Source organism: Acomys russatus, chromosome 24 (assembly GCF_903995435.1).
Source record: "Acomys russatus chromosome 24, mAcoRus1.1, whole genome shotgun sequence".
NCBI classification, from domain to species: Eukaryota; Metazoa; Chordata; class Mammalia; order Rodentia; family Muridae; genus Acomys; species Acomys russatus.
Genome location: NC_067160.1, coordinates 12,766,335 through 12,902,574, shown reverse-complemented (window position 1 = coordinate 12,902,574; position 136,240 = coordinate 12,766,335). Strand labels below are relative to the sequence as shown.

Genomic DNA, 136,240 nt, shown 5'->3' with positions numbered 1-136,240 from the left:
AAAACAGATGATATGAGATTGAGGCAGGGATCCCATACCTGTCCCACTATGGGAAGTAGTTTAGAGGATTGATATCTGCCCTGCCCCAGGTTAACTAAGGCTATTTTAAAATATAACGAGTGTCTGTGTCTTAATTGATTGCTAGCCGGGCCTACTGATAATACTAATCATACTGGTAATACTGATAATTTAAAAAAAAACAATAGGCCTGCCCAGGCATGATTGACATGATTGATGTGATTCCTGAAGAGGAATACAGGTCAGCAGTAGACTGTTACACACACACACACACACACACACACACACACACACACACACACACACACGGCAGGGTGGGGGTGGGAAAGACACACGGGTCTGATACAGATCCTGCAGGACTGCAGCTCTAGCACACACCAGTTGGCTGCCTTGGCTCAAGTGGTGACGTGAAGCCTTCAGGTGAGCGCGGTGCCCCTCGTGTACCGCCTCAGAAGGTGTCCCTTGTGCACAGCCTCAAAAGTACAGAAATTCTTTACCCAGGCTTGGGGGCACTGGGCTCCCTAGCTCACATCCTGCCTCACAGAGGCTTGCCTTCTCCATCAACCACTCCCTCTTTCAGAGAACTCCCTTGGGCTTTACAAACCTTCAGCTGTGTTGCTAATTGCCACACTGCAGGCGAGCAGTGCTGAGAGAAAACTGCACCAGCAGATGGACCCAGAGGCCAAACTATCACATACTACACATGTACTCAAGGCCACATGGAGGCTTCTCCAAGTCAGCTTTGGAGTCTTTAGGGTTGTTTTCTATTTCTCCTCACCTTCTGAGTCAGGTGTGACGTTGTTGTTGTTGTTGTTTTGAGACAGGGTTTCTGTCTATGTAGCCTTGACTGTCCTGGACTTACTTTGTACAACAGACTGGCCTTGAACTCACAGGGATCCACCTGCCTCTGCCTCCCCAGGTGCTGGGATTACAAGTGTGTGTCATTGTGCCCAGGGAGTTAGGTGTGACTTTTAAGAGCCCCCTACAAGGTGTCTTCCAGCTCTGGCATAGCCAGCAAGGTAAACAAACATCGTAGGAGTTTCCCTTTGGAACCAAGTTTCCTTCATTTTCAGCCATTTCAGGCTGGGAAGCAGCCCCAGGGGTTTGGGAGCCTGCTCCCCTCAGTTTCACTTGTGACAGTTTGATTTCACCAGCGTGGATGCTTCATGGTTCCTTTGGCCATTCAGCATCCAAGCCTTATTTCTGTCTGCGGAGATCCGGTGAGGAAAGGCCTCCTTTCCTCTCTAGGCTCCCAAAGGCACAGCAAACACTTTTCTCTGTCCCTGGGGAGCCCTGGACCCACCACCACCACCCCCAGTGCCTTGGCGCTGATGGCGGCTATAATCAGTTTGATAACTGAGCAGTAATGCAAAGATGAGGTGCTCTTCAGAAATGACACGAGGGGGCAGCAGCGAGGCTCAGCTGTTGGGAGGATTGTGTCTGAACTCTGGCAGCTTCCCACCCACAGGCTCTTTGGATGATGGAACTTTCTAGAACACCTCACGCTGAGAATATTTCTCCCGAGTTCTCCGTCCCAAATCCTAGACTCATCCTTCAGCTGACTCTGAATCTGTGTCCGTCCTCCATCTTTGATCTCCAAGACAAAAGCCAGGCCTGTAGGTCACATGAGTAGCGCATCAAATGGCAGCAGGGCAGGAAGTTAGCTTTCTGCTCAGGAGTGCTCCCGGTGTTCACTGCTACATTGTTTAAAATAGTCTGCCCTCTAGTCTTAAATCACTGATTTGTCCAAGTAAAGAAACCAGAGGACTCTGAAATTTGAACAGAGTAAGAAGTTGTAGAAGAATCCTTTCTTCATTGCTCTGCGTTAAGAAGAGCTTCTGTTAGCCAAATATACAAAACATCTGAAAATATAGAAGCCAGCAAAACCTTTAGACTACTAAAAACTTGATTTATTTGGAAAACAGTTAACACTTTGGTTAGTCTCTTCATAGCAACCTCCTTAGTAAATTTTTATCATACATACGATGATGGCTGCTCAATTAATGGAACTGTTATCTCCTCCTAGGTGCTAGGAATTTTAGTCACCAGCAACAACCGCCCAGTGCAGACATGAAATTCCTAAGTGATCCAAATCTTGTATTGGCCACTCGGGATTGTTCTATCGTAACCTGCTGAACAATATAATCTAGTTAAGTCTTCCTGATGTCACCTTTTTGATCCATGTTGCAAGTAGATACGCTAAGATTAGTTCTTTAGTTCTCAAAACAGAAAGAAAGGCATCTTGATTCAGGGATGGAGCGATGGTGCAGTGATTAAGATGGCAGACTGCTCTTTCAGAGGCCCTGGCTTCAGTTCCCAGCATGCCTGTCAGTCAGCTCATCACCTCCTGAAGCTCCACTCTGACTCCCTCTGGTCGCCATAGGCAACTGCATGCACTTGGTGTTTATAAACCCCTAAGGACACACACATAAATCTTTTTAGAATAAATCTTTTAGAATGCTGACTCGTGTCAGGTACCCCACTTCTGTAAGTGTGAATGCTCTAGTTGATTTCACAGCTGTGACAGAACACACAGCAAAAACAACACGAGGGAGAAAACACTATTGCTTTCATTCTGCTCTGGTCGGGAAGGCACGTGGAACAACTCCGTTAATGCTGTGTGGTGGGGGCTGCTCACGTCACAGCGCCTCAGGCAGACAAAGGGCAAAGCCAGCGGGCTGCTGGTTTTCCACACCCCCAGCACATGGGATGGTGCCATTGACACTCCAGGTGGGTCTTGTCCCTCACTTAACCCTCTCTGAAAACACCCGTATAGACACAGAGGTATGCCTCGCCATCTCCTAGCTAATCCTGAAGCTAGTCAAGTTGACAGTGAAGATTAGAGGTCACGGTGAACCTATGACTTAAGAGGCGATGATATTAGCACTTCTCATTTTCTTTCTTTCTTTTTTTTTTTTTTTTGGTTTTTCGAGACAGGGTTTCTCTGTGTAGCCTTGGCCATCCTGGACTCACTTTGTAGACCAGGCTGGCCTCGAACTCACAGCGATCCACCTGCCTCTGCCTCCCGAGTGCTGGGATTAAAGGCGTGCACCACCACGCCCGGCTAGCACTTCTCATTTTCAACACAATTCTTTTGATTTGTGTTCACGCATTGAAACCTGTACAGGATTTACAGAGTGAACGCACTTCTATTCCCCTGCCCCTTCCCTCATTCCCCACTGGATATTTATTCAGTTGTATAATAAAGTACTTTTCCAGAATGGATCCTCTGTACTCGACCCCCACCTCAGGGAAGAGCAGGAGTCTCCTGACAGCCCATCCCCACACTGAGTCTTCGTTGACGTCCGCATGCCACAGATATAACCAGCATCTGCTGGAAACACATACAGCGCATTCCACGGAACCTGTCTCCACTAACAAGGCCAGGGGAGGGCCTGGGAAGTGGGCCTGCTCGTAAGAGAAGCCTTACAGAGGAAGCGTTGGCAGGATATTCTACCTGGTCAGACGATGTAAGAGAGGGCTGTGGATGCAGCTTGAGGGTGAAGCATTTGCCTAGCAAGTCTGAGACTCTGAGTTCAACACTGAGTGCTACATGAGGTGGGGGTAGGGTGAGGTGGAGTAGACACAGAGAGAAAGACAGATGGAAACAGATGGGCAGAGAGACAGAATTTAGGAAAGGTAGTCTAACCACAGTAACAATGCTTAAGACATTTTATGGTCCTTGAACTAATTAAACGTCTTCAAAGAAGCCTGGCGTGGTGGCAGAGGCAGGTGGATCACTTCAAGTTGGAGGCCAGCCTGGTCTACAAAGCGAGTTCAGGACAGCCAAAGCTACACAGAGAAACCTGTCTTGAAAAACAAAACAAAACAAACAAAAAACCACACACACACACACACACACACACACACACACACAAAGTATTCAAAGAGCTGGGCACAGTGTCACACGCCTGTAATCCCAGCACCCCAAAAAGCAGAGGCAGGGGGATCTGTGTGGGTTCAAGGCCAGCCTGGTCTACAGAGTGAGTCCAGGACAGCCAAGGCTACCCAGAGAAACTTGGTCTCAAAAACAAAACAACAACAAACCCAAAAGCAAAACCAAAAACAACAAAAAACTCCAAAGACTAAATTAAGGTGCCTCCTATGCAAGCTGACTTTAAGGTAGGTATGAACTTTAATGTGAGTTTATAGAAAATCTAACAGAAATGTGTAGTCTCCACTTAGCTCCTAGGGCGTTGGCCCAGTCCTTACTACTGCTCTTAAATCTCTAGCAACCCCTGTTCATGCTGAATGAAGTTCAGAAAAAAAGAAAAGACCCAGGAAAACTGGCTACCCTTCAAGCTCAGCACTGCGGGGCTGCGTACTTGGGGTTGGGAAGCTGTCTGGAGTGTTACATTGTACTCCTGTTTAGTGGCAATCCTTACTAAATGTCAGTAAGCAGCCAGGCGTGTTAGTCAAAACTGCTGGGGGGGGGGGGCAAGGGAGGGGGGAGGGGAGAGCATTCCTGGCTGGGAACAACTGTTTTCTCCTCAGTGACCTAAGCTATGATTGCGCCCGTTGTTTGGTTTGGTTTGGTTTTTTGAGACAGTGTTTCTCTACATTATCCTAGGTATTCTAGAACTCATTCTGTGGGCCAAGCTGGCCTTGAACTCACAGCCGGACCCTGCTCCCTGAGTGTTGGGATTAAAGGCGTGCTCCACCATGCCCGGCAAAGATGTGAAATGTAGGTGGTTTTGTTTTGTTTCCACTTTGGGGAAAGAATCAGTAATGGAGGTCAGAGGAAAATGAGGCTTCACTGTAAGAGAGCAGAGCGGCACGCATGTGAAAAGAGGATGTATCTTTGAACCGTAGCTTCTAGAAAGGAAGTCTTCTTCCGATTAGCTAGTTGGGCAGAGAGAACATGGCAGAGGATGCTAAACTCCTGAGGAGAAAGCTGTGTGCCTCCTGATTCTTGGGAGGTGACAGCAGAGGGCGACTATGAGCCTAACCATTCTGATTCTGAATCACAAGGGCCAGCCTCACAGCCACCAGCTACTCCTGACAGAAAAAGCCACCCAGGGAAGTTCTTACATACCTCCATCACTGGCCTCTCGTTTCAAAAATAGCATATGCACTCACATCCTGGTTAAATTCATTTCTGCATTCAACAAATATTCACCGAGCACATCTGCATATCAGAGCCCTAGAATATAGAGATTAGTCATACACAGAGAACCTGCCAGACACAATCCATGCCTTCACAGAGTTTACAGTCTAATGGAAAGAAGATGATTAAATAATGTGACCAGTGCATGGACTGCAGGGTGTATGGGAACACTATGGAGAGGCTTCCAGGGTAGCCTCAAAAGACCACCATGTATTGCAAATGGTTCTATTAGTTGATACATCAGTCTTTAGTGAGAATTTTGGTTTCTTTAAAAGCCCATTTATGTCACTTTTTAAATCCTAGGTGTAGAGTATATAGGGTTCCTTCAGATTGTCCATAACCATCAACTATGATTGTCTGGTGCACTAGCAGGGGTGTGATTTGTGCCAGCTGCAGATAGTTTAATTCTGGGAACTCTTGAGATGGCATAAATGCCAGAGCCGGGAGATGGGGTGAGGGTGCTCCAAAGGAGAGGTGGAGGAGAAGGAGGAGGAGGAGGAAGAGGAAACTACTGTTGCTCTTTCTCTTCCTGCTGGTGCCCCCCCACTCACCTACTCCTCCATGCATTTGCTGTTGCTGGTTTGTGGTTCCTTGATCTGCTTCTTCCCTCCAGTGTGTGCAGGTGCCGCTGTGAGCATGTGCAGGTGTCATTGTGAGCATGTGCAGGTGCTGCTGTGAGCATGTGCAGGTGCCACTATGAGCGTGTGCAGGTGCCGCTGCACACCAGGCTGGAAAGAATGAAGCAGAGCCTGGAACAGTTGGGGTCCACACGATCCCAGCACAAGGACGATAAGGCAGAGGCGAGAAGTCCTTCTCCAAGGTTCTCAGTGTTAACAGCTCTTGGATTAGGAGAGGAGCGAGGAGTCCCTCCCTGAAGTTTCCAGCGTTATAGCCCTTAAGGGCGAAGGTAGCCCAGGTCCACTTCCTCACATCAGAACGTCCAGCCACCAGAGGAAGAACCGAGTCTAGGAAACCCAAGGCTACACAGAGAAACCCAGCCTCAAAAAACCAAAATGATTAATAATAATAATAATAATAATAATAATAATAATAATAATAATAATAAAGAAAAGAAAACCGCAAGGCGTGATTTTGAGAGGGAAGAGAGAGGCCCCTGTCAGGAATGCTGCGTCTCGGAGCAAATGCTTTGAAGGCAGAGATGATCCTGCCTGACACGAAGAATTAGTCCGGCGAGCTGGCACTCACTCAGAATCCCAGCATTTGGGAAGGGAAAGCAGAAGAAACAGGAGTTCAAAGCCATCCTTGGCTACGTAGCTAATTTGAGTCCAGCCTGGGCTACATGAGGTATTACGATGGCTATGTTGAGTAGAGACATGCCTGTGGAGTGCGGGTGGGAGCGAGAACACATTTAGGAAGCGATTACACAGCTGAGCACTGGCTGCTGTGTAATCAGCTGAGCACTGGCTTCACTGGAGTGAAGGTGGGAACAGCAGCCACATGTTCCCTCTCATGACTGATAACCACTCCCTTCTACTATTCATGAAAGGGTTCAAGAGACAGTAGGGAGACAAGATAGAAACATGATTCATGTTTATCAGTTGTTAGATATGGAAGTCAAGGCTAGTTCCCAACAATATCACCAGCTAAAATGTAGTGAGAGTGGAATGGATGCTGTAACCACGCTTACTGTTTACTGTTTATTTATTTATTTACTTATTTATTTTTGGTTTTTCGAGACAGGGTCTCTCTGTGTAGCCTTGGCTGTCCTGGACTCACTTTGTAGACCAGGCTGGCCTCGAACTCACAGCGATCCGCCTGCCTCTGCCTCCCGAGTGCTGGGATTAAAGGTGTGCGCCACCACGCCCGGCTTGACTCTCCTGTTTTAAAATAAAAGTATCTTGAGTCAGTTTATGTCTAATTACAGATAAACAGAAAGCCCTGGACCCCTGCTGACTGTCTAGTTACCCTGCTGAAAATCACCCAAACTAAAAGTTTAGAGTAATTACTAACAGCGTGGTTTGCCTCATTAAAGCAGAATAAGGTAAAAAGACTAATTATTAGATACTGCTTTATCGATTTATCCAGTGATCCACTTAACGCGCAGTTTGTGCTGCCCTTTGCCTAACCCGGCTTCACTTGCCACCTGGAACAGAGTGACCTGGAGAAATAGCTGAAACCGTGGGCCCTTGTCCTCAACCCCCTGGCCACTAAAGCCGATTGTTGTGTGCAAACAAGGTCATGCCCCCGGTGGGCTTTAAAATAAACAGGATGTAAAACGAAGAGAGGAATCCATGCACAGCCATTGAAGAAGGAGAAGGCAAAGAGAAGGCGGAAGTGACACAAAGGGTTGACCTCTCCCTCAGCCAGTGAGGAAAGCGAGGTAGGGAAGGCCCTTGTGGGCCTCCATATGGGTGCTGAGAACTGAACATGTGTCCACAGGAAGATCAAGCCATGCTCTTAGCTGCTGAGCCATCTCTCCAGCCCCTGGGCCCTTTGTTATCAAAACTGTTTTCTGGGCTTTGATCGGAGCATCCCCTGTGACCAGTGGCACCTGGCTTTGTATAGTTGTAAAACAAACTGCTTCGCTCACGCTACTTGGAGTCTCTCCAGTTTCTTACTATTCGGCGGGAGTTTTTGTTTCCCACAGTCTTCCTCCACAGAGTGCTCTTTATGAGGGCGGTAACTAGCTAGAGAGATGTGGGAACAATAACTCTAAGTGGCTTGGGTGACACTCAGGCGGGGATACTCACCGGGCAGTTGCACATTTGGGTCTGAGAGTACAGAAGGAGAGACAGAGCAGAAATCCAGATGCAGCCGTCGTCCCTGGGTGGATGGAGTGGGAGCCCCTGGCAGTAGGAGCCCTTATTCTAGTGAGTCCCAGGACAGCTAGGGCTGCAGAGGGAAACCATGTCTCAAAGAAAAAATAAAATAAAAAAATAAAATGAAGAAGAGGGGGAGGGAAGGCCTGTAATTTTGAATCACAGAGACACCTCCCAGTCTTACCCAGGGATGCTTAGACATACAGGGAGGGTCTGGTGCCTACTGATTGACCCAAAGCCTAAGAGATATGGCTAGAAGCTCAGTTGTATCCTCCTCAATCCTGTCTTGAAGCTCCAAGCTCTAGAACTTCAGCAAGGCATTCTACTTGGAAACAATCGCACGAAGACAACCCAGCAACACCGGTCACTACCATGGGTCCTGAGGCCATTGACCTGTATTCTACAAGGAGGAATTCGGACACAGGAATATCACAGTGTGAACACAAAGATGACTGGGTACAGGCCCAGCCTTCAGCCGGCGCTATCTCAGCCCACACGGGGATTTCACTTTTCTTTAGGTTTACTTTTATTGTATGCCTGTGGGTGTTTTGCCTGTTTGTTTGTATGTCTGCGTACCACACATGCAGTGCCCTCAGAATCGAGAAGAGGGCGTTGGATCTTCTGGAACTAGATTAGCAGGCAGTGGGAAGTTGCCATGTGAGTGCTGGAAGTTGAACCCAGAGCCTCTGCAAAAGCAGCCAGTGTTCTTAACCCCAGAGCTATCTCAGTAGCCCCAGGTTTACACTTGTAGCCCCCAGAAATTTGAAACAATTTGTGTCTGTTGTTTCAGACACCAAGTTGCCCTACTTCTTGTATGACAGTTCCATAAAATAAATACAGATGTCATCCCAAAGCTCTCCCGGGACCGCCCATCAGCCATTGCTTCATGTATTTGGGGGCAGAATTTAACCTGTGGCTGTGTGTGTCTCCTGCAAAGGGCTTGGGGTGCTGACGACAGGTTTGCTGAAGCTCATGGCTGAGTTGGAGTCAGTGGACTTCGGAGAATAATGGGGTTCCTACTCTCTGCTGTTTGGTTACATTTAGAAATGCCAGTAAAGACAAAGTGTCAGAGTCGATGCTTCAGACTTTACTTACTTTTAATCTTTAATAAAACCAACTCGGTCCCAATGTATTTACTTTCATACTACTATTTTTCTTAGAAATAAACTATTTCTTTACTTAGAAATAAAAACTAAACCAGGTGCGGCAGAACACACTGTGTGCCTTTAATCTCAGCACTGAGGAGGCAAGGTGTGAGTGAGTTCAAGGCTGGTATGGGCTACATAGTAAATTCCCGGACAGCCAGACTATGTGGAGAGAACCTATCTCAAATGAATAAAATCAACCAACCAACCAACAAATAACTATGTGAACTATGTGATGGCTTGTTTTCACTGTTAGCTTGACTGGGCATGAGTGCTCCATCTTTCAAGGGGTTTACTTTGCCTCGGGAGGCAGAGATAGGTAGATCACTGTGAGTTCTGAGGTCAGCCTGGTCTACAGAGTGAGTTCCAAGATAGCCAAGGCTACACAGAGAAACCCTGTCTCAAAACAAAACAAAACAGGAGTGGAGAATGGAAGCTATGTAAGAAGTATGTGTTTGTTTCTCTCTGCTCTTAAGGGTGCATGTGATTTTACTTTTTTTTTTTAGTTTTCGAGACAGGGTTTCTCTGTGTAGCCTTGGCTGTCCTGGACTCGCTTTGTAGACCAGGCTGGCCTTGAACTCACAGTGATCCGCCTGCCTCTGCCTCCCGAGTGCTGGGATTAAAGGAGTGCGCCACCACGCCCGGCTGATTTTACATTTTAAATTCTTCTGCCTTGACAACTCCTCTGCTATCATGAACTGTACCCTGGAATTACAAGCTAAACCTTTTAAACACTTTCTCTCCTAAGCTGCTTTGTGTTGGGGTGTTTGGACACAGCAGCAGACATGAACCTAACACAGCTCCACTTGCTGTCCTGGAGCAGCTGTAGAGGAGTGCGCCCAGAGCACCTGTGCGTGGGATTCTATTTGTCTACTAGTTACAATCACAGCCATCTCCTAAACAGCAAACCAGCAGGCTGAGCCCTTTAGTCTCTTATACTAAACTATATCAACTTAATAAAATAACCTGATATTGAACTGACTCCTATGTTTGCACCAAGAGCCAATGCTTTCTTTATATTTAAAGAATTTTCAATTACCACCATGTGATATTTTACTCAATTAATTTGAGAGCAATTTTTCTTTTTACTCCAATTTCAGAAAGAGATACGCTGAAAGTAGTTGCTCTGCCCTCTGCATCCTGCATCTAATATTTATTTTCTGGCTAATATCAATTTTCCAGACCAGCTACAGGATAAATGAAAACTTTGCTGTGCTTAAGTGTTGCATTCTATTCAACTTGCCTCTAAACGAAATGGGATGAGAACGTGGTTCCTTTTCTTTTAAGAATGGGGGAATATAAGGGTGGAAGAGACCAGACACACGACAGACATGTGACTCTTTGTCTGCCCAAGAAACCATTTGGAACTTATGGTTCTTTTGAAACAAACGTTTTATGCTTAAAGTTTCTTAAAAGTATCATCAACGCTACTACCGTTGTCATCATCGTCGTCGTTGTCAGCTTTAGTGTTTGCACACTTGTGCCACAAGTGAGAATGTTCAGAGGCCACTGGACAGCTATGTGGCATCCTGTCCCCGCTCGAGTAGGCTCTGGGACGCCCCTGCTCCTGACTTCTCTCATGAGCTGACGATGCTTTCGTTATAACCTTTGAAGACTCTTTGTTTCCACTCTTTCCTATGTGTTCTTCAAGCTCATCACTAAGAACCCTTCATTAAAAGCCGAGCCAACTAATTAAGAATCACTTAAAGCGATTTCAGTTAATCAGGCAACTATTTAGGGAAAATGGATGGTTTGTTTCATTATGGGTGCAAAAAAAGAGAACCTTATGTGTTAACGCAAAGCTTCCTCTCTCCCTGGGTTCAGCCTGGGTTCAAGCCCTGACTCTGCTTATGTCTGGCTCCTTTTCTGTGGGATAGCAGAATACACAAGGCTCAGGTGAGGATCCTGGCTTGCTTCCTCTCCTGCTGGACAGGGCCAGGCCAGTAAGCCTCTGCAGGAGAAGCAAATCAAAGGGAGGCCTGGCTCATTTAAATGGATCTCTCCTCTGCCAATCCCCGGAATGCAGGCAATCAGCTGGTTTTTCCAGCCACCACAAGGACTATTTTTAGGCTGCTCATTACTCAGGGGCCTCTGTATTCCAATATCTTGGTGAAAATTTTCCTAAAAACAAATTTTAAAATTCGAAAGAGGCCAAAGCCTTTCCAGGTTGGTGAGCTGGCTCATAGAGTAAAGACATTGATTATCAAACCTAAAGGCTACGTTGTATCCCTGGAACCCACACGGTGGAAGGAGAGAACTGGTAGCCAAAAACTGTCCACACAATAAATAAATACACACATAAATGTAATTTTAATTTTTTTGTGTGTATATGGGTGTTTTGCCTGCATAAACGTTTGTGTATCACGTGCATGCAGGAGTCACAGAGGCCAGAAGAGGACACTAGATTTCCTGGGACTGGAGTTACAGACAGTTGTGAGCTGCCTTGTTGGTGCTGGGAATTCAACCTGTGTCCTCTGGAAGAGCAGGTGTTCTTGGCTGCTGAGTCATCACTCCAGCCCCTAAATAGAATTTTTAAAACCTCCTCAGTCCTTCCACCATTTTACTTTCCTGCTTTCTGCTGCTCCTGAGTCTGGATCTTCTTACCTAAGACCTTGGGCCAGTGCAAAAGGAAGCGCCATACATTCTGTTTTGTCCCAGGACTTCTAAGCACCCAGCATTTTGTGATGCTGAGGCACGGCTGGAGAGCTGGGTGGCACAGGCCTGGGTGCCTGTAGCATCACACCTAGACTACAGCCAACTGTACTGTCTTCTGGTTTACTCCCCTACCAAATGAGCTGCCCATCCTGCCCATCTCATGTTGTCCAATCCCCCAGCTCCTCAGTTTCGTCTCTGAGTGGCAGTTGGACCTGCATTTCCCCATCTTTTCTGGAATTCCACAAGATTAAACTATTTCATTTTGTGATGCTTGGGGAAACTCAACAGAAGCAACAATGTCAAAACAATAACAACAGCAACCCAAAACTCATCCACTGTACTCTCTGTGTCTGTGTGAGTCAGCACACCTGGCTGCATTTTTACTCAGTTTCCACTGTTATTTTCTATTATCCTTCTTTCTTCTTTACTTTTGACTTCTCTTGGTTGTTTTCACGGTTTCTTGAATTATATTATTACCATGAAAGGCTGATAAACAAGGAAGAGGCTTTTAAACTATTTCAGACTATAAGAAGTTATAGTCTAATCTATCTGTGGAATTTCTTTTTTGTAACAGGCTCCAGACCTTAGCATAGCTGGTGCCATGCGAGAGGCTAGCTGACCAAAGAGCCTAGCACGTGGACCCCAGCACCTGCCAACATGAGAACAAAGACCTAATCCGTCATAGACTGCAGTTCTGGGAACGTTCCTAAATGGACTTCCCTTCCTGTTTGGTTTCTGTTGCACCTCTTATTGCTAACTGGTTTTGCTAATTGAAAAGTGTTAACCAGGATATGTTTGTTTTCGTTTTTGTTTTTTTGTGCATAAAAAGCCAAGCTCGGTAAGACTTGAGGCTTCATGATTAGGGCAAGTTTCTTGTGTAGACCTCCAGGCGGTGAATAAAGACTCTCCATGGCTTGGAGTGCTTGCGTTCTCTGAAGGAGTTACCTTGCTACAATTTCTCATGTCCAATGTGCTTCTTGCTGTCTCCACACGGCATCATGAACAAAGCACACTTGTCTATTGAAACTTTTGCCTATTTTATCCCCTTTGTCTTAATCCTATCCTATAATTTCAGAGTGAGTGTGATGTATGCCTTTCTTTCTTTAATCTCATAAAACCTGCATTATGTTGGGGGCTGTAGCAGTTCATGTTGATAGACTGCTTGTTCAAGCATGCACAGGGCTGCATTCGGTCCCCAGCACCGCATAGAACCAGCTTGCTGGCACATATCCATCTATACCCAGTGCTTGCGAGGGAGGAACAGGAAGATCAGGCATTCCAGGTCATCCTCAGCTATACAGTGAGTTCAAGACCAGCCAAGGCATGGTGGTGCCTGCCTGTAATCCTGGTACTCAGGAGGCAGAGGCAGGCAGATTGCTGTGAGTTTGAGGCCAGCCTGGTCTACAAAGTGAGTTCAGGACAGCCAAGACTACACAGAGAAACCTTGTATGAAAACAAAACAAAACAAAACAAAACAAAACAAAAAAACAAAACCAAAAACAAAACAGCACAAAAAAGAGAACAACCTGGGTCATAAGAAATCATCTCAAAGCCCAACTTGTTTCTGTTATTAGGATGTAAATATTTTCTTGCAAGATATATAACTCCAATGGACCCTACTTGCAGGTTAAGAGTCTGGTCTTTATTTACACTGTAGTCATGACAGCATCCAACACTTCAGCGCAAAGCCAATATTTAATGGGTCCTTACCAGCCAAAGTCATCTTTTCCATGTCCGTAGTGCACTCATAAGTACGTTCACCTCTAAGATACACAAGTTTTTTTAATGTGTTAAGAGATCTAGTGTATGTGTATTTGTGTACATATGAGGATTTCAAGCAAGATGCTGAAAAGTGTTTAAATTATGATCTGAAATTTATATACAATGTACTTCTAGACAGCCACTGCAGATATACAAATCTATTTTATTCAAGTTGCTGAATTACTGATCAATACCATTTTCAAAAGCCACTCACTGCTTCTGAGGCTCACAGAAGGCCTCGACAGGTGAAGAAGACATTTGGCAATAAAAAACAACAATGTGAGCACATCTGATTTTCAAAATGTTATCTTGTCACAAATACATTTTAGTCCACAAAGAACTGCAGCCAGTTTTATTTGGACTGGATTTTCAGCGCCATGAAGTGATCTGAGGCTCTTAGGCTGGTCTATTCGACATAGCTGTTCGCGTCAGCAGGCTGCCTCATGATGCTAGGAGTCTGTAAGAGGAACTTTTGTTCACCTGTTTCAATTGTCCAGGAGGATTACTGCCTCTGTCTGCTAACCTAGCCTAGTCCCGGAAGCTTCTAGCCTCCATACAATCTAACCTAGACTTAGAACATTTTCAGCCTCTGAGACTTACTGCTTACTAAGCTCACCCTTTCTTGTTCTTACTGAGCTTTGTCTTGTTGTTGTATGGGTTGGTCTGCCTTCCTGATCAGATGGGAAGGTGTCCAGGAAACCCACAACTCTGAGGCCTAGAAAGGTATTCCAGCTCTGAGGTAGGGCAGTGTCCCAAGGGCAGGGTATCCGAGTCATAACACCAAATGCAGAGACAGTGCAGCTTCCAGGGGAGGGTTACCCCAATCCCTGAGGAGCTAAGGATCTTAGGAGTCTGAGCCCCACTCCTTCTCCAGCCATTGCAGCTCCAGGATAGGGTTATCCCAACCCTGTATGATCCGAGAAGCTTAGGAGTCTAAGATCCACTTCTTTCCTGGCATCTTCTCTTCTTTTCTTTTTCCAATGAGAGAGTCACACCAGGCAATAAATCTCTTAAAAGTGATTTATTGGAGGAACGAATCCAGGAGTGGCTGCCTCTGCTCCTGGGAGAAGTCAACAGAGAACTGGGCAGACATGGCCTCTATATAAGACTTCTTAGAGGGCAGAGCTTTCTAGGGCAGAGGTTTCCAGAGTGTGAATTGGTGAGATTATAAATCCTGAGTTTGGGGAGCTCAGGGATTGGTGGATTTTCCTGTTCAGGGATTGGTCAGTTCTCTTGCTCAGGGATTGGTGGGTTTTGTCCAGACTTTTCACCTCAAATTAGCATACTCTGGGATGATTCCTACTGAGGGACTGGAGATGACAATTACAGAGGTCTGGGGGAGGGGTTGGACTGCTGGAGCTTCCTCAGCAGGGGTCTGGCCACTTTTCTGCCTTGAGGGAGTTATACAATATATAAAAAGTCCAAAATTTAGAGTCCACTGTGAAGGCAGTAGGCTGAAGCAGGAAAGGTTGTTATTATTTTGAACAGCTCCCATGGTAGCTATAGACATTCTGAGGCAGGAAAGCGTGTGGGCTCCCATTGCAGTAAACTGAGGCAGGAATAGTCACATGGATAGATCCCTCTGAGGCGCTGACAGGAACTGTCCTTTTGTTTCAAAGTTTCCACAGCCCCAGGAGGGGAAGGGAGGGGCTGACAGCCCTGAGGTGGGAAGGAGGGAGCAGCCGGCCATTCTGGCTTGGAGGGCATTGGGGATGGCCTGCTACAGTTTGAGAGTGGCTGGGATGGTGGCTGCAGCTTTGGGCACTTTGATCTGTCGCAGCAGTGTGAGGTAGCAGGCCACTGAGGCTCTCTCTGTCTGCTGTAGGGTTGGCAGCTTGGATCTTGCTCTCTGCTGCCACCGTGGCTCTCTCTACTGCGGCAGGCCACTGAGGCTTTCTCTGCCGTGGTGCGATGTACTGCTGTGGCCAAATCGAGGAAAGCCCTACAGTTTGGGCAAGCTGGTTCAACTCAGCTGTTCTGGTTCTAACTCCTCTCCCAGACGACTCACTTAATCTATCTTATCTCTTGGCCCCTGAGGTTCTTTCTTTGGCCACAAACTAACTCCAGCAATCTGCTCTAATTTCCTGGCTGCTCATTCTCTGGCTTTGGGCTTCACATGAGTCTAACTAGTTCACTCTCTGCAATCTCTAGTACTGTCCTGGCCAGATTACTTCCTCTCCTCCCCACCCCGCTCTGCCCCTTGAGTAGTTTCCCTCCCCCACCCCCGTGTCGAGCTGGGCATATCCTATTCTGCCAACTCTTTTCTCGGATTCATCACTTTTTCTGCCACACAATCAGACATCACTTCCAAACAAGGGTGCATCCTTCTACAAGCTAGCTTTACCTTTATTGTTTGGGATTAAAGGCATGTATCACCACACCTGGACCTAAGCTTTTCTTTACATGAAACTTGCTCTACACCAGGCTGACCTTGAACCCAGGTCTGCTCGCCTCTGTCACCTGGCTTAAAGGCTTGTTTGTAGTCCAGTTGATTCACACAAACCTAGAAGGTCTTTGGATGTGATCCCTTGCCTGAGCAGCCATGTTCTGAATTAAAATTCCTCTACAAAAGTCAACGTTGAAAGCACTGGCTGAGTAAATTGATGTGCAACAGAATTTAGACATGGAGTAAGACAGTAAATATGTGTTGAGTAATCTCTTAAGTGTCCAAACAAAGCTGTGTCACATAACTAATTTTTCCACAGTGATACATTTTAATAAATGCAGCTCCCCAAAATGAACTACCTACCTGTATATTTAAATTACACAGATTGGGGGAAAATTGGTAAAGAAAGGAAACCAAAGCAAAGAACACAATATCAATGGATAATCAGAATTTATTTTTGAAAACAAAAACATATTTCCTTATAAAGATCACGGAGTACATTTGTTGTCCACTATGAAAACTCCTAACAGACAGGACTACTCTGCTAAGTAACTCATACCAAATATGGATGCACTGGCTAGTTTTACATCAATTTGAAGCAAGCTAAAGTCATTTAGGAAGAGGGAACCTCAACTGAGAAAATACTCTCACTGTATTGGCCTGTGAGCAAGACTGTGGTGCGTTTTCTTGATTGATAATGATGTGGGAGGGCCCAGATCACTGTGGGTGCTGCTACCCCTGGGGTGGTAGTCCTGGGAGCTATAAAAAAGAAGGCTGAACAAGTCACGGGGGCAAGCCAGTGAGGACCATTCCTTCACGGCTTCTGCACCAGTTCCTGCCCCAACATCCCTTTTTGATGGACTACAAGTTGTAAGATGGAATAAATACCTCCTTCCCCAAGTTGTTTTTGGTCAGTGTTTCATTACAGCAATAGAAGCCCTAAGGCAAAGGAATTGGTCACAAGTAACTCTAACAGGAGCTCCTTTGGGGAAACATTCTCATTTGTGTACTTTCACAGGAAGCAAAATCCATACAAACAAGTGCTAAGTGAATAAAATAAGGCAACTCTTCTTTGACATTATGACAGAGTCACACACACACATCCCCAAATGATGACGGTAATCACATTAAAGTCACAAAGACGAGTCTTTAAAGTTCTGTCTCAAGGATTGATACCTTGAATGTAAAATCTGATGCAAAACAGGGAAAGCATGGTTTGGAGGGTCTAGCAAGGACGCTGTGGTGGAGACGAGAACACACTCAGCCGCTTTGGTCAACAAAAGGCAAAACAACTTAAGCGTTTGGCCAATCACATGCAGAACCCTTGCAGCTTGTTTTCAGATATGCTTCATTAAAAAGCCTTTGAGGTGGTGCCCTGGATGGCTATAACAGAGCAATAAGGCAATGTGTCTTTTTTTTTTTTTTTTTTTTCTTTAGTTGTAGGTTCCAGTGTCACGTGGTGTTATACACAAGTAGCTAGTTTGGGAAACATTTCTGAAGCAGGCAAGCATAGGAGGTAGTTTAGCTTGGGACCCCAAATTGTTCTGGGGTTATACACACCATCTCCTCTGGTAATAATGCACCTTTCAGCCTAGCTCCTTTCCTTTTGTGTTCTATGCACACATAGAAAACAAAACACCCGACAGCCATTGCAGTACATTGAGCTCCATAGAGACAGCGCCGGGGCAAGCGCGAGCCGGGCGGGCACTGGGCGACTCTGAGCCTCGCAGACGAAAATCAACTAAACATGGGCAAAGGAGATCCTAAGAAGCCGAGAGGCAAAACGTCTTCATACGCATTCTTTGTGTAAACTTACTGGTAGGAGCACCAGAAGAAGCACCCGGATGCTTCTGTCAACTTCTCCGAGTTCTCCAAGAAGTGCTCAGAGAGGTGGAAGACCATGTCTGCTAAAGAAAAGGGGGAAATTTGAAGACATGGCAAAGGCTGACAAGCCTCGTTACAAAAGAGAGATGAAAACCTACATCCCCGCCCCCCGAAAGGGGAGACCAAAAAGAAGTTCAAGGATCCCAGTGCACCCAAGAAGCCTCCTTTGGCCTTCTTGTTCTGTTCTGAGTACCGCCCCCAAATCAAGGGAGAACACCCCAGCTTATCCATTGGTGATGTTGCAAAGAAACCAGGAGAAATGTGGAACAATAGCGCTGCGGATGACAAGCAGCCCTGTGAGAAGAAGGCGGCCAGGCTGAAGAAGTGTGAAAAGAATACTGAGGCGTACAGAGCTAAAGGAAAGCCTGATGCAGCAAAAAGGGGGTGGTCAAGGCTGAAAAGAGCAAGGGAAAAAAAAAAAAAAAAGGAAGAGGAAGAAGATGAGGAAGAGGGGGAAGGAGAGGAAGATGAGGAAGATGAATAAGTTGGTTCTAGTGCAGTTTTTTTTTCTTGTCTATAAAGCATTTAACCCTTCTGTATACAACTCACTCCTTTTAAGGAAAAAAAATTGAAATGTAAGGCTGTGTAAGATTTGTTTTTAAACTGTACAGCGTCTTTTTTTTTTTTTGTATAGTTAACACACTACTGAATGTGTCTTTAGCTAGCCCTGTCCTGGTAGTATTTTCAGTGGCCACTGACCTTGCCTGGTACAGTCTGGGAGCTGTAAATTGGCATGGAAATTTAAAGCAGGTTCTTAGTGCACAAAACACCCAGCAACTTTGGAATCCCACAGGATTAGAATTTTTCTATTGCTGTGATAAAACTCCACAAGCAAAGCATATTACAGAAGGAAGGGCTTACTGCGGGCTTGTGGCTCCAGAGGGTGAGTCCAATACCATCACAGCCAAGGAGGCACGGCAGCAGGACAGCTGCGAACCCACATCTCAAACCACAAAACAGCAAGCAGAGAAAGTGAACTTGAAATGGCACAAGTCTTCGAGCTTTTAAAGCCTGTCCCAAAGCTGGTGTGGTGGCACACACCTTTAATCCCAGCACTTGGGAGGCAGAGGCAAGTAGATCTCTGTGAGTTCAAGGCCAGCCTGGAGAGTACATAGTGAGTCCCAGGACTACCAGAGCTACAAGCGAGCTCCTGTTTCAAAAACAAACAGAACAAAAAACTTGCTCCCAGTGACATATTTCCTTCAGCAAGGCCACACCTCATAAGCCTCCCCAAACAGGGCTACTAATTTAAGAAAAAGCATTCAAATACAAGAGAATATGGGGTTATCTTATGCAAGCCACCAACCACATCTTCCTCTGCACACCTGCACATATTCCTATCTTGAATAACAATGTACATTTCTCTACTCTTGGTAAGAATCAAATTAACCATGTGTCTTGAGTATGAAAATTAGAAGGACCTTCCTGGCTTGAGCTGATTTTGGGTGCATGTACAGTAAGGCAAACCTATGTCCTCTGGTAACCTTTCAGCATCTTATGCCTATGCGTAACTGGTTGTACATATACATAACATCAGATACATTATGGGAACAGCCATGTTCAGTAAGAGAAATATCACATAACCTCACCCATTAATCAAAATAGAAAACCAAACCACAGCTCATAGAAACCAGCCCCTCCTTCCCTGAGATCTGTGCCTTAGCTTCTATGGCTTGCTATCCACCTTGACAGTGTACCTCTTTAATATGAACTGTTCCTTTATTACAGATAAAATTGTTTGTTTTGCAAATTGTTATGAGCCCTTATTTTTATTCTTTTGCTAAAAGGCCAAGGACCTGGAAGCACCAGGACAAGGCCTCAGGCACTGGTGACATTACCACTGGCTGCATTTTGTGGTAGCAGATGTAATTTGCACACTGCATTTACCCTAAGTGGAAACACTCCTTTAGAAAGGAGTCCGTTCTGCATTTCCTTTTCTACACAGAAGGGTGCCACCTCTGCACACCCGCGCCTCACTGGTGACGGGAAGGCCCTGTTGCACTTTGAGAGCACACAACCAAGGACACGAAGAAGTCACAGAAGGTTCATTTGTATTTGAAGAACTGACTTCACAACCAACAGCCACAAATGGTCTGACTCTGTGTCAGTTATCTAGAAATTTCAGATTTAAAAAACATTTCTTCCAGGTATCTTTAGAGTACAGTTGTAGGTAACTATGTTCTCTAGGTATTGTGTGTTTGCATGTACACTCATCAAAGTTGAAATCCTAGGAATAAGGGAAATTATTCTGCATTTTCACAAAGTAACGGGCATCAAACTAAGTTTTACAGGTGTAGGACTCAAAAAACTACTTTTAATACTAACTAGCTACTATCTTTCCTTGAGTAACTCAAGAAAACATGAATTTGAAATTTCAAAGCGTCCCTAATTTACTGAAATTTAGAGAAAATCTTTTCATTACAGAAAAACAAACACATCTTGGAGATCCAGTGGGTTCGTGTTCTGCTCCCTGCAGTACAGTATCAAGTTGTGGGCCTCTCCTTCATGCGGGAACGTTGTTTCTGCTAGACAATAGCCTGTTAACACACAAAAGCATTTTGTCTAATAAAACAACAGGCACACATCAAAGTGCCTTATTCTTTAACATTCTAAGAACCTTTAGGATACTATTGAAAAATAGTGTGGCTTAATGGCAGGGTCCAAACCCGGTAGTGGATGGCCAACACAAAACCAAGTCAATGGTGTTTTGTCTGAGCTTAAAAAACAAAAGCTTACAAGTCTTTTGCTTATGTATTATGGTTTCCATTTGTTTTTATGGAATTTGTGTGAATGTGTGTTGGTCTGAATCTGTTTCTTCTTTTTGAGACAGGGTTTCTCTGTGTAGCGTTGGCTGTCCTGGACTCACTTTGTAGAACAGACCTGCCTCTGCCTTCCCGAGGGCTAAGATTGAAAGCCATACCTGGCTTCTTGTGCTTTTTCTTTGGCTTCCCTTTTCTGTTCGTTTTCTCCTATTCTGGTTTGTTTTTACCATTAATATTTTTAGGTATGTTTTCTAATTGAAAGAAAGGGTGTAGATTTGTGGGGGAGGGAGGGTGGGTCTTAGGATGGGGCTAGGGGAGGAAATTAGAATATATTGTATAAAATATTTTCAATAAAAATTTAAAATTAAAAGAAAAATGTAGTACCTTTGAACTGCAATGAGGTCTGCATGTACATCAGCTTGTTGCCACAAGATGTGGTGTTGTGTACTCCCATACTGGCAGAGAGGGTATATTCAAACTAGCTCAACAATTTGTTGCATATCCTCAGTCTGGTTCAGATGGACAGCTATTTTTAAAATGACACCCCAAATGCTGTGAATTGCTCCAAGTTTTCACTCTGTACTTACCTCGTAACTGTTTTCCAACAATTTCCTGCATCCTCTTTAGAATGGAAGCTCCAGGAAGGCAGAGATATTGGACAATGTTAAGAATGCTTAGAACACTGACACCTAGGGGTACTAGGTTTTTACTTAATGAAAACTTTGTAGGAAAGAAAAGAGGTCAGTGAGGAACAGGGATGATGGGGGAGCAGTCTAGGGCTTGCAGGCAGTTTTTGAGGACTTAAGCTTTGAGTGAAAAGGGGTTCCAATCTAGGATATAGGGGGCTGTGACAAATCTTTAGAGTACCACTCTGGCTGCCCTACTAGGGATGAGCTACAGTAAACAGGGATAGAAGGCAAGGGGCATGCAGCAACAACAATCTGAGAACCACGAGAGCATGGTTAGGTCTCAAGCAGTGTAAATGTGGAGACGTAGCTGCAAATTGGGTTCTTTCGAAGGGAGAACAACATTTACTGTTGGGTAGGGTACAAGTGTGAGGATGAAGAATCAATGGCGATGAAATTGTTTCGGCTTAAGTAGCTGGAAGAACTATGCTGTTACCAACTGATGAAAGACTGAAGAGCAGATGGTGGCTAGTTACTTCAGTGTTGGACATGGACAAGATGCTGTCTAGGGTAAAGTTTGGGTAGTATCCCAGCTGGGGCATACAGAATAAAAAGGTCACTCATTACCCGTGAATGGAATCTAAAGTGGACCAAGAACAGAACAGAAGCCATGCCTGTCAGGTCACGGGCCTTCCAAGGGACTGGTGGTACAGAAATGGAAAGAACCCCAGGCTCTTCTCAGGAAGTTAGATGCCCTGACATGGGGAAAAAAATCAGCAGGTATTACTTTGTGAAAGACAGATAAAAACAAGCAAATTATAAACATAATTTAAAGATAGAATTTATTCTCTGATGGTTTAGTCATGCAAACTGTACATAAAAGAAAATAGTACAGTTTGTGTAACATTGCAAATATAAGGACTCAAAATGCTAGGTACAGAAGTAGTGTGACATCCTGGAATTCAAAATGTAACTTTTGTGTGTGTTTATACCACTAATAATGATTTTTATTTGCTGAGTACATACTGATTTACAACAAGTGCTTTGTCAATTTTGTAAGTTCGTTAACCGTTACATGACTGCTCACATCTATGTACTTCTACTTTACAGTTGGCAAGAATCTGTTACCAAAGAACCGAAGCTTGCACAAATCGGAAGATGAAAGAAAAATATTGAGAGGGTGCAAAGAGTGAGACATGGAGGCTTTGACCAACCTTATCCATCTACAAAAAAAAAGAGCTTGTCTGGAGAATTCATGTTTTGTGCCTTTGAGACCAACTCTGTAGCATAATTATGACAAAAGCATAAAGCATGATTAAAGCTGATTATTTTAAATATGAGATCAGATCAAAGTAATAGAAGTAGAATCTGCAACCAAACTGCTCTCATTTTTAATAAGCCAAGTAATAAAATGCCTATTATTGTCATACTTAAAAGTCCTGAAATGTCGTTTATATAGTTTGCATGTTTCCTAGTCTGGAACTCAGGCAGGTGGGATGGGGACTCCCCAGAACTCTCAGGGGAATTCCATACAGGCTTTGGAAATGTCAGTCTCATTGGAAGATGGCACCGAGACCCTAGTGATCGTGTAGTGTGGATGCAGAACAGACTACACAACTTAGTATAAACACATTACAGGTATTTACAGAGTGGAATCCTGCTTAAACGCCAGAAGTTGCTACTGGTTAGGACTCATAACTATTTTACAAGGTTTTCTTACACACATTTACTACTACTTTTTTTTAAAATTTTTATGTTTAACAATTTAGTCTATTTAAAATATTGTACTGTATTTTTTTTTTTAACATAACTGCAGAATAAAAATAGATAATGGCACATTAGAGAACTCAGTATTCCACAGATGACCGGATAGTGAGCAAAGATTAACTACAATCATCTCATCAGAACAAGCTACATCATGGAATGTTAGTTACCCAAGCCTGCACAGTAATGGCATCTGAAACTGCAGTCATCTATTGCCAGCAGCACACTGAAGGCATCATTAAACATTCAAGCAAATATCGCTGGCATAAACTAGTGGAAGATGCACACACACACGCACACACGCACATACACACTCATTCATTCACATTCCCACAATATCATTACAATGTTCTAAAGATAGATACTGATTTTTTTCCACGAGAAACATTATCAAAATTGGCTACTAAAAGATGACAGTGCTTTCACAAGAGTAAGTACAAGTTAGCTCGCAAGCACAAGTACGACAATGGGGAAACAGTCTTTAAAATTTCTAAGTCATAATTTTAGGCTTTTCTGGCAACCACATCACACCTCATTATGTATAAACTTCTTACTTTGTTACCTGAAATCTGTAAAACAAAACAAAAACCACACACAACAACAGAAACCAAACAAAAACAAATCCCAAATGACAAGAGCAAATTAAAAAATTACTAGTCTGATAACCCTGTACCATACATTATATAATTTCATAGTTTTCAGCCTCAAGAACACAGGTTTAAAATACTGAATTTAAGACTTAAAAAATCAAGTCATTTTTGAAATGCTCAAGATTCTAAAACTTTTGTTTACTTAATCTTAAAAACATTGCAGGGCGATGAATGACTTTTATTAGTCTAAGAATGTGCACAGAGCACTGTATGTCTTACCATACTTTCACTCACTTAAAAAAAGTGGTTCTAATATTCTTCCTTTTGCATAATGTGCAAAATAAAAGGCAAAAAGATAAAAGGAACTTTCTGTCATTCTCTTCCCTAGTGCCTTACAACTTTGTTCACATTACAAAGTCAATAGGGATTCTACAGAACTTTGGTATAAATGATAACAAGACCACCACAGCTCAGGGGGAGGGGTGGGCAAAGAAATGGAAGTGGAAGAGTGGTTTGTTAACACCCCCATTTATTAAAACATCACCGACTCAAAGTGAAATAAACCACAATCAATTATGATACAATTTACACATTGAGTACAGAAAAATCAATAAATCTAACTATATATATATATATATATAAAGCAAAATCAGTCTTCCAGAGACTAAGAACTTACTCAGTCTGATCATCAACTGCTGCTACACCAACTCTAGACCCAAATTTAACTTCAAGTACAAAAAAGAAAAAAAATTTACAACCACAGATTTCGCATAAATGCAAACTGGTCTTTCCTTGATTTCCCTTCAAAGTCACTAATCAGTATCTAAAGGGGCCGCACTGCAGGTCTTTAATCAACTTCCTGAGGGCTGTGACTGGGAGGAAGGAGCCATGACAATCTGTGAAAGTGTAGGCTCCGTGCTCTGGTCTGCCATCTGGGTGAGGACTGAAGTGGCCACAGCTTCCGCCTTTGATGTTGAACTGACTCCATTGGATGTGCTGACAGAGCTGTGCTGGATTGCTTCTGTATGTGGACTGCTTGGCACGGAAAGGTCTTCTGAACTGTCATCTTTATCAGCAGCTGAGTGGTAAAAAGAAAAATGTAAGTACTGACAAAAAAAGCGTTATTGAGAGGAGTCTAGAAGGTGCTTTACAGTATTTGTTAATGTACAGGACAAGCTGTACAACAGAAATAAACTGAATAGTGGCTGTAGTCAGGAAGTAGGCAACTGTGTCTGTCAAAGGCCAAATGAAGGCACGGCTACATATCGTGAGATCTTCCTGTACATACTTGCTAAATATGGTCAAAGAAAATGAAGCAGAGCCACGTGTGATGCACTTCAGGCCAGCACTCAGGAGGGAGAAGCAGGCAGATCCTCGGAGTTCAAGGCCAAATCTGGGCTATATAACGAGAACCTGTCAAAAAATAAATACACAAACCAACCAAAAAGGAGGCAGGATAAGGAGGTGGTGACACAGCTATCATCTCAGGACTCTTCAGTGGCAGAGGCAGAAGGACTGCAAGTCTGAGGACGACCTGGGCCACACAGAAGACGACAACGGTAGGCCTTGGGACTACACCTGCTCACAGGTAGAACCAAGCATGGGCCAGTCTACTGGCCTACCTGTCACCCTTATTAAAAGATAAAAAATAATTTATAACTACATACATAAACCAAATGAACCTTACACACAAATTGTATTTTCAACTAGTCCCTTTGCATTTACCAAAACTGTACTATTTCTGCCTGAATTTTCATCTACTGCAGTCATGGAGGATTACAACACCTAAGTCTAATGATACATACAAATGAGAAAAAGTAACATTCAAAGACTAAATGTCACCAACTGTTAGAGCTATACAAATTAATTGGGATTCAAATATATATCCATATAAGACCTAAGATATTGAAACTGAAGAGACATTCAGGAAAGCCAGTGTAAGTATTTATAGAAACAAATTTACAATATTTAGATTTGAGCAACAAATCTCTTTTTTTATTTTATCTCTTTATTTTAGACTAGAGTTTTACTCAACAGAGACAAATCTCTGCTAACCCTGCAAGATCCAGGTCTAACGAACAGAAGCCCACGTGGCCCAGCCCTCTGGTCCACTGAGAACACTGTTACTGACACTGCTCTTCCCTCTTCCTATTTCTTTTTTTTTTTTTTTTTTTTTTTTTTTTTTTTTTTGGTTTTTTGAGACAGGGTTTCTCTGTGTAGCCTTGGCCATCCTGGACTCACTTTGTAGACCAGGCTGGCCTCGAACTCAGCGATCCGCCTGCCTCTGCCTCCCGAGTGCTGGGATTAAAGGCGTGCGCCACCATGCCCGGCTCCTCTTCCTATTTCTTTAATCTGCTCCTTATGTTTCCACATTTATCACAGTGGCAAATAATCCCTAAATGATAGAGCTTAATTCTGTTTGCTGCTATACAATGTAAAATACCACCAGAGCAGATACATTCTCGTCATTTTTCTTTCCTTCTTTTAGGTTTTGAGACAGGCTCTGCGTGTGCAGTTGACGGGTGGCCATAAACTCACTGCAGGCGTCCTGCTTCAGCGGCTGAGGTGCTGGGATCACAGGTGTGTGGTGACATGCCTGATTTGGGGGCTGGGGAAATGGCTCAAGTGGTTAAGAACACTGGCTGCTTTTCCCAAGGACTGGGGTTCAATCCCCAGCACCCACATGGTAGCTCACAACAGTCTGTAACTCCAATTCCAGGGGATTTGACACCCTCACACCAAGGCACATAAAATAAAATAAATTTTTAAAAAGTTTTAGTTAAGTGTTTAGAAGGCTTTCTAGTAGATGTGAGAATGCAGAGCAGCCTACTGGTCGGATGGCCAGTGCTACTGACAGTGAATCTTACAGAACAACTACCTCATCATTTGTTACGTAGAGGGTGGACAGTGAGCACCTTGTGGAGGGAGACATACCTGGCAAGTATAAATAAAATTCCCCATTTTGAGTATTTTCTGAAATAGTCATTTTTACAGGATTTATACACTAGCCTCAAATCCATGTATTTTAAAAAATACAAAAACATACAAACACACAAAACCAGAAAAGTAGATTTTAAAATATATTAGTGGGATGAAATTCTATGTTTTCCATAATGTACATAAAGTACATAAGTCCATAAGTACAAAAAAAATGTTTCCCTGAATAAAATCTGACCTCAAACTATAATTAAAAAATAAAAACAAGGGGCTGGGCATGACGGTGCACGCCTTTAATCCCAGCACTTGGGAGCCAGAGGTAGGTGGATTGCTGTGAGTTCGAGGCCAGCCTGGTCTACAAAGCGAGTCCAGGACAGCCAAGGATACACAGAGAAACTCTGTCTCAAAGCAAAACAAAAACAAAAAACCAAACCAAACCAAACCAAACAAAAAACTCAATTAGAATTGTCTTTATTTATTTTTTGGTTTTTCAAGACAGGGTTTCTCTTTGTAACCCTGGCTATCCTGGAATTCTGTAGACCAAGCTGGCCTTGAACTTACAGTGATCTGCCTCTCCGAGTGCTGGGATTACAGGTGTCTGCCACCACACCTGGCTACAACTAGAAATCTTAAAAGAATAAATGAATCAGAAAGAATACTTTAAATAACAACGAATATTTTGTAATATATTTGTAACAGTCATGTTTAAAGAAAACACTGGCAATGACAGATCAAATGAGAATACTAAAAAGCTGTTATTTATTTCACTACTGTTCTTCAACAAAACAAGCTATTCTGTCTGAATGTTAGGTTCTAGACAGACATCAGCTCTCAAACACCGGGAGGCTGATTTACCAGTAAGAAAATATAGAGTTGGGCGTAGTGGCACACGCCTTTAATCCTAGCACTTGGGAGGGAGAGGCAGGAGGATTGCTGTGAGTTCGAGGCCAGCCTGGTTTACAAAGTGAATCCAAAACAGCCAAGGCTACACAGAGAAACCCTGTCTTGAAAAAACAAAAACAAAACAAAACAAAACACCACAGGAGAGAGTGACTCAACATGGAGTGATAAAGGAGTATTAATCTGCAGAGCCACAGAAGTGGCCAAAGTCTATCTTTAGGCAGTACAAAGAGATATCAGTATAAATTAGGTAATTATAATTTGTGTATATAAAATATCTTTGCAATGAATTATACCTGCACTTATGTCTAGCTCTAGCAGCTCAGGGGAGAAAATGACCAAAATAATCAAACAGTAGGAAGACACACGTGCTGCCCTCAAAGAACTTCCAGCTTCTAAAGGACATCAGACATCTGAAGAGTCAACCCCTCTCCCTCTCCATGTGCCTGAGTACAAGTGTGTGTGGAAGGCAGGGAACATTTTTTAGGAGTTGGCACTCTCCTTCCAACTTGTGAAAACAGAGTGTCCTTTCTTGTTTGTTATATGTACTAGCTGGCTTGTGAGCTTCCAGATGGTTCTCCTGCCTCTTTCTATAGAGGCTTAACAACTGCATCCTACTTTTTAAATGTAGATCCAGGGACAGCACTCAGGCTGCCAGGTTTGAACAGCACAGGTGCTGCTGCTCAGCTGTCTTGTAAGCCCAGCAACCCAATTCTTCACAAAGTTCCCTGCCTATGTTCATACATATATTCAATAAGCGTTCCCTCCATTTACGATTACACAGATAATACCATTTTAATTGTATATGCTCATATTTAGAGGATATGAATTCATGCTAATAAGATCATGAATATATGTATTACAAGTGCATTGTGATTTTTTTTTCAATCAGGTTTCATATTATTTAGCAACCAGGGTGGTCAATACTCAGTCTGCCCACACTGAGGGTTTCCTAGGGTGTGGTACAGAACTTTCAGTACTGCCACTCTAACCTAAAAGATTTGTAGTGAATAAGTTTCATTAAATATTTAAAAATTTTTTAGCTGGTAGTACAGCTTACCACCACTGATTCTGTGTGCTGCATTCAGAGTATGAAATTTGTTGCTTCAAAACTGATTTGCCTAATCTCTACTGGTACCTTGACTAGTGACAGAAATCAGATTTATTCCCAAATTTAAAATAGAATTTTAAGATGAACATGGTGGCATATGCCTTAAGTCTTAGCATTTGGGAGGCAGAGGCAGGTGGATTTCTAAGCTGGAGGCTAGCCTGGTCTACAGAGTGAGTTACAGGGAAGCCAGGGCTAAACAGAAAATCCCCATATCAAAAACAAAACAAAACCTCAATAAATAAAAAAGAAATTTAAATTCTTAACTAATTATCTAAATGACTAATTTAACTACCTTCCAAACAAAAACCTCTATTTCTTGCATTTTTTTACAAGTGAAGAGAAAGTCTGCTTACTGAGAACTTCTGAATGTAGGTTTTCAGCCATTATACTCAACAACACACGCCCCGGCAGTTCTATATGCTTAATATTATATAAAACAATAATTAATGGTTTGTATATGTTGCCTATATAATTAAAATAGTTGGGATTATCTAAAGATTTTAAAACTGTAGATTATCTTTTAGATTATTTTTAATTACATACAATGTAACAGTTAATTTCCTCCTAATTTTACAAAACCATTCATTTACTTCCTTTTAAATTATCAAATCCAAGGCAGCTTTCTTGTTGAATAAAATCATGTATGCATAACGCTGAACTCAGGAGCGACTATAGGAGATTAAGTTGTTAAGTCAGATGGGAACCCTAACCCTCATCTCTACAACAATCGCTGTTAATACAAGTCTCAGACATATTCCTATATGGTTCCAATTTACGCCACAATGTGTTTCACTGTCCTGTCAAAATGACTAGATATCAAATAACAGATTTATATGCTCAAAGCAGACAGAAATCAGTATACTAAATATACATGGCAGTTGAGAGTAGCGATGTCTACTGAATCTTTTAAATTAAAAAATATTGCTCATTTTGATGAAACTGCTTACAACTGACTACAAGTAAAGATGGTAGCCATTAAGTTTTATTGTAAGTACCTGAGGAACTGTTTGCATCCAACACAAACTGTTTCCTTCTTTTAAATTACTGACATTGGCAAATTAAAATGAAGTGGATACATATGGTTGAAACAGTCTTCACATTTACAAATATCCTGAAATATCACTAAATCATAAAAACAAAAGGCCACAGGCTATGTATTATGAATGTTGCCTAATGTAGCCCCAGCTCTGTTACTTGTTACAAATTTGTGTGTGAAGGACAAAATTGGCCATTTACTCGGGAGTAACAGCTGGTTCCAACACTGTGCATCTTGTCAAGAAGGACATCAGAGAGAGGAACATGCACAATTCACCTCTACAGAGCTGGGAAACACTACAGAGGGGAAAACACTTAGAAGGAAATTTATAAGCAAATAATTTCAATACAGTTCTGTTTTAGCATTTTCATGACTAACATGACAGTACCATGTGAAAGCTCACAACCACACAGATACTGTCCAGTGCAGACATTATCTAAAAAACAACAACAGGATATGATACTATAAATGGCTAGGATATACTTTGATGAAGATAGTTGATTAAAAAATTCTAATCAGAGCCAGGCGTGGTGGCGCACGCCTTTAATCCCAGCACTCAGGAGGCAGAGGCAGGTGGATCTCTGTGAGTTCGAGGCCAGCCTGGTCTACAAAGTCAGTTCAGGACAGCCAAGGCTACACAGAGAAACCCTATCTTGAAACAAACAAACAAACAAACAAAGAACCTCATCATTACTAAAGGTGTGTGTGTGTGTGTGTGTGTGTGTGTGTGTGTGTGTGTGTGTATGTGTGTAGAGCAGGAAAGGAAAAACTATTTGGCTTTGTTAATTCAGGTCGAAGTGTGCAACCCTGTGAAGATAAATGATCACTGACAGCAAACAGCGATCCACACTAATGCCTAGAAAAGCTAGAAAGAGCAAAACTTTTCTTCCCACCCCAGATTATAATAATGCAAAAAAATCTGATATTTAATCTTAAGTACTAGAACTGCAACTTGCCTCCCTCCTACCCCCCCCCACCCCACCCCGTTAGCCCTGCTCACTCAGCAGTCTGTCACTGTGTAGCCTACAGCTGTAGGTAATGGAACATTACTCACTGTGATAGCCAGACTTCTTCTGCATGGCGGTCACAGGGCAATCTTTATGAGCCAGAAGAAGCTGTTTCAGCTGTGCCACTTCGTTTCTCAGCAGGGTGACTTCGCTCTGGAGAGCAAACAACTCATATGGCCTTACCAGCATTATATTAAACAGATTTGCTATTTAAAGAAAGTAATGCTTGGCCTAAGGTGTAACTGGATCTCTCTCTCTGGTAGCACTGTAAGGGACATACGCTGTTTAAATAAATTTAATCACTATAGATCAGTTTTATGTTTCAGCATTTGTATAAAAGTTTTTAGTTTAAAAAACTACAATTATATGAACACCGTAACTGGGTAGCCTTGTTATATGCTCTTTTGATTACTTGAAAACTTGAAAATGTCAACAATTAGAATGAATTTTCACTGATTCCATTCACTTTTTAAAAATGAAAAATTCATCCTGGAAATGCAATTAATAAGAAAGCTTATAGAAACAAAGAAATTACATTTAAGATTACATTTACATTAAATTATATTTAAGAATTATTTAAGGCTGGGCGGCGGTGGTGCACACCTTTAATCCCAGAACTTGGGAGGCAGAGGCAGGAGGATCGCTGTGAGTTCGAGGCCAGCCTGGTCTACAAGGTGAGCTCAGGACAGTCCAGGTTAAACAGAGAAACCCTGCCTCAAATAAATAAATAAATAAATAAATAATAATAAATAAATAAATAGAGACATGGAAGGGGTATATTTTGGGTTTGGAGGGAGGAAAGGGGAAAGAGAAATGTAAATAAATTATAATCTCAAAAAATTTAAAAGATTTTATTAAAAACAACAAAAAGATACATTTAAATCACTGTTAACATGAATATCTGAAAATGTAAGTAATAAATATTCTAATAGCAAAGAATAGTTTTGTGGTCTATACATAAATTAGTATGTATGTTTTGTTTTATTTAAAAGAGAAAATTAATTTTAAGAAATTATGGAAATTTCTGAGTAAATTCATTTGTTAGAATAGTAATAATATTTCTTACTGATTATTAGTACATATTTGGAGTTCATGTTGTTTAGTATAAATCTTTTTTTTCCCCTCCAGACATAGTAAGTCTTAATTAGTCTTTTTTATTAATTACTAAAGTTAGATAAGTTTTGTAAAAGATAATCTATTTGCCCTAAAATAGCCGAATCAATATGCAAAATGCAATAAAGGCATTTAAGGATGCTGTTCTCACATATGAAAACTTGTTATAAAATATATTTTGGGTACTGTATAGGATGGTGAAAAGCAGTTTTCTAAGCCTTTAAAGAATTCTATTTGTGGCACCTTTACCGATCCATTCAGGAAGCAGGTGTCACTTTTACTGTCAGCTGTGTTTCTATAGGAAGACTCTCCTAACCCTGTAAATGGGTAACTCAACAGGCTGATTAACCACGTGTTCACAACACCAGCTACTTCGAAAGCCGAGGCAGGAAGATCTTGAGCTTGAAGCAAGTCTGGGAAATTTAGCTCCCTAAGCTAAAGTTCCAAAATAATTAAGGCAACACTAGTGGTAGTGAGGCCCTGATCTCAATTTCTAATTCCACTGCTTAAAAAAAAAAAAAAAAAAAAAAAAAAAAAAAAAAAAAAAAAAAAAAAGGGACATATTAATAAACAACTACAATATATTAAAATTAAATTCTAGTTAATTGTTGGTGCAAAAGATACTTTTGGAGAATAGTCATAATACCAAAAGCGGAAAAAAAAAAAAAAAAAAGAATAAAAGGAGCTGGGCATGGTGGCACACTCCTTTAATCCCAGCACTCTGGAGGCAGAGGCAGAGGCAGAGGCAGAGGCAGAGGCAGAGGCAGGCAGATCGCTGTGAGTTCAAGGCCAGCCTGGTCTACAAAGTGAGTTCAGGACAGCCAAGGCTACACAGAGAAACCCTGTCTCGGGGGGGTGGGGGTGGGAAAGGAAGGAAGAGGAAGGAGAGAGGGAAGAAGAGAGGGAAGGAAACACAGTTGGTACTACCTGGTACTTTTATTGGAAATCTTACCAAAGACTTCGATGGGGAAAGAAGCCTTAAAATCTTTATATCACATGAGGTCCTAAGAAATGTATTTGAGGTATATGGGCAGGGCAATACGAAATAATTTGTCTGCCACTGGTCAAATTATAGCTGTTCTGTGGATTATTAGAATCCTTCAGTTTCGAAAACTGTCTATTTGGCACCTTTCACAAGCATTATATTGAGTTAAAATAAAAAAAAGACAAGAAGGAAAAAAACAAAACAAAAACAAAAACCCAGAAAGAAAATTATAATCCAAAGAAGAAATGTAAAAACTGCCACTGAAACAACTTTAAGGTTAATATAAAACAACAACAACTCTACAAAACCCCCTAAATAATGGTATTTTTAAATTTTGTGAACTTTGTAAAGTTCAAGCAAGGTAATTATGGTGTTTGTATGCCACACAAATAACATTTACATGTAAATTTTCTCATTGTGCCAGTGTTGAAAGTTCGGTATTATTTCATGTCAGCATTCACAAGGATTAGGAAACTACGGTGTATTAGAGTCCACATATATGCGGTACACACCATGTCCTGACGGAAAAACTGTGCTCCTGGCCAGGTGGTGGTGGAGCACACCTTTAACCCCAGAAGGCAGAGGCAGGTGGATCTCTGAGTTCAAAACCAGCCTGGTCTACATAGTTCCAGGACAGCCAGGGCTACACAGAGAAAGTCTGTCTTGACCCCACAACACACCACAACATACACACCCAAACAAAACAAAACAGACAAACGAACAACAACAACAAAAAAACCCAAAACACTGTTCCTAACTAATAGAAGTAAACGTATTTACGCCCCATACCTGCAACTGGCCGTTTAGTGAGCTCAAGTCTTCTGCTTTCTTTTCTAAGGACTGAACCCAGACTTTCCTTTTTTGTCGGCATCTTGAAGCTGCTGCTCTATTTCGTTCTAGAAACTTCCTCCTTTTCTCGTCAGGATCTTCATTAGCTGCTCTTCTTCGACGGCCACTTGTATTTTGGGTCTGTGGAGTTGTGTGAGCTGGAGAAGCCTGTGACAACATGCAGATAAACTTGTCACCTGAGTGTATAGTGAGTAAATTAACATGGGCAAGACACAGCATGAAGGGGAGTACTGCTAAGTTTATGCGGTAACCCTTCATGACATCAGCACTCTGGAACACCACGAGAACCACCCGGTGGATGATTCCCTTTTAAATAATCAAGGTATGTGATAGTGACATGCTCAGTGTGAACATCTTCCTTAAGGTATGTGTATTTTTTACTGTCTTGTTAAAAGAATTCTGCTATATTCATAGATCGATGCCTTGTTCAGCCATCATCAAAGATGCTTCTTCCTGTCACAGATGAGAACAAATACAGAAACCCACAACCAGACAATAAAAAAAAATATGTGGCCGGGCGTTGTGGCGCGCACCTTTAATCCCAGCACTGGGGAGGCAGAGGCAGGTGGATCCCTGTGAGTTCGAGGCCAGCCTGGTCTACAAAATGAGTCCAGGACAGCCAAGGCTACACAGAGAAACCCTGTCTCAAAAAACCAAAGGGGGGGGGGGGGGAAGTATGTGTATTTTGTTAAACTAATTTTACAAATGTTCCTTTTTAAACAGATTTTATATCATTCAAGTCTTTTATAACTACTTTTTTCCAATTCTATTATTTTGAAATTATTTTTACAATAATAGTTCTTTTTCAGGTAAGGAGAACCCACAGAAGTCCTGATGTTCACTAATGAACCAGCTTGATTCTCTTTGTTCAGTCCAGGGCATAAGTCAGACTGTGAGGTGTATATTACTATCCAATGTTAGGCACTCTCAGTCTTAAAAATCCCAAATGGTACCACAGAATATGGCAGTTTGGTAGACAAATAAAGAAACAAAACTTCTGGAAATGATGCCGAGGAAAGAACTTCTGACTACCAGCATGTGACCCAAAAGATAATCTTGAAAAATTATTTTACCCACTATTAAGTATATTTAAAAATGTCATGACCAGATAAAATGTGTATTTACAAACCTAAGCTCAAGATGGGCTCTGTAGACAAATCATCAAAGTATTTCTTACCCTTAAGATATAAAATAACCATTTAACCCTTTTGTACAAACAACTAGTTTGTACAGCACTAGGACTGGATATGGGCTCAGTAGAACGGAAGTTATTTAGCTTGTTTGAAGTACTGGATTCAATTTTTATCAACACGAAACAAGTATCAAATCAAGATGGTTTATCTCTACTACAGTCACAAGCTTACAGACTGTAGCATATAAAGCAGTCACATCAGTCACACTGCATTTTCCTTTTTAAGGGTGTCCAGAGTGGGGAATGATGAGTGCAGCACGCATACCGGAGTTTCTGTAGTGGAGGTGGCTGGCTGCTGCAAGGACTGTGGGCGAGAGTCTTCTGACTGAGTCCTGACCAATCCACTGCCATGGCCTTTTACAGCATCACCGTTGGTAACTGGAGGGTGCTGCTGGGTCAAAGCAGCTTTTAATCTCTGAAATGCAAACACCATCTTAAAAAACGGTTCCCATGTTACATGCAGATCTAACTCCCAGCATACTCTTTGAGTAACCTAAATGTTGACAGTGTCTGTCTGTCAAGGAACACATGAATACGTTTGGCTTCACAATTGCTTTTATTTATTTTACTTCAGTGGAGTACAGTACACATCAGTGTGATGAGGTGGGACTATGGAAACCTTCTCCAACACTGTCTGGTACAAACGTAGGATGTGATACTTTGTTGTACTGTTGAGAAGACCTAAATAATGAAAACACAGTATCTGAACACAGCCCACCTTGTTCAACTACAGAAGTGCAGCGTTAACTGTCTCTATGGTTTCACCTACCTGCTCCGACCCTATGCCCATACCCTTTATCAGGATTTGCCCAAATTCTAACAATTAATTCTCTTCTTTTTAGGTTTGGATCTATTTGATCTGTTTTCAGATTTTTAGTATTTACCAGGATGATAACCTGATGTTCTACTTTTAAATGTATTTTTACTTACTTTTGTGTGTATGTACACGTCATGCACTCAGAGGACAACTTTTGGAACCAGCTCTCTCCTTCCACCATGGATTCTAGAGTTGAAAACACTTTGAACTGAGGGGCCTTCATAGCGATCTGATGTTGCACTTTTTAGGCTACTATGAGAATCTGTCATATTGAATAACTTAAAATTTAAATCTATGGTCCTTCCTCTCCCTAGTATGAAAGACCACCTCCCCACCTTTTAGGATTTACTTAGTTTCTGTGTATGTGTGAGTGTCTGTCTGTATGTATGTACATAGTGTTGTGTACCTGGTACCCATGAAGGACAGAAGAGGGCACTGGATCCTATGGAATGCAGTTACAAGTGGCAGATTGTGAGCCATCATGTGGGTGATGTAAACCAATCCAGGTCCTCTGGAAGATCTACTTTATTTTGCTAATAACTGAATTAGACTTCATGACAGATCCAGTATTTGAGTGATGCCTTAGATATTATTGATACATTTGTTTATAACGCACAACTTGAGCTGGGCTTGGCAGTATATTCCTTTAATCCTATCATTGGGGAGAAGAGAAAGTTAAATCTTTGAGTTCAAGGCCAGCCTATTCTTCACTGGGGGTTCCAGGTCAGCCAGCGCTACAGCCAAACTCCCACTCTCTCATCAGTCATACACACACACCAAGGACAAGGAAAAAGATTGAATGAATGAACATTGAATTACGTTTACCCTATAACTGGTTGCATGTAATCATTTTATCTACCAACCAAATAAATTCTTTAAGAGCAGAGGTTGTCTTATTTATTTCTCTGTATTTTTTTTTTTTTAAAGCAACCAGTTCATTGATTAATAGAAACATGCTTAATGAGGGGACTTCAGTGACTAAAAGACCTGAAGCCATTATCACTGACATTATTCTTAGTAACCGAGTCAGAGATATTTTTATTACCCACCCATCCACCCATCCGTTCATCCATCCACCCCTCCACCTACCCACTCACCCATGCAAGTACTACAAAATGAACCCAGGGCTTTGTGGATGACACGCAACCATTCTGTCACTGAGCCACACCTCGGCCTGCACACTTTCTTAAGAGACTTAGGTATGCATCTGAAGAAGAGTTATCTATCCACGTGTGGATTCTTGGTGTTGAAGAGTCATGTTGTAGTTGATCTAGGGCTTTCCAAAACTGCGAGATGTAAATGGAACCGTGTGGAATGTTAAATGTTACACAGGTCACTGGCAGCCATTACTCACTGCTTTCTCTGAGGATCGAAGCATAGTTTAGTTTATACAAATTTTATTTTCCAAATGTACTTGGGGATCGTCTGAAACGCTGATGTGACCCAACCATCTTATACATGAATGATGTGCAAGACCACAGAATCCAGGTGTGATCACTGGTTCCTTCTTTTCCCCTTTTAAGCCATTTAGAGTAACAATATTAGTACCAAACACACAAAAATAAGACTAATAACAGACAGGATAATGCTGAATGGATTAAAACAAATTAGATGACTAAGCAAATTAGTTACTGATTAGAATCAGGAAGATGTAGGAAATGTTGAAGAACTGAAGGCAGAAAGATAAGAGCCGTAATATAGCATTGTAGGTCATGTCATAAAAACAGAACAGAGGAGAGTTTGGGGGGATGGTCAATCTTCAGATTTATGTCTTTCATCATCAGAATGTTAGACATCAAAATACAAAGATTACCACCTAATCTATACTGGAGCTTCATTTCTAGATATATATAAGATGTATAATGTTGAGGTTGAGCTTAGCAAAATTTCTGTCGGCAAAACACCGTAGAATTTAAAAGCATTTAGTTTTATAGTCAATAGCTTAACTCAGAATTAATGAAATACAGTAACTACACACAGGGGAGTCTGAAGCACATAAACGTCACTCTCCTGAACAGTAGTTAGTAGGGCAAGTTACTGCCACACAGAGCACTTACAGCAGCATCAGTGCTCACCCATATCACCCCTGACTGCCCTAGGGTACACAGTGCTCATCCAGTGAGGAAGCACTGATGTTTGCTCCATGCTGTTACATTGATTACAATGGGTCTGACTTATAAAGTGTGCCACTGGGTATAAACTACAAGAAAGGGACTTAAGGGTTAATTAACATGGCTCTAAATCACTAATTCTTAAAAGTACACAAAGGTATATGTAAGCTTTAAAAAAAAAAAAGACTAGATTAAGTAGGATGATCAGAGTAGTCAGTAAACCTTCACACACTGACATAAGGATATCTATAAGGCTGAACACTTAAAATTAAATAAGATTTAAAGGGTCTATAATCTCCAACATGTGCAATAAAAACAGGATATAGTTTTATTTTGAAGGTAAAAGTATTCATTGTCTCAAAGAATAAAACATATTTCTAAGACGCAAACAAATGTGTTTGTGTCTAGAGTTAATTTTTCATGATATAAGTTTCAACTGCTATATTGAAAGTTTTTTTTTCTTAGAGACAGATTATGCCAATTAATTAAAGGACAAATAGTTTGTTGTACTGACCCATCTGATACACTCATTTTTCAGAAGTGTTTGCTTTAAAAAAATTGTTATTTATGTTCTATGTCTATGCAGCACCTGAAAATAAATGTTATCCCATCTGTCAGAACTCGGTGGGAACACACTACTCCATCACAGTTCAAAGAAGAAGATAATGTGTTCTAGGAGCAATTTATGAACAAGTCGGATTCATATTTCATATGTGGCACAGAAGCTCGTCAGAGTGATAACCCTCCTTCTCCTGGGTGGTATCCTACCATCTGCTGCTGTATTACTTATCTTTATTTTGCAACTAATTAACAGCATAATCTTCTAAATTCAGCAAGTTAATTATCATTATTGTGGTCTTTGCAGTATCATCAGTCCTCATGAAGTCTTGTCTTCCTACCCCTAGAGAACCCATGAAAATGAAGTCGGCAGGGAGAGGGTCTGTTTTTTTGGTGTGGGCTCATTAGGTGTTTGCTGATTAGCTCGGCATGCAGAGACAGGTCAGAAGAATTCTGCTGAACATGAGGTTCCATGCAGGGCCCAGCTAAGTTAATGTAGGTTTCTGAACATTTGCCAAGATGCCCTCTGTCAGCTTTTAGTAGAAACCCCCTGCAGAAAAACTACTGGCTACCCACTGTGTGCAAAGATTTCCTTGGTTTGTCACACAAGTCTTAAAGAAATCACTCTGGAGGAACTCACTTTACTGAACCTGAAACAGAACGCTAAGGTGATTAACATCTTGCTCAAAGGAGCGTTTTTTTTTTTTTTTTCCTTTTAAAATTGTAAACATTCAGAAGTTACATTATTAAAAGAGTAATATAAAAATTAAGACAGCCAAGGCTAACATAGAGAGACCCTGTCTCGAAAAACCAAAAAAAAAAAAAAAAAAAAAAAAAAATTTAAATATGTACTTAATGAGAAATCCCTTAAGCCTAAATTTCATGAAACCTAGTGTAATTTTGTAGAAATTCACAGATCTTGGGAATTCTTTTATAGTGGTAAAAAGTACTAGATAAACTTCAATATTTGTGAGTTTTTACTTATTTCTGTATCACGTTTTTAGTTTTCCAAAGACCTGAAAATTCCTTTAAAAAAATTTTTAAGCTTAAGTTGCAAATTTCAGTAGGAAAACAAATGATCTGAATTTTGTATTTGTAGCAAACACAAACACATATTATCTACCTGTAAACAGTGGTTATCGGAAAATTAGAAAATTAAAGCATACGTGGCCATCTTTAAATTCAAAGTCAAATTTCTCAACTGTAGTTTATATGGATCTCAATCCTGTTATTGCTCTTTAACCATTTTTAGTTGGAATTTAACATCATGTCAGCAGAACTGAAACTGCTCACTATACAGAATCAGACTGCGGTACAAGTTCTTGACAGACATGTAACTCAAACAGGATGCTTTAAGAAGCTCAGATAGTGGCTGGACAGACGGCTCAGCAGGCAAGAGCACTGGCTACTCTTCTGAAGGACCAGAATTCAGTTCCCACCACCTACATAGTTGACTCACAATGGTCTGTACCTCTAGTTCCAGAAGACCCTATATCTTCTACTCTCTTTGGGCACTGCACACATGGTACATAATCTCTTATGCAGGCAAAACATATATACATATAAAACATAAATAAATCTTAAAAGAAGTTTCAGAGCCAGGCATGTGGAGTATACTTTTAACCCCAGCACCTAGAAGGCAGAGGCAGGTGGATCTCTGAGTACAAGGCCAGCCTGGTCCAAAAAGTGAGTTCCATGACAGGTAGGGCTACACAGAGGAAGAAACCCTATCTCAAAAAAAAAAAAAAAAAAAAAAAGACGTTCAGATGGTTTAAAGCCAGTGTCAGTGTCATTACTATACTAAGACTTTTGGAGTTTTGGTCTCTTAAGAAAACAAACAAACAAACAAACAAACAAACAAACCCACAGAAGTATTATAAGAATACATTTTTGTTTTAATCCCAAGTGTGGGGATTTCGGGCTGCTTCACTGTAGGTGACTATGATTTGACTTGAGCTCTGGTAGAAGCGTGATTTTGCTAGCTGCAGATATAGTTTCTGTGACGGATGATGTTTGAAATTCTGGAGACTTTTCAGAGGGTATGTGAATGATAGGGCCCCAAGAGGCAGGATGTGCTGCTGCTTGGATGCTTTTGGTCATAGTAGTATGCAAAGAAAGAGAAGAAATTAGATACCCTAACTGTGAAGACCAAACTTGACGCCCTTATCAGCGGGAAGTAGTCTAACAAAAATGTTGCCCACTTTCCCTTCTTTTTTTTCTCTCCTATTAGTGCTAGGGGGTTGAGTGGGTGGAAAAAGAGTGGAGAAGGGTAGAAGAAAGAAAAACCCACAAAGTAGCAAAGTCTGGTACCAACTTCCAAACAACAAAGCAAAATCCAACTACAGAAGTGAAAGGGAAATTAAATTTAAGTAGGAGCTACAGATAGGTAGAGTAAGGATCACTTAGAGCATTACATAGATCTAGGCATGTGAGTGGCAGCTCACACATTTGAAAAGCACAGTTCAGTCTCTGATGCAGGAAATCATTTATTTACAATTAAGATGCTTCTGTATACTCTAACAGGAACCCCCCCTCTCCCCGCTTCTTTCTTGATAGACTTGATAAATTGCCCAGTTTGCCTTGAACTTACAATCCTTTCAGACTTAGCCTGTCAGTTCTGGGGTTAAAGGCCACCATGTTTGGCTACTCTTGGATCTTAGGTTAAAATGTTTAGACCTACAGACTGATTCAGTTGTATGATTTTATTATAAGCATTAAGATAGCTTTAAGCTTGTAAATGACAGATATTAGGATATTTTAAGAAAATCAAGACTTACTATGTTGAGCAGCTATCAGAGAATTGAAGAAAGTTTCTTAGACAACTAAGAAAAGATACATTGAGTTTATAGAAGAAGTATAACATGTTTCAGATGAATTATATCTTAAGCTTTTAAAAAGCAGTCATTACATAATTGTGCTTAGAAGTTACTTTGAGAACTTTCAGAATTGTTTTCAAACTTGTAACTTTAATAAATGTAAACTGTTTTATTGTATTTTAGTGCAAACTGTTTTTTTAAAAGATTTATTTATTATATATACAGTGTTCTGCCTGCATACGCACTTGCATGCATTATAGACAGTTATGAGCCACCATGTGGTTGCTGGGAATTGAACTCAGGATCTTTGGAAAAGCAGCCAGTACTCTTAACCTCTGAGCCATCTCTCTAGCCCCTGTAGATTGTTTTAAAAAGTAGTCTCCAAATAGTATTTGTGCGTAAAAGTCATCATGAGCCTGGCAGTGATGGTGCACGCCTTTAATCCCAGCACTTGGGAGGCAAAGGTAGGCAAATCTCTGTGAGTTTCAGTCCATCCTGGTCTACAGAGTGAGCTCCAGGACAGCCAAGACTACAAAGAGAAATCCTGTCTTGAAAAACCAAAACCAAGCAAACAAATATAAAAATAGTCATTATGAATGGCATCAATATAACAAAACAATGAAACCCAAATACCTCATTCATAGGATAAAAGCCTAGTGCTCTGGGTGTTCTAGTAGACAGAACTCTTGGCTCTCACGATGACTAGAAATATATGGTATCACCTTGCTTGATGAATGTCTTAGCACATATTTGTTAAATAAATAATAAAGGACAGAAATAGCTCTAAACTAAATGCCTGAAGATCACCATAGATGGCATGTTTTCACAACATGATTAGAAATTGGTAAGAAACAAGATGAGGGTCTCTGAATATTTGAAAACTATATAATACGTTTCTAAATAGCCCACTTGCCAAAGAAACCATAGGGAAATTAGAAGCTGCATCATGAGGAAAATGTAGGGTATCAGAGCTGGTGAATACAAGAACATTTATAACTATAAATGCCTATAGTAAAAAGTAAAAAAACAAAAACAGTTCAATGACATAGGCTTCTACTTGAAGAAGTTAAAAGATTAGGAGAAAGAAAAATTTAAAATGAAGAATACACCTATAGCCTTAAGAAATATGAAAGGTAGCTGAGCATGGTAGCTCACACCTATAATCCCAGTCCATGGGAGGCCAAAGCCAGGTAGACTGCTTCAAATTTGAAGTCAACTTGAGTTTTAGGCCAGACTGGGTTACAGGGTTAGAACTTGTGTCAAACATTCAAGCTATAGATTGAAAAAAACCAAGAACCCAAATTAAACAAAAACTTTTCTAAATGGATGGGATGCAGTTCAGCTGACAGAGTATTTGCCTCACATGGACAATGTTCTGGGCTTGATTCCTGGCACTATATAATAAGCACATGCCTATAATTCTAGTACTTAGGTGGTGGAGGCAGAAGGATTAGAAACTCAAGGTCAAACTTAACTACACTCTAAGTTTGAGGCCAGCCTGGCTACATAAAAAAAAGAAAAGGTTGGCTGGCACAGTTGTGCATGCTTGTAATCCCAGCACTTGGGGGGCAGAGAGGCAAAAGGATCTCTGTGAGTTCAAGGCTAGCCTGGTGTACAAAGTGAGTGCAGGACAGCCAAGGCTACATAGAGAACCCTGTCTCAGGAGTGGTGGTGGAGGTGTATCTGACTCAGCAATTGTGTTCTTCAAGAAAATACCAACAATCCTGTCCACAGAGACACACAAGAACATCTGTGATAGCTAGGACTGTTCAATGTAGCTCGGAGGCAATGATCTCGCTGAACACCTGTGAAGTCCTAGAGTCAGCCTCTATCACTGCAGGGACCTTACTAGACAAAGCAACAACATGTACACAATGGCTTTACTCACAATAGCTCAACACTGGACAGTAAGTGTCTATTACTAAGAAAATAGACAAAAACTGTAGTACACTCACACAAAGTAATACTACTTTGCAATAAAATTAAATAAGTTACAATATACTCCTCAACATCGATCAATCTCAGACATACGCTGAGCTACACACAAAACAGTACATGAGTCTATTTATACTAAACTAGAATTTATGGTGCCAAACCACAAAACAGAGATAATTAACTAGAAAACTTTCTGGATGTGTTAATGGTCTATATGATAATAACAGCATATATTACAAGAACAGACATATTTACCAGAAAGCTGTAGTTAAAAGTGGCTCATTTAAATACATGTAAAATTGACATTAAAACCTATGAAACAATTAAATGGACATTAAGTACATGGTACTTTCTATTACTTTTATATATCTTGCATTTATAAAAAACATTTCCATCATTACAAACTTAAAAGCCAGGCTGGAGACATGGCTAAGCAATTAAGAGCAAACACTGCTTTCCCAGAAGACCCAAATTAATTGATTCCCAGCACCCGCATTAGGTGGCTCACAAGCATCTGTAACTCTGGCTCCAGGGGATCTGGTGCCTCTGACCTCCACAGGCACCTGCACTCATGTGCACATATCCATAAATACACATAGACAGAAATATACATACAATCACCAACAAAATAAATACTGAAAATAAATTAAAGCAGGAGCAGTGGGGAAAGACACTAACAGAATGGCTCAGTGGTCAAGTGCTTGCGTGTGCCTGTAAGTCCAGGGCTGAGGCTGTGGAGACAGGTGGATGCCAGGGGCTTGCTGGTTAGCCAGTCTAGCTCAACACTGAGCTGATCAAGGTGTGGAGAGACACAGGACACCCTCTCTGGCTCCACACATGCATGCACAGGTGCATACATCCACTTACATGTGAGAGCACACTCGCAAAATTTAAAAGCAATGTTTGTTTTTTATTTGATCAAAATTAAGAAAAGCATATTTGCTGGATGCAGTGGCACATGCCAGTAATCCCAGCACTCAGGGAGGCAGAGGCAGGTGGATCTCTGTGAGTTCAAGGCCAGCCTGGTCTACAAAGCCAGTCCAGACGGGGCAAGGTTACACTGAGAAACCTTGTGTTGAAAAAACAAACAAACAAAGGGAAAAAAGGCAAAGCATATTTATTCCTCCAGCTAAAACTCTAATAAGAAATTTAATTGGATTGTTAAATTTAAGTAGGTCATTCTTACTCCCCTAGTTTTCAACTAATGATTTCATGTTAACTTTAACAGTCGCTAGAATTATGATTCTTATAGTCAAAAGAATTTCCTTTAGTGTCTGTTCCTCTTGGGTCAGTTTGTAGGATAAAAGCTGCCCTAATTATGTGAAAGTATGTCCAGGCACACTTACCACAACAGGCCCTTCCCTCTCACCCCTAGGCTACTCAGCTTTGATTTTCTGCATGCATGGCAAGTTAAGCTCATTTCCCCTAGACACACCATATTTAATAGGAAACATGTAACAGACACATCCCCAATGAAGGTCTTCTGTCATTAAGGAAAAAGAGATTCAACTCAGTATTTTAACAGGATTGACCTGAAATGTACTGAAAATGTGAAAACTTTCCCCTTTAGCTTTTGTATTCTTTTCTCAACACAATCAATAACTAGATCATTTATGAACCTCAAACACTCTTTATCCAGGTGATATATAAGTTTTACACAAGTTATTATGTGCAAATTTCAGAATATTTGAGTGAATACACAGCAGTTAAAAAATCTAAGGTGCATCACAAGTAACATTCTTATGTGTCCAAATTTGTGTTACTATAGTGCCTACAAAAAACTGAAGCAAATAAGAATCTAGCAATCCTAATCTATTTTTACTAAGATACATTAATTGATATTAGTGAAAATTATCATTGCATCATTAATAGACCACAGAGGTTCTATTATACTGATTTTGATAAATCAGAAATTTCATGGCTCTGTCAAGAAAATTAAGACAGTTTATGGGATATGAATTAAGAAAAATTCTAGGAATGAAAAGTTAACCCTTTTACTTTACAGTTAAGAAAATTGAATCTCAGAAAAATTAAAGCCAAGCTGGGCCTAGTAGTGCAGACCCCTAATCCTGGTACTATAGAAGCTGAGGCAAGAGGATCCCAAGTTCAAAGTCTATATAGGCAATGGTGTGAGGTCAAAGGCTAGCCTGGGCAACTTAGTGAAGCCCTGTCTCAAAATAAAGCAAAAAATAGGGGGTTAAGATGTAGCTCAGTTGCAGAGTGCTTGCCTAGCCTATATGAAGGGAAAGATGCAAACAATGGTGAATACAGAGTCAGGATTAAAATAAAAACTTATTCCTGAATCTTAGTCTATAGCTCATCTTTTTATTATTTTTTAATTATATTTTATTTATTTATTTTTATTTTATATGTACTGGTTTTTGTCTGGATGCATGTCTGTGTGAAGGTGTCAGATCCCCTGGATCTGGAGCCAGCTGTGAGACACCATGTGGGTTCGGAGAGCAGAACCTGGGTCCTCTGAAAGAACAGTTAGTGCTTTTAACCACTGACCCATCTTTCAAGCCCCCAAAGCTCTTTTTTTTTTTAACAATAAAAATACTTTAATGTTGAAAGCACAAAAGAAAAATACAACTTTCCTTTTAATCACATGCAATGTTTTCTAACTGATACACAATTTGGAGAAGCTTTGCTTAACTGTTTAGCACAGCTTTCAGAGCTTCTACTTAATTTCAGCTGTAGTATTCAGAGCCTCCACTAGGAGGAGTTTAAGGCATAGTCCAAACCAGACAGATCACAAGCAACAAAACCCACAATTTTATCCCTTCATTCTTTATATTAAAGCGCCATTAGCCAGTTAACTATACTAATGGAAGCTTTTCTTCTTTAATATTCCTGGTTCTTCTATAGTGTAGTACAGTCCACAACTTTATAAAATGCTGGCCTTAATGAGAAAAAAAAAATTAAGAGACTCAATAAATGTTAAGACAAACAAAACAAAACCAAGCCGCCGCCCCCCCCCTTACCATTTTTGCTTCTGACTGCACTGGCTGAGGGGAGGAAGGGCCTGGGATTCCTGGAACACTAGGCACCATGGTGACTGGCCGAACAAGCTGTGCAAAAAATATTGGAAATAACTTCAACTCAGTATTTACAAAACAAGATGTACGTTTTTTTTCCCCCACTATACATGATTATAATTTATGCCTTTGGGTTTAGAAAATTATAAACTTTAACTACAGCTGATTATATGTTTGCACTGAATTCTGATGAACTATGCCACTAGATTTATTTTTCAAAAGTTATCAACTTCTCTGAAATGCTAATCTCCATATTTTAGCCTTTCTCAAAGGGCTGTAATTCCCCCTCCCAATCTCTTGTGAGCTCGAGGTTACCATGGTATACAAATTGAGTCCAGAATAGCCAAGGCTACACAGAGAAATGCTGTCTTGAAAACCAAGGGGGGAGGGAGGGAGGGAGGGAGGGAGGGAAGAAGAGAGAGAGAGAGAGAGAGAGAGAGAGAGAGAGAGAGAGAGAGAGAGAGAGAGAGAGAACACAAACCTTATAACTGAATCCTCACTAAGTCTTTTATGTATTTTGAGTAACAAGGTTCTATTTAAAGAAGACAAAATATTTTGGAATTGCCTCAATGAATGAGCTGACAATTTAGATGACTTAACAATCCCAGCACTCAAGTTCAAAGCCAGGCTGTCTACATAGTTCCAGACCAGCCAGTGCAACACTGTGGGATCCTGCTTCAAAAGAGGAAGGAAAGAAGGAAGGAAGGTAGGTACAAAGATAGCTAGGTTGGAAGGTTTTAAAATAAAGTTAATACTTAATGTGCTATTAATATTGCGGAGAAGCATATCCAAACCACAAATTTTAGGTTACTACAAGTAGGCTTTTAAAAAGTAAAGGATTATACCACATGAAGCAACACTATGTATCCATGTAATAACAGAATAAAAAACTTTTTACATGTATTTATTTTGCATATATGTTCCCACATGCATGACATGGCACACATATGGAGGTCAAAGGACAATTTGCTGGAGTTGGTTCTCTCCTTCCACCATGTGGGACGTGGGGATTGGACCACAGGTTGTCAAACGTGGGGTTCAGTGTCTTTATCCACTGAGTCATCTCACCAGCCCCAGAAAAAAGGAAACCATTTAATTATATGAGTGACTAAGACTTGAAGTACTCTTTATGGGAAATTTAAGAAAGATTCAAAACATGTTATATCACAAATAATTTAAGGAAAATAAAAATAGTATGTTTTAGAGGACATTGTGCCAGACATCTAATAGTGCTTTTCAGGATGAAAATGTAAAATGTTGAAGACTAATTTGAAAGTATGCTATTTGTGAAATACGAGGATAGGAAAAATAGAAAAATTTCACCATTTCAAATACTGTGCTTCTAAATAAAGATTTAATTTTTTCAGTTATGTGGATGTGTGTTTACCTGTGTGTGGGCATGTGCACTGTGTGCAGGTACCCACAGAGGCCAAAGGTGTCAGACCCTCTAGAGCTGGAGTTATATACAGTCACTGTGAACCACCCAAGATGGGCGCCAGCAAGTGAGCGCAGGCCTTCTGCAAGGGCACTACTACACGTTCTGAATTACACATCTCCAACAATGTTTTTAAATGTTCATTAGACAAATCTGTGCATTTAATGTGTCCCTCATACAACCTCTATTGGATTTTTTTTTTTTTTTTTTTTTTTTTTGGTAAAAAAGTAGCCCAGGCTGGCCTCAAATTTATTATATAGCTGAGGCTATCTTTGAACTTCTGACCCTATTTCTGCCTATTAAGTACTGGGATTACTGGCATTGTCATCAGGTCTAAATAAGAATGTTTAGACCTTAACATGCTTGGGTCACCAAAGGATTTGGTTACTTCATGTAATCATAAGAGGCAAGTGTGTTCTTATGAAGACTTTTATAAGTATAAACACCATAGCTCTTTGAAAGCATTCCAACACAAATATCTTAAAATAAGAAATTGGAAATATTTAAATTCCATAAATCTAGTCAAACTGAAATGAGCAAGAAAAAGCACAAAAAATAAAAAATACAGAAAATAAGTGTGTGGTAGGAAATGGGAAAATGTTTTCTATCCATTTATGTTTGTCTAGGGTAATATAGTTGATTAGAGGTATCGATGAATAAATATTACTCCCCATTAATAAGCATTTGGATAAATTCCATTTAGTAAGCCAATCAAGCAGTTCAACTGTATGTTCTGGTTGTTTTACCAAGACCAATTTTGACACAAAGACTTAAATGGTCTAACTCTCCAACTTACTGGGACTGCAGCTGGAACATGCACATTAGAACTTGTAATTGATGCAGGAATAGCAACGGGCATGGTTTGTCCATTAGGAAGATGTAATAGAAGAGGAAATGGGCCTGGTACAGGACTAAGAAAAACAAAACAAGGGAAAAATGTAAAGATCTATACCAACCACCTCTGGAAAATAACAGTCTTTTCCTTCCTATTACTTAAAAATCAGTTTTCTAACCTCCAAAAGGCAAATTCCAAAACCTAGGTATTTCTAATTGCATCTTAAATGCATAAACATGTATGAGTGTTAAACAACAACAACAACAACAACAACAAAAAAACCCCAAAAAACCAAAACCACCACCACAACAACCTGGGGGGAAAAATCGTTGGATTTCCAATTTATGAAAAGAGAAAAATTCTCATTAGAAAGGTCTTGGGAGTTACTTTAAAGAAATGAGATGTCATCTTGAAATGGAATAACTTTATGTTTTGTGTCAACCAGCATAAAAATAAGACCATCTTAACTTATAGTCTATGTTCATTTAAGCTAAGATTTAGATATTTATTTTTCCAATGTGTTAGATAATATTATTTTTAAAAGATTATTAAGTTTCCAAAACAGACACACACACACAGACACACACACACACACACACACACAGACACACACACACACTCAAGTAATTAAATATCCTAGGAAAACCATAGTAAGAAAACCCTAACAACTCAAGAGCAGTCAGTGGCTGACTGGAATCACTTACACAATTGGCCTGTTAGAGGATGGTGCCTGGGTGATTACAGTACTTGAGGTTGGTGAAGGTACTGCTTGTTGAATAATGACACTTGAGTCAGAACTTGTGAGCAGCACATTGGGAACCTGTAATGATGCTGGACGAACGATAGCTGATGTGGGCTGTGCAGTTTGTGCCAATGGTACTTCCTATTTAAGTTTAAGATAAATAAAGGGTAGTATTTAAAATTGCAAGTTAATTCATGTACCTCAGTGAACAGAATGCAACACATTTCTGAAAGCAACAACTAGAAAATACTTAATGCCCCTCCAAGTAAATGAATATCTAAAGTTAATTGAAAATATCTAAGATGCAACTGTAAAGTTCAATGCAATTCTCAAAATTAAAAAACAAACAAAAAACCAAAAAACAAATGTATGTTTTTGGTTAAGTATGCTTTTCTATGAATCTAAAATAAATAAGGCTGGGCTACTTAGCAATGAGTCTGTGAAATTTTCAGTAAGAAATAGAAATATAATTCACTGTCAGTAAGCAGAAAACAAAATCCAGAAAGCATTGCCCTATCCTATCTGCTTGTTGTACTGCATAAGCAAGAAACTGATCCAGCAAAGGAGTGTTATGATTTAAACAAGTTTGATGTTTGGAAAGGTTTTAAGGGCTGGGCATGGTGGTGAAAACCAAAAAAGAAAGAAAAAAGAAAGAAAGAAAAGAAAAGAAAAGAAAAGGAAGAAGGGTTTTAAGATGCAGTGCTAACATACGTCTTTAATCACAGCACTCAGGGGGCAGAAGCAGGTGAATCTCTGAGTTCAAGGCCAGCCTGGTCTATATAGTCAGTTCCATGCCAGTAAGGGGTATACAGAGAAACCCTGTCTCAAGAAACCAAACAAAATAAAACAAAAAAGGGGGGAAATTTGTTCCCCCAAGACAAGGTTTCTCTGTGTAGCTTTGGCTGTCCTGGACTTGATTTGTAGACCAGCCTGGCCTTGAACTCACAGCAACTCTCCGGCCTCTGTCTCCTGGACTGCTGGGATTATAAGCATGAGCCATTGCATCCAGCTTTTTTGGGGGGGTGGTGGTGGTGGTGGTGGTGATAGAATAGTTTAAGATGTTTTAAATTAAAAGAAAAGTTTGCTAATCTCAGGCAGTTTTTCATCTAGTAACAGTTTTCTAGAATCAAAAGACAGAGTAATAATGATACTATGAATCATACAAAATTAGTAACTACTGCTGAGAGCTTTCCAAAATGAAGGGAAATAAACAGAATTAATGAATCAGTGAGGATGATTCTTAAAATATTTTCCCCTAGTTTTACAGATTAAAAGAGAGATGAGGGCCTTGCTCTCAACTCCTTAACTAGTGTATTCTTTTGATCTGGCCTTTATACTGCTACTTACAGCTGAAGTCTTATGAAGATACTAGGAAGACAAAATTGGTAACATTGTAAATACAGTTTTCAGCACATCTAAAACCTTACAAGTCAAGAACTAGTGAGCAGAGTGACAATAAAAACAGGTAAAACAATCAAAGAAACTTCAGACCAAAGCAGATGTCCAATGTTCAACAATGACGTGATAAACGAGACATTTAGCAGAAGATAAGGTAAAGCTGGACACTGGAACAGCAAGGGAAGGAAAACTTGCAAGAAGAAAGCAATTCGATCTGATACTGAAAGACTCAAGAGGAGGACATGCTATGGAGAAAGAGGTAATGTCAGGCAGAAAAAAAACTTGGAATTATTTGATGAATAAAGAAAGTAGCATGAAGTGAAGATGGATGGACAGACGAGCCAAGATCAAAGAGGTTTTTCCTAAGGAATGAATGTAAATTCTCTTTAATAGCAAATCGTTAAAGAACTTTCAGCAGAGGGAAGAATGACTCAATGATTTTAAAAAATTTTACTTTTACTTTTATATACATTAGTGTTTTGTCTGTATGGTGTGTCTGTGTGAAGGTGTTAGGTCCTGGAGTTATAGTTGTGAGCTGCCATGTGGGTGCTGGGAATTGAACCCGGGCCCTCTGGAAGAACAATTTTAACAGCTGAGCCATTGCTTCAGCCTGGACTCAATGAATTTTTAAGTTCCCACATTCAAAACTAAAGAAAGCAGATCAGACATTGAAGCAGGTTAAAACAAGTTTAGCAGTGGCACGCATCTGCACACAGTCCCAACAACTCAGGAAACTGACACTATTGATATTATTACTTAATTATTATTAATATGAAACTAGCTTAGGAAACATAAAGAAACCTTGTATTTTATACGAAAAATAAAGGGACGAGGAACACTGTCTAGAGTACATGCTTGAGGCCCTCGATTCTACTCTCAGCCCTGGAGGTAAGGAGACAGAGAAGGAGGAGAGCTGGTAGGAAAACTGCACTATGACAGCTAAGACAGTGACAGTGAACACGGGGAACAGAGTAAGGCTCAAGACACACTTGGTAAATAAACTTCAAAGTCAAGTTAGAAAAGGTGATACCTAAAGGCTTGGCTTAAGTAAGTAGATGGAGAGACTTTTCTTTCTTTTTGTTGAGGTGGGTACAGGGAGAGCATTGGGAAGAAGAGGCAGGGTCTTGCTACATAGTCCAGGACTACAACTAAACTAAAATTTGTTTAGTTGTAAAGGCTAGCCTTGGATTTGCAGTATTCCTGACACTACCTTCCTTGTGCGGGAATTCCAAGGAACTACATCATGCATGGCTGGAAAACATTTTCTCAGAGGAGAAAGAATTAAAGGCTTTGTTTCAGACAAACTGAGATGCCAACGCAAGAGCTAGACAAGCCTGGCAATCAGGAGAGATACTGTAGCTGATAGAAATTTGGGAGTTACAAATTTATAGTTTCTAAAATTACAAGTCTTGATGTAATTGCCTAAAAATAAGAACAGAGAGTCCAGAAGTGATTTGACACAGTTTAGAGAGACTATGTACCACCTACAAGGAACTGACGACTAGCGGATGCAGACGGAGCAAACCTAGAAGACGATAAGTAGCCACAAAGAATAAAAGCTAGAAAATATAAAAGGGAAAGGAATGCTCTGTAGGGAAATAAGACTGTTCTCAGGATCCATAATAACTATAATAAATGTGGAAATGACCATATGTTAAGAAAGAAGAGGATAATTAACTATATCAAGATAACGATAAAGTCTAACCATTAAAATTATGATTTTGGGAAATCTAATGAAAGGGAGTATGTGCTTAGCTTCAGGAATTCTAAGGTTAGGGAATATAGCTCAGTGGTAGGCTTTCTGCCCAGAATGAATTCAATTTCTGGGGAAGTAGAAGTACAGAATAAGGATATAAATAAAGTATTATTATATGCCTATACCATCTGTTTGTGATCTAAGATAAATGTTATTAGGCAAAAAGTTAAAAAAAAAAAAAAAAAAAAGAACTTTATAAAAGGCACAGTAAGCCAGGCTAATTTATTATTGAAAGAATTAAAAAGACACATTCAGAATAGTCTACATATAGTATTTATGAAGCCTACAGTAGTATGAAATAATGTTCTAGGTCTTTACATTCAGTTGACACTCACTTAGTCCTGCAGTGTAAATTCACTCTGCATGTGAATTTATTTTATTTTATTTTTCGAGACAGTGTTTCTCTGTGTAGCCTTGGCTGTCCTGGACTCACTTTGTAGTCCAGGCTGGCCTTGAACTCACAGTGATCCACCTGCCTCTGCCTCCCGAGTGCTGGGATTAAAGGCGTGCGTCACTACTGCCCGGCTGCAGGTGAATTTTTAAGTGCCCTATATAGTGTACCCTTCACAAAATTTCATACTGGTGATTTCTGTGTGTTTGTGTTTGTTGTGATTTGAGTATATGTGTACATGCTTGTGTGTGTGGATGCAGGCATGCACATTAAAGAGGCCAGAGGACAACCTTTGGGCTGAGTCTTTGCCTTTCTCTTTTTGCCACTGTGTAAGTGAGGTAGTAGGCCTATGAGTTTCTGGAGATTCTCTATCTCCTCTCGTGCCCCTTCCACGACGGGGTTATAGGCACTTGTGCTACTGTATCTGGTTTTTATGTGGGTTCTAGGGCCCAAAACTCAGCTTGTCAGGCATATGAAGCAAGTTTTACTCACTGAACTGTCTCCCCAGCCTGCATTTTTAATTGTGCCTTTTCTATGTTTAAATACAAATACCAGTATAAGTAACTACCTACACAGTCAATATAATAGTCTCAAGTAGTACAAGGTTATAACCTGGGAACGACAGGCTGTAACATACTAAGTATATAGTAGGCTATATTGTCTACATTAGTATAGTATAAATACACTATGCTTTGGATAGAAGGACAAAATTGCTCCTTGAGACTTAAAAAAAAAAAAGAATATATCTCTGTCAGCAATACATGACTATACCCTTTGGTAGAGAACTATTTGTGTTATAATTTAATAAAAAGAATTTAAAAAGGAACAGTCATTGTCCCTTTGTGTGTAGGCACAGTGCTCCTATATAAATATGCTTATTTTATGCATTTTCCAAGTGAAAAAGTGATGGAAGTACACATCTTAATGTAACTCAACACATAACTATAGCCCAGAAAGCCCATTACTAATCTACTTAAGAAAATATCACTCATTGCTGATATCAAATATATACTGTGGAGTAATGATTACTCACTCTTGAATAGCCTATTCAAATAGTTTCAGTTGTACAGATTTTTCATCTCAAATCTTCAAATAACACCCCGTTTCTAAATGGGTTGCTGTTCTCTCTTTTAATTTTCATAATAAAGATAATGATCTATGAAGATGGAATTTTCCTGAAGTATCAACACAGGTTTTTTAATATACAAACCTTCAATCTAACATATATATAAAACTTAATACATTAATGTTTTATAGAGATTAAAAATAATCAAGTCTGGGAACAGTGAGCTAGCACAGTGGATAAAGGTGCTTTCCCCCAAGCCGGAAAATCTGAGCTCAAGCCCTCAGACCTACAGAATGTAAGAAGAGAACTGATGCCTACAAGTTGTCTTCTGACCTCCACATGCCCTGCACACCCACAAGTATAACAACAAGCAAAGGCATGTACAAATTTTAATTTTATGAAAGGAAATCTCTTCCACAGTGCTAACCTTGTCATCACTGGTGGTAGACTCGGGGTGAGGTAAAGGGCTGTCCTGGTGAGTCGTTTCTACAACAGAAGGCTCCTCAATCTTGCTTCTTATGATGGGTGTTGCAAGAGGAGACAAATCTAGAGGCATCTAATACAAACGAGAAAGAAAATTTTGTAAAGAGTTAAAACAAAACAAAACCAGCCAATCAAAATGTTTAAATTGATTGAGAAACTAGGAAGTGAAAATCATCATTACTTTCCTATCAGATGTGTTATTTTTATAATTTTATGGTTAACAACATACTTTTTTAATGTCATCTTCTGAAGCCTTCTTGAATTCATTCTCAAATGGACTTGCCAACTCATTAAACAAACCCACTTCTTCACAGTTTTTTAGGAATCTTGTTGGTGTTGGAGTCTGATCTGAAATAAATGTCAAGATCTAAGCACACAAATATAAATAATCATATTATGATTCTAAAATGCTGCTAGCAAATTAACAAATTAGTAGCAGTGGCCCAGCAAATGTTATTTCTCTCTCTGAAGAATTTTTCTTTAAAACAAAATTTGGTTAAGCTCTATTTTCATCAAGATATTTTGCCAACTTCATCAACGTTCTTTTAGGTTTAGTGTACTACTCTGAGTAGAGTGACATAAGGATATTTGAGAAATAATTACTATTATCTAACAAACTGATAATTTTTTTTAAAGTTATCATTAAAATTATGATTGTTAAATGCATACAATTTAGGGAAAACTAATGAGAACAAATTCATATTTTAACTTGCATGTTCACTAGCTGTTCATAAGGTATTATGAAGTCAAACTGAATATACAATTTTACATCAAAATCCTGAAAGAGGAAAAACGTTAAAACAAAAGTTTCCCCAAATAAAACAAAATCCTTCTTATTACTATGCACTTTTTCTATTTTAAAAACTGGTGAAGAGGTATACACATGCCAAAAAAAGCGTTCTGGCTTAATTTAAACAAGAATGAGAGCTCAACTTTCTTGCAACTTGAACTATTTCAATTATATTTAAATATGTACTCATTGATATGTATATTAACATATACTGAGTATTAATGTATTGTATGTAGAACAAATGAATGAATAACACAAAATTTACCAGTCTTCCCAACTTAGTCTTAGTATTTTGAGGAATATCTGTTTAGAGTTTGTAGTACATTAACATTCATTCACATTTTACACATGTGAGGGCAGCAACTTTAGAGGTTATAGACAGACTCTAGTCTACTTAGTACAGAAATGGTTTAACATAAAATCTTTTTAGCTGAAGGTTAGATATTTGTTAATTACTGAGTTTCTACAGTCGGTATTACAATTTTCTCTTTGCCCCTCACATGTACTTCATATAAATATTCTTAACAAAAATAATTCACTCATTATATATGTCAGACATAAAGCAGGCTTGTCTCAGATAGTGCAAACAATAGCAGAATTACTGCAGGGGTTCTCTTACGTCGTAATCTTACCCATTATTTAATCTTTAACCTACACCCTAGTTTTAGCCTCAATGACCTCCAAAGTAATATTTTAATGAGGATTTTGTATATACATATCAACTTAAATTTATTTTAATTCAAATTAGTCAAATATAAATGTGACTACTGTTCACACCCAAAAGATTTGTCTAAGTTGATCAGGATGAACACAAAGAGAGGAAAATGTCTAGAAAACGTACAGGACTACATCATTTTTTTATTGATGATTATTACTGGTACCATCAGACTTGATAAAGTCATCACAGGCACAATTGATTAGCATGCAAACTGCATAAAGCTATTGGTTATCATGCATTCTATTTACAGTTATGTCAAACTTTTTATCTCAATGTTAGTAAAAATGCTGTGACTAAACAAGTCCTATTTTTATACTGTACTAAATGTAATCAGAAAAGTAAGTTGTAGGAACCAAGGTAAAAACATTCTTTAGATTAAAGTTTACAGAGAATGTCTAAGACAGGAAACATCAAGGACACAAAGACCTCCATGCTCATGAAAAGCCTTTCTATATAAGTTTTAAATTTTTGCTTATTTACCGTCCTTTACTTTTTGGTGTGGGCCTACTTATTATTTACACATTCCAGAGAAGTGCACGCCTCACTCTGTTCTGTGTCCTTGTACTTACAGCACTGAAGACTGTCAAAAGTTCCCCTCCATAAGTTGTTTTTAATACATCAACAACTTTTTGCTCCCTCTCATTTATTCCTTACAAAAATCATAGTACTGAAAACACAAGGAACCATCTGCTGTTGCCTTAACATCTTCACAAAACACTGCTTATGGTGTTTTGAGTTCTAGACTAAGTTACAATTGAAAAACACTAATTCTATTCAGTATTCAAGTTAATTCTAGAGTCACAGCTAGAGTAAGATGAGCTTCGTAGAACAAATAACTCTAGAGTTATGCACGTGCAGTTCTGATAGAGAAAGAACTCTAGAGTTATGATATGATATGCATGTGCAGTTCTGATAGAGAAAGAACTCTAGAGTTATGATATGCATGTGCAGTTCTGATAGAGAAAGAGCTAAATAGATACAAAATTTGACAAAGAACTTATCACAATACTTAGAAGAGAAATATATTGAAACTATGCATTATATGTATTATATAAATACATATGAATATACATATAAAACATCAAAGAAAACAGCCAATATAGGATAAAGTGACGATAAGCTAACACATAAATTGGGTTTCTCTTTTTACATATGAAAAATGATCTGCTCAGGGTGATAACTTAAGGTTATAGGGCGCACACACACACCACACAAACACTAACTGAACTTAGGTCTCCTTTATGAAGAACATTTTATTTTATTTTGCAGTGCTGGGGATTAAGATCCGAGCCTTGTGAGTGGCAGGCAAGAACTATACTACTGATCTACAACTCAGCTTCTGAATATTTTGTTAATAAAACATTTCATATGAAACATTTTAAAAACAAAATTGTAATGACCAAGTTTAGGAAGTACTTGATCATTTATTATCTTCACAAAGTTTTGAAAACCAGGTGTATAACAGCTAAAATAAACACTACGTACCAATGAGTTCAGCTATCAGTTAAATGTACACTTTGTAGAAGGCATGAATGTTTCAAGGGTTAATTGCCATGAAACTGACTTCAAATGGATATTTAAAAGCACACAAAAAAATGAAATGGTCAAGAGAACACACAGAAATGTAATGGGTAAATACATGTTGCCAACATTTACTGTAAATTAAGCAGTTGGAATATTACCAGACTATAGGATTTACAGAGAATACACAAAAATTGTGCACATTCTGGTGAAATATTATATAAGCCATTAATAAAAACATATACTAACCAGCCACAATGACACTGTCATTACGTGCTGGACCAAATTTCAGTGTCATCTCATGTTTATGTTTATGGACAGCCAAATGATCCTCGTTGGTAAAACGCTGTGGCAAAAAGTTTTAAAATATAGTTAAGATTTTCAATTTGATCAAAGAAAACTGATAAGGATATCAATTTCCACAACATGTAAAACCACCTTTAACAGTGAAATATCAGCTTATAAACTATAAGACGGTCAATCTACCGTTAGCACACAAAGACGTACTAGATTCCAAATAATCAGAGAAACCCATCACTGAAGAACACGAAATGATAGTCTATAATTCATTGTGAGACATGAAGATAAAACCTGAGGCAAAAAATTAACAAAATGGACCACTATTCTTTTTTTTATATCAGAGAAATATATACTACACAGTTCAAAGACTTTAAGAAACTACTACATTAACTTAGATATAAGGTTACTTACCACCTTTTAACTGAGAATGTTCTAAAAATTACTTCTGTGCAAATTAAGAAATAAACCTGAGGCCAGGTATGGTTGTGCACACCTTTAATCCCAGCACTGGGGAGGAAGATCTCTGTAAGTTTGAGGCTAGCCTGATCTACATAGTGTTCCAGGTTAGCCATGGCTATGTAGTAAGACCCTGTCTCAATTAAAAATAAATAAATAAAGAAGATCTGGCTTTATATTACTATAGTGAAGACTTCCTGGGTTACAATTCAGCAAAGAATAACCACAACACAATAAATCTGTTTCAAATAGCTTTAATGTAAAAAAGTGATTTTTAGAATCATAACTCATATTAAAATGAATGTATATTTAAAACTATTATCACACCTTTCCTGACCTCATACTGGGTAAGCACCACATGCCAACAGTGACACTTAGCACTATAGCACAGCAGTCACTGTGTCTGGAAATCAACCTTAGAAAGAACTCCTTATCAAGCATCACTGTTTGCCAAACAGAAAGAAAACTAGTCGTTTATTTTGCCAATTTCCTGATTCAGAAGTTAAATTAACCCTCACTTGTTTCTATTGCTTTACAAATGGAGGTGTCAAAATTTTAGTGTAACTGTTAAGAAGTCTGAGACCTAGTACTTATTAGTAGTGTCCTAAGTCCAACACAGAAACCCCAGGTTCAATTTATAAAAAAGATTTATTTCTATTTATGTTCATGTGTATGTCTGTGGATGCATATAAAAGCAAGATTGCTGGATTCTACAATGTTGTGGCATGGATGCTGGGAACAGCAGAGCCCAGGCACTCTTAACGACTGAGCCCTCTCTCCAGCTCCCCAGCTTCAAACTAAAAGCCCTCCATCAGCGTCTGCTGTGCTCTGAACTTTCATTATTGGGCCCATCACTACAATAGACTTATCTTCATGTCTACCCTTCAAAGAAAGCTGAGCACCCCCTTGGGAAATCTGCCACAAACATTAACTAAACGCTAATGGGGAAAAATGAAGTCCTTAAAAAAGCAGTAGATTCTTAAATCTGCAATAGGCAGAAGAGAATTAACTTTACCTACAAACACCAACAGAAAGTTAGCCACTAGTTTATGAGGCCATTACTTCTGCAGAAGCTGTTTGTATCTTCACACTGAAGGAATCCTTCTGGGCTTCTGTCTCTTGCTTTACTCGTTAACCATCCACTCGCTCGGAGTAAAATCCAACTCTTCCCCACACAGGCTATATTCCTGTTACTTTATCCTTTTAACAATCCTTCCCAAATTTGGTGAAATTAGTAGTGATGCCTTTGACAAGCACACTCAGAAACAAAGCTCTCGAGACAACAGACTCACTGCAGAGCTAAGTTACTCTGTTGCTTTGTATCCTTGTATTAAAACTGTCAATGTTATTATACTTCACATTCCACATTAAAAGTATCTTCATGTAAAACACATTTTAGGTTCCACGGAACCTCCCAATGTGACTTTTTATAGAAGGTAATCATTAAAGCATTTGTCTATGAACTATCTTGTTTTAAGTGTCATACTCAGAAAATGTGAAGCCGTCAAAAGAAAGAGGTAAAAACTCAGGAAATTTCACCTGGAATTTTTATTCAACTAGTATTCTCTGCTTGGGTTGGTTTGGCCATAAATGTCACGGCCCGATAAGAGCTGGAGATGTAGTCTAGTGGTAAAGTGTACAAGGCCTTATCGGATACTCAGCAGCTGCAACAGCAATAACCAAAACCAACAACAACCCTAATTAACCAAATAACCTATAAATCAGCATTGCCTGCTGTATAATGTGAAAACCAAAGTAAACTCTGACTTAAGAGAAAAAGAGTAACCTAATGAAACTCTAAGGGTTATGTATTTATAAACTCTCATACATGATCCAAAGATCAAATGAACTACTAGTTACAAAGACAGCAACATTTTTTAATGTGAAGGACAAACTACACTCAAATTGATATCTGATACAGGTGAATCTGACCTTGGGAAATCATCAGGGAAATTTTGTACTTAACATGAAGCTTAGAATAATATGGATTATTTTTAAACACACACTTAAACACTAACTAGTACATGCTGGGATAAAATTTATTTATAGAATTTATGTGAATTGCTTCCTAGATAAACTAAGATGGTTTTAGCATGCTGGATGGATTAGACTGCCCACAACTCCAGCTCCAGGAATTCAATGCAGTTTTTTGGCTTCCATGGGAACTGCAGTAATACCCCCCACATATACACTCTCATGTAATTAAAAGTAATACCTTAAAAAAACAAGTGTATATTACGAAGGGATCACACAAAATAAAAGCAGCTATTTTATTTTACACAGAAAAAAAGTTAGAGCTTATTTGAGGCCAATTTTCAAAGAATGACTTCTAGAACAATAGGGCAAAACTGGTTACTTTGCAAAGACTGCACACACCTAGACGCAATGACTGAACTGTGGTTGTAGTTTAGAGCGCCAATATCCTTCAAAAATCTAAAGGTTTCTCCCAGGGTGGCAGCACTGGGAGTGGGAGAACCCGAGTCATGTGTAGGCCTTGGAGAGGTCCTTCAGACACTTAGGCTGTTATCTCTGCGGGGACTGGGGACCTCTTCATCACCCGGATTGTGACTTGAGTAGTTTGTTTTGCTCTATCTTCTGCCTTCCCCTGATACACTGCCTTACTACAGGCTGTAAGCAACATGGGTAACTGACCTTGGAGTAAAAACCTCTAACATTATGAGTCACCAGGGAAACATCTTTGCTGCCAAGCCTGACAACCAGAGTTCTATACTAGGGACCCACATGGTAGGAGAGACTGACTCCTACAAGTGGTCTGATCTCCACATGTGCACCATAACACATAAGTACCCACCTACAGATACACACATAAAATAAATAACTACCCAGCTCTCTTATCTTACTTGGTAGCAAGTCAAAAAAAAAAAAAAAAAAAAATCTGGTTATCAGAGAATAAGTCTAATCAGTGGAAAATAAAACCACACTCTAAACTTTAGTTTCAAAGAATTTAAAGTTATACTTTTTACTCTAAATTTATAGTTCTAAATTAGATATTAAAAGTCCATTTCATAGCTAGGCATGGTGGTGCATGCCTATAATCCCAGCACTCTGGGAGCCTGGGTGAAGTGCACTCCTGTAAATTCAAGGCCATCCTGGTCTACAAAGCGAGTCCAAAACTGCCAAGGCTACACACAGAGAGACCTTGCTTGAACAACCCCCCCCCCAAAGAAAGAAAGTCTCCTTCTCCTTGCGTCCACCGCTTCTACCCCCCATCCGTCTTCCACCTGACCACGGTCATCTTCTCATTTCCTTGCTTCACACTGCTCTGTGAATAGACACATGTAGCTCATCATGTCCACAAAGCTCTACTCTCTCTGATCTCTGTCACATTCCTCACTGGTCACCATATGCTTCAGCCACAACAGACACATGTATTTTCTTCCATACTTTCTTCAATGTTCCCGTTGTCCAATTTGATCCAATCGTCACCCTACCAGAAACACAGTTTCTTACCAATCTACTTAAAATGGCATCTGGGCAGGGGAGATAGATAGCTCAATGTATAAAGGTATTTGCTGTGAAAGTCTAGTGACTTGAATTCTATCCCCAGAAAGTACATATAGGTAGAGACATCAAGTCCTTACTTATGTCATGACTTCCACACATGTACCTCCCACCATAATGATAAATAAAATGTAAATGTAAAATAAGGGGGCAGAAAAAAAATCTCAGTGATTAGTAACACTTGCTGCTCTTCCAGAGAATCTAGGTTCTGCTCTCAGCACCCACATGATGACTGACCATGTGTAACTCCAGTTCCTGGGGGATCTGACACCCTCTTCCTGCCTCTGCAAGCACTGGGTATGAACATGGTGCAGACTTACATGTAGACAAAACATAAAAATTAAACAAAAATGAAATAAAATCCATTTTCACACACTCTTTTTTATGGTACTAGGGATTAAATGAACTTCTTACTAGGTAAGTGGTACAGCACTGAGCTATATTTCCTCAGATAACTTAATACTTAAAAACAGACAAGAGTTGGTAAAAGACGTCACAGAACAATAAAAGTACACACACGGCTGTCTTTTCACTAGTCATCAAAGAATGAGACAGCACAATGAGACGCCAATCTATGCACAAAAGGATGAGTCAAATTTAAAAGAAGGAAAACACCAAATGTTAACAAGAATATGGCATAAATAAACATCTTATAAGTTACCGAAAGGAACATAAAGTGGCCTATCTATTTTAGAAAGCAATCTGCAATTTCTTAAAATGATACAGGATCCATTGCATGATTCTACCATTACACTTCTAGATAGTAATCCAACAGAAACCACAGCATTTGTACACATAAAGAGTCTTATGAGAGGCTGGAGAGATGGCTCAGAGATTAAGAGCACTGTCTGCTCTTCCAGAGGTCCTGAGTTTAATTCCCAGCAACCACATGGTGGCTCACAACCATTTGTAATTAGATCTGGTGTCCTCTTCTGGTGTGCAGGTGTACACGCAAAAAGAGCACTCATATACATAAAATAAATAAATCTTAAAAAAGACTCATATGCAAATTTCACTCATTTTATCTGTGATAACTAAATTTGGAAATAAGCCAGATGCTGAATAAACTGTGAATAAATTTATCCAAACGAAGAAGAGAGCCTTAGCTAGCTTACTACTCCAGAGATTGGGAGGACTAAAGCTGTGGGACTGGCCAAACATGGTGTCGCAGGCCTTTAACCCCAGCACTGGGAGGCAGAGGCAGAGGCAGAGGCAGGTGGATTGCTGTGAGTTTGAGCCAGCCTGATCTACAAAGCGAGTCCAGGACAGCCAAGGCTACACAGAGAAATCCTGTCTCAGAAAAATAAAAAATAAAAAAATAAAGTAGTGGGATCCCAAACACTTCATGATGGCCCCACCTCCAAGTACATTAACATGTGACTTTAGAGGATAAATTTTCAATACATAAATTTCTGGGGATCCAATTAAATCACAGCATCCTGCTATGTAATCAACTATTTTCTCTATAAATTGCCCAGTACCTAACCTATAACATTAGTCAATGGCCATAGAATGTAAACAAAGACAATTGAGGAATATTATATTTTGTCATGAAAGGATCATAGAAATTAACATACTCCATGAATCCACTTACATACGTCTGGAGAGCACAAAGAAACGTACAGCAATGGAAGGCACTCAGTCTATCTTGACTGTGGTAACAGTTCTATAAGCATATATACATATGATATATTATAACACTGAGTAAAGTGATACACCTCAGCAGATAAAGCTGCATACTTCCAAGCCTCATGACCTGAGCTTGATCCCCCAAAACACATCAAGTATGAAAAGAGGGAACCAACTCCTTCAAGATGTCCTGTGACTACCACATGACTGATGTGGCATGTGTGTGCCCACAAGCAAACATACACGTGAACAAAATCAGTAACTGTAAAAAACAAAATGATACAAACAAAAAACCCAAAGCACCAAACTTTGAACTTTAATGCAGTTTATGTATGTTGATTATATTTCAATTTAAACTACCAAGTAAAAATAAAAACCAATGAAGTATTTTAATGGATTTGATTTATATTCTGTCTGTAAGTACTCTACAACATCGATTCTTCAGCTGGGCTTGTTAGCTCACACCTGTAATCTCAGCACTTGGGAGGCAGAGGCAGGCAGATCTCTGTGAGTTCGAGGCCAGCCTGGTCTACAATGTGAGTCTAGGGCGGCCAAGGCTATACAGAGAAACCCTGTCTTGAAACTCTCCCTCCCCAAATCAATTTTTCTTTAGTGTCTGCAGTTAAAAGAGTAGGATAATGGTAATAGTAATAGATTAATAATTTAATGTTTTATTAAAAATTAAAATATCATTTCCTGAAAATGCTTCTATACATGCTTGTTAGACTTCAAAACATTAATAGGTTAGTAATACTGTTTGTGGTAGGTATCAGCTAGTTTTATGAGTTCAAATAAGTAAAATAATTTCTAAATACAGCAATTCACTCTTGATTTCCAATTAGGTAGTTTACCAATGATTTTCAATGACTATAGATCAAATAACATACTACAAATAATAGAAGTCCTGGGGTTTTGTCTACGGTTCTGACCTTTATTATGAGATAAATTAGTTCCACACTGTCTTTTCTAGAACTAGGACACATTATTAAAGAATTTAATTTTTTTTTTTTTTTTATCTTAACTCTAATCTAAAAAAAAAAAAAAAATCCCTGTAGTAAAACCTTATCATAATATATTCTAGCAATGATTTAATGAAAAGAAACATACAAGATTATTTTAAGTAATGGATATATTACCTGGCCACACCCAGGGGCAGTGCATAGAAAGGGTTTGTCATCACTCATATTCCACAGGTCCTTGTATTACCTGAAACAAAGCACAAGGAATTAAATATTTTATGGTATGTTTCTAAATGAAGAACAATTTCAAATATAAATCTAAAGATCTGATACACCAAATTTGTAAACTTTTGTATTTAAATGTGAAATAATGCACTTCTGCTGAAAACTTGGACCCTGTCTTCTGTGGGAGCCCATGTAGAACAGCTGTGAACTTACTGTGAACTATGGATGGAGCGGAGAGCAAAATATTCTTCTCACAAGGTATCCTTTTAGAAAGATCGCAGATTTTATGATGACTGAATGCATACGAAAGCACGAGCGTGGAGGGAACATCCTGCCAGGAGTATTTTTGATGGTAAGGCATAATACCAGGTGAATTCCCTCTCAGCACCTGCTTTTCTTAAGCTAACTGCAAAGTCACCTCATGCTTTCCTCACTTTCATAACAAACATGAGAGGTGCTTTGTGCGTACTGCTCTTGAGCTCAGACACCTGAGGCCTCCCGGGCTCCCCACGTAGGGATCTACAGAGACTTAGCTTCACAGACCACCGGGTGGGTTGGCAATCTTCCACCTTTATATTAAAGTAGATAGATATAACATGCAAAATCTGTGCTACAGAAAAGGGTTAGGATGGGGGTTGGAGAGATGGCTCAGAGGTTAAGAGCACTGTTTACTTTTCCAGAGGTGCTGAGTTCAACTCCCAGCAACCATATGGTGGCTCACAACCATCTATCCTGGGATCTGATGCCCTCAGATACATGCAGGTGTACATGCAGATAGAGCATTAATATACATAAAAATAAAAATATTAAGAAAGAAAAGGATTAGGACATTGCCATCAGAGTCATAAGATTGGCCAAGATCAATCAAACAAATGACAGGTCATGCTGATATGGGGAAAGGGAGAACACTCCTCCACTGCTGTTACAAGTGCAAACTTAACACAGCCACTATGAAAATCAGTGTGCAGTTCTTCAGGAAGCTGGAAATCAATGCACCTCAAGATGCAGCTATACCATTCTTAAGTATACACCCAAAGGACTCTACACCCTAGTACAGAGACTTGTTCATCCATGTTCATTGCTATTCTATTCCTAATGGCCAGACATTAGAAACAGCATAGATGCCTATCAGCTGATGAACAGAAACGAATGTGGTCTATTACACAGTAGAATATTAACCAGCTGTTAAGAAAAGATAAATTATGAAAATATCAGGTAAATGAATGCAGCTAGAAAAAAAATCATTCTGAGTAAGGTAACCCAAAATGACAAATACTGTATGTATGCTTTCTCTTATAAGTAGACTTAGCATTCAAGCTTTCAAAATGTGTGCTACAATCCAAATAACCTCAGAGGGTAGTAAAAGGTATGGGGCCTTCAAGGAAGGGGAAATAGAATATATTGTCATGGAGAGACAAAGGAGAAACTAAAATAGGAGGAGACTAAATGGGGAGGGGTAGGAGAGAAGGATAAAAGAGGAAATAGAAAATATAGGCAGTGACAGCTAATACTAAAGACCATTTGAAAAACCACATGGAAACCTATTAATGCAGAAGCTTTCTACAATATACACATATATGAAAGGAATCTAAATGAAGCCACCAAATAACAAAGGAGACAATGACCCATCAAGACATCTTGTGCCACTAAGTAAAACCTCCAATGTCAAGAAAGGATTACATCTTGTTTAGTTGTAGCCCAAAGGAGACCCGTGGAAACCCCTACCTATCAGGCTATTTACATGGCTGCTGGCTGTTCTCTACAACTTGAGAGTAAGGTCCTATTGCTGCAGACAACACTTGCATGTGACATCAAATATGGAGAAGGTCAACTTCACCCGCTAGTGACGAGTATCATGGTACAAAACAACCTGTAATGTTGGCACAGAGCTACAACGTCAGTGCTGGGTGGATGGCTGGGAGAGGTAGGAGGATTTCTCAGGAATTCAATGCCAGCCAGGCTACAAAGTGAGACTTGGCTTCAAAAACAAATCTAAGAAAATGGAAAATATTAGAAAAACTATTATAGAAAAAATAGACAACATGCAAGAAGACGTGGGTATTGAGAAAAAAAATTTAAAATTAAAACAAATGAAAAATGTCCCTAGTAGGTTCATCAGGAAACTAGACAGGACTAAGGAAAGAACCATAAGCTTGAGGACAGGCCAATACAGCATTCAAAGCTGAAATGTAAAGAAAAATCCTCAGCCAGGAATATAGATAGCATGCAAGAACTGTGGGGAAAGTAGCAGAGGCCAGGCACAGTGGCTTACACCGGAACCTCGGAGGCTGAGGCAGAACTAGCCAGACCTTCAAGGCCAGCCTGGGCTACCTAGTGAGTATGGGTCTGCTCAGAGAAATAAGAAAATAGCAGGAGAAATGTTTTAGTTAATGACAGCTGAGACTTTTTTTTAACTTAGCTAGATGCACCCTCACTGAGTCTGGAAGCTCAGAAAAGCAGCAGCACGAGTGACAAAATGACGACCTCTGCACACCATATTCAAAAGTCAGGAAAATTAAGAAAAAGTATCTCGCTGGGTGTGTTGATGCACACATTTAACCCCAAACTTAGGAGGCAGAGACAAGTGGATCTTCTGAGCAAGTTCCAAGACATCCAAGGCTATACAGAACAACCTTGTCTCAGAAAAAAGAAAAAAATGGAAAGAAAAAATATCTTGGAGGCCAAAACAAAGACCTGAAAGGAAAGAAAAAAAAAACAAAAAACAAAAAGATATTGATGGTCTAAGGAGTATTTCTTAGCCAGGCAGTGGTAGCACACACCTTTAATCCCATCGCTTGGGAGGCAGAGATAGGTGGATCTTGAGTTTGAGGCCAGCCTGGTTTACAATGTTCCAGGACAGCCAGGGTTGCATAGAAAACCTGTCTCCAAAAACCAAGAGTGTTTCTTATGTTTCTTTCTTTCTAAATTCACAGACAGACACATATACACACACACACAACTTTATAGTAGGATAAATATATTTTCTCAGAATAATTTGGTATCTAAAATGTTCTTAACAAGCAATAAATGAATTCGTTTTCATATTCTGTACTTTTTACTATAGTGCCCCATAAAACAAATCCTGAAGGACACACGTAACTTGTTTATAATATATAAATCCCAGAGAGAGCACGAAATGAGAATCACAAAGCTACGTCATTAAATGACTTCCCCCTAGTACTGAAAAGGCTTTCTCTTTAGTAATAAAACGGTTAAAGCACAAAATGTTGACAGACCAAATTATTTTTAATAATTATGGCTTTGCACAGTAAACAACTTAATTATATATATAATACAATTTAGTTCATCAATGGCTGCGAACTCTACGCAGCTCTTCTCAGAGCAAATGTTTATGTTCTTTCCTTTGAATCTAGGTGGGTTTGTAATGACTTCAACTAACAGTACTGTGGCAATGACACAAGGTTAGGTCACAAGTCTTACACCATCTGCCTTGATCATGCAGAACTTGCTTGTTCTTCAAACACTAGAACCCAGGTTGTTCAAGGTTAGCATCTTATCATCACGATCAAGGAAGGCATTCAAACCTCCATGTGGAGGCTCATTCATCAAGAGAGGAGACAAATCATCCTACTGTACCTTGTTAACTTCTTGACCTATTCAATCTGTATCGTTTTGTTACAACAAGGTTTGGAACATTTCAGTATCTTTATGACTCAGTAACACATCCTTTTAGAGCTTCTTGAAATTTTTCAAACCGGAAAAAAGAAAAAAAAAGTGATTTTTTTTTTTGTTTATTTCCGCAAATCTAATACCTAGCTCAAAAGAATAAAATGGTTGGGATTCTCATATTTACTTCTTATATTTAACCTGCTGTGATCATACTCAGGCAGCTTATGGAGAAACTCCTATTTATATGCTCTTAAAGAGTGAAAGCAAAAAGGGCAAATAATAAATTAGTATTTATTATGACAATGGCTTTTACTGCAGACTCCAGAAAGGACATTTAGGACTCATACAGGTCCTTGAACTACTTTATAGAAACTGATGACACAGTCTATTAAAACAAAACAAAACTTTCAGAAAGATGTGCCAAATTTTTAGACATACGGCAGTGGGTGGAGGAAACCCAGGACGCAACTGCAGCCACGTTGCAAGGGCAGAAGATGACACCCAGAGGCCCACCAGCTGCACGGCTTGCCAGCAGCAGGGGCCACTGCCATGTGCGAGTATGTGGTGAACAGGTGGGAGAGAAAGAGAAGCAGAACATTTGAGAGGCAGAAGAGGAAATAGCCTCATGCGAGTAGCCTGCCCTGCAACCTGAGGCCATGGTGAAGCTCCAGCCTGAGATGCCGCTGAGGCCATGTCTGGGCTCATGGCCGTGTGGCATCAGGGGCCTGTGTCTACGCCTGTGGCTCACATTACCATGTAAGCCCTGGTCTAGGCTGCTGCCCATCACAGGCCATGGCACTCGGGAGAACTGACTCAACCTCTTGCTGGCTGCAGCACCTGAGAGCGGGTCCTTCACCAGGCCCAGCACCTTGACTAGGCGGCATAGTAGAGCAGGTTCTAGTGGTGTGGGTGTGGATGAGCTGGCCTGAAGGCACAAGAGCTGGAGAGCTCCCCCTAGTGGCATGGGTATCATGGTAGTAGGGGAACAGAAATGAGGAGGCCCAGGGAGGATCCAGTATTGACAGATGAGCAGAAGCCAGAGGCCTCACACCAGACCAATGACTCAGCAACGAACACTTGCAAGTAAAGACATGTGGCCAAAAGGGCATACTATGTCACACACTGACACACTACAGATTTCAGGGCCAGATGGTTTTTTATCCTTTATTTCTTGTTGTTTGTTTTTGTTATTTTCTTTGGCGGCGGGGGGGGGGGGGGTGTAAAGGCAGAGGGTGGATATGAAGGGATGGAAGATGAGTGGGACTGGAGTGCATGATATAAAACTCACAAAAAGTTAAAAAAAAAAAAAAAGGAGCATTTGCCCCACCAGAGACCATGTGGAATTCCATGACCCAAGCCCCTGCTGGCTATGTACTGATGATTGTAGGCCCATGGTTGAGAAAGACACAGAAGGCTTATGTGACAATCCCTATCCCCACCCGCAGAAGAGAACAAAAGAGTAACATCCTAGACCAAAAGCCATGGAAGAGCACTCTTAAAGACTGTGATGGGGCCGAGCACTTGGGAGGCAGAGGCAGAGGCTCAGTTCTTTAAAGGGCTGGCTACCAGTGAGTATATGAGAAACACAATTTGGACTTTTATTTTTTTTATTTTCTTTCTTTTATTTGGGGAGTGTGGCACAAGAGGGTGGGTGGGGTGGACATGGGAAGTGAGCATGATCGGAGTTCATGATGTGAAATTTGCAAATAATCAATAAAAATATTATGAAAAGAAAATTTCCCTCAACATCAACTACTCTAGGAAGTTTTGTATTTTTGAAACAAGGTCTCATATAAACCAGGCCAGCTAGCTTTGAGTGCCTGATGCTGACAGTTTTTTAAAATTTATTTTCTTAATGTATATTTTTTTCTTTTTCTTTTGAGACAGGGTATCACTATGTAGACCAGGGTGACCTACAACTCATAAAATCTGCTTGCCTCCCAAGTGCTAAAATTAAAGGTAGGTGACTCCATACCTGATGCTTATTTTATTTTAATTTTATTTTCTTTTGAGAATTAAAACACAAGTACTGTATTTGCATCACCCCTCCCCTCACTAACTCCCAACTCCACCTGAACCCCCCTTCAAATTTATTTATTTTTAATGTGGCCAATCACTTGTATGATTCTCACTTGATAAACCAACTAGAATGTTTGAAGCAATCCCTTCTTGGAGACACAGCTCTTGGTTTTACCTGCTAATATTTTGTTTGGGATTTGTTTTACATTTATGTTCATTAGAAATAACCTTTCTATGCATTATTTTGTGAAAGCTTTAAAATTAAGTTGACACACGTTAATTCTTCTTTACTTTCCAAAAGAATCTGTATGAAAGCTGGTAGCTGGGATAAGGGCTGGAGAGTTGGTTCAGTGGTTAAGAGCGCTTGGTGCTCTCCCAGAGGACCCAGGTTTGATTCCCAACACCCACAAGCTCACAGCATCTATAATTCCAGATCAAGGGAGTCTGATACCCTCTTCTGACTTCTGCAGGCACACCGGGCAGACATATACATATATGCAGACAAAACATTCATACACATAAGCAATAAACAAATCTTTAGAAAAAAGACATATTAATTCTTCCTTAAATATTTGAAAGAACTCACCAGTACAACTATCTGAGCCTGGGATTTTTTCTGTGGGGAGATTTTAAGTCATAAATCCAGTATCTTTACATAGATACAAACTAAAGCACTTATATTAGTTTTATTTTTCCAGAAAATTTTCCCATCTATGCTTTCAAATAAATTGGCCTAACTATTAATAACATTCTCTCACATTTTTCCATGTCCATTATATCCATGGTGATGTCCTCTTTTTTTTTTTTAAAGATTTATTTATTTTGTATACAGTATGCATCAGATCACATAGATGGTTGTCAACCACCATGTGGCTGCTGGGAAATGAACTCAGGACCTCTGGAAGACCATTCTGTGCTCTTAACCACTGAGCCATCATCTCTCCACCCTCCTCTTTAAATTAATAATATCACTAGTTTTTTTCTTTTTCTTTAATAAGTTTTTCTAAGAGGTTAACTCACTTCTTTACTTTTAGTTTTTTGGCTTTCCCATTTACTCCAGTATATCCCTGTTGTCTAATTACCCAGTTCCACTGTTATGCTAAATTAAATACCTGAAAGTAAGTCTAATGAAAATCATGAACCACATATTTGAAAACAAAAACCTCAAATGCCACAAAATATATTTCCACAGGTAATCAAAGAAGCTCTAGATAAATGGAAGCTATACCATGTTTATACACTGTAAGAACCAATGAGATGGTAACTCTGTTCCAAATAATATCTCTCAGATCAAGGTCAGTCACAACCAAAATCTCATCAGGTTTTGGGTAGTGGGAGAGAGAGAGAGCTCTGATTATAAGATTTATGAAGGGCAAAGATGTAAATTAAAAACAAGCTAATCCTGAAGGACAGCAATCAAGCTATAGAATTTGTAAAACTCAGATATTATATCAATCATATATAAAAGCAATAATTAATAATTATAAGAGCAATAATTAAGACAGAGTGGTTATCAGTCAAATGGTAAACATATAAAGCAATGGGAAAGAATGAAGCCCAAAAGCAGATGTACACATAAGATCATCTTACTTGAGCACAGGCTTCACTCTTGACTATACATTTCAGAGGGAGATGAAACCATCTTTTCCAAATTTGGTTCTACAAATTTTCTATCAAGAGTACTGACTTACCGAGTAGTTGTAGAATAGTAGTTACAGAATATACGCTTTGCAGTCCTGGCTAATTAACTTCCTAGATAAATGCTTCTTAAAGCATACCTTACAGGGATATCAGTAGTTACAGAAAATAAATTATCTATATCCAAATAAATTTAGGAAATGTATGTGAGCTTCATTTTTCTAAGTATTCTGGAGTCTTTAATGCTATGTTAAGTCAAGAAAAAGCCCACAACCTTACCTTTTGCTATCTCACATCACACAAATCAACTTAGAGAGGCGAGGGTTAGAAGAACATGGTAAGAATCTTCATGATTTTTTTTTCTTGATTTTAATGTAGGAAAAAGTTAAAAAAAAAAAAAAAAAGACGTATTCTTACTTTATATTTGTATTTGCCTCTGTGTGTGTGTGTGTGTGTGTGTGTGTGTGTGTGTGTGTGAGAGAGAGAGAGAGAGAGAGAGAGAGAGAGAGATGCTTGAAGAGACGAGATGAAAGTTACTCACACGGTGAGAGGCCACCTGGGTGCTGGAAACAAACCTGGATCCTCTGGAAGAACAGCAAATACTCTTAACTACTGAGTCATCTACCACAAGCTGACAAAACAAAACTGCACTGTAGTGGAAATTTGGGTTTCTCTAAAAACTCAAGTTATGTCATGTAAACAGGTTTTTGTTTTAATCCCAAGTATAGGATATAGAGCTGCCTTACTTTATCCAGGGCTGATAACAACCTCCTACAGCTAGGAGAGGGGCATGGTCTTTGCCAGCTGGAGATAATTTAATTCTCAGGACTCCGAGAGGGTATACACATCAGAGCCAAAAGAGGCTCCACAGAGGATGATGCCCTGAGAAGCTTCTCCGAGAAGGAAGAAGGCTTCTGTTGGGTTTGCTGTTAGCTGGACTGCCGGATATCCTGATGACATAGAGTGGTATTTTCCCAAAGAACCTGATGACCTTAACCAGCCGGAACCAAGAGACCTATGTCCCCTGTCCCTTCTAACCTTCTCTCTCCTACCTAGGGTTGGGGGACTGGAAGGGAGGTAGGGGCAGTAATAAAGAACTGAGAGTTAAAAAGTACTGTCTACACTTCGCATCGGTTCTTTGTTCTATAAAATTTATACTGCAGAATGAAACAAAACCAAAATAGTTCATCTAAGAAATAAGACAAAATTAACATGTGTGTTTCAGAAAAAACAAAACACAAAACTGTTTTTAGAGCTGAATCTAGTAAAACTTCTTTATCCCAGAAAAAGACTACACAGAAAGTATAAAGCACATCAAACAGTACCATCAGCAAAAGATCAAAGATCAGCCCACGCCAATACCTGGGGACAATTATCAAGACACTACCTAGTCTTTTCCACAAGTAAATCACAGGGAAAGAAACACAGCAGAGGAAGAAGGACTTAAAAAAAATAACCTATAGTTTTATTAACACAAAAAGTAACAGTATGGTATGAAGTTTATATTTAAACAAAAATTTTCACATACACCTAACACATGCTTAAGAAGTCTTCTTTCTACATAAAGATTTCTAATGTAAAGAAGTTTTTCTATGCTGGGCAGTGGTGGCCACGCCTTTAATCCAAGCACTCTGCAGGCAGAGGCAGATGGAGCTCCATAAGTACACAGTGAGTCCAGGACAGCCAGAGTTACAGAGAAACCCTGTCTTGGAAAATAAATAAATTAATTAAAAACAAAAACAGTGTTTCTGTTGGCTCTGTTTCTTAACAATTAAACTTTATTATACAACCCAACTATCTTACACAAGAAGGAAAAAAGGTTAAAGGAAAACAAGAGGGAACCTTCCGGTATCCGGTCCATGGGACGGGTCCCTAGGTGTCTCTGGTCTGCACGCTGGTCTGGCCTGTTCACTGATCCCCCCCTCCTCCATCCATGCTCGAACTAGATCTGAACCTGCTGCCTCCTCTCGTCCTCTCTGCCAGTGCCGGTGTCCCGAGGGTCGATTAGAAACACAATAATCCAGGTGGGATCCCTGAATTCCAGGCCCAGGATGGCTCCACCCAGTCTATCTCAAGGTTAATCTCAGGGAGTACCCAAGGGCAAAGCCCGCCAAGACTGCTTTCACCTGTGACAAAGCTTACACTCCTTTTCCCCACATCTATGTAAAATCTTTCTATATGAAGATATTTTCTATGTAAAGACTTTCTAGATGTAGGTCTGGACAATACTAAAAACTGATAGATCTCATGACTCAAAACAGTATTTTGAACATCACTTAATCTGAAGACTTTGCATTCTCAAGTGAGCCTCTACCCCAGTATGAAAGTTAATCTCCTGAGATCAGGGCCTGTGAAGTCATTTAAAGCACACGCGCGTGCACACACACCCACACACCTACCACTACCTCACCAACAAAACGAAAATAACAACAACAATAACACAAAAATAAAAATAGAGGCTCCAAAAGTTTTCATCCTAAGAGCATGGGCCCCCTCTTCCATAAGCCCTCCTGAAATAGTTGAGCCAATGGCTTGGATGGACAAAATAATATTTACAACTTTGTAATTGGGAAACGGTTGTTTTTTTTCTCCCCAGCTTCAGGAATCAGCACCTCTAAGGTGGACTGGTCTGCATGTACATACTGAGGGAGGGACTTTTAAGCTTAACGAAGATCTAACCAACAATTTTGATCTTGTTTCAAATACAACTATAAAAAGACATTTCTGGATCAAAATTATTTTCCTATTTCAGAATTTCTACTTAGAGATCCAAATGAATTCTTTTAACAACTGTTACAACAGGGCACTGGTGAGTATATGGCATTTTGTAACAGTTACAATCTGAGCACTTTCCTCACATCTTATATAATCAACAACTGATTTTAGAAGACATTAAAACCAAAAACATGGCTGGGCGTGGTGACACACTCCTGTAATCTAAGCACTCTGGGAGGCAGAGGCAGGAGATCTCTGTGAGTTCCAGGTCAGCCTGGTCAACAAAGCAAGTCTAAGACAGCCAAGGCTACAGAGAGAAACCCAGTCTCAAAACAAAACAAAAAGCAAGCAAACAAACAAAAACTATAAATATGTATTTGGATGGCTTTTTCATTGGTTTGTTTTGTTTTTTGAGACAGGGTATTGCTATGTAAGCATAAGCCTTGATCTTGTAGTGGTCCAATCTCTGTAATGGGATTATAGACCTGTGCCACTACACCAGTTATTTTAATGCTCTTCACTTGATAATTTAGAAATGAGTACCAACTAAAAAACAAACTAATAAGAGGCTTCAAGTTTAGAGGAAAAGCACGAAAATATGTATCTAGTAAATACAACTTATGATAAAAAGTACAACTTATAATAAAAGTACAACTTATGATAAAAAAAAAAATAGCACGAATGTATCTAGTAAATACAACTTATGATAAAAAGTACAACTTATGATAAAAGTACAACTTATGAAAAAAAAAAAATACAACTTATGATAAAAATACAACTTATGATAAAAATACAACTTATGATAAAAACTTATGATAAAAACATTATGATAAGAATAAAAAAAAAAAAAAGAAAAATAAGTTTTATAATATACTATGAAACATAGTTCAAAATATTAACTATTTTATTGTGCACTTACCTGGCAGAATTCACATGTAACTTGAATTTCATTAAGTTAAACAGCTTATCATTTCCTCTGATTCATGGCAAAGACACTGAAAAACAAAATGGTTTCACAACGTTACAAATAGCACTGGAACATTTCTTGAAATTAATTGCCTTTTCCAAATGAAAAACAATTACTCTCAACACCATTTCATCAAAAATCAAGAATCTTTATGATACAGTACTTCTGAAATACAAAAACTCATATAAACGTATTAATTAGAGGTATAAATCCATCCAACTTCATCAAAGTGGTAAGAAAGGTAAAGCCATGGTAAGCCAGCAACCATTAAGATAGGACCCCCTCTCCCCATTTTATTTTAAACCATTGAAGTTTGACAAAGAAAAACCAGACCTAAGACAGGCTTGGTGGTATATGCCTAAAATCCCTATTTAAGGAAGGGCTGAGGCAAGAGGATCACAGCCAGGTCTGGTTTACACAGAGATACCCTGTCACAAAACAAAATAATCTCAATCTCTCTCCCTCCCCCCCCCTTGCCCACCCAACCCCCGTACTTTAAAATTTCTATTTATTGTACTTTAAAATTTCTACTTAGAAACTTTTAACAACAACAATAACATCAACAACACCAACAACAATAACACCTGTGATTAGGTTCTCAGCAGAATTCACCAAAATTTGTTCTTGAATATAAATTATCTATATAAAATTTTCTTTATATAGGTAACTTTACCATTTACTTATTTAATGTTAGCTTAAGTATAAACAAGCAGTGTTGGAGGTTGGTTTGGTGCTATGTATTTTGATGCTAATTACTGGCTCACAAGATCTAGTTGCTGCCCTATTAGCTGAATAAAAGGCCTAAATAGGCAAGGAAGAAGGAAGGGGCGGAGCAAAGGGCTGAGGGCTTTGAGAGGGAGGAGAATGGCCATGAGATAGCAAAGAGCCATGTGGGCCCAGAGGAGGAACTCTGAAGTCCCACAGGAAAAAAATGGCCCACGCGAATAACCTTAGCAAATATTTTGGGATTATGGATGGGAGGTAAATCAAGTAGAAAGGATTAGAAGCAGACGGCATGGGATGGAGTCTGGGATGTAAATGAAGACAGGTTAGGAGGGAATGTCTGCCTTGCCCCAGGTGAAAATAGGCTATTCTAAAATACATCAGGTTGTTTGTGTTTTTATTGATTGTAAAAGTGGGTTAGATAATACCACCGCAATAACTATAGCCTAATAATAAACATTATTGGGCCATACCATTAAACTAACAGCAACAAACAACTCTTGAGCAAGGTGTGTGTGGTGGCGCACGCCTTTAATCCCAGCACTTGGGAGGCAGAGGTAGGCTTATCTCTAGGAGTTTGAGGCCAGCCCGGTCTACAAAGCAAGTTCCAGGACAGCTAGGGCTACACAGAGTAACCCTGTTTGGGAGGAGTGGAGGGAGGAAAAGAGTAAGTTTTTGAAAATGTTTAAAAATCTGCCAATTCTTTATTATTTTAGTGTGCTTGTGTAAATGAAGAGGCCTGGTTAAATAAGTCTAGCTTCAGTTTCTCGTTAGCTTAGAGCAGGTGCGAGCCTCCATTCCTCTGAAAAAGAGTTCAGCGGTTACAGAAAACAGCAGCCAAGCAGGGACGGCCTAGCCACCTGGTTGGAGGAAGATTTCTTAAGGTTAATTTACTGCTGGAAAGACAAGGTCTGGAAATACCTTGTCTTATGTCTAACTCATGACCATGACTAAGGTTGTCCGTACCTTTTCAGTCTGCCTGCGCTTTTTCCATTTGAATGGTCCAATTCTGTTAAAGATCGCCAACTCCTCCCTTGGAATTCCTCTAAATGGCTTTAAAAAGAGCCTTTGAGCTCATCTTGGGGTCACCATTCTATCTAAATGGTGATCCCTGCATGCTGGACTTCTGCAGAAATAAAGGCTCTTTGCTTTTGCATACGGCTTTGGACTCCTGGTGGTCTTCGGGGATCTGGCTATCTGGGTCTAACATATATAGTATGTGTACTGTTTGGTGTGTACTTGTTTACGTATGTAACATGTGCATGCAGATACACACGAATGTCAACACAGGGACACTTTGTACATCTTTATTTTTTGAAATAGGTTCTGTCACTGAACTTGGAACTGCGCCCTGAACACATTCACTGCACTAGGCTGGCTGGCCTCAGGTTTTAGGATTCCACCCATCTCTGTGCCTAGCCCACCCCCAGTGGCTAAAGTTGGAGAAGTGTGCTCCTGCTTGAACTAGAGGTACTTTACTGATTGAGCCATCTTCCTCCATCCCAACTCTTCCACTTATCTTATCCCCTATCTTGTGTTAAAGAGAGTAAACGGTATTCTCATCCCAAGTAAATTAGTGGTGTAAAGGGAAATTCACATTTTTCATAATTTTGTTTATGTGTGTTCAATGTCTCTCAGAAAAAGTAGGTAATTCCTGTGCAGACATGTACAACTGGCTAAAGTGGTGAGTCCTGGAACAAAAGCTATCCTGCTTAAGAGATGGGAAGAAGAAAGTGTCTTCCTTTACCTTGGGTAAAATTGATACATTCCATTTCTCTACTCACATCCAACTGTACAATGCTGCCTAAGAAGAGAGTAAGAACAGTAAGAAAATCCAAAGAACATCTCATCATGCATCTGTCATTCAAATAGAAGTCACTGGGCTTATTGTTGTTGTTTTTCCTTTAAAACAAAAGCAAGGGCTGGAGAGACGACTCAGAGGTTAAGAGCACTGACTGCTCTTCCATAGGTCTCTGAGTTCAATTCCCAGCAACCACATGGTGGCTCACAACCATCTATGATATGATCTGGTGCCCTCTTCTGGCCTGCAGGTGTACATGCAGGCAGAGCACTGTATACATAATAAATAAATCTTAAAATAAACAAATAAATAAATAAAACAAAAGCAAGATGTAGTAGAGATGGCAGGCTTCTGATCCCTCATTTTTGTTAAAGAGGCTCTAATTCTCCAGACCAGCACTAACTTAAGAGTACTTTATATAAATTCATAGCAACTGAGAATGTATAGCAATATAATTTCAAATGAAGAGATTTTGTAAGCCCTGGGTAATAACTCCACATTAGGCACTCATTAACATGTGGAATTGGCACCGAGCTGGCTCCTGTGGTTTATGCAGGAAGAGTGTCTTGAGTCTGAAGCCAGCTTGTGCTACACAGGAGTGCTCATTCATTCATGAGCACAGAATACGATGATACACACAGCTAAATGCCCTCAAACGTAAGCTAAAGTTAAGTACCTCACTAGACTGTGGAAACCTAAATAACATAAGCCTCTTTGAGAATAAAAATTGTGAAATCAGGTATCACGCCTATGTCAATATTATATCATTCAAAAAGAGCAAAACAAACACGTAAAAGTTCATACCTAAATTGGTTTTCTGAAGATCATATGTTCCTTCCGAAAATACACACTAAATTGTACCTGTTGGATTTAGTAAGAAAACTTAAATTTACTCCTATTAGAGCACATGGGTGTGGGGTTCAGGAATCACCCAGAATGTCAACATTCAGAGACAACTGCTATCAAGAGTCTACAGCAGCACATATTCCAATCTTGTCAATATATGGGCATATATAAGTTTTACAATCAAATATAGTTTTATAGCTTTAAAGTGCAGTTATCTAAATTTTAACCATAGTATTTAATAGTAATGGCACTAAATATTAAATGGCACTTTATTTTTCAGACAGTACCTATCTACCTCTGGTTGGTCTGAAACTTGCTCTGTAGACCATGTTGGCCTTGAACTTTGAACAATTCTCTCACTTCTGCCTTTTACATCATAGAATTATAGGCAGGAGCCACAATGCCTACCTTAGTTATCATTTTCAACAGCTATATTGTATCAGATTATATAGACCTGACATGTTTAAGACGTGAGTCCAAAATTCTCTCTTGACTATATGATCATGTTGTGTGTGTATTTGTATACACGGGCTGTGAGTTGCTAAGGACTAAACCCAGGGGTGTGTACACGCTAGGCAAGTGCTCCACAAGTGAGTTACACTCGCAGCCATAGGCTTTTACTTATTACAGTGATTTCTAACCACGTGTCCCCAATTTAGTAGTCATTTAAAATTTATTTGTAAACAATTTATCTGATGGTGTTTCATTCCTAGAGTGCCTCGACAACTGTGGAGAGGGCCTGGGAAGACTACCAAAGGAAGTGCTGCTTGAGTTGAGTCTTCTCCAAGGAAAAGGCAAGCTAGTTGGTTATATTTCACAAAGAGGAGGTTGTTGGAGTGATGTTTCTGTGAACTGTTTATTCAAATGCTGATTTCTGTGCCAGTGCAGATGTGACCACAGGCTGGCCTTTGGTATTGTCACTATTATGAAACTTCTGTTTTAGTATTTTGTAATCATTGTTTTCCACCACATTCTGATTGGCCAAATAAAGAGCTGAACAGCCAACTGCGTGTGGTAGCACACACCTTTAATTCCAGCACCCGGGAGACAGAGGCAGGCAGATTGCTGTGAGTTCAAGGCCAGCCTGGTTTATAAAATGAGTCCAGGACAGCCAAGACTACACAGAGAAACCCTGTCTTCAAAAACAAAAACAAAACAAAACAAAAAAAGCTAAACAGCCAGTGGCCTGTAGTCCCAGCACTCAGGGAGGCAGAAGCAGATGGATGGATCTCTGTGAGCTCGAGGTCACGCCCCCCAAAAAAGAACCTAACAACCTATAGTTGAGCAGGAGAGGAAAAAGTGGGGCTTCTGGGCCCGGAGACAAGAGGGCGACTCTCAGGACCATGAGAGTCTCTAGGACAAGCCTGAGATAGCAGGGTCAGGGAGTAGGCCAAAACAGTATTGCTGAGTCAGGATAGTGTCTGAGGCTTTGATACATATAAAGGTCTCAGAGCAAGGGCAGACATAGAAAAACCATAGGGATACACTTTACATTTGGCACCCAATGTGGGGCACAGAATCCAACTAGACAGAAAACCAAGCTTAGCACAAAAGATTCAGGTATTAGACAAAGTCCCATGTGGAAGGTGGCTCCTCTACAGCCCCTGCTAAGCAGAAAAACCATCTGTGGGGTAGGAAGCAGGAAACCACGAGAGGCCTAGCATGGAGGGCTACTCCTCTGCTAGGGCTTAAGTGCACTTTCCCAGACTGCAGTGGAGCCAGTAGCTAGAAGGAGCATCTACAGCTTCAACACAGCCACTGGCACAGTAGGTGCAGTGACAGCTGGTGTCCATGAATATTCTAACGGGAGGGTAAACAGTGGACCAGCCCAAGGTGGCACAAGGGCCTGGGACAGGCAGTGGACCACACACCAGCCTACAGATAGATCCCAAAGGCAGAAATCATGGCTTCTCCGATCAGATGCTGTGGGAGCTGAGCAGTAGAACAGCTTCTTCCGTGGGAGGGCATGGGTTGAGGGGGGCCAGCAACCATGGACAGGCATCAGGACTAAGAAGCTTAGCTCAACAGAAGGCAAACCAGCCTGAGGAATGCCTACAGTCGTGGGCCCAGCACCTTCCTGGAGCTAGAACCTACTGACAGCTGCAGAGCCTGCCTAGCGCGCTTTCCCGCAGCATGGCTGAGAGGCTGAAGTCCCAAACACCTAGAGCCTGTAACGTATGCCTTTGGACAACGCCAGAGAAAGAGTTTAGAGAAAATCAACTACAGAAAAAGATATTAAGTTAAAAGATGGTAAAAGACAGAGAAATAAATTCATACAGAAAGTAAAGTCTCCAAAGAAAGAAGAAAAAATAGTCTCTAAAGGAAGGCGAGGGAAGGAAAAAAGTTTTTAAAGGTGCATGGATGCTAAAGAAAAGAAACTAAACATAGTCATAGAAATGCTGAGTTTAAATACAAAAATTAAAGTCTCTGAAGGAAGGAGATCAAAAAAAGGAGTAAAGATACTCTATAAATGTGCGTAATAGCCAGGCATGATGGCGCGCACACGCCTTTAGTCCCAGCATTCCGGAGGCAGAGGCAGGCAGATCACTGTGTGTTCCAGGCCAGCCTGGTCTACAAAATGAGTCCAGGACAGCCAAGGCTGCACAGAGAGATCCTGTCTCAAAAAACAAAACAAAACAAAACAAAGTTCATAATAAAATCTGATTAAAACATGTTTTCGAGACAGGGTTTCTCTGTGTGGCCTGGGATTGTCGTGGACTCACTTTGTAGACCAAGCTGGGCTTGAACTCACAGCAACCGCTTGCCTCTGACTCCCTGAGTGCTGGGATTAAAGGTATGAGCACTAATCTACCATCTCCATGGGCGGTCATTCTGCAATCTCCTTAAGACTTTGTAGATTTCTCTCATGTAGAACTACCGTTTTTGTTTGGTCCCAGCAGGCTCCCTTGGTTGGCACTTCTTGCCTCTGGACAGGAACGGCCCTGACTGAGTCTCTGCAGGTTGGTCCAGTGGCTTCTTGTCTTGGGGGAAGACACACACACCAATGGACCTAGACATCAAACACCAGCTGTTCTCACAGGGTGGTTGAGCACTTTCAGGTAGGCGTTTGATTTGAGCAGAGCTAGGTTCCCACAGGCAGATAGGGGAGACATAGGTAGACAGGTGAGTGCTTCCCCAGCAGCTTGTTGCTTAGGCAGTCAGGTTCTCAACTTCTCCAGGGGAGGTGGGGAATGAGTGTTAGAGCCAGCTACTTTTAGAATAAGACCACAGGTCTCAACTGGGATTGGGGGCTTGGGTGCCCCACAAGTGTCACAGCTTCGTTGAGAACTCCAAGCATTCATTGGCAAGCAGTTAGAAGTCCTGGGAGCCTGATGTGTCTCAGGAGCCCTTACAGGAATGACAAATCTCACAGTCCTATGAAGTGAGGAATCTAAGGAGTTATAAACCCCGGGGAATGAGGATGAATGTGGGGGGTGAGGATGACTTGCTAGGGCTGAAGGAGCCAGGACACCTCATCTGCATACAGTGGTGCCTTTATCACAGGAAGGAAGACAGTACTTAACTGTCCTAGATGTGAGGGGATGGCACCAGGCATGTAATTAAAGGCAGTTTGTCAGAGCCTAAGATCTCAGCACGGGGTGGGGTACTTGCTGGAACTCCCTGTGCCTGTTTTCTATGTGACACCTCTTACAAAATTCTGGAGTGACAGGATTAGGTGGGGTGAGGGGCCCCACTGAGAAGGGAGTCAGTCTTCACAGTCCAAGCGCAAAACCAGCTATTCTGAAGAAGAGCAGGCTTCGACTTTAACTAGCAGCGTCCTATACAGTTCCTTAGAGCAATGGCATACACTAGCTTATGTGTGACATTCTGTAGAGCTAATTTTACAGAGAAAATTAAAGTATGTGTACCATACCATAGATTCATATTCAGAATTCCAATGGGCTTTTGTCTTGAATTCTGAACAGGACAATTCTGAGATTGCGTTTATTAGAGGTGGGGGTTGTCTTGGATATGCTTTATTAGAGGTGGGGGTTGTCTTGGATATGCTTTATTAGAGGTGGGGGTTGTCTTGGATATGCTTTATTAGAGGTGGGGGTTGTCTTGGATATGCTTTATTAGAGGTGGGGGTTGTCTTGGATATGCTTTATTAGAGGTGGGGGTTGTCTTGGATATGCTTTATTAGAGGTGGGGGTTGTCTTGGATATGCCTTTGCAGAATGAAGCTGATGGTGCTCAAGCATATGTATCCAATCAAATGCAACAATTTTCTTAGACATTATAACATAAAAAAGTTATAGATATATCTTACAAATGTACAGGACAAGCAGTTATAGAGAGATCTAACAGGACTATAAAACTCAAAAAGCAGAAACAAGTAATAAAGACCCCCAGAGATAGATTATATAATCATTTATTAACTTTAAATTTTAAATGCTAATAAGCAAAAACCAACAACTGCTGAGAGACATTGGATTGTCGGGGGGGGGGGCACAGTTGGGGGAGGGGGGATGGACTGCTGGATTGAATCAGCCTGTTTATTTTAAGAATGTCAACTCAGAATGGAAGGTAGAAAATGTGTTGCATTGGGGGAGAGGTTTTGCTTTTATTTCAACAGGAAGAAAAGCTATCGATTTGTTCAAAATTAATAAAGAGTAGATTTGACCAAGGAAGACCTCATAAAAATCTTGGCCACAGACATGAAGAAACAAAGAACAACAAAACAGGTAACATATATACTGATCCTTCTGCCTGGGAACAACTGAGACTGGCTGACAACTGAAAATCTCTCTGTGTAACCAATACATCTTTTTGGCCTCGGAGTCCTCAGGACTTATCACGGCATCCTTTCATATGGTATGAATGGAGTTTTTTTTTTTAAAGATTTATTTATTTTTTATTATGCATACAAGTGCTCTGCCTGCACACAGCCAAAGGAGGTCATCAGATCCCATTATAGATGGTTGTGAGCCACAGATGGTTGCTGGGAGTTGAACTCAGGACCTCTGGTAGAACAGACAGTGCTCTTAACCACTGAGCCATCTTCCAGCCCCCATGAATGGTGATTTATATCAGAGGTTGGTTATACAGTCTCAACAGACAGAAGTTTCATGCTTTTCACTTGCCCAAAAATAGAGAATCATCTTTAGCTGATTTGTACACACTACATATTTCATGTCTGTTAATACCTTTAAAAGTTTATATGTTAAAAAAGAAAAGTTTATATGTTTACAGAGCAAAAGGACCAGACAATAAAGAAGACAAGACAAATAGCCAAGGTGGTCCAACCAACCAGATTGCCTCAATAGCTGTTTCCTCAAAAATCTGTGTCCAGAGCAACTTCAACACAACTCCAGTCCAGCCGCACAGACTGATCTGGCCAAGACGTGAGCGAAGAAGGAAGAAGCTCTGAGACCAGATAACAAATGATACAGCTCGCTCTCCTCGAACTTGACCATTATCTCCATTTTTCTTAGGACCCCCCAAATGTCATCACCCCCAGACAACAGAAAGTAATTTTAAGAGAACAACACCCCCATTCTCAAGAGGTGGAGTGGGTAGTTTTGGTCATTTGGTGGGTGATGGGTGGTTAAGGTATGGGGGGAGGAGTAGGTCACAAGTTGTTAATGGTTTTGACCAGGAGGAAACAAAGCAAAGGAAGCTAGTTAGGGATCTCTTTCTTTTTCTTTTCTCTATCCTCTCTCTCCTACCTAGTGCTAGATGGAAAAGGAGGGAGAAGGGATGAAAAGAAAAAGAGGGATATAAGAATGATAGAATAAAAGGGTAGATTATTGAGTCTACTTTTAGACTAAAGAGCATTCGACAAGCCAAATATTTTACATTGGTATTAATTTTTGTTTATTGATAGAAAGTTAAGGTTATATTTTTGCTAATACACACACACACACACACACACGCACATCACCTGTTTTTTAAGGTATTGTAACTATGCAACTCTTTTAAAAATGCAATGTGTAGTGCTAGTCCTCTTGAAAGCTACCATCACAAACTGTTTAAGATAATTAAAAAACACAAGTTAATAGTCAAACTTTTGGTCTTGTTAGGTACTAATTTAGTTAACCACAGAAATAAACATTCTGTACATGTTTTAAAAGTTAAACAGATAGTAAATAGTGAGGAACAAGCAATGTTTGCCTATTCAGATATACTATAGATAGACGGTCTTCAAAAACTGCAGAGGTCTATAGAATATGGCATTTAAAAATGTTTTAACACTGCCGGGCAAGGTGGTACATGTCTGTAATCCCAGCACTCAGGGAGGCAGAGGCAGGTGGATGTTTGAGTTTGAGGCCAGCCTAGTCTACAAATCGGGTTCAGAACAGCCAAGACTACACAGAGAAACCCTGTCTATAAAAACCAAAAACAACAACACTTAAAAAAATTAACATAAGGCTTTTCATGACAATGAGACATGCCTGCTTCTGGCAGCACCCCTACTACTTCAAAGACGATGGTGGGCATCAAAGAAATCTCCACATGGAGTTTGCTTTAAATGTGGCCACCTCCCACCAGGCATAAACCTGCCCTTGTGCCAACTGCAGACAGCATGCTGTCCAAGCTGTGTACAAGCAGGACGTGGAAGAAGTCGACTGCTGAACTTTGAAAGGACAAGGTAGGCAAATCCTTCATATTGCCTGCTTCACAGAAAAGTCTGTCATTTGCTGGGCCAGAAGGCCAAAGATGATGCTCCAATATTGCAGAGGAACCTTGGGTGACCGGCTAGGTAGATAGCGACCTCTGCTTGCTCTGTATTTCCTCTTTACTGAGATAATAATTATTATTCTTTGGTTTCTGATGGGATTGAAGACTAGATAATTATAGTATTATATATAAGCTTAAGTTGTTTAGGATTTAAGAAAATGATTTAAGGGCTAAAAAGATATTTATAGGTTGATAAATCCAAGTTTTGTACAGAACTTTGACCTCATCAGCATAGGCTAGATAGCAGAGCACTTTCTCCAAGGCTGCCAAACACAAATGGACTGGACATTGGGAATGCAATTCTTACCTGACAGTTCTGATAGTATAGGGTTGTTGATGTTAGGGGAAGAGCCTTTTATGGGACTAAAAGGAGGATGTGTTGGAGTGATGTTTTTGTGCACTGTGCATTCAAATGCTGATGTCTGTGCCAGTGCAGATGTGATCGCAGGCCCAACTTTGGTATTGTCATTATTATAAAGCATCTCCTGTTTTAGTATTTTGTAAACACGGTTTTTTCATCAGCTTCTGACTGGTCAAATAAAAGGCTAAACAGCCTATAGCTGGGCAGGAGAGGAAAAGGCAGGACTTCTGGGCCCAGAGAAAGAGAAAAGCTCTCAGGTGGGGTCTGGGAGAGTCGCTATTGGGCACAGAGGAAGGAGGAGGTACCAGGCAGAGACTAAGATGGCAGGTAACAGGCCACATGACAGGAGGGAGGCCTGGTCAGAAGTGTTGGGTTAGAACTGCTGAGTTTCTGCCCAGCTACAGTGCCTGAAACTTCTAATAAATATAAAGTCTCTGTGTCATTATTCAGAGCAAGGGAAGGCATAGAAAAATCATACAGATACATTTTACAGGAGTTAACGTATTGAGCCACAATAAAACAGACCTCTCAGTGGGCAAAGTGCTGACCGTATAAATACAAAGATGTGAGTTTGAATCCACAGAACACCTATAAGCCAGGCAAGATAGTATCTATCTGCAATCTTAATAATCCTTCAGCAGATAGAAGACAGAAAATAACCTCCACAAGCTCACAGGCCAATAAACAACGTAAAAGGCAAGAAGAAACAATTGAGGCTGTCCTCTGACCTTCACATGCAGGTGATGGCTTATGTGTGTTCACACTTATGAACATGTTGTGTCCAGGTGCACACACATACACCACACACACAGCAATGATGATGAAGAAGAAGAAGAAGAACTGAGAGCTAAGATCTTCTGATGGCTGACACATGGGATTTCAAACTAAGTGAAGCAACATAAGGCAGAATAAGCAAATGCCAAGAGTGTTTAAAACCACAGAAAGAGAGGCTAGAGAGATGGCTTAGTGGTCAAGAGCACTGATTGCTCTTCTAGAGGACCCGAGTTGATTTCCCAGCATCCATATGGCAGTTTACAACTGTCTGCAACTCCAGGATCCAACACCCTCACATAGACACATATGTAGGCAAACAACAACAAAACAAACAAAAAATAACAACAAAACCCAATGTATATAAAATAAACTTAAAAGACAGGAAAAGAAAGCCCAGATTTTACTCTTACCCACTCATCTTACCTTTCCCTAAGCTTATAAACTAGGGTTCTAGGATAAACTAAGAAAGTATTTCACAATTTTAAATGGCTGAGGATGGAGAAGAAGTTGTCATAGGATATGCAACAGAGATCACATGTGGTCCTCAAAAAGACTAAAATAATGTTAACTGGGGGCTGGAGAGATGGCTCAGAGGTTTAGAGCACTGGCTGCTCTTCCATAGGTCCTTAGATCAATTCCCAGCAACCACATGGTGGCTCACAACCATCTATAGTGAGATCTGGTGCCCTCTTCTGGCCTGCAGGTGTTACATGAGGCAGAACACTGTATACATAATAAATAAACCTTTAAAAAAATATTGCGAGTGTAGCTTTAAAGAAAAAGTTTACTCAAACTTGCTGTAAAAAATTGATATACACAAACACACACACATTGTTGTTTTTTAGAAACAGAGTCTCATTTATGCAGCCCTGAACTCCAGATCTTTTTCTTTGAGACAGGGTCTCATGTAGCTTTCCAGGAATGCCTGATCCTCCTGTCTCCCAAAAACTGGGATTACAGGAATGTACCACAATACCTTGCTTAAATTAAAAAGGAAAAAAAGTACTTTTATTATTTTTAATTAATTAATATTTATTTCATGTGCATTGGTGTTTTGCCTGCTTATGTGAGGGTGTTAGATCTTGGAGTTACAAACAGTTCTGAGCTGCCATGTGGGTGCTGGGAATTGAATCCAGGTCCTCTGGAAGAGCAGTCAGTGCTCTTAACTGTGAGCCATCTCATCAGCCCCCTACTTTTTAAAATTATTATTATTTTTAGTTAAGTATATGTATCTGTGTGTGCACAGGAGTGATGTCCTCAGAGGCCAGCGGCAGTTGACCCTCCTGCAGTTGTGAGTCAGCTGCTTGATGTAGATCCTACGGATAGAACTCCAATTCTTTGGAAGAACAGCAAGTGCTCTAAACCACTAAGCCATCTTTTTAACCCTGAAGTAAATCATTTTAACTTGCAAATCCACTAATAAAAAGTGTAGAATGGGAGTAAGAAAGGAAAACACTACATAAAAAAAAAAAATCAGGACACTGTTAAAATTCAAAAAGCAAATAAACAAAAGCACCCCTGATAATCTATACCTAAGTGGTGCTTGCCAAAATGAGAGAAAAGGACCAGTTGTGAAGGAAAATCCTCTTAGAATAGACAGAGCTTCTAATCTTTAGCACTGTTTTCAGATCCCTACAGCCAGATTCCTGCCGTCCACACTCCTATGTGCTAGCTCTTAAGCTGTCCCTAGTTATGTAGGTTTTTTGGTTTTGTTTTTCTCAAGGCAGGGTTTCTCTGTGTAGCCTTGGCTGTCCTGGAGTCACCTTGTGGACCAGGCTGGCCTCGAACTCACATCAATCTGCCTGCCTCTGCGTCCTGAGTGCTGGGATTAAAGGTGTGCGCCACCATGCCTGGCTCTTTACGTAGTTTTTTTTTTTTTTTTTTAATTAAATACTTAGTGTTCTGTAGGGTTTTAATTAGCTCCTTTACTCTTCTGAGAACACCCTCAAGGCCCCTCACTCATCCCTTCCTCAGGTGATGCTTCTGACACTTCTGATCTCCCTCTTCTATCTGTTCTCCATCCTGAAACTCAAATCTTATTCGAATCACATAGCTAATGAACACTATTTTGCACAGGCAACAAGTGTTAACTGTGCTAGACTCCACAGCAGAATGATTTAAAAACAGTCTCTTGTCCTCTAGGAATAAATTTATGTAGAATACTTCTAATCAGATCATTAATTTGCACATAAAACAGCTCAAAATGCAAGTAAGTGTATAAAAATGATCAAGGTTTATCCCTTTCTTCTTCTTACTTGCTTTAAAATGTTTTAATTTTCTTTTTTTTAATGGTTTTCAAGAGAGTTCTCTGTGTAGCCTGGACTGCCCTGGAACTTGCTCTGTAGACCAACTAGGCTGGCCTCCAACTCATAGAGCTCTGCCTGCCTCTGCCTCCTGAGTGAGTACTGGATTAAAGGTGTGTACCACCACCAACCAACTGGCTGCTTTACTTTTAAAATTAAGCTATGTCATTGACATGAACTCTGCTGCCTGCTTGTTGATCACTTCCTCCTGGGAGGGGTGGTCTTTCCAGGCCACAGAGGAAGAGGATGCAAGCAGCCCTGATGAGACTTGATAGGCTGGGGTCAGATGATAGGGGAGGAGGACTTCCTCTTTCTGAGGACTGGGGGGAGGGAGGTTGAGAGGGACAGGGAATGAGGGTGGGACTGGGAGGAGACGAAGGAGGAGGCTACAATTGGGATGTAAAGTTAATAAATCTAAAAAAAAGAAATTATAAAAATATGAAATAGCTACATTTCAATTTTTCCCTAGTTTGGGGAGCCAAAATTAGAAAAATGGTTCATTTATGCAATTTCTCTGATTTGAACCTCAAGATTCAAGAAGAAACCATAGATCAATTTATGCATTTTCATAGCAGACAATGTCTCTCATTAGTTCACCATGTCCAGAGAGATTCTACAAACCAGACTGCCCTATTAAATTGCTATTTTCCTTTCATTTTTAGGAACTACATAGTAAATGGCTTATACACAAAAATCACCATACTTTATTTCTCTAATATCACTGTTGCTGTCATTTACAGTTCAAAAAGGTATGAGTGACAAACTATGCAACTTCAACTTGATGTTTGTGGATTGGCTAGCAACAACCATAGTAATAAGCTTCAATCATTCCAAAGGAAATAGGTTTACACGGCTGTGAGAATAAATTTTTTGCTCCAAGTAATTCTGTAATCCACAAAACACTTCCTAGATTAACTTGTTACTACAATTAAAACTTTTTAGGTGAATTAGGACTTTTATATTTGGACTCTTTGCTAGAAAGCTAAGTAAGTTTAAGAACTTTTGAAATAAGAAAAATTATAGAATTTAAGTCTTCAGTGTGCTTCCATATACTAATAAACATCCTATCTCCAAAAGGCCATTTCTAAATTTGCTAACCCTCCAGATCTCCACTCCACCTATGTTGCAGTTATTTTACCATATACATATAATATAATTATTATTATGGCTGTGTTTTTTTAACCCGCTAGCAATCAAGCAATCCCACGCCATCTGCTTCTAATGATTTCTATTGCGCTGCCTCCCATCCACAACTCCAAACACTTGCTAATTATCATCATCTGGGCCAAACCTCCATCCACGCAGGCCATGTGCTTCTCCTCCACCTAACCCAAGGCGGGCCGCCTTCCCCCCTCTCCTCTCCTCCTGTAGCTCTGTCTCCCCAGCCCTGGAACCTTAGCTACACCTACCCCATTTGCCCTGCCCAGGTGTAATGGCCCTTTATTGGTCAAACAGGTTAGGCTCTTAGGCAAAGTACAGGTGGGGCAGAGACAGCAAACAGTAATTACCATCAAAATACACCAGACCAACCTCCAACACACCCATGCAGAGGAACACACTATCAATATAGGATACTAGTGTTTGAGAAATGCTCTACAGAAAACCACTATTTTCACTAGAGGAAAAAAAACAAAAAACAAAAAACAACAACAACAAAAAAACCAAAAGAAAAAAACAAAAAACAAAAAAACCAACCAATTTTACATTCAAAGCTTTACTTTGGAGCAGAGAGATGGCACACTTATTGACGCACTCTCTGCAGAAACCTAAACAGATCCTCACAACTTGGGTGGGGGCGGAGGACGGGGAAAGGCTAGCACTGAAGAGGTGGAGACAGGAGAAACCCTAGTCTTGCTGACCAGTCAGTGTAGTTAAGTCAGTAAGTTCCACACTATGATGGGCGGATCTGGGCCCAGGGGTTCTGCTCTACGTAAGGCACCAGCCAAGGACAATACTTGCAGTTATCATCAAACCCCTACCCAGATCTAGCCAAGGGACACAACATTCTCCACAGTTAAGTGGAGACTGGGGACTGACTTTCACACGAACTCTGGTGCCCCATATTTGGCCATGTCCCCTTGATGGGGAGGCCCGATGGTACTCGGAGGAAGGATAGCAGACTACCAAGAAGAGACTTGATACCCTATGAGCATATTCAGGGGGAGGAGGTCCCCTCAGTCACAGTCACAGGGAAGAGGAATGGGGTGAAAGCAGGAGGGAGGGAGGGAGGGAGGACGCATGGGATGGCATAGCAAATGAGATGTAGTATGGATTATTTTATTTTTCAATAAAAAAATGTGTAAAAAAAAAGTCAGTAAGTTCTGGGTTTTGTGAAAGACCTAGTCTCAAAAAGGTGGTGGTACATACCTTTAATCTCAGCACTTGGGAGGCAGAGGCAGTCAGTCAGATCTCTGAGTTCGAGGCCCGCTTGACCTAGAGAGAGAATTCCAGGACAGCAAGGCTGCACAGAGAAACCTTCTCTCAGAAAACAAAAGAAAAAAGGTGTAAACAAATGAGGAAGACACTTGACATTGACCTCTGGTGTCAACATGTATGTGTGCTCATGATATGAATGTACATGTACACACACAACACACACGCACAGGCACAGGCATGGGGAGGAGGAAGGAGAAGCTCAAAATTCCCTTACCTTTGCAGCTGGTAGGCCATGAGCTTTACTCTGCTGACAGGAATCCCTCAGCTCTTGCTAAGCGAGCAATACTTCTGAAGCTGCCATCTAGTATCTGTAGAGAAAAAAACAAAACCAGAAGAGAACAAACATATTACTCTGTTTAATATAATTTTATATTAAATTTTATCTACTATCTTATATAAAATTAAAGTGTCTTCCAAAATATCAAATATTTCAGAAAGATGTTCACCATACAGCTCCCCCAAATTGCCAACACATTACCACCTAATAGATTTGAATCAACTTTAAGGATAGAGAAAAGGCAATAGAACCATGATGAAGGGGAGAAAGTAAGGGATTTTTAGCAGCATATGCCTAAAGGACAGATAACAGGTGAACTGTCAGAGCCGATGAACCTAGCATCAAAATGTTCAGTGTGAAAATTAATTTTTATAAAAAAATTAATTTTTATGTTGTTGCTACACAATAAAATCTGTGGGCCCTGGTTTAAAAGTGTCTCTTACATGGAAACATCTTGATGTTACATACAAACATACACACACACAATCTTAGAATACGATATGCTAAGAAAATTCAGTCTTGGATTGTTAAGAGGCTTAATTATTTCACATAAACACAAGCATCCCAAAACCATGATCATCAGGGACCCAAGGCCCTTTGCTACTCAGATACTCTCACAATTCCCTTCCCTTCAAGGTGAATAAGACAGGGAGACCATCTGGACCTAGGGGGCCCTCACAAACTGATGCACCAACCAAGGACACTGCACGCACAGAACTTAGAGCCCTGTTCAGATGTAGCTGATGGAAAGCTCAGTCTCCATGTGGGGGTGGGGCGGGAACTGCCTCTGACATGAACTCTTGGCGCCTTGTGGACACACTGAGGAAGGGGAGGGAGCCCCCTCCCCACATTAGAGGTCTAGGGGAAGGAATAGGGTGGGGAACAGGACGATAAGAGCCAGGGGATAACAACTGGGATGTAATGATGAATAAGTTATAATAAATAAAAAAAATTAAAAAAAAAAAAGAACTGCTAAAGTTCTAGCCTTCAGAACTGTGGATCAGACAGCAAGGGAAAGAGAAAATAATAATGGCTTCCCTTTAAGGATACTTTTCACAAACCCCAGAAGAAACTTTTACTCACACTCTATGGGGCAGAACTATCACAACTGGCCAAAAATGGCAGGAAGGCTGCCCAGCTGAGAGCAAACTCTTATAGGCAATCCACAAAATGTATAAATGATCACACAGATCTGCTGTGTAAGTACTGGATAAGGTGGGATAGGTAGAACTTGGCAGAAGGTTCTATCAACTATGTTATGAAAAGGTAGCACTTTGCAAAGCATGATGCTTAAAATGAAATAGCTGCTCCTGTGCACTGTCTTGGGAATGAGCACCCATTCTCAAGTCAGGTCAGGGTCAGGAAGACTTCCCTATTCCAGACTACTGGAAAGAAGGGCAACACTTTCCTTTAGTAGTAAAGGCTCCTTAGCATGTTTAATAACTTAAACTGAAAAACCAGAAACCAGAAAGCGTCTCATCTCAAAGCTGGCAACAACAACAACAAACCTGTTTTAGATACAAACTGTTCCTATGGAGAAGGACTCAAAAAGGTCATTTAGCTACACAAATGCAAAATACAGCTATAAATGGAACAGCAATTCAAAGGACATTTTTGTGGATGGTCTATATGAGTTTACTCTTCCAAATACAATTAATTTTTTCTTTCATCTTACATTGTCATTCTGGTATTCATAACTGTCCCTTCTTTATCACCTGCAGATCGGCCTTGTACACTGGCTCTGTATGACGATTATTGAAAACATGCTCACGTATTTCAGGCACAGATACAGTCCTGCAAACTATTTTGTTTTTCAGAGAAATATTCATTTTTACAAGCATGGCTTTAAGTCAGCCTATCTTCACAAAGATATTTATAATCTTATTTCAGCAGCTGCTTACTGAAGATTTAGAACTAGCACTTGAAACATAGCAAGGCAATTATCACATAAAGCAACAAGGTCAAGTTAAGCAGCCATACCTGTCCTGCACAGCTTGACTTATCCTCAATTATCTAGACTTTGGTAAACATTAAAAAGAATACCTTTTAGACCTGGGTGTGGGGGCGCGCACCTTTAATCTCAGCACTCAGGAGGCAGGTGGATCTCTGTGGGTTTGAGGCCAGCCTGGTCTACAGGTCTACAGCCAGGTCAGCCAGGACTACAAGAGAAACCCTGTCTCAACAAAACAAACCCCCACCCTCAACAGCAACAACAAAAATACCTTTTAAAGCTTGGAAGGTGGAGACATGAAAAATCAATCTCTATTTCACCAATATTATCCGACCCACTTTCTGGATATTTCTCACACTTGGACATAACTAATCTGTGGGCAAAGGCAGTATCTCCAATACGAAGGTAGCAATAATGTCAGCAGTAAGCACTTCATGGAGAACCAAACACTACCAAAACACAGAGCCCAGGGGACAGGCATCAGGTTAACAAGGAATCTATTTTTCTTTATCACATACTTAAGAGTCTTATATATCCAAGAGAAGTCCTGGGTGGTATGCAGAAGATACTACGTAAGCAGGTTTGGGGCACACTTACAAAGTCACAAGCTTAAAAGATTTCACATTAATGAATGTTACATAAAAGTTCCCCAAAGGATACTTGGTTTCTAAGTTTTTTTCATTTTCTTTAAGATTTATTTATTTATTTGTTTTGCTTGCATATACAACTGTATGCCAGAAGATCTCATTATGGGTGGTTGGGAGCCACCATGTGGTTGCTGGGAACTGAACTCAGGACCTCTGGAAGAGCAGCCAGTGCTCTTAACCTCTGAACCATCTCTCCAGCCCAGGGTCTAAGTTTTCAATCTGCCTTTTCCCCTGAGTCCTCATTTTCATGCTTTTCAGAAACAGAAATGCTTCCATACCTCTCACTCATCCAAAATCTACTGCCCCGGCTCTGTAATTTTAAAAAGTGATAATTTAAAATAAGAGTGTCACAAAGCCTCTATTGATAAAGGTATAATTAATCCTCTTTTCCTATATTATATTTCTGCTAAAGGCAAACATGGTTTTATTAACTGTATCTTGTTCTGTGTTCAACACTGTTCTGAATTAAGGTATGCTCCACAGTTGATAGTAAAAACACTATTTTTCATTTGATGACTACTTTTCCCATTTTTGGAATACTATCTGAAAATCCACTGTCCTGAGAGGGAGTTCCATAAGAACGGAAAAGAGACAAAATGAGTATGAAAACTGAGGAGCTAGCTGCAATGGTTAGAACAGAGGAACGACTCCCAGAGACTCATGTGTTTGGATGCCTGGTCCATAGGGATTGGTACTAAAGGAAGCAATGGCCTTGTTGGAGTATGTGTGGTTTTGCTGGAGGAAGTATGTCACCAGGAGGTGGGCTTGGGGTCTCAGAAGCTCAAGGTAGGTCTAGTGACTCAGTTCACTTACAGCTCCTTTCTCCAGCATCATGTCTGTCTGCATGCCCCATGCTTCATACCATGTTAATGAAATAAACTTCTGAAACGGTAAGCCTACCCCAATTAGATGTTCTTCTTTGTAAGAGTTGCTGTGTTCATGGTGTCTCTTCACAGCAAAAGAACAGTGACTAAGACAGTGGGTTTATAGTTATTATAAAGAAGCATAAAATGTTAACAAAGTATTCTTAAACACTAAGATATACAGGAGCCACATAAAATTATGAAGGAATGAAAAGGAAACAAAAGTTTAATGAAAGGAACAATAAAAAATTCAACTGTCAAACTTGATTTTAAAACCAGGAATAGTATGAGACTGCTGACCATATCTTTAAAACAAACAAACAAAACCCCTGGAAATTAAATTTTTTAGTGATCTAAACTTATACTAAAAAGTTTAAGGAGTCAATTTGTAGTAAACAGAATGGTCCCTAAAAATGTCTATGATTCAATTTCTGGAACCTCTGAATAGGTTCTATTAAAAGAAAAGGGAATTCTGCAGGTATTCAGAGATTACAGATCTCCAAAAAGAATGAATATCCTCAGTCATGCATCCAGGTAAGCCCAATCTACAACACACTGAGCCATTCAGAAAATGATTAAGCAAGAGCTGGGTGTGGTGGCACACACCTTTGATCAGAGCACTTGGGAGGCAGAGGCAGGTGGATCTCTGTGAGTTCAAGGCCAGCCTGGTCTTCAAAGAGAGGATAGGACAGCCAAGGTTGCTACACAGAGAAATTCTGTTTCGGAAAAACCTTAAAAGAGGGGCTGGAGAGATGGCTCAGAGGTTAAGAGCACTGGCTGCTCTTCCAAAGGTCCTGAGTTCAATTCCCAGCAACCACATGGTGGCTCACAACCATCTATAATGAGCTCTAGTACCCTCTTCTGGCCTGTGGGAGTTATATGCAGGTAGAACATTGTGTATGTAATAAATAAATTAAATTTAAAAAAAAAGAAAGAAAGACCTTAAAAGAGAGAAAGAGAGGGAGAGATTGATTGATTGACTGAGCCAGACAAGGAAGTCAGCCGGGTGAGAAATAGAAGAGCCATTGCCAGAGATGGCCACAAGGAAAGCATGTCAGCTTCCCAGGTGAAGGGCAGCCCTGCACAGATGGGAACAAAGAAGGAATGTAGCCATAAGGTTATTGTGTCGTTTCAGTTCTGATTTCCTGTCTAACTACTGTGTAAACTCTGCTGCCCAGTTGTTCCCCTGTTATGTCAATAAAACACCTTATAGCCAATTGATGAGCAGGGGAGAGAATAGGGCTGGACTTCCTGCCAGACACAGAAGTAGTTCGGAGAAGTAGGGGAGAGGTCCAAGGAGGAAGGAGTTGAAGCTGGGGAAAGCTACAAAGTGCAGGTATTGCTGGCATGTTTGCTGGGAGTAAGACAAAATAACAGAGGGTTAAGAACAGGCTTAAACTGCTCAGACTGTTGTGATGCCTTGTATTATAAAAGAGTCTCAATTATTTGTGTGATAGTAAGGTTAAGTAATAAGCTAAGAGAAACAAGCACAGTTTTATAAAAGAAACTTCAACAAGGGAGGGCAGCTCTACAACTGCAAAGCCAACAACTTGAGTGATCTTGCACGTGGGTTCCTCCCCAGACATAGCAAACCGCTTATAACACTGTTAACACACTGATTCTGGCTTTCGGATTCCAAGCATACAATGAGATCTGGTCACCTGTGATAACATGAATAGAACCAGAGATTATTGTTTATGTTAAGTGAAATAAGCCAGTAAGCACTGCATTGTTTTACCTATGTATGAACAAAACACATTTTACACATACACACACACTTTTACAAAAACTGAGAGTGAATGCAACGGTGATTACCAGTCTACAAAAAGTAGGAAGCTGAGGAAGCTGATTACCGGTTCTAAGTTACACATGAATAGATGCAAGAAGCTCTTACAGTATTTCTCTATAAAAGCTCAAAGAAAGATTTTAAATGTTTAACCATGCAGAAATGAGGTGACTGAGAGATTTTTAACTTGTTTTAAAACACTGCATAATCTATACATATATTGAAATATCACACAGAAATGTATTATTAAATATACTTTTCATGTTTTTATGATTTTATTTAAATGGAGGGCTCCCAGATGAGCCAATCTAGACTTAATGACCTACAAAAATAATTTTGTACTCTTATGTAGCCAGTGTTTGCTACTTTGTGGGTTCTCTTTTCTCTCTTCTATCCTTCTAACCTCCTAAAACTAGAAAGGAGAAAAGGGGATAGAGGGGAAAGGGGGTAGGTCACTGTTAGAACACTTGCTACTGATCAGGAGCATCAAGTTCCTTGGGGCAAATTTGATCTTCGCCATCAGGATAACTAATTTCCTCACAAACCACTATTTGACAAATAGCAACCAAAAGAATCCAACTACCAATCTGGCAACCACAGCCACTCTGCCTCTTAGAGCCCTAGCATTTATATATCCTCTGAAAAGTTCCCAGAATCCCAACCATCACATACTTACAGAAACTATTTGCAGCTGGCTAAACCACACCCCTGCTAGAACACAAGGCAAATCATAGTTAAGTCACTTGCTGTGAAGTAGCCTCTTACCCCCATACCTGGGATTAAAATGAAAACATTATTCCCATAACATTTCTGTGTTTTTTTTTTTTTTTTTTTAGGAAACCAAAATTACAAAATTCTCACTAAAACATTAAGATGCTAAATGTATGGTAACTTATGAGTCAGTAATGGAAAATCTTTATAGTGAACAAAAATATTAGGGTACAAGGAGGATGGGCTTGTGCGCTATCACAAGGTTATTCAAGGGCAGCAGAACCATATAAATAGGCAGGGAGTTTCTGTGTCACAATTTCCTTATGACTTCACAGGTACCACAAAGTACTAGATGATCTTAGAACTACACTGGGAACAGCAAACTGTTCCTAACAAACCTAAATTCATGAGACTAAAAGCCTACAGCCATACATAAAAACTACTTATTACCCATTCATTGTTAAAGTATCTTTGAGTTCTCTTGTTAGGAAAATGCAAATACTATGATTCACTATCATCTTCACATGCATTTGGTGGATATCAAAAAGAATTAAGAAAATAATGTGTAAAATACAGAATAGGGCATGAACTCAAAGAGCATAAATGTACATTTTCCTAATGCTTAATATTATGTCATACTTCTTTATTTTTATAACTAGGAACTAAACACTGCACATTTAATGCCAAAATCTGCTGTGAGAGTTAAACTGATCTTTAGTCTGTGGATTTGATATTGTTCTTGCATATACTGGATATGAAATTCATAGCTCATCAATATAGAAAAATAAAACTCCTCTAAAATGAGAAATATATTCCCAATTGTTGTTATTTCGGGCGTTGTGTGCATTGTATAGCCTGACTTCCGGGATTTGGGTGGAAGGGTGTTCACAACTCCCAGAGCTGGGAAGGTATCTTGAGACATGGGAGCCCAGGAACATCACAGCTCTGAGAGGAATCCTCCTCAACCGAAATGATGCAGCTCCCAGGCAAAGGTTGCCCCTACATCCTGAGAACTGAGGGGCCTTGGAGCCTGAGCCCCACTCCTTTGTTTCTCCTCTTCCTCCCCCTCTTCTTTGGTGGAAGAGACACAGAAGGCAGTTTACTGAAGCAAGAATCCAGGAGAGGAAGGACAAATACCGAAGCAGCTGCCTCTGCTCCCGGAAGGAGACAGCAGAAAGCTGGGCAGACACAGCCCCCTTTATATAGGGTTTTTTTTAGGGGGTGGGGCTTTCTGGGGCAGGGATTTCCAGCGTGTGGACTGGTGGGATTTCAAGCCTGAGCTGGGGGGCAATCAGGGATTGGCGAGGTTTTGTCTAGATTTTTCATCCCACATTAGCATAATCTGAGATGAGTCCTAGTGAGGGGCTGCAGATGGCATTTTAGGGGACAGGGGTTGGGCTGCTAGAGCTTTCTCACACAGAGGTCTGGCCAACTTTCTGCCTTGAGGAGTAATAAAGTTTACAACGTGTCAAGAGTCCATTGTGAAGGCAGTAGGCTGAAGCAGGAAAGGTTGTCCTCATCATGGACGGCTCCTATGGCAGCCCAACAGCAGGCTTTCTGAGGGAGGAAAGGTGTCCGAATTCAACAGTCGGCTGAAGCAGGAATAGACACCATAGCCAGCGCCCATGGAGGCAGCAGGAAAGAGTTAGCTGAGGCAAGAATAGTCACCCTGGACAGCTCCTGCTTCCAGGTGGTGGCCATTTTGCCTCCATAGCCCCAGGGCAGGAATGCGGTCCGGAAGCTAGCAACTTTAAATTTTAGCGGGCCACAGCTCAAGGTACATAGCTCTTGGGAGTAGTTGATAGTGTTAGGCACTCTGGGAAGGACTGGGGGGGGGGGGGGGGAGGGAGGCAGTGGACTCCCAGGAGCTTGGGGACGGTATTCTATCAGGTAGTGTGAGGCACAGAGAAATTCCTAAATGAGAGTGAGAGAAAGGGGAGGGGGGAGGGAAGGAGGGAGGGGAGGAGGCTTCAGTGGCAGCCCTAGCTGCCCCTGCCCCCCAGGCCTGCGTAGAGTTGATGGCAGCAACCTTTGGAGCTTGCTGCGGCTGGTGGTGCCCTCGGAATCCCTACACTAACCTCAACAAGGGAAGCAGTAATTTTAATGTTTTTTCTCTACCCACAACATTCAACAGATGTTTTCCAGGAATATCAGTATCAATAGTATACTGAAGCTTTGATCTCAAAGTTGATGAGATGCATAAAACACACAAGAAGTGAGTAAATAGTGAAATTAGTCCAATATCACAAAAATATTCTTTAACTAAAAAGAAAAATAAAGTAATATTAGAGACAATGTCTTTAATCTCAGCAGTCATGAGGCACAGAAAAGTGGATCTCTGGGAGAGCAAAGGCAGCCTTACGGAAATTCTAAGGTAGTAGGTTCTACCACAAATTATAAATTCTGAGGGAAAAATCCAAATTTGTTGCCAAAGCTACCAAATAAATGACTATTGTACTGTCTTCAAACCACATCATACGCATGCCTGGATGGACTCCAGGAGATGAGCATTTCTGAATGAACTCTGATAGTAATCACTGAAACAGGCCCTGAGTATCAGCAACTTCCCTGACATAGCTGTGAGCACTGACATACATTATTCAAATGTATACAAGGTTAAGTGTTGTTCTCCTTAAAGAAAACTGAGGCACCTGGCAGTGGTGGCGCAAACCTTTAATCCCAGCACTTGGGAGGCAGAGACAGGCAGGTTGGACCTCTCGAGTTCAAGGCCAGCCTGCTTTACAGAATGAGTTCCAAGATAGGCAGAGAAATCCTGTCTCTAAATAAATAAGTGAAAAGAAAGAGAGAAAATAAAAGCAAACCAAGGCACAGAAAACAAATAATCTGTCTAAGCATAACACAACTCACAATTTGGATGACTAAATCTACATCCAATATGCCAGAGAATATATGATAGAAAATTTAGTAATTCCTTGAAATCTATAATTCAGAAAGAAGATCATAAATTAAAACTAACAAATTCAATGTGCAAAGTGCACATAATTTAAGCACTGATGCTATTTGTCTGTTGTAAGTTCCAGTAAACTTTAAGAGAAATAAACAGGGATGTGACAGAAAATATAAAATAGAGAATATTTGTTCCAGTACATAGGTCATTGTTCAGTAACTAAAAATTATATAGTCAACATATAACTTTGAACTATTAAACAATATAACTTATTTCCACTAAAAGCTCCCAATCAAGTAACGACATTATAACAACAAAGTCAGCAAAATGATGGTAAAGCTAGCACACTCTCACTGAAATGTCAGTGTCGGCCTGCCAACTCCACAAATATATCCTCTGATAAGTAATTCCATTGAGTTTATTATTTTATGGAACCAAGCCAAAGGAAGAAAAATGTAGCAAATACTGCAAAGTTTATACAACAGAAAAATACAGGGTTACCCAGTGAAACCTTGTCTCAAAAAACCAAAAGTGTGTTCATTAATCCAATAAAAATAAATAAATAAAAAAGCAAAGCATAGCCAGCCTAGCTTACACAGTGAGTTCCAGGCCAGTCAGTGCTATGTAATGAGATCCTGTCTTCAAAATTAAGCAAATAAACGTACTAAATAGTAGGTGGACATGGTGGCTGCTGACTGTGATCCCAGGACTCAGGAGGCTGATGCAGGAGGACTACCATGGGTCTGAGCCAGCAGTGCCAGGCCAGCCTGGACTACAGAGTGACATCCTCTCTCAAATAAATAGCAAAAACTGAAAACAAGTTTTTCCATTCAGACTTTTAATGCCAAGTAATTTATAAAGTGGTTTAAGTGACTTGGATAACTGTACATAACCATCAAACATGACAAAATGTATGTAATGGAAAACTACAATGCTAGGAAAGGTAAAACTAAATGAGGAAAGGTAGAAAACTAGAATGCAAACGGTTAGAACCTATTAAACAAAATGAAAACATTTTAGAGAACATACTTAAAAACTGGAGGCGGCTCATGCCTTAAATCCCAGCACTCGCTCGGGAGGCAGAGGCAGGCGGATCTGAGTCTGAGGCCAGCCTGGGCTACTTGGTGAGTTCTAGGACAGCCAGGGCTACATAAAAAACTGGAGGTGGAGTGGGGTGGGGAACCAAGGAAAAAAAGAAAGTGATACAGATAAAGTTAAATATATACTAGTACAATTACTCAAGTCCATCTGCCAATTGCAATCAATTATTCTGTTTCTCTTAGAACCTTATCAAGGATCTCATGGTAAAAAAAAAAAAATCACTCACTACTGTATTTTCAAATGTTTTTTAATGGAGAGAAAGTTTGATAATTACCAATTGAGTTATAGACCTGAGTAAGTACACCTACACCCCCCCCAAGATATATTCACAACCCCTTTTGTTGTGCCCCCCCTCAAAAGAAAGCAAGAGAAGAAATAGAAATAATAATCGTTATTTTAGGAGCAGTGAGATGGCTTAGCCAGAAAGCATTTGCTGTGCGAACCTGAACCTGACACGTGAGTTCAATACCCATAACCCATGTGAGGGAGAAGGAAGAAACTGCCTCTAAAGTTTTTCTGAATGCCACACCCAATACAGACACATTACACACATAAACAATGACAAATAAAAGTTTAAAACCCTTAAGAATGATTACCAAAATGCCAAAAGGAAAAAAGCATCATAGAATCTTTTTGCTTGTTTGTTTGTTTTTCGAGACAGGGTTTCTCTGTGTAGCCTTGGCTGTCCTGGACTCGCTTTGTAGACCAGGCTGGCCTCGAACACACAAAGATCTGCCTGCCTCTGCCTCCCAAGTGCTGGGATTAAAGAAGTATACCACCACACCTGGCCATACAATCTATCTTAAAATGAAAATGTATCAGTTTTGGTTTGTCAATAAAAGTAAATGAGAGGACATACACATCACAGACTTGTTTACAATTGTCTAATTCATATGTATGTAATATAATATTGCAATTACCAAGGCCTCAAAGACTCATGACATTCTTCTATTTTCTGTGAAATGATATCTTATTTTAACTTTTAATTTTGAGAAACAGAACAAAGGAAGTGTTTTCTAGGATATTTCCCCACAGACAGAAAATAGTGACGATGACCACTACTTCTTCAACATAGTCAACATAGAGCTACATGTAGGGCCTGGCCACCAAGCCTGATGACCAGGCTCCATCCTCAAAACCCATGTGATGGGAAGAGAACAAATACTCTTCAAAGTTGTATACATATGCATATGTTGTACGCATATCTCCATACATATGCCAATCCCCACACAGACAGAAAAGCAGCCAAGGAGAGACACACACACATAAATGTAAAAATAAAAACAAATTACTTATAGAGGCTCAATAAAAAAGGGCTTTCCAGCAGGGCAATCGTGGCACACGCCTTTAATCCCAGCACTCAGGAGAGAAAAGCAGGTAGATGTCTGTGAGTTCGAGGCCAGCCTGCTCTACAAGCAAGGTCCAGGTCAGCCAAGCTACACAGAGAAACCATGTCTGGAAAACCAAAATAAAAAGAGCTTTCCTAGCATGGGTAGAAAAGCAAACAAAGGGCTGGAGAGATGGCTCAGCAGTTAGGAGTATCTGCTGTTTTTGAAGAGGAGTTGAGATGGGTTCCCAGCACCCACACATTGGCTCACAACAATCTATAATTCTAGTTTCAAGGATTCAGGATGTAAAATGTCCTCTAAGGGCAGCACTGAACATAAATGGCGCATATACACATAAGCAGGCAAAACACACACACAAAACAACAACACGGCTTAAAGATAGCTCAGCAGTTAAGAGCACTGGCTGCTCTTCCAGAGGTCCTGGGTTCAATTCCCAGCAACCTCATGGTGGCTCGCACCATCTGTAATGGAATCTGATTGATTCCCTCTTCTGATATGCATGAAAACAGAGCACTCATATATATAAAATAAATACATCTCTCTCTTTTTTTTTTTTTGGCATTTTTTGGGACAGGGTTTCTCTGTGTAGCCATGGCTGTCCCAGACTTGCTTTGTAGACCAGGCTGGCCTCGTACTCATAGGGATCCACCTGCCTCTGGCTCCCGAGTGCTGGGATTAAAGGCGTGCGCCACCACGCCCGGCCAAATAAATCATTTTTAAAAATACACATAACTAACTGCATCTCAGGCCAATTTTCAGTCTAAAGAAATTGATGTGAATATAAAATAAACACAAAATGTTAAACATTGAGCATACATAACAATGCTAGGTGGGTTTTGTGGGTTACCAGTTAGTACAGGGAAGAGAAGTACTATATGTATTACTTTTTATAGATGCGAGTTGAATTATCCAATAATTTTCATTGACTTCTAATCAAGGAGGGTTCCAGTAAAATTTCTGCTTTAAATATAAAAGACTTCATAACCTTTCTAAAGTCATTTCAGTAAAATTAACAAAAGAAATACCAGTTCACCAGAAGCACATATGCTGGAAGGGCCCAAAGACACAAATGAGTGAAAACAACATAGTCAATAAGCTCTTTACCAGACCTAGCAATATAACTGATGAGGAGAGTACAGATCAAAACTCAAGTTTTAAAGATTATTTAAAAGCTAAATTAAAAAATGTAGATTTCTTGACTTAATGTTGGTCATGAGATATTTAGTGGATAGGGTCACTTCAAAACAATACAGCTTTAAAAATTTAATACCCATAGAAGCATCCCTCCAATTATGTTTAAAGGGCGGACATGGTAACCAGTCCTACCACTATTTTAGTTTAACAGTGCTCCTCCAAATAAAAAATGAATGCAAGAATTTCTAGGTAATGTATTTGATAATATAATGCTCCAAATACAAAATAGAGAGCCTAGTAAAGTTAAAGGGATTTCTATATAATCTATAGGAGTATTCTGTTTTGTTTTGTTTTTTTCAAGACAGGGTTTCTCTGTGTAGCTTTGGCTGTCCTGGACTCGCTTTGTAGACCACGTTGGCCTCGAACTCACAGAGATCCGCCTGCCTCTGCCTCCTGAGTGCTGAGATTAAAGGTGTGCGCCACCACACCCAGCTTATAGGAGTATACTGATACCTTTTATCAAAAATAAAATGGACAATGTTCCTGAAAACTCCTCTCTACAATTTAGGATATCAAAAAACTGTCAAGTATGGTGCCTCCTGCCTTTAATCCCAGCACTCGCTGGGAAACCAGAGGCAGTCGGATCTCTGAGTTCAAGGCCAACCTGGACTACAATGAGTTTCAGGACAGCCAGGGCTACACAGGGAAACCCTGTCTTCAGGCCCCTCCCCCCAAAAAAGCCTGAAAAACACCTTAGGATGGTAGAATACACACTGTAAATTTGAAAATTTTTTTCTAGTATTTTTAATACTTAGATGCTTAATAATTACCAACCATTGATGGCCTTAAAGATCTATGAACTTAGTTTTTTTTTGACTTATACAGAATATATTTCTTAGAATATGAAATCTTTCTATACTAAAAAAAGTTTATTCCAGGGATTCTTCAAATAGGTTTAGCAAATTTAAATACAAGATTCCTACTGGGTCTCTATTTTAGGAAATCACTTAGTTAATTGCTTTCATAAAGTCTTACCTTTACAATTTTAGTGCAATAGACCCAGGCCATTTGGCTCTGAAGGAGTGTTCCTGGAACGGTTATTACTGGACAATAGCAATTCCAGGAGGTAAGAATTTCTTCAAACAGGAGAAAATGAACTCAGAATAGTCAATGTTTGGTCTGATTTCAAATGTAGCATTACCTGCATGTGATGTGAATGTCTCCATAATTTACAATCCCTGAGAAACTGTTACTTCCACAAGGTAATCTCAGTCAGCAGGCCTAAGGGTCTATCATGAGTAATCGCTTTTCCTCAATTATACTGATGGTAGTTTTGCTCGACCTCCTCAGTTCTAAGACTCCCCATTAAGAAAAGGCAATTTTTCTATTATCTAGGTGCATAAAAATAGTCCCCAGCTCCTTAGGTCTGGTTCAATAAGCGAGCACTACAGGGAGACAGACGTACACACACCTACCTCTCTCCCTTGTCCCTCGGGTGTTAATAAAAGGCACTTATTATTTCCCTACAAAAGCTCCGCAGAACACCCGTCGAGATAAATGGGGGGGGGGGGAGGAATAGCAGAATCAACCTGCACCTACACCTCAACCCCGCCCCACCTGGAGTGTGCGGGTGGCAGAAAGGACAGAAAAGGCCGAGTCCTCCAGCTCCCAGCTTCTCCATACCATTGGCTCCATATCACGTTCCACCCAAGGCGGGGACCCCGGCCAGATTTTCAGCCACGCTTCCCAATCCTTCTGCACCGCACCATCCCAAACCCCCCGCGGTCCTCGATCGCCGGGGGAGTCCTGGGTGGGGAGCACACAGCGTGGGCCCTCTCGCGGCCGATCAAGGACTTGAGGAGGGGGTCTCCCCGTCAGCTGGGCGGGTCCGAAGGACGCCCCGGAGAGACCTCTCCGGTGACCACACAAGAGGATGATAAATCGGAGGGAGGGGTCTGAGACGAGCCGTTATCCCCTTTCGCTTAGGCTTGGGGAAAGCGCGCGAGGGAGGGAGGGAGGGGCCGGAGCCGCAGCCACGTTACCTAACGGTCCGGTCGGTCCGCCAGGCCAGAGGCGGCGGCGGGGACACAGCCGTCCGGAGGGTCGGGGTCCACAGCAGGGGCGCCGGAGGGGTGGGAGGCGGGGGGTGGGGACTACCGGCAGCGACGTCGCCATGTTAGCGCCTTCTTCCTCTGCATCCCTACAGCCTCCAAGCCTGCGGCCCCTTCAACCACTACTCACCTTTCCAGGTTACTAATTCATGGTCCTTCCAGCCACCCGGGAGCCCGGAGCCCAGCGGTGTTTACAAACTAGCCCCGGAGGAAAGGGCTGAATCGCACTTTAAAGGCCACGGGCTCCCACAGGCTTCCGTCCTCTCTCGCGAGACCCGACTGACAAGCCTTCTCCCCGCCCCACTCCCGGCATCCCCGCCGCTTTCTCCTCGCGCCCCTCCCCTTCACCCGCGCGCCCCTTCCTGCTCTCCACCCAAGGAGCGTCTGCGGGTCAGGTGACTCCGCCGCGCTTAAGAGAGAGGGCGGGTTTTCAGGAGGGCGGGGAAGGGGAGGCGGGAACCTAAGAACACTCAGACGCCGGTGATTGGGCAAAAAAATCACGGAAGGCGGGAAACACGTCCAAAGGGGCGTGGCCAAAGCGCCCAAGGACCGTTGTTTCGGTAACCAGGGAACTGCGGAGAGCTGTGATTGGCAGCCGTCGGGAGGCGGGCACCGGATCTGGGGCGTGCGCTCAGGTGGCGATGGAGGGAGCCGGGAGGGCGTGGGCGCTGGGAGAGAAGAGAGGTGAGGTCTGGGTAGCCTAAAGGAACCCAGCACTGAGCTCAGGGCGTCTCCGTCGGTTTCCGGTCTGGCTATAAATGTGGGGGTCTGAACGGAGACGCGCTCGTGGACCACTCTCAGGGTACCCGGAAGCTGGAGCTGGGGAGCTGCGCTTAAGGTTTGGGAGGGTCGGGGTTTGCCAGTCGTCACCCCCGCACCCCGGTGTGCAGAAGGAAGCAAAATAAGTCAGCCCTGCGTTGAGAAGCCTTTTCTCAGAGGTCTTTGTTCAGATCTTTACTAAGCTAGAACGGCATCTGATTGTTCGTCCCCACCCCGCGTCAAGTACATGGTCTGTTACATAGGCGTATGTTCAAAGGAAATGATCAAAAGGAAATGCATAGTCTTCCACCCACCCATGTCACCATATTTTAAAACAATGCAACGATCTAGTACTGGAGAAAAAAATCTCGGAATTATGGTGTGTGCTCTTCTATCAAATTTCCTCTCGTATATAGTTACATATGGAAATACTGATTTCAATAGGATCGTCTCATTCTTTTCAAGGTTAAAAACGGAATTAACGTTTTAAAAGAGGACCAAAGAAAGCCAATGAGAACACAGCGTAGAAGAGGCATTCTTGCCACATTTTTTTTTCCTTTGCCAAAAATTGCTAATGTTTGGAATTAGCTTTTTAAAAACTGCAGGGAAAGGACCTGGAGAGATGGCGCAGTGGTTAGGAGTACTTGCAGCTCTTGCAGAAGACCCAAGCTTAGTTTCCCATCACCCACATGGCTACTCACAAACAGGGGGACCCCACAACCTCTTTTGGCCTTTGTGGGCATGTGGTGCGCGTGGGTTCATGCAGGCAGACACTCATACACGTAATAAGCCCTTAAAACTGGGGCAAGAAGAAAGGTTGATTAAAAGAGACAGACCTTTACAACTCTAGAGCTGGTTCAAGTACACTCCTAAAAACAGAATTTCTAATGAAGATTTTGGTGCTAATTTTAGGGATATTGGTTGTCCAGTAAAATATGGACACGTTGAAAAATGTGATAAGGGGCCCGTGAAGTCTTGCATTAATTATTTTTAAAAACTTTTTTTTTGGGGGGGGGGAATCATGCCTTTCCATTTCTATTGTATTTCTAATCTAGGTTTATGAGTACAGTTTATGTATTTACATAAAATACACTCAATTTTTTTTCGCACCAAGTGAAACTAAAATTGTAAGTTTGTCAGGAATAGTGTCTGAGAGTTAGCGAGACTGCAGTCTAATAATGATGCCTAGTGAAATGGTAATGTCACTGAACCTTTTAATAGGTTCCTGGCCTGTACATATGTATGTGAGCCAACTCAATCTTCCTTTAAAACTCATTTTAATTACTTGAGAAACCTGAAGGAAACCAGATTTTTAACTGTATCAGTTCTGAAGTTAAAATGAAAGTACCATCTTGTAATATTAGTAACACTGCAGTAATATTCGTGTATTTTAACACTAATTATATCAGCAAAATGTCAGCTGTTCAGGTTACCAGTTGAAATGATGATGGACAAAAATGTAGGACTGCCAGGTCATAAATTGCTAGATCTAGAAAACCTTAGCTAAAATGCTGCTTTTCTCCATCTGACAAAATATCTAATGTGGAGGCTGGAGAGATGGCTCAGTGATTAGGAGCACTGGCTGCTCTTCCAGAGGACCTGGGTTCAATTCCCAGTCAAGTAACTCCAGTTCCAGGGGTTCTGACACCAATGCACATAAAAGTAATAAATCATTTAAAAAAATATCTTAATATGAGAAAAAATCCTAAAAATGTTAAGACATTTCAAAAGAACCAATGAGAATTGAGTTTTTAAATTGCTTTTTCACCATGTATATTAAAAAATTGAAACTTTAGTCAGGTGGTCGTGGCACATACCTTTAGACCCAGCACTCGGGAGGCAGAGGCAGGCGGATCACTGTGAGTTCGAGGCCAGCCTGGTCTACAAGTTAGTCCAAGCCAACCAAGGCTACACAGAGAAACCCTGTCTCAGAAAAAAAAATATTTGTTTTGCTTTTGTTTTCCAGAGAGGGTCTCTGTGTAGCCTTGACTGTCCTGGAACTCCCTCTGTAGACCAGACTGGCCTTGATCTCACTGAGATCTGCCTGCCTTTGCCTCCCCAGTGCTGCAATCAAAAGAATGGGCCACCACCACCTGACTAAAAATTGAAATTCTTGTCTCCAGATTGATTTCTTTTTATTTCAAGTGGCAGCAGCACTGGTATTACATTTTCCTCTTATCCCTTCCCCCAGCTGCCCTTCCCTTTGTAATACAGCCAAACCCTTTAACAGATAGGGTCTGGGAGAACCTGGTGACCAGTTTTCACTGTGCTATGTTAAATAGGATCCTCAGTTAGTCATTTGTCCAGGTTTGAGATCTAACATTTATAGAGGATCATGTCCTGGACTCAATTTGTAGACCTGGCTGGCCTCTAACTCAAGAGATCTGCTTGCCTCTTCAGGTGTACACAACCATACCCAGTTCAGGATTCTTTTATATAAGCAAGAAGTGTGGTTTTTGCTTTGTTTTGAAATTCCAGTTTTAGCTACCTTTTTTTTTTTTAAAGATTTATTTATTTTGTATATAGTGCTCTGCCTGAATATACACCTGCAGGCCAGAAGAGGGCATCAGATCTCTTTATAGATGGTTGTGAGCCACCTATAGATGGTTGCTGGGAATTGAACTCAGGACCTCTAGAAGAGTAGTGCTCTTAACCTCTGATCCATCTCTCCACCCCCTTTAACTAACTTTTGAAAGATGCCTAAGGTGAGAAAAAAATAAAAAATAAAGGAGAGGTAGGTAAAAAACACATTCAGTGCAAACAGCATACTTCTTGCTTAGGCATATTGACAGACTAATAGTAAACAAAGGAGCCCCCTTTACCTCTTGTTCTATAAAAATCCTTATATTCTACCTTTTCTCCACGTGGAAACAAGTTAATGTTTGTTTAAAATTATGTTTTATAAAAACAGGAGCTGGGCGTGATGGCACATACCTTTAGTCCCAGCACTCAGGAGGCAGAGGCAGGCAGATCGCTGTGAGTTCAAGGCCAGCCTGGTCTACAAAGTAAGTCCAGGACAGCCAAGGCTACACAGAGAAACCCTGTCTCGAAAAAACAAACAAAAACGTAAAAACAATGTTTAAAATAATGTTCGTATAAAATTAGTATAATGACTATTTTCGGCCCTGAACCCATGTACCATCAACTCTCACTATTTCCAGCTTGATAAAATGTTATGTTTCCCTGTTTTCCCTCTTGGATTCTCATTGCTCAGTATTCTCAACTGCCATAAAATTCCCTGCAATCTTTGGCTTGTTGTTGTTGGTTTTTTTTTTTAATATTTATTATTTATTATCATGTATACAGTCCTCTGCCTGCATGTACACCTGCAGGCCAGAAGAGGGCAGCAGATCACATTATATAGATGATTGTGAACCACCATGTGGTTGCTGGGAATTGAACTCAGGACCTTTGGAGGAACAGTCGGTGCCCTTAACCTCTGAGCCATCTCTCTTTGGCTTGTTTTAACTGTTGCATAAATGTATCAACCTCATTTATCTCTAGGTTAGTTTCCTTTAAGAAAGTGGTACAAAACCCAAGAGACAGACAGTTCTGTGGTTAAAAGCTGTGGCTGCTGTATCATGAACACCAGAGTTCAGATCCCAGCTTGGCAGGTGGCTCAAAAAGGACTGCAGTTAACTTCAGCTACAAGCACTCTAACACTTTTCTGGGCTTTGGGATATCCCGAAACACACACACACACACACACACACACACACACACACACACACACACACACACACACACCACAAATATTAAAAATTTGGGGACTGGAGAGATGGCTCAGCGGTTAAGAGTACTGTCTGCTCTTCCAAAGGTCCTGAGTTCAATTCCCAGCAGCCACATGCTCACAACCATCTATGAGGTGATCTAATGCCCTCTTCAGGCAGATGTACGTTGCAGATAGGGCACTCATAAAATAAATAAATCTTTTTTTAAAAATTAAAAATCTGAAATGCTGCCAGTCTGAATGCCTGTATTTCATTTTACTTCATGTGTTTTTTCATTCTTACTTGGTGCCTTGGCCTATAGACACTAAATATTGGAATTATCTCTGTATCTTTTGTGGAAATGCCTTAGGAACATCTTTTCTGATGAACAATCCAGATTTCAATTTACACTTGTTTCTAAGTGCAAAATATGTTAGCCAACACTGATTTTTAAAAAAATTGCCAGGCATGGTGGCACACACTTTTAATTCCAGCACTCGGGAGGTAGAGGCAGGTGGATCACTGTGAGTTCAAAGCCAGCCCGGTCTACAAAGCGAGTCTAGGACAGCCAAGGCTACACAGAGAAACCCTGTCTTAAAAAAACCAAACCAAAACCAAAACAAAACAAAAAATTATGTGCACTGGTGTTTTGTCTTCATGTGTGGCTGTGTGCAGGGCTCAGATCCCCTTGAACTGCTGTTAGAGAGGTGTGAGCTGCCAGGTGGGTGCCAGGTCCCCTGGCAGAGAGCAGCCAGTGCTCTTAAACGCTGAGCCATCTCTCCAGCCCCCCCTTCCCCTCTATTTATTGGCTTTTCGAGACAGTTTCACTGTGTAGGCCTGCCTGTCCTGGAACTCACTCTAGACCAGGCTGGCCTTGAACTCCCAGAGATTTGCCTGCTTCTGCCTCCGGAGTGCTGGCATTAAAGGCGTGCGCCACTACCACCTGGTAACGGTGATGTTTTTAAAGACAAAAGGAGGCATTGCTTCTGAGCAAAACTAGTATCCCTTAGGTATAAGAAGAGGTTGTTTGGGGAAAAACTCATTTCCATCATAAAAGTGGTCTTTTGCTAAATGCTGCAAGAATCAGCTGTGAAAGCTTAATGCTCTCAAACTTTCCAAATGTCGTGGAATGTGCTTTTTCAGCCTTGTGATAGGGCGATTTTAATCCATTGGTCTGTTATTGATCATTTAAAAGTCTATCAAAAGGTGTACGTACATACATAGACATACATGAGAGTGAGTGCTTACCTGATGAAATGCCTTTTGTGTGTCTAGCTAGGCAAAGAAGCCGTCTCCAGAGGCTCTGGTGTCTGTCTTATACAACGAGCTTCAAACCCACACACACACACAAAAAAAAAACAACCCCCCCCAAAAAAAAACCAAACCTTCCACATTTTCATGGCATCACTATACATCATAATAGAGTAGATTTGCTTAGAGTTTGCCATTTGGGTCAAGTGGGCTGTGGATGATGTGATGTAAAATGTATGGAGAAAGTGGGGCGTGTTTGCTAGGCCAGTGTCCAAAGTGACACAAAGACAGATTGACCCCAGACATTCTAGTCTCTTCCATATCATGACAGATTATCTTTCCTGTCCTCTGACAGCCCAGGAGTTTCTTGGACAACACTGGAAATGTTTGCTTTACCTCTTGATATCTGTCCTTACCATGGTGGTTTCTATTCAGAACATTCTAAGTACAGAATTGTCCAAGTGAAACCATATCCTTGGTTTTCTTTTTAAAAGAATGGTAATTAATGTTGTGTGACACTGTGGGGGAAATTAAAAGGTATGCTTCCTCTTCCAACCATACTGGCTAGCTAATGAGAGAAGCTCAGGGAAAACATGGACTTTGCAGGTTTTGTTTTTATCCTTGACAACCATGTATCCACCATGAGACTTGCCAGGTGGAGGAATTGCCATCATATTCTACACTCTTAAATTATCAACAAAAGTAGATGAAGCCAAGTGTGGTGGTGCACACCTGTAATCCCAGCACTCATGGAGGCAGAGGCAGGAAGATCTCTCAGTTCAAGGCCAGCCTGGTCTACAAAGTGGGTCCAAAGTGAGTCCAGGACAGCTAAAGCTACACAGAGAAACCCTGTCTGGAAAAAAACAAAATAACAAAAAACTAACTAAAAGGAGATGAAACTACTTCTGTAAGAGTTTTTTCCTCCCTAAAATTTGGCCCTGCTTCCTAGCAGAAGTGTATACTTTTTTCTCCTGAATGACAAAATGTATCTCTTCTGCAATGGATACTTTGTCTCTGGGACATTTAAATACTGAAGAATAATAATGAGTTGTCCAACAATTAAGAGACTTAGGCAACCTTGTGTAGCTATTTGAGGAAACAATTCCATTACCTTTCCTTCATGGTTCCCCCAAAATCTGTTAACCTAAGGCCTATGTAACCAAAGCCATGGCAGACACTGAGGGAAGTCTCTAGCCATACTGACCCATCTGGCTCTGTAGACTAATGGGCTGTTCATTCCAGGGACCTTCTTACCTTGGACACAGCCTGTTAGGTCAACTGTTGACCAAATGCTCTAGCTTTTTGTTTGTAAAGCATTGATACCTCTCAAGCATAAACATTCTAGGCGGCACTGCTCCTGCCTGGAACTACAATTCTAGGAGAAACTACCTGACTAAAACTCCAGTGTGGGGACATACTAAACAACTTAGGTTTTCCTTTTTTAAATTTTGTTTTTTGACTTTTGAGATAAGGTTTCTGTGGTGGTTTGAGTGAAAATGTCCCCCATAGTCTGCTGCCTCTCCAGCACCTGCACGCCGCCTCTCCAGCACCTGCACGCCGCCTCTCCAGCACCTGCATGCTGCCTCTCCAGCACTTGCACGCCGACTCTCCAGCACCTGCATGCCACCTCTCCAGCACCTGCGTGCCACCTCTCCAGCACCTGCATGCCACCGTGCTTCCTGCCATAACAACAATAGACTAACTTGCAAGCCAGACCCAATTAAATGTTTCCTTTATAAGAGTTGCCTAGAGATCTGCCTTCCTCTTCCTTTTCCTTCTAGGCGCTGGGGTTAAAGGCATGCACTAAGAAGCCCAGTTAAAGTAAGATTCTTTTTCCCCAGTATCATAATTTTAAATAAAGTTACATGTTATGGTGCAAATAAAGGTGTGAAAACATGCAATGTTACAAACTTGCTATTTTTATACAATTTCAGAAAGCTTGAGAGTAGCAGATACTTTATCTCTGGAGAGATGGGAAAATCTGCCAATTCTCTGCTAAATACAAAACTTGAGGGAATAATATTGAGTTGTTCAGGAGCCAAGAGACCCAGCCAATCTTGTTTAGCTGTTTGAGGAAGCAGGACTCAAATGTAAGAAATAGCATCTCCTTGGCTGGAAAATCAGCCATTGCCAAGGACCATAGGTCTCCTTGGGAGTCCCCACCAACATCAGCAGAATACTAACTCATGCTAACAGGAGGAACAATCAAGAGTCTTTGGGTTATGGGTCCTTCTTGATCTTAGGTCAGTTCTTTTATTCAGTATCGAAACTCCCTGGAGAGAAAAAAATCTAAGTCACTAAATATCATAGAGGAGATAATCAATGATGACATTCAGGTGAAAAAATATGTAAATTCCTGCCGGGCAGCAGGGCCAAGTTTTAGGGAGTATATCCAGATTGCTAGTTGAAAGACTGTGGCCTAGAGAGAAAAACATACAAAACTCACAAAGCTGAGTTGTTCAGAGGCTAAGAGATGCAGTCAACCATGTGCACCTCTCTGCACAGTTCTAAGCACAATGTAAATGAAATGTCTCACCGACATATCAAATCAGTTCTCTGTATTTCTGGTTTGAGGGCTTTGAAGACCTAGTAATATACAACATAAAAGTTTTTGGAAAACCCCATATTTTCTAGAAACATAAATGGAATTGAATTTTCTTAACCACTTCCCCTCCCCCCTTGTTTGTTTGAGAGAGGGTTTCACTACATTCAAGGCTGGCCTGGAACTCTTTGTGGAGACCAAACTGCCTGCTTCTACATGTGTGGTCACCTGGCACATTTTCATGTTTCTAAGTTATTATGTCATGCTTTAATTAATGCAGCAGGATTTTTTATAAGATTTATTTATTATGTATGTAGTGTTTCACCTGCATGTACACCTGTACGTCAGAAGAGGGCACCAGAACCCTCCATGTGAGCCACCATGTGGTTGCTGGGAACTGAACTCAGGACCTTTGCTCTTAACCACCTCTCCAGTCTGGCAACAGATTTTTCCTTCCTTCTTTCTTTCTTTCTTTCTTTCTTTCTTTCTTTCTTTCTTTCTTTGCAACAGATTTCTTATATCCGCTTCTATGATGTCAGTTGTGACATATTTTGAAGTATATAATGAAAACTTGGTCTCACAGTGTCGCTGAAAAGGGACATAGCTCATGATCTTCTGAAAGGCCTTTGAGCCCCAGATGCCATCAGATCAGACCACAGTTGAGCATCATTGGGTTAAGAATACATTCTAGTGCAAGGAGGGAAAAAAATCTCCAGTGAATGAGCTGACAGTGTAGAAAGCTATGAAGTCTGAGTCATGGCATGGGGGAGGATTGGAATACTGCAATGTAGTGCTACTTGACGTTTAGCATGTCTAAAAATCTTCTGCATTCCTTGTTTAAATGCAAATTCTGATTCAGCTGATCTGGAGCAAGGCTCTAGATCTGGCATCTCTAGAAAACTGTTGGGGGATTCTAATGCTCCTCAGCCTGCATTTCACCATGGGTAGCAACTCTCTGTATATTATATAAACACTTGAGCAGAAAGGCTACAGTGGTATAATGCCCAGGTCAGCCTGGGTATGGGGAGGACTGGGTGAGAAAAGGACAAATACATTCATGTTGTTGGCTCTTTAAAAGTTCATTAAATAAAGAGCCAGGTGGTGGTGCTTTAATACCAGCATTTTGGAGGCAGAGGCAGGCAAGTTTACAGCCTGGTCTACAGAGTGAGTTCCAGGACTGCCAGAGGTACACAGAGAAAACCTAAGAAAGCAAAAAAAAAAAAAAAAAAAAAAAAAAAAAAATTAAAAATCAGATACCATAAGAAATTTGGGCTTTTCTAACTATCTCTAAAATCACAGAAACCAGAACATATGTTGCTATCGGCAAAGACAAATCCAGCCACCATGTTTGTTGAGGCTACGGGCCATGTTGAGGCTGTGGGCCATGCATTTGGTCTTAAGACCATAATGTTATCAGTAGAATAATAATATCATGATATTACTAAGCTGATGTCATCATTATGGCAGAGAATTTGATACATTTATACTTTTTTTTTATACAGAAAATTACTTTGTTTATTCCAAGACAGGGTTTCTCTGTGTAGCTTGCTTTGTAGACCAGGCTGGCCTCGAATTCAGACATCTGTCTTCCTCTGCCTCCTGAGTGCTGGGATTAAAGGCGTGCAAATTACTTTTTAAAGGCTTTGCAAATGTTAATATTATGACAATACTGTTTCCTCTATGAGACACCTAAGATGTAAACTAAATCCTATTTACCAAAATGTAGAACTTTCAGTAGAGTTTCTTCTCAAGTGTTATTTCCTATTTGTTTATCATCATTCCTTATAACTAACTTCAATGACATGTATTTATAACCAAATTTAGCCAATCAGCAACTTGACTACAAATTTGGAGGGTGCTTTTTTTGTGTATATCTGTGTGTGATGTATGCCTGTCTGTGCCCCGTGTGTGTATGGAGGCCATACGTGTATATGGAGGCCACATGTGTGTATGGAGGTTGGTGTCAAGTTTTTCTCTGTCGCTCTCCAGCTTATTCTTTTGAGACAGGATCTCTCCCTGGACTCGGGAGTTTATGGTTATAGCTGCACTGGACAAGGCCGGGGATACTTCCTCTGTAATGGGCTTACACAGCTTTTTCTGTGGATACTAGAGGCCTGAATTCAGCTCCTGTACTGCTTAGTTTTTGTTGTGAGTTGTTTGTCTTTTAGTTTTTGTCCATTTTACATATGCTGGAGTCATTTAGGAAGACAGGATGTCAGTTAAGGCACTGGGAGGGGTGTCTATACGGCATTTTCTTGATTAAAGAATGATACGGGGAGTTCTTTCTTACTGTGATCGTTTCACTCCTGGGCAGGTGGGCCTGGTTATATCGAAAAGCAGGCTGGACAAGCCATGAAGAGCAAGCCAGTAAGCAGCATCCCTCCATTGCTTCTGCTTCCGTTCCTGTGCCCAGGTTCCTGCCCCAACTGCTCTGGATCCTCCCCACATCCTTACCCGCTCAGCTCCATATCTTTTCTTTCTCTCTTTCTGTAGAAAACAAACAATAAACATTTACACCCCAAAAGCCCATACAAAAACACAAAAGTGGAAATCAATAAGCTTAAAAAAAAAAAAAAAAAGCATTATGAGACAAATAGTGTATGGAAACACCATTGAGTTACTTCGTGCTGGCCTACTGTTAAGTGTGGCTAAGGCACCCAGGATATTTATGATGGACCACAGCGGTAAGCTGAAAGAAGCCCTCTCCTCTCCAACTTGCTTTAGGTCATGCTTTTACCACAGGAATAGAAACCAGACTAGGACAGGCCCTCATGTTTATGCAGCAAGCGTTCTGCCCACTGAACTATCTACGTAGCCCATATCCACAAATCTTGATCATGTGTCAAATCTATGTCACTTCTTAAGATTTTAAACTCTCGATTTCTTGGTCAGCTTATAGTTCTTACTGAAATGGTTCTTCAGCCTTACCTACTCCATGGGCTCCCTCAGTTCATCTCCTTCATTGTCTCCATTTGTCCCTTACCCTGTGCAGTCTATATATAGGTCATTCTAGTAAACAATGTGTGTGCTCATTTTCTGTCCACAACTCCCTCGACTTTTTTTGTTTAGATTTTTTTTTTTATATATATTTAATGTACACTGGTGTTTTCCCTGCCTGTGTGTCTGTGTGAGGGTGATGCATCCCCTGGAACTGGAGTTACAGACAGCTGTAAGCTGTCATGTGGGTTCTGGGAATTGAACCTGGGTCCTTTGGAAGAGAAGCTCCTGCTCTTAACCACTGACTTTTTGTCATTTCTTTTGCCAGTGATCTGTTCTGTTCTTCATAGCAGTTAACATGATTCGCAACATTGTTGTGATTCACAAAAGTGGGGTAATTAGGTTTGCTACAAATTTGTTACCTACCTACCTGGAGTAGCTTCTGCTGCTTAATAATATTTATGCCAGGTGTGGTGGCACAAACCTTGAATCTCAGTATTTAGGGAGGCAGAGGCAAGCTGATCTCTGTGAGTTCGAGGTCGGCCTGGTCTACAAAGCGAGTCCAGGACATCCAAAGCTACACAGAGAAACCCTGTCTTCAAAAACCAAACCAAACCAAACCAAAAACCAACCAACCAAACAAAAATATTTCTTTTTAAAATTAAAAAGCATACTTAGGTGTATGAATGTTTTGCCTCTGGGTATATGTGCACATATGTGCCTGGTATGGGCAGAAGTCAGAAGAGGGCTTCAAATCCCTTGGAACTGGAATTATAGAGGGCTGTGAACCTCCAGGTAGGGGCTGGGAATAGAACTCTGGTCCTCTGCAACAGTAAGTAATGCTCTCAACCACAGTGCCATCTCTCCTGCCCAATCCCTGTTTCCTTAGAGATTGAAACATTCCATCCTGCCGGGAAGTTCCCTAAGCAGGAAGATAAACAACTCAAAACCCCCAGTGTGCTCCAGGTTCCTAGCTTTGTGAGCACACACGCAGGGGTGGACTGAACTTGCTCTGGAGACCAGGCTGGCCTGAGCTCAGAGACCTGCCTGTCTCTGCCTCCCAAGTCCTGGGACTAAAGGTATGTGCCCACCTAGCTCACACTATTTCCAGGAAACCTTTTTTATCTTCCTGTGTGCTAATCACAAGGCAACAGACTATCCTCTTCTGGACTGTCCTCAGATGATTCAAGGTTTAGACTAAGGTGTAGACAGGTGGTGCCTTTCACACGATCTCACTGGACTATGATTCAGACTGCTTCCAAACAACTTGCCTCTTACGCCACTTATATGAAATTCACCTGTTTTAATTTTAATCAAATACATGTCTAGAGTTCATGGCTAGATAACAACTTTTCCCACTAGTTCAACGTTCATTTCCTACTCAAACTAGTACTGAGTTAATCACCAAAATATTAAAAATACATTATTTCAAGGCAGTGGTGTGACTCAACAGCAGAGTGCCTGCCTAACATGCACAAGGCCAGGTTTGGTTCCCAGTTGTGAAAAATCATTCCTCCCCCCATTTCTCTTTTAAGGAAAACACAATACCTAGTATAAAGCAATATTAAGAATTTGGAATGCCGGGGCTGGAGCGATGGCTCAGAGGTTAAGAGCACTGGCTGCTCTTCCAAAGGTCCTGAGTTCAATTCCCAGCACCCACATGGTGGCTCACAACCATCTATACGGAGACCTAGTGCCTCCTTCTGGCATGTAGGCACACATGCAGGCAGAATAATGTATAAATAATAAATAAATCTTTAAAAAAAAAAAAATCTGCAATGCCCTAAGGCACAACATTCTGAGTAAATGAACTGCTGTGGTGTTCAGGCTGAGGTGCTCTAGCCTGTTGGGTGTTTTAAAATAAGCCTAATATACTCAACAGAGAAAAGGCTTCATTTCATGTTTGGTATGGAAGTTTCATCTCTCTTAGTTCTGTTCAGAAACTAAGTTATTAAGGAAGTCTTTCCCATCAGTATTTGTTTCAAACCTAATAAACTAAGGGATGTGCTGCTTGTTACAAAAGTGGTGCAGAGTTGAGGATGCAGCTTTGTGGTAGGATGCTTGTAGCATGTATGGATGTGCCTCCTGCAGTACCACAGGATAGCAGAGTGCAGCGCACTCACCCGTAAGGTCAGCAGTGGGAAGCGGAAGCTTTGCTGGCTTACTTCCTGAGACTGCCTTCAAAACCCAACAAAATGCTACACAACAGCTACTTTCTAGACATAGACTTTGATGTTGTATTTTTCCCATCCAGGCAAAGAGCTTGTAGTTCTAAGTCACTTCTAACTGCTTTGGCGCACTGAAGTCTGTGCACCCACTGCACAGGGATTTCTTTTATACTCGCCCCACAGAAGCAGCTTTTCTCCCAGCCCCTGTGTCGCTCACTTCTTTGATCACCAACCAGCACCATGAGTGTTTACCAAGGCTGATTTTATTTAAAATTGAACTTGGAACAGATTAAGTTCATCTAAGTTTTCCTATGATTTAAAAAATGTTATGATGTTGCTTTGCATTTTGTTACATAGTACAGGAACTTAATTATAAAATACATGGGTTTGCTATGTCAACCACTTAAACGTACAATTTGATGACAGTACAGAATCTTATTCAAGCATTTGGGGCTACAACAGTTTCAATCACCCAAAATGAAACTCTACAACCATTGGCAGTGACCCATGTTCCCTTGTTCCTGGAGTTCCCAATAACTTCTAATTGGCTTAGTCTCTACAAACTTACCTAATTTAAAACAAAAAAAATCACAAGCCAGGTATAGTGGTGCATGTCTTTAATCCTGGTACTCGGGAGGCAGAGGCAGGCAGATCTCTGTGAGTTCCAGGACACCCTGGTCTACAAAGAGAGTTCCAGGCCAGCCAAGGCTACACTGAGAAACCTAGTCTTGAAAAACAAAATCACATACTGGTGGGCTTGTGCCTGACTTCACTTAATGTTTGTCAGTCTTCGTCCCTGTGGTAATCCTGCCTCAGCCTCCCGCTGCCAGAGACTGCTGGGATTAACTACACTGTTGCCTTAGTTCCTTTAGAGGTTGAGAAGTTGGTTTCCTAGGAATTTTGTATTTGATAGAAAAGATGAATAATTAAAAGCAATTATAACTCCTACTCTCTTGAACCTTTCATTTAAATAAACAAGGCTATGTCTAAGCAATGATTGAAATCTGTTTTCAAATGCAGATTCCTAAATCTCAGGGTCAAGATTCTTATGATAGGACAAGAGTCTAGGGATTAGTTTAAACGGGTACCTAGGTGATGCACAAGGAAAGGCGTCCCACAATGCTTCAGGATTCTCAGCTGAAACCAATTTAGGCTGAGGGCTCTAAAGTAAACCAGCTCACTGTCCTAATCCTCTTCATCTAAAAAAAAAAAAAAATCCTGAAACTTAAGTTTTTTAGCCAGCACATGAAGTAATGGCTTTAATTACAACATTTTCATACATACGTATATTCTAGTTTGTCCCTTCCCACAACCACTATCTTCTACCCGAAACCAGAATCTTAGATGTCAACCTGGTGGTAGTTTATCTGGTCACAGCACTTTCTTCCTTTTAATAGAAAAGTCTGAGTAAGAAGCTCTCGCTCAACCATTATTCACTTCCACTACAAATGGCAGCAGCAGAGTTTCAGGGTATTAAAAATATGTGCCCAATTCACTCTTTTGGTAACTGCTCTTAAAGAAACTTGCTCAAATCAGAAACTAGCTGCCAGTCTGACTGGGTCCCATCTCAGAAGAAAGACGATTATTTACTGCAGATGCAGATCTGTTTAATGTGAGGCTTAATCTCACGTCCTCCCAGTAACTGCTTCCAAGCCTTAGGAAGGAGCTAGGATTTCTTTTTAGAACCAGCAATGTAAGGGTAGCCACATCTACTTGGAAGGTGGTTATGTTTCTATGTGTTCTAATTTATGGTAACCTTTATGTATATGAATGCTGTTTTCATGTACATCAGAAGGGGGAATCAGATTCCATTACAGATGGTTTCGAGCCACCATGTGGTGGCTGGGAATTGAACCTGGAACCTCTGGAAGAGTAGACAGTGCTCTTAACCACTAAGCCATCTCTCCAAGCCCTCATGGTAACCTTTAAAAACACAAAGCTATTTTGATGTGGTCTGTATTAATCATGTTTCAAAGAAGCTCAAAGGACTAAAATATCTCTCCCTTACATAAAGAAAAAGTCTGTGGAACACTACATAAGAGAATTCCCATAAAAACCAGGGTAACTGCTATACCTTCCTCTAACCTGGACATCCACCTGCCTCAATGGATTATCTTCTTTATGGTGATCTAAATTTACATAAGTACAAATCACGGCAAAAATTAAAGTTTTCATCTTTAATGAAATGACTTTGGAAATAATGTACATTTCCATGACGCCAGCACTACAGTTTTTGGAGTCACAGCAAGATACACAGAATTACATCCGTAATTACTATGAACGCCAACATTTCAGGCAGTAATTTCTGTTACATGGCAAACAAGATCAAGAAAGCAACCATCAAACAAAAGAGACCCATAGCTTCAGACAAGGCAAATCCCAGGATAGCGTATGAGAAGAGCTGCTGCTTCAGCGAAGGGTTTCTAGAAGACACAACACAGGTGACGGTTACTTTAAAATATTCATGTCAACACATTTGGTAAATGGTAAAGAATCAGGTAACTTGTGTGCCGATCTTTGCAAACTAGAAAGTTCTATGGAGGTGCTATCTCCGTATACCACCGTGCTTGTCTCCTAAATTATTTTTTACCCACTCCTAGTCACGTGGCATAAAGACAGCAAGCTATCTTTGTATGCAAATATAAATACTTAGTTTACAACCATTTTGAGGGATCCTGACATTTGTGTTCCTCTTGCCCCGTCTCCTGACTGGTTGGGGTTACAGGTGTGTGCTCTCGCCCGTCCTTCTCACCTCTTTGAGTAAGTGACTAGCGGACACAACTCACAACATATAATGCAAGACACACAATACACTTCATTCCAAGGAGCTACTATTTCATTACTTTTCCTATGTCCAATTATAGCTTCCCGCTGTTTCTTTAACTTCCTCTGGGACAGAGTGATTACCTGGCATAACCAATGATAAGACTGCCAAAGACGGTTCCAATACCAGCACCAGAACCAGCAACTCCTACTGTTGCAGCGCCCGCACCAATGAATTTGGCAGCAGTATCAATGTCTCTGCTGATTACACTGGTCTGAAACTCCCTCCGGATCAGCTGGCACACACCATTCTGGGCCCCATTAAATACTGTAGAGCCCTAGGAACAGGAAAGAAGGCAAAGGTCAATTTAGTAATCACATCTGCTTTAACTCCTGTAGTGCCAAAAGGGTAATGTCTTTATATTGTAGCTTGGTGTGAATAAGTACGTGTATGGCACAATGAAAAAGAAAACTAAGAGCCTGGAGGAATTCTTATCTTATTTAAGATAGTTAGCAATACCTATACCTTCTAGGGTCGAACAGAACAGTGAGTATGCTTTTCAACAAAGAATATTTTAATCTTAAGTACAGATAACTCAAAGCTACCAACTAAATAATTCAGGAGGCTGTGCTGGCCACCCTGGAACCATTCATTAATATACCCCTGTAAGACTTATTCGACAGTGTTTCCTAATTTCTATCATTACTACTTACCTCTCCAGTCCTAGTCTCTGGTCGAGATAACACTGATGCAGAAATTGGTCTATAAGCAATTCTGGATCCAACTCGGATCTGTTAGTGGAAGGAAAAGGAAAAATTTCAAGTATTAAGAACAGAGACTAGTCTCCAGTGACCTTCTTGTAGCTGTCTATTCTAAAGGATAAAGCAGAAGAGGACCAGCAGAGATTCATTTATCGGTGCAACTAGCTCTGGTGTTTGGTCATTTTGAATACACGAAGCTAACCTAACACTTCATGCTAATGAATTGTAAAACGTTCTATCTAATCTATTTGTGAACTAAAATCCCAAGAGCAATTAGTTACAAAGTGACTAAGTGTTGCTGTGTAAGTTTCAATAATTTGTAGTGCTGTAATTCAAGTTCAGGTGTGCCAACAAAGAGTGTTAGGAGTGTCACTGACTGCTGTCATTTAAAACAGTCCAGCAGTTAATCGAGCTCCCACTATTTCCAAAGTATTCCTAAATGCCCATTAATTATAAATTTACTCCAGAGTTTAAGCAGTTTGATGGCGGCTTTAAGGACTGGGGAAATGCTCTCACAGTAAGGACATCTTGCAGTCCCGGCTTCTCTGCCCTTGAGTGTCCACGGACACTAAGGTCACAGAAAATCCCTTCAGAACCAGGACCTGCTTCTCTAGGACAAATCCTTTAGCTTTAGACTTGGCTTAAAACCTCCAAAAGCAAGCTCCGGGGCTCCCCCACCGCCTCTCTCCGCCTACACATGGAAGCAAAGTCCCTCCCTCTGCAGCGGAGAGTTTGACCTACAGACAAGCACCGGCAGCGCCGCGGAGGGAACTAGGCCTCAGCGGCCCCCTCCTCCTCCTCCTCTAACTTCCCAGCACCCCGACCTTCGCGCCGACCCCCCAACTCCGCAGGGACCGGGACGTGGGGGGAGGGGGGGCGCGCCCAAGGAGCAAGGAGGCTGTGACCTACGCCGAGTGGGCCTGACAGCTAGGCCCCGCGGGGACGCATGGCGGGAGGGGAACAGTCTGCCGGCCCCAGGGCTGGGAGGGAGGGAGGGAGCAGAGGACATCGTGGCAAGGGTGAAGGAGAGCCGCTCTCTCCGCGTGTTCGCTGGGCCGAGGCCCGGGTTACGCACCAGAGCGGGGGTGCGGGCGAGCTTGGCGCAGGCGAACATCTTTCCTCCTGGCGGCGCGGCGTGGATCTAGGTGACAGGCGACGTGGGCTCCTCTCCCGCTTCCTCTCTGCGGAGCGGAAAGAGGCTTAAGGTCAAGTGTCCCCCAGGGGCCTGCCCTTCCCACCCCGGCCCCGAGGGCCCCCGCGTAGACGGTCGCCGTGGCCGCGTGCCCGGAAGGCGCAAGCCCGCTGGATGGGGCCCGGCGGCCCGCTCCCCGCGCCCTCCGCTTACCTTCCGAGGCGGCGGCGGCAGCAGCGGCGGCAGAGGTCGAAGCTATGGGGCTGGGCGCGCAGGCGCGGTGCGACTCTTATCCACGCCGCAGCACCCGGATGGAGAAGGCGGGGGAAGACGCTCAAGGTCACTTTGTAACAACTTTATTGGTAAGCGGCAGAGGAAGACAAAGACAGGCTGGCCCGGCTGTGAAATGAGAAGGAGGAGCACCCTGAAGACCGACTGCACTAACCGGCTTGTTACTGTCACTAACGGTGAAGATAAATTTTAATTTTTCTGTCGCTCTTGAGGACTGAGGCTAGCACCTTGCACTTGCCAGTCAGGGATTCTACCCCCGAGGTACAAGCCAACCCTCTTTTCACTTTTCTTTCAGATAGGGTGGGCAGTTCAGGCAGGCCTTGAGCTTAGTATGTAACCGAGGGGAGCCTGGAACCGAGGGGAGCCTGGAACCTGTGATCCTCCTGTTTCAGCCTTCCAAGTAGCTAGGATTACAGGTCTGCACCACCAGGTGCACGCTAAGCGGGATTATTTCTTTATAAGAACTTAAAAAAAAAAAATTTTTTTTTTTTTTTTTTTTTTTAAGACAACCCAATTCTTTCCCAGAAAGAGGGATTGACTAGAAGTACTGGGATAAACAAATGAGGCATCTAGACCTTTGCAACCATGTAGACCAGGCTGGCCTCCAACTCACAGTGATCCTCATGCCTCCGTCTTCCAAGGGCTGGGATTAAAGGCGTGTGCCATTGTGCTTGGCTTTCTTCCAGATAGATAGATTTCTAAATATAAAATAACTATATAAAAATAAAACTTGCCCAGCCTGTATAATGTTATAACAATGGTATTTTCCACGGCCTTCTCTCCAGCCCCAGAAAGTAATCATTCTTTCTGATTTTGTGAACTTGATTACTCTAGGTTCTTGGTACAAGTCATACGTTTATCTGTCTTTTTGTAACTACCTGCTGTTTCTTTTTATTTTTTAAAAAACTTTTTATTGATTCTTTGTATCCTTTTATTTTTTATTTATTTTTATTTTTGGTTTTCTGAGACAGGGTTTCTCTGTGTAGCCTTGACTGTCCTGGACTCACTTTGTAGACCAAGCTGGCCTAGAACTCACAGTGATCCACCTGCCTCTGCCTCCCAAGTGCTGGGATTAAAGGTGTGATTCTTTGTGTCACATCATGCACCCCAGCCCCGCTCATCTCACAGTCACCTCATATTTGCCCTTCACCCTTGTCACCTCCCCCCCCTTGAAATAAAAAACACATACATATAAATAAACAAAACAAAGCAAAGCATAGAAAACATCTCATTGTGGAAACTATAGTATGTCACAGTGTGTCCCACAGTGCATCCGTCTGTCTACACATCTTTACTTGAAAATGTTCATTGCGATGAGTCATTGCTGTGGTTCCATGACACCACCACTGGATCCTCACTGGGATTTCTCCTGGTTATCCTGTTGTTGCTCTGTGTCATGGAGATCCTGTAGCTTTGGATCAGCAGAGATAGCCCTTTCACGAGTCCCAACCATCTGCAGTCGATACAGACTTGGGGGTGAGCCAACTCAGAGCCCTGGATGCGAGCCTGGGTGGTAGCTGAGCTGGTCAGTGAACTGGATCTCCGTTATCCACACTATCAGGGCAAGCTCTTCCGTACTGCTGTGGCTAGGCCACCCAGTGCTGCCATTGGCAGGAAGCACGGTCAGTCAGCTCTCCTGCTCTCATGACCTTGTGGCCAGTTCACCCAAACCCAGATGTCCAGAGCCAGTTCCGTTGTGCTATCCAGTCAAAGTGTGGGCCCGTTTTCCCAAGTGCTGCAGCCTGCAAGGGGCTGGGCCGACTTTCCTTCTCTCACACTCTCAGGTTTGGCTCACCCTTGCCTTCACCAGCATGGCCAGCCCCACTGTGTTGCCCAGGGGAGGTGCAGGACCCACTCTGCCAACTGCAACAACTAATGAGGAGGCAGGACTAGCTCTCCCCTGCCACATCTGGCTATGTGTGAGGGGTAGTGGTGGTGGGCATCACCCCTGCACCCATGCCACTTCACAGTTGACTGGTGGTGGGGCCAACTCTCCCTCACTCTTGCCCTTGGGGCTGGCTCACCTGCACCGCCTACCCCCCCCCCCCCCCCCCACCAGGGTCAGCTCTGCTATGCTCTCCAGGCAAGATGCAGAGCCCACTCTCCTGAGTGCTGCAGCTGGTGAGGGGTAGGGCTAGCTTTCCTAAGCTCATGCCCCTGAATGGCAGAGGTGGTGAGGGGCAAGGTGTGGGGTGTGGTCATCACTCCTGTGTCCATGTCACCCTATTGCAGACGAGTGGCGGGGGGTCAGCTCTCCAACACTCACGCCCCTGGGCTAGCTCACCCACATTCCTGCCCCCAGGGCCAGCCCCACTGCACCCCCTGGGCAAGGCTTAGGGCCCCACCCTTGCTCTTTGGAGTGCTGCTGCTGGTGAGAGTGCCATAGCCAGTTCTGCACAGGCCCTGAACATCCACATGGTCCCTCGCAGCTCCTCCACCAGGGACAGCCTCACGTTCTCTAGTGGCAATATGAGCCATGGACACCAACCCCTGTCAAGGCCCCAGCAGCAGTTCAGGCTAGGACTTCATAATGGCCTCAGGTGGCAGGGATGGCCATTCACAGCAGGCTACTTTTCTCCTCCCTCACCTCTCCAGTTCCATCTCGTTCATAATGGTCAAGCTGCTCCCCTTCTCCTTACCCATCTGACCACCACACGCTCCCTTGCTCACACATTGTGGTGGCTCCCACAGCAGGCAGGCCATGCAGCCTGCTGGCCCCTGGGTGACATCCACTGGTTTTCGTGGTGTGGCAGCAAGCAGGTGTGACAGCTCACCTGAGCTGAGCCCCAGAGGGGCAGGTCTGTGGGTGGCAGGGCAGTCTGCAGGTCTCTGTATGTCTTCCTACTCTCTCACTGTGCTTCCTGGGTTTGATCTGATTTTTATGCACACTAAGCACAGAAGAACTTTGGCCACCAGGCCAGGCATCAAGCTAGGATGAACAAAGGACTGCCACCTGCTCTGCCCCGACTGACACCACCACCAACAAGGCATCTCTTTGCCCATTGCCAGGGGATTCTTTTAATTTTTATTACATTTATTTACTTACTTTGTACATATGTGAGGGCAGGCATATGTGTATAGATGCATATGCCAATGTGCATGTAAAGATCGGAGAACAACTTGAGGGACTCTGTTCCCACCACATGGATCCCAGGAATTGAATTCATCTGAAATCAAGTGCAGGGCCAAGCAAGCACCCTGGCCCACTGAGCCATCTCACAGCATACACGCCCCTCTCTTAAGTTCATGTTTTAGGTTTTGAGATTGGATCTAGTTATATAGTCCATGCTGGCTTGGAACGAGGTATCCTCCTGCCTCAGGCTTGAGAGTGCTGGGATTACAAGTGTGCACCACCACAGCACCTGGTTAATAACTGATTTCTTTTGCATAGCACATGTTTTTCCTGTTCATTCAGGTTGAGGCATATGTCAGAACATTTTTTTCTTTATAAGACTGGATAATATCCATATATATCATATGTATATTTGCATGTATACACACATGTATGTGTCACACTTGGCTTAACCATTCATTGTTGATGGACACTTGGGTTGCTTCTACTTTTTGGCTATTGTGAATAATGCTGCTATGATCACAGATGTAAAAATACCCATTTGAATCCCCACCTTGAATTCTTTTGGGCATATACCGCAAAATACTGCTGGATCATATAATAATTGTATTTTAAAATGCTATACTATTTTTTTTCACAGTGTCTGAGCCATTTTATATTTCTACAGTAAACACAAGGTTTCCAGTCTCTCCACATTCTTACCAGCAGCCACACTCTCTTGCACACTCACTCCTGCTTTCTCTCTTCTCTTCCTCCCTCCCTCCCTTCTATATCTGTCTTCCCCTTTCTCCTTCTCTCTTTCCCTCCCTCCCTCAGTTCCCTCTTCTTCCCCCTCACCCTCCCTCCCTCCCTTCCTTTCTTTACAGGGTCTTATGTATCCCATCCTGGCCTTGAACTTGCTCTGCAGCCAAGGATTACTATGAACTGCTAGGAGGTTCATAGTTATCTATGAGAGAAATAGTAGGTTGGAGGAAACAAGAACAGAAACTAAGATTTATTATTGCTGAGACACCCTCTCTACATAATTCTGGCTATCTTGGAACTCACTACGTAGGTCAGGCTGGCCTTGAACTTAGAGATCTGTCTGCCTCTGCCTCTTGAGTACTGGGATTAAAGGTATGCACCACCATGTCTGGCTGTCTTTTTTCATCTTAAAAAAAAAGCTCTTATTAATTAATTTTTTTTCAAAAAATACTTATTTTTATTTTATATGTATGAGTATTTTGCATGGATATGTATGTAGCCAAGGAGGCCAGAAAAGAATACAAGATCCCCTGGAATTGGAGTTACAGATGGTAACAAGGCATCGTGTAGGTGCTGGGAACCAAACTTGAGTCTTCTATAAGAACGGTAAAAGTACTTACTTAGCCACTGAGCTTCCTTTTTTTTTTTTTTTGTTTCCCTTTTGTTTTTTTGAGACACAGGGTTTCTCTGTGTAGCCTTGGCTATCCTGGACTCACTTTGTAGACCAGGCTGGCCTCAAACTTACAGAGATCCGCTTGCCTCTGCCTCCCTAGTGCTGGGATTAAAGGTGTGCACCACCACTGCCCAGCTGAGCTTCCTATTCTTTAGCTTTTATTAATATATCTGTATGTTTGCCCGGGTGAGTTTCTGCTGTGTGTGTGAGGATACTCATGGAGGCCAGGGCAGGTGCTTGGATTCCCTGACGCTGGAGTTGTGGGTGGTTATCAGCTGCTTGCTGTGAGTGCTGCAAACCAAAGTGTGCTCTTCTAGACCTCAAGCCATCTCTCCAGCCCTGCTTCCTTCAGATTTGATTTATTGCTTGCTTTTTTGGTTCTCACAGAATATTAGTCCCCAAGGGCAGAGTATTGCTATATCCACACAGTTTAGAAAATGCTTGGCTTACAACTCAATTAACTAATTTGGGCAGTCTGTAATTATTGAGCAATAAGGTTGAGATGTAATACAGAAATTGTTAATCTTTTAGTTTCATGTGGCTGTGTTATTTGATATGTTATAGTAAAAATGGGCTTCTTAACAATGTATGTTAGGGATGTTTTAATAATTCACAGAGATTAGTAACTTAATACTTTCTCTGCTGTGCTACCATTCATGGAAGCACAGGTTAGCACTGCTAAGTGCTCAGTGAACGGTAAGTTTCAGGTCTTGGTGAAGGACGTGGACAGACTTTAGGCCGTAGCCCTACTCAATATTCTTAACTTATACTCCAACTCTTAATGCATGCAGGGGTATGCTATGCCTGTTTGAGAGTAGCATGTGTCTGTGTGTCTGGTCTGTGTGTCTGGCTTCTTATCTTTATGTTGGCTAGGATTATTTTGTATACAGGGATACAGGGAGGTTTTACATGCATTTCAGTGGGTTTGTTTTGTTCTGGTGTGTGTGTGTGTGTGTGTGTGTGTGTGTGTGTGTGTGTATGTTTTTAAAAACCAACTGTAAGTGTAAGTCCACATTCTCCCTCAAGAAATCAAGACTGTCTATTTTTTAGAAGACTTGGATATTTAACACATGCTTAAGAGATGAGAATTTTTATAACACTAACAAAATAAGAGAGTTTTTCTTTATTTTTTTTTAGTTTAAAATTATTTTTAATTTTTGTGTGTGCGTGCGTGCGCATGCATGTGTGTGTGTGTGTGTGTGTTAGGAGGCTTCAAACATGGGATTCCCTGCCCCTACCTGATATGGGTGTTAGGGACTGAGTTCTGATTCTCTGGAAGAACAGTCTAGTCTTGATTGCTGAGCTGGACCCAAGAGAGCTCTTTTTACCATTTTTTTTTCCTACACCTGTCTCAGGGAGGTATTTGTAGATTAAATTATTAGCCCTGATGTTATGTGCTTATAAAGCTACTCTATCAATTAAGAAATTCTGGGGATTCCATATTGTGCAAATGCATTATGCTGATTAATGCTCATTTTGAATTCACTTCTGGCTTATTACGTCCTGATAGCAGTTATACAGCGCTAACTGTACCTTTCTCAGCACCTTTCCCATTGCTAATTTAAATAATGTTACCCAGTACATAGATACTATCACACTCTAAACTACCCATCTCACCTTTCTAAGAATTTCTACTCTAAGCATTTTGGTAATTAGATTAGTGTCTTATGGTGCATTCCCAAGTCAGGTATGGATATTTAATTTTAAAGTGTATCTTTTGGAAGCAAAACATTAAGGAAACACATTCCACAAAATAGTATCTGTAAGTGGAAACATCAAGATTTGTTTGTATGTTAAACTAGGGCTTTGCCAAAATTGCCTCCTTTATTTGAAGTAGGCAAGATCAAGACTTTGATTTTTGCAGGCATTGGAGATGAACTGGTCAGACGAACACTTCTGATCAGTAAATACCAAGTTATTAAATGAATACCTGAAAGCTTTGAGTTGAGAAGGCCAGGCTTTTCCTTGAGGTGAGGACAATCCAAAATTTGAAGCCATGTGTGGGGAAAACACTTTGTCTTGTTTTTGCTTACATAGCAGGTCAGTCATTTTCACATGTCTGTGTGTGGGTTCCTGTGTGCAGCAGGTGACCACATGTGACTTAACTGCAGGTTCTTCCTAGTTGTTCTTTGGTCAGATTCTGTCTTTCTTGACCATTTCTGTCTTTTCATCTTCATCCACCAGAACTCATATCTGCAAAGGAGCACAGCAAGTGTGTATCCTTAAAGCAACAGCGAAGCTTCAGAGCAACAGTCCCAGCAATGGCGAGTCAGAGACCGGAGCATCAGTTGGGTTCATTGTTTTGAAGGCAGCCTAGGCAACATAATGAAACCCTGTCTCCAAACAGCCAAACCAAACTAGCCCAAACCAACTCTCAGCCGTGCATGGTGGCACAGGCCTGTGATCCCAACACTCGGGGAGGCTGTGAGTTCCAGGCCAGCGTGGTTGACAGTTCAGGACAGCCAGGGCTACACAGAGAAACCCTGTCTCAAAAAACAAAAAACAAACAAACAAACAAAGCAAAACAAAACAAAAAACCCCAGCAAGCAAGTGAGGACGTGATCTCCAAAGGGCCAGTGAGTCCAGGCTGATTCAGGACACTTAAAAGCTTTGAGGGATACTTTGTAACCGTGTCTGTTTTGCTTCAGTAAAATCCACCTGGTCTTCAGTTACCTCATGTGATACATTTCAAACATGTACCGCCAAAGGCCGATGGAGAGGAAAACCGGAAATCCACAGAATTAGGGTGTGCTGGTGGTGGTGACCAAAGCAGGATAAAGTCAAAGTCAGACCAAACTTCTTTACTGTTTCCCTTTGCTGTTGCCACTTTATCTAGACAAACAGCGTTACCCCTGAGATTTTCCAATTCCTTCTTGAAATTTCTTGCCTCAGCATTTTTATTTAATTTGGATCTTTAGCCTGCCAAAGTACTGACTCTTAGCCTCATTGGCACATACTTTGATATCTGACCAACTTTTTTTTTTTTTTTAAGTAAAATGATCTTTAAAAAATTATATGTAACTCATGCCTGGTGTTTGGTTTTTGTTAGGTTGTCTTTAGCACCTGTGGGAACACGATTAGCCCAGATGGGGAAAATTTTTCATTTAAATTTTATCTGTTTATTTGTCTGTTTGTCCATTCATCTGTCCATCCATTCATATATTCACACAAAACTTACCTGCCTTATAGTTTTCTTAAGGTAGATAATTAATAGGATAATTCTTTATGCCTTTAAAGACTTTTTAAAATTTATTTTACCCTCCTCTTTTTCTTTTGTATTTATCTCTCTGATTCCCTAATTAAAGCCTCCATTTTTCTAATCAGATCACTTATGCCTTACTATTCCCCTCTCGATTGCTCCCCCTGCCCGAGCAATGATCCTTTTTTTACTTAGTTTCTGCAATTACTCCAGGATATGTACTTATATAAAGATTTTGAGCTAGAAGCCTCAGGTGAGAGAGAACACATGACATTTGTCTTGCGATGCTCATCTGGAGTTGTTGGTCAGAGTTGTCCAAGAGCCTCCCAAAACATTGTACCCATTGTCATTGGTTGCCCCCGGAGGCAGAGGTAAGTACCCATTGCTGGAGATGCCATGCACTTCAGATACAGGGCCTGGAGACCCCTAAAGTGAAACTGACCTGACATTTTCCTTCTTAAGGAAAACAGGTGCCAGAAGGTGTCATGCAAACTTCCAAAAAAGGGAGGTGACCAACAGTCCTACCCAGCTATGACACCTGTGACCCATGACCATGACTAGCATGTCACAATAATCCTAAGGCTGTGGTAGTGGTATGCACATCTTGACAGTAATAACAGCTCTCTAATTTGACTTAAGATCTTCTCAGAAAGAAGGAAATCATGTCTGGAACCTAGCTAACCATCTGGGGCTAGTAAAGCCATGTATCTTGAAGGAGAACCTACAACCATTAATTTAGTAAGCCAGCATTGACTCTAATCTAAATATTTGTCCCTATGCCCACTAGTAAGTGTATTCTCCATCCCTCATCACGAAAGGGCACCATCATCAGGCATTACAGAAATGCTAACAAAACCACAATGACAATATGCCTGTGGTGACACAGACTTTTAATCTCAGCAGTCGGTAGGCAGAGGCAAAAGGATCTCTATAAGTTTGAGGCCAGCCTGGTTTACAAGCTAGGACTACACAGAGAGAAAACCTTTTCTACAAAAAAAAAAAAAAAAAAAATAAATAATAATAATAAATGTCATTTCACATCTATTGGGATGATCCTTATTTTCTTTAAAAAATGGAGCTAGGTGTGCTGGCACATGATATTAATTCCAGCGACTTGGGAGCCTGAAACAGGAAGATTATATGTTCAAGACTCTCAAAATATAGCTGTGGCTTAGGCTGGGTGGTAGAGAGTGCTAGAATGAGCAAGCCTCCATGTCCCAAACAAACAAACAAACAAATGAAGAAACATAAAGAATAGAAGAAGGAAAGAAAAGGAGAAATGAATGGGGGAAAGATTAACCAAAATTTAAGAATATGAATGGAAGTCTTGGAGAAATCAAGGATCCACGGCACATACCTAACGCACGATCAGGCACTGCTCACCACAAGTAGCCACACAGTAGCCAACACAGAACTGATATCAGGGACAAGACAAGGCCATTCACTCTCTCTGTATCTCTTCAATATAGTACTTGAAGTCCTAGCTAGAGCAATAAGACAACTAAAGGCTATCAAGGGGATACAAATTGGAAAGGAAGAAGTCAAATAATCACTATTTGCAGATGATATGATAATATACATAAGTGACCCCAAGAATTCTACCAAGGAAACTCTACAGCTGATAAACACCTTCAGCAAAGAGTCTGGATACAAAATCAACTCAAAAAAAAAAAAAAATCAGTAGCCCTGCTGTATACAAATGACAAACAGGCTGAGAAAGAAATTAGGGAAACTACACCCTCCTCAATAGCCACAAATAATATAAAGAATCTTGGTGTAACTCTAACCAAGCAAGTGAAGGACTTGCACGAAAAAAAATTTCAAGTCTCTAAAGAAAGAAACTGAAGAAGATATTAGAAGAGGCTCATGGAGCAGGAGGATCAACACAGTAAAATTGGCCATCTTACCAAAAGCAATCTACAGGGTCAATGCAATCCCTTTCAAAATACCTATACAATTCTTTACAGACCTTGAAAGATCAATTCTCAACTTCACATGGAAAAACAAAAGACCCTGAATAGCTAAAATAATCCCGTACAATAAAAGATCTACCAGAGAAATCTCCATCCCTGATCTCAAGCTGTTCCATAGAGCAACAGTAATAAAAACAGTGTGGTACTGGCATAAAAATAGGCTGGTTGATCAGTGGAATTGAATCAAATAGAAGACCCAGAAATAAACCCACACACCTATGGACGCTTGACTAAATGCTCACGCTGTCAAGCTGCTTCCTAAATATCTCCATTTGCACCCCCAGGTTGGTTAGTGCTGCTCTTACCCTTCAGTGATGCTTCATTGTGCAGTGGGTGGTTAACGGAGAGACTGAGGACACAGTCAACGTGCTGAGGACCAGTGACTTTTGGTTGCTTCGCTCCATGTGGGACATCTATGTCATACCCCCCAAAGCCTCAGGGAGTATCACAGAAGAGGAGGTGGAAAGAACCTAAGAGTTGGGGGCGGAAATGGGTGTTGTCTCTGGACATGGTGTGTCCATTACATGTTTGAAGCCACAGCAGCGTTGGTTACCTACTCAAGACCTTCACAAGAGTGAGGCCACCAACATTCCATCATGGATGCAGGAGAGACTCGTGGGCCCCTCCCTTCCCTGAGGACCCATCAGCAGTCAATGGCTATCCGGCAAAAGGTGATGTGACCACTGATCAGCTGTCCATGTTCCAGTAACTCCCTTCTCTTCCTATGCTCATGCAAGCAATGTTAATTAAATTCAATAGGACAGACACTCTCCCCCCACACCACTCTCTCTCCTTGTCTTCTGCTATAGCCCTGGCTGGTCTGGAACTCTATGCAGCTCAGGGTGGCCTCAAACTTAAGTTCATCATTCTGCTTCTGCCTCTTGACCACTTATGAGCACTAACCTCGGTCGCCTGTTAATTGTTTTGTATTGGAAAATTAAAACATAATCATAGTTAAAGGGAATCACGTTAAATCACCAGCTATATCCCAGCTTCAGCAGCAACACAGTCTTCTATCCCCTTTCCCCACTATCTCACATTTTTTGAAATAAATTCCTGAAATAATAGTATTTAAAGTATAAATGTGTTTGAGTGTGATCTCCATAAGGACTCGTGGGAGAAATCATAATTTCAGTGGCATTGTCATTTTTAGAATATTTAACAATAATTCCCTAATGCCAATATGCAGGTAATATTCACATCCTTGATTTTCTCATGGTATGGACCTGGCCAGGCAGAGTAGTGTGTGCTGTAGTTCCGGCATTCAAAAGACTGAGAGCCAGGAGGAGTGCAAGTTCCAGGCCAGGCCGGGCATAAAAAGACCCTGCTTCAAAAATGAGCAAGCAAAGAGGTTGTGAGCAAGTTTACAAGCTGCAGTGAATCCCACGTTACTTCTTCTGATCTCCAGATTCACCCTCCCTCTTTCGAATTTAATAACTGACCAAACTGTGGTCATACAGCTCCCCCCATGCTCCTCAGAGCTCCCTGTTCCTGTGTGCTGGTAGATTGCCCTGCAGGCGTGGAGAGACTGAATTTTTACTTTCTTCAAACAACCGTTCCATGTGCACCATTTAAGAGACACATTATATCTGTGTGTCTTTCTTCTGATGGTAAAATTGACCAGTGAGGTCAGCTTGACTTTATTTACTGTCAGGTCTCCACTGGCTTTTCACCTAGTGATTAGGGTCCGTTGATGATACCGCCTAGACGCACTGGTTCATTAGAACTGAAAAATCATAGTGCTCTTCTCAATCATTGCTCCTCCAACTATCAGCTGGAATTATTCTACAAAGATTTTTCCCCCTTGCCAACAATTTTTTTTGCTGTGTTGTTTTATAGTTAGAACAAAGAAGATACAATGAATTACTGATTCTTTTTCTTACTTACCAATTGCCTAAATGAAAAAATGTATGATTTTAAGCTTTAAGGACTATTTATTTAATTTTATGTGTATGCGTGTATGCGCCTGACTATATGTATGTGCACCATGTGTGTGCAGAGACCATGGGAGGGCACACCATGAGAGGGCATTAGCTGCTCTGGAACTTGGCGTTACAGCTGGTGTGAGATGCTGGGGGCATGTTGGGAACTGAACTCGGGTCCTCTGAAGGAGTAGTGAGCACTCTTAATCTTAACCACTGAGCCATCGCCCCAGCCCTGCCACATGGAATGTTAGTTAACATTTCAGGAAATGAGCCAGGAAGTTTTTCTGAATTTAAAAGAAACCCAGGGAAGGTGCTGTGTAAGGCGCAGTCACAGAACTGCACTTGTACGAGCTCTTGAAGCATGTATTTTTTTTTTTAAATGCAGGAAAAGAACTTATGCTTTAGCTCTCAACTTTTAAAAAAGAATTAGTTAATTTAGTCAAAATTCTTTAGGACATCACACATTATACAATATTCTTCATTGAATATTACAATAAT

At 41.0% G+C, this 136,240-nt stretch overlaps 2 protein-coding genes and 1 pseudogene across 4 annotated transcripts; 1 reads left to right on the top strand and 2 right to left on the bottom strand.

Moving 5' to 3' along the window:
* Positions 1-17,599: 17,599 nt before the first annotated feature.
* On the top strand, positions 17,600-18,220 carry LOC127207388 (high mobility group protein B1-like; annotated as a pseudogene).
* Positions 18,221-21,949: 3,729 nt separating this feature from the next.
* Positions 21,950-106,144, bottom strand: Atf2 (activating transcription factor 2). Of its 3 annotated transcripts, XM_051167030.1 has the most exons (14): positions 105,971-106,144; positions 91,217-91,310; positions 75,031-75,106; positions 64,062-64,131; positions 57,268-57,364; positions 54,219-54,337; positions 53,934-54,062; positions 48,858-49,036; positions 48,115-48,229; positions 45,830-45,916; positions 34,874-35,023; positions 33,357-33,563; positions 30,517-30,622; positions 21,950-24,556 (listed from the first exon to the last, which is right to left on the bottom strand). In XM_051167030.1, exons 4-14 carry the CDS (start codon positions 64,107-64,109, stop codon positions 24,330-24,332), a joined length of 1,464 nt encoding a protein of 487 aa, XP_051022987.1. In that variant the 5' UTR covers positions 64,110-64,131; positions 75,031-75,106; positions 91,217-91,310; positions 105,971-106,144; the 3' UTR covers positions 21,950-24,329. The 3 variants fall into 3 exon arrangements, with proteins under 3 accessions (XP_051022987.1, XP_051022988.1, XP_051022989.1); XM_051167031.1 differs by lacking the exon at positions 57,268-57,364; XM_051167032.1 differs by lacking the exons at positions 48,115-48,229; positions 48,858-49,036.
* Positions 106,145-121,369: 15,225 nt separating this feature from the next.
* Atp5mc3 (ATP synthase membrane subunit c locus 3) lies at positions 121,370-124,118 on the bottom strand. Its single transcript, XM_051166541.1, has 5 exons — positions 124,070-124,118; positions 123,808-123,915; positions 122,685-122,762; positions 122,115-122,308; positions 121,370-121,630 (listed from the first exon to the last, which is right to left on the bottom strand). The coding sequence occupies exons 2-5, from the start codon at positions 123,844-123,846 to the stop codon at positions 121,516-121,518; spliced, it is 426 nt and encodes a 141-aa protein (XP_051022498.1). The 5' UTR covers positions 123,847-123,915; positions 124,070-124,118; the 3' UTR covers positions 121,370-121,515.
* Positions 124,119-136,240: the final 12,122 nt, after the last annotated feature.

What these genes read in the sequence shown, in the direction of transcription:
- Atp5mc3 (XM_051166541.1), bottom strand. Translation starts at nt 123,846, where the DNA reads ATGTTCGCCTGCGCCAAGCTCGCCCGCACCCCCGCTCTG. An exon ending in TCGCCCGCACCCCCGCTCTG is followed by an intron (nt 122,763 to 123,807) that starts GTGCGTAACCCG and finishes TTCCACTAACAG; the next exon opens with ATCCGAGTTGGATCCAGAAT. An exon ending in CAGAGACTAGGACTGGAGAG is followed by an intron (nt 122,309 to 122,684) that starts GTAAGTAGTAAT and finishes TCCTGTTCCTAG; the next exon opens with GGCTCTACAGTATTTAATGG.
- Atf2 (XM_051167030.1), bottom strand. Translation starts at nt 64,109, where the DNA reads ATGAGTGATGACAAACCCTTTCTATGCACTGCCCCTGGGTGTGGCCAG. An exon ending in CTGCCCCTGGGTGTGGCCAG is followed by an intron (nt 57,365 to 64,061) that starts GTAATATATCCA and finishes TTTTTGCCACAG; the next exon opens with CGTTTTACCAACGAGGATCA. An exon ending in CAGAAGATGACATTAAAAAA is followed by an intron (nt 54,063 to 54,218) that starts GTATGTTGTTAA and finishes CGTTTGTATTAG; the next exon opens with ATGCCTCTAGATTTGTCTCC.